This window comes from Heptranchias perlo, unplaced genomic scaffold (assembly GCF_035084215.1).
Source record: "Heptranchias perlo isolate sHepPer1 unplaced genomic scaffold, sHepPer1.hap1 HAP1_SCAFFOLD_43, whole genome shotgun sequence".
NCBI classification, from domain to species: domain Eukaryota; kingdom Metazoa; phylum Chordata; class Chondrichthyes; order Hexanchiformes; family Hexanchidae; genus Heptranchias; species Heptranchias perlo.
The window spans coordinates 3592063-3736241 of record NW_027139442.1 but is presented as its reverse complement, the minus strand read 5'-3'; the positions used below and the strand labels follow the sequence as shown (position 1 = coordinate 3736241).

The 144179-nt window shown below is 44.5% G+C and overlaps 3 protein-coding genes, 4 long non-coding RNA genes, 2 other non-coding genes and 1 pseudogene across 11 annotated transcripts; 3 read left to right on the top strand and 7 right to left on the bottom strand.

Moving 5' to 3' along the window:
- Positions 1–33503: 33503 nt before the first annotated feature.
- Positions 33504–33575, bottom strand: trnaa-ugc (transfer RNA alanine (anticodon UGC)). Its single transcript has one exon. It is a non-coding gene; the product is annotated as a tRNA-Ala (tRNA).
- Positions 33576–60214: 26639 nt separating this feature from the next.
- On the bottom strand, positions 60215–122674 carry LOC137312504 (zinc finger protein 585A-like). Its single transcript, XM_067979044.1, has 7 exons — positions 122588–122674; positions 118200–119649; positions 115044–115186; positions 97104–97279; positions 70712–70840; positions 62131–62256; positions 60215–61373 (listed from the first exon to the last, which is right to left on the bottom strand). Exons 2-7 carry the CDS (start codon positions 119288–119290, stop codon positions 60258–60260), a joined length of 2781 nt encoding a protein of 926 aa, XP_067835145.1. The 5' UTR covers positions 119291–119649; positions 122588–122674; the 3' UTR covers positions 60215–60257.
- On the top strand, positions 65109–71030 carry LOC137312444 (uncharacterized). Its single transcript, XR_010960740.1, has 2 exons — positions 65109–65598; positions 66254–71030. It is a non-coding gene; the product is annotated as an uncharacterized lncRNA (long non-coding RNA).
- Positions 75800–91857, bottom strand: LOC137312446 (uncharacterized). 3 transcript variants are annotated; one of them, XR_010960742.1, is made up of 4 exons: positions 91358–91857; positions 86300–86385; positions 80717–80803; positions 75800–75995 (listed from the first exon to the last, which is right to left on the bottom strand). It is a non-coding gene; the product is annotated as an uncharacterized lncRNA (long non-coding RNA). The 3 variants fall into 3 exon arrangements; XR_010960743.1 differs by lacking the exon at positions 75800–75995 and adding an exon at positions 76055–76111; XR_010960741.1 differs by lacking the exon at positions 75800–75995 and adding an exon at positions 76245–76693.
- LOC137312442 (histone H2A.J) lies at positions 97916–98305 on the bottom strand. The gene has a single exon (XM_067978998.1). The coding sequence runs from the start codon at positions 98303–98305 to the stop codon at positions 97916–97918; it is 390 nt and encodes a 129-aa protein (XP_067835099.1).
- On the bottom strand, positions 101954–111059 carry LOC137312443 (uncharacterized). Its single transcript, XR_010960739.1, has 3 exons — positions 110815–111059; positions 110361–110451; positions 101954–104500 (listed from the first exon to the last, which is right to left on the bottom strand). It is a non-coding gene; the product is annotated as an uncharacterized lncRNA (long non-coding RNA).
- A 408-nt stretch (positions 122675–123082) lies between the features above and the next one.
- On the bottom strand, positions 123083–124912 carry LOC137312503 (protein FAM200A-like; annotated as a pseudogene).
- Positions 124913–126844: 1932 nt separating this feature from the next.
- Positions 126845–126916, bottom strand: trnag-ucc (transfer RNA glycine (anticodon UCC)). Its single transcript has one exon. It is a non-coding gene; the product is annotated as a tRNA-Gly (tRNA).
- Positions 126917–129526: 2610 nt separating this feature from the next.
- On the top strand, positions 129527–136470 carry LOC137312387 (uncharacterized). The gene is made up of 4 exons (XR_010960709.1): positions 129527–130036; positions 130394–130479; positions 133622–133684; positions 134045–136470. It is a non-coding gene; the product is annotated as an uncharacterized lncRNA (long non-coding RNA).
- A 3376-nt stretch (positions 136471–139846) lies between these two features.
- LOC137312454 (histone H2A-like) lies at positions 139847–140236 on the top strand. Its single transcript, XM_067979007.1, has one exon. The coding sequence runs from the start codon at positions 139847–139849 to the stop codon at positions 140234–140236; it is 390 nt and encodes a 129-aa protein (XP_067835108.1).
- The last annotated feature ends 3943 nt before the right edge of the window (positions 140237–144179 follow it).

Genomic DNA, 144179 nt, shown 5'->3' with positions numbered 1-144179 from the left:
TAACTAATAGGGTAGATAAAGGGGAACTAATAGAGGTAGTTTACTTGAATTTTCAAAAAGGCATTCGACAAGGTGCCACATAAAAGGTTGTTACGCAAAATAAGGGCTCATGGGGTTCGGGGGAATATATTATCATGGATAGAGGATTTGGTAACGGAGCAAAACAGAGAGTCCGGATAAACGGGTCATTATCAGGTTCTCAAGCTGTAACTTGTGGGGTGCCGCAAGGCTCGGTGCTTGGGCCTCAGCTATTTACAATCTGTGTTAATGTCTTGGATGAGTGCAATGTATCCAGGTTTGCTGACTATACAAAGCAAGATGGGAAAATAAGTTGTGAGGAGGACACAAAGAATCTGCAAAGGGATGTAGACAGATTAAGTGAGTGGGCGAGAAGATGGCAGATGGAGTATAATGTGGGGAAATATGAGGCTATTCTATTTGGGAGGTAGAATAGAAAAACAGAATATTTTTTAAATGGTGAGAAACTATTAAATGTTGGTGTTCAGAGAGGCTTGGGTGTCCTCGTACATGAAACAAAGAAAGTTAGCATGCAGGCACAGCAGGCAATTAGGAAATCAAATGGCATGTTGGCCTTTATTGCAAGACGGTTGGAGTACAAGAGTAAGGATGCCTTGCTTCAATTATACAGAGCTTTGATGAGATCATACCTGGAGTACTGTGTACAGTTTTGGTCTTCTTATCTAAGGAATGATATACTTGCCTTGGAAGTGGTGCAACGAAGGTTCACTAGATTAATTCCTGGGATGAGAGGGTTGTCCTGTGAGGATAGATTGAGCAGAATGGACAAATACTCTCATGAGTTTAGATGAATGAGAGGTGATCTCATGGAAACATATACGATTCTGAGGGATCTTGACAGGGTAGATGCTGAGAGGTTGTTTCCCTTGGTCGGAGAGTCTAGATCTCGGGGGCATAGGCTATGGATAAGGTGTCGGCCATTTAAGACTGAGATGAGGAGGATTTTTTTCACTCAGAGGGTAGTGAATCTTTGAAATTCTCTACCCTAGAGGGCTGTCGGTGCTCATTCATGGTTTATATTCAAGGTTGAGATTGATAGATTTTTGGATTCTAGGTTATTCAAGGGTATTTGGGGATCGGGCTGGAAAGTGGAGTTGAGGTCAAAGATCAGCCATGATCTCACTGAATATCAGAGCAGGCTCGAGAGGCCGTATGGCCTACCCCTGCTCCTATTTCTTATATTCTTATGTTTTTGTTTCCGCCTATGTATCTACTTGTCCCCTTTATTTATCTCTATCTGTTTCTTCCTCTTTCCCTTTTCATCTGTTTTTGTTTCATTCTGTTTGATTCTTATTCTCTCCAGCTCTGCTTCTGTCGACTACTTTCTCTCTCTTGCTCGTTGACTTCTCGATCTCGTGTTTTCATCTGTCTTTGTAAATGTTTCTAGTTATTTTTAATTGATTCCTTCTGTCTATTTACCTCTCCACTTCTATCACTTTATGATTCTTTGTCGTTGTCTCCCTCTCGTTCCACCTGTCTAATTTATCATTCTATTAATCTGCTTTCTTTCTCTTTATTTTTCTCTCCTGTCTTCATTACTCGATCTTTATTTCTCGCCATCTTTTTCGAACTCTGTCTCTGCCCCTCGTCGTTTCTATCTCACTCCCACACACTATCCTTCCTTTTTATGTGAATCTGTCTTAATTGTCTTTGTTGTTTTAATCGTTACATTTCTTTTGCCCTTGTGTTCTCTCTTAACGTCTTTGTTCCTGTTTTTATTATTTTCTCTCTCCTTGTCACTTCTTTTCTTTCTCCCGCTTTCTACCTTTTCTATCCCTTTATTTGTTCCTTTTCTCTTTCTGTCTTTTTTTTGGCTATCTCTGTTTGTTTTTTCGTCGATATCTCTATCTGTCTTTGTTTTCTGGTGGTCTCTCAGGTTTTATCTTTATCTTTACCCTTTTCCTCCTCAGTCACTATCTATTATTTTACATTTTGCCACACTTCATTTCTCCCTCTCCTTCTTCCCTGATCTCTCTCTCTATCTCTGTTTCTGACTTTGACCCATTCTCTCACTCATCCTTTCTGACTGTCTGCATTAATATGATTTTCTCCTTGCGAAAGTTACATAGAAACAAAGAAAGGTAGAAAATAAGAGCAGTAGTAGGCCATTCGTCCCTTTGTGCCTGCTCCACCATTCAATGTGATCATGGCTGATCCACGATCTCATTACCATATTCCGGCTCTCTCACCATACACCTTGATGTCTTTCGTGTCTAGAATTCTATCGAGCTCCTTCTTAAATATATTAAGTGATTGGCCTCTGCAGTCTTCTAAGGTAGAGAATTTCACAGGTCCACTACCCTCTGAGTAAATAAATTTCTCCTCATTTCAGTCCCAAATGTCCTACTCCGTATCCTGAGACTGTAACCCATTCGTTCTGGACCCCACCCCCCCCCCCCCCACCCCCAGCCAGCGGAAACATCCTCCCTCAATCCATTCAGTCTAGCTCTGTCAGAATGTTATATATTTCAAAGAAGTCCCCTCTCATTCTTCGAAACTCACGTGAATGCAGGCCGAGTGGGCCCAATCTCTCCTCATACGACAGTCCTGCCATCCCAGGAATCAGCCTGGCGAACCTTTGCTGCACTCCCTCTATGGCAAGTATATCCTTTCTGAGATAAGGAGTCCAAAACTGCGCACAATACTCCAGGTGTGGCCTCATCAAGGCCCTGTATAACTGCAGTAGGACATCCTTGCTCCTGTACACAAATCCTCTTGCAATGAAGGCCAACATACCATTTGCCTTCCTAACTGCTTAATGCACCTACGTGTTTGCTTTCAGTGACTGTTGTACAAGGACACCCAAGTCCCTTTGTACATCAGCATTTCCCAATCTATCATAATTTAAGTAATACTCTGCCTTTCTGTTTTTCCTTCTGAAGTGGTTCGCTTCACATTTAGCCACATTGTACTGCATCTGCCATGTATTTGCCCACTCACTCAACTTGTCCAAATTCCCTTGAAGCCTCTTTGCATCCTCCTCACAATTCACGATCCCACCTAATTATGTGTCTCTTCCTTTCCATGCCTCTCTATCTTTCTTTCACTCCATGTCTCCCTCTCTCACACAACACACACACACACACACAAACACACAACAAACATAAACGCACATACACACTCACTCTCCAGGAGCAGCAGTGAATAACCTATGGGGGTGGTTCTACACAATGCATTTACAGGATAGTAGCAGGCTTTACGAGGACATAGACAGAAAAGTGTAATGGGTAGACTAGTGGCAGATTAAATTCAATGCAGACAAGTGTGAAGTGATGCATTTTGGATGGAAGAAAAGGAGAGGCACTATGAATTAAATGGTACAATTGTAAAGGGAGTGCAAGAACAGAGAGACCTTGGGGTTTATGTACACCAATCTTTGAAGGTGGCAGGACCGATTCGTAAGTCTCATGAAAAAGAATACGGGATCGTTGGCTTTATAACGATAAAAGCAGGGAATTTAAGCTTAACTATTATAAATCACTGTTAAGTTCGCAGCTGCAGTATTGTGACCAATTCTGGGCACCACACATTTAGAAGGATATCTAGGCCTTGGAGAGCGTACAGAGGATATTTATCAGAATGCTACCAGGGATGAGGGAGTTTCCATATATAGAGAGAGGACAGAAGTTGAGATTGTTCGATATGGAGGAGAGAGGTTGAGGCGAGTTTGCATAGAGCTGTTCAAAATTATGAGGAGTTTCGATAGAGTAAATAAGGGAAAACTGTTTCCACTGGCAGCAGAGTCAGCAACCAGAGGACACAGATTTAAGGTAATTGACTGAAGAACCAGAGGGAGACGAGCAGATTTATTTTACACATTGTTTTGTCATGATCTGCAATTCACGGCTGGAAAGGACGGTGGGAGCAGATTCAATCATAATTTTCAAAAGGGAATTGGATAAATACTTGAAGGGGAGAAAATTACAGCGCTGTGGGGAATGAGCAGGGGAGTGGGACTAATTGGAAAGCTCTGTCGAAAATCTGGCACAGGCACGATGGGCCGAATGGCCTCTTTCTGTGCTGTACGATTCTGTGAATCTGTGTACTTGATTACTACGGAGGAAATGTTCCACATTAGAAGATGAAGAACTTCCATTTCCATAAAGCAAGTGAGAGGTATTGGTCGAGGGAAAATTTAGAACTTGAATTATAGAAGGGGAATTCTATATTGCGGACTTTAAAAATTTGCCCCTGCTTTGAAGGATTATGCACTGTCTTTCAACTCTCCATTTCTTCTCTGGTCTCCGTCTCTGCCCCTCTGGTTTTCTCTCTCGCTTTCTCATACTGTGCTTTTCTCTCTCAGTTAACCTCGTTCTTTCCCTCCCGGTTTACCTCTTTCTTTCTCTCCCACCTCTCTCACTATCTCTCTATTCATTGCTTTCTCTCTCGTTCTAGCTCTTTTTTCCTCTGCTTTTTTTCCCCTCTTGTTTCACTGCTTCTTTGTCTCTCTATTTTCATACATTTCTTTCTATCTGTGTATGTGTCTGTTTTTCTCTGTCTGTCTGCTTGTCTGTCTCTCTCCCTCAGTGTTTCTCTCCCTCTGTATCTCTCTCTCTCTCCCTCTCTATGCCTCTCTGTTATCTCTCTTTCTCTTGCTCTTACTCCCTCTTTCTGTCAGTCTGTCGGTCTGTCTCTCTCTTGTTCTCTCTCTAGTTATGTAGAGTGCGCCCATTCTGATGCGGCCCACAGCAGTGAGTGTGATTGCCAGGTTTGACCATTATTCTTTGGTGCAGGTTGGCCATTCAGTTGAATTCCAGGTGAGCTCTTCAGTGCCACCTTTTTGAGCAATAGTTCATGTTTTTCCCTGCAGATCCTCAATAGGTCAGATTATCGGTAAAATATCAGATTGATAATCATTTCAGAGCTCTGTGCTGCTAATATAAATTGTACTTTCCGTCCCCTGGGAAGTGTAGGTGTGGAGTATGAAATGAAAAGTAGTTCTACCCTTCAGCTCTTTCTACAATTTAACTAATTTAACAATCAGATTGAGTGGGTATTTCACCGCGTTCTTCAGCTCCTCCCTGAATTTAGTCTGGGTCAAGACATAAATACACGTGTTTGTGCAGGAACTGAGAAGCTGCAGCATAACTGATGTCTGTTCTGTGATAAAATTAGGGTCAGTGGTGGAATTATAATACTGAGTGTCTGTAATTCGTACATAAATATTATACACAACCTTCGTCAACCATAACAATATAAAACTGCCCGATATGCTGAAGAGCAAAATGATGGATTTTTTTCGGTTCTCCACCTCTGGATCCTTGTGATTCTCTCCATTGCTGCGGCCCCGGCGTCTCCTGCGAACTTTGCTGGCTGCTAAAATACGTCTGATCGTCAGAACATTGAGCAGCAAAATCAGAAAGAACGGGACACAAGGGGTTAAAATGTAGTGAAATATCTCAAATGCGGCCCATACGGGTGAAGTAAAGGAGCGCGGTTTAGTGATACAATACCAGGGAACATTATCAATTACATATTCTGGTTCATATATAAAGTACCAGGGGAGACTCTCTAAACAGCTCAGCACACTCATTGTTCCGAGAACCACAACCGTAGTTTTCTCGGTGCAATATTTTGTTTTCAGCTTCTCACAACAAATGGCCACAAATCGATCAAAAGTGAAAGCGACTGTGAGCCAGACAGAAACCTCAGTGGTTGCAAAAATCAGGAAGAAAACAAGACAACACACTGGAGTAATAACAAGGAATGAAACTGGGAAATAAATTCCAACAATCCTCCTCATATAACATCGGTGATAACGACCAGGAGATCGGCCGCTGCCATTCCCATCAGTTAGCGACTGATACATTTACACTTTCCTCGGGACAGGATCACAATCGCCACGAAGTTACCTGTAAGAGAGAGAAAGGAAAGCAGATAAATTATTGACCTGTAGCCAAAGCTGCAGTTTGACAGGATCTGAGATGAAATTTCCAGCTTTGTTGCTGCATCAAACGGTGGAAAATGATTCACTAATCTTGGCGACGCTTTCGGGCAGAGAAATGTTTTTAAACACAATTATCAATAATGAATTGGGAAATTGATACTGAAAGTGAATAAAGTGAGCACAGGATCCACTGGAAGGGCCGAGTGAGGGCACAGTGCCAATGGGGAAAGGAGAAAGGGTTTTAATGAGCGGGAATCCAGACGATTAGATCCGGATTTGGGCTCCAGACGAGTGGTAAAGAGAGCGAAGGTGGGGAAGGTGCGGGGACAGGGGGAGGTGCATCTGGTTTGTTGCTCTGTGGTAATAGAGCCCACAGGCGCTGGCACTAAATGGGAAAGGCAGCTGGAGACGGAGCCAGTGAATGAGATTGGAAGGGAGATAAGGAAAAGGACATGTAGGAGTTGGAGGGTAGTCAGAAGCAGATGGTTTCGGAAAGTGGATAACCTGAAGCAAAGATGAGGAGACAGAGGGTTCTATGCTGTGGGAGGAGAGGCTGGGGTTCAAAGAGAGAGACTCCAGCAGAGCCTTGGAGGAAATGTGATCCATAGGTCCCAGTAACACAATCCACTTAATAAATTCAACAAGTCATTTTTATCTTTTTTGGTGTTCGGGAACTGGTCGTTGGGTATAAAATGTGTTCAATAAATTTACTTTGCACATTCAATTAAAGTTAAATTAATATGTATTAATTAAATTATCCTCGTTCATTATTGAATTAAGCCGACACGTAGCTTTTAGAATAGAGTATCCTAACAATTCAGTACGATAAATTAGGTTTATTTTTTCAGTCAGTAAATAATTAAAAGTCGCATTCATCTAAACAGATTAAACACACCCGGCTCGAGCAATAAAACTTTCACATCTTATCACGTCCTAATAACACCTTCAAGTCGCATTTCCTCTTCATAATTTTACTGGAAGTTTCAGCAGTTCATTCCGATGAAATGATCACCTAGATGTTACTCTCTCTTATCTCTCTCTCTCTCTCTCTGTCTGTCCCTCGCTTTCTCCTCTCACTTTCCTGCTCCCGCCTCCCTCTCGTTTTTCTTCTCAGTATCGTTCTCTGTCGCTCCTCTCTATCTCTCTGCAGTGTCTCTACTCTCTTTCTCAATGCCCCTTTACACATCCGAGTAAATCCTAACATCCTGCGCCTTCTTTCTCTTCACCAGCCACGTGTTCCAACGATCCTATTCTTAGTGTCAGTTTGTTAAATGGCGAAGCCACCGTGAAAAGTTTAATGTTTCTACAGATCACCCAAGACTCCACCTGTTCACAGACAGTGTTCATTTCATCTAAAATGCATGGAATAAACAGAATCGAATGCATCTTCCAGACACACCTCACAATAATTGTAATTGCTTCCCCTGTAATTACAAAGTACAGCGTTAGATGGCGGCATTGTTCAATTACCAAAACGCCAATATCGCTGCTGCAACTGAAAGTCCACAGATCAACAGAAGAGCTCAGGATTCCAACGGATAAAGTGCAAACTGATGCAACATAGCCTCAAAACATTGCATTGTTCAGTGAATTCATCCACAGTGAATCAGAGAAGGAGATGTGAAAGAATCAATGACAAACTCAGTTCAGTAGCCAGACATCAGATTCAGCCTCAGATAAACACATAATGATATAATATTTCAGAACAGTGATAACCAATGAACACATTGAAATCTGAGTTGAACTTAACCATGTTATTGGGGAGGGGGGTCATTGCGCTGCCTCCTTGTAACACTGAAACCAAGAGCTGTCTCTTTATAAATCACTGAAAAAACATTCATGAAAAAATATTCCAGGACAGGTTAGTTTCACAACAGGAAACTGTGAACAGGTCCTGATGGTCTGATACCTGCTCTTAGCCCAGACACATGATTCCAGTAAAATCTATGTTTCTATATATGTTTTGATGTTTCTATGTATTCAGTACAGAGAATAATTCTGTACCAATGCCATGGTGGGATATAAAAGGTATATAATAGTTAAGACGCGGCTTCTACAGGACTGAAAGAGCAGAGACTTAGAGCATTCCATCAAATGATAAAACATAACAGGCGGCTGTGTAAAATATGATGGGAGAAAAAAAGTGCCAAGTACAGCAATACAGTTCACACCGATTTACACGATTAATAGCTGAGATAACGGCTTACCCGAAACTCCAACGGCTGCAAGAACAGGATAATAAATGTCTTCTTTTTTTTTATTCGTTCATGGGATGTGGGCGTTGCTGGCGAGGCCGACATTTATTACCTATCCCTAATTGCCCTTGAGAAGGTGGTGGGGGGCCGCCTTCTTGAACCGCTGCAGTCCGTGTGGTGACAGTTCCCCCATAGTACTGTTAGGAAGGGAGTTCCAGGATTTTGACCCAGCGACGATGAAGGAACGGCGATTTATTTCCAAGTCGGGATGGTGAATGACTTGGAGGGGAATGTGCAGGTGGTGTTGTTACCATGTACCTGCTGCTCTTGTCCTTCTACGTGGTCGAGGTCGTGGGTTTGGGAGGTGCTGTCGAATTAGCCTTTGCGAGTTGCTGCAGTGCATCCTGTGGATGGTGCACACTGCAGCCACTATGCGCCGGTGGTGAAGGGAGTGAATGTTTAGGATGGTGGATGGGGTGCCAATCAAGTGGGCTGCTTTATCTTGGATGGTGTCAAGTTCCTTGAGTGTTGTTGGAGCTGCACTCATCCAAGCAAGTGGAGAGTATTCCATCACACTCCTGACTTGTGCCTTGTAGATGGTGGAAAGGCTTTGGGGAGTCAGGAGGTGAGTCACTCGCCGCAGAATTCCCAGCCTCTGACCTGCACTCGTAGCCACATTATTTATATGGCTGGTCCAGTTATGTTTCTGGTCAATGGTGACCCCCAGGATGTTGATGGTGGGGGATTCGGCGATGTTAATGCCGTTGAATTTCAAGGCGAGATGGTTAGACTCTCTCTTGTTGGGGATGGTCATTGCCTGGCACTTATCTGGCGCGAATGTTACTTGCTACTTATGAGCCCAAGCCTGGATGTTGTCCACGTCTTGCTGCATGTGGGCTCGGACTGCTTCATTATTTGAGGGGTTGCGAAAGGAACTGAACACTGTGCAATCATCGGCGAACATCCCCATTTCTGAACTTATGATGTTGGCACGGTCATTGATGAAGCAGCTGAAGAAGGTTAGGCCTCGATCACTTCCCTGAGCAACTCCTGCAGCAATGTCCTGCGGCTGAGATGATTGGCCTCCAACAACCACTACCATCTTCCTTTGTGCTAGGTATGACTCCAGCCACAGGAGCGTTTCCCCATGATTTCCATTGACATTAATTTTACGAGGGCTCCTTGGTGCCACACTCGGTCAAATGCTGCCTTGATGTCAAGGGCAGACACTCTCACCTCACCTCTGGAATTCAGCTCTTTTGTCCATGTTTGGACCAAGGCTGTAATGAGGTCTGGAGCCGAGTGGTCCTGGTGGAACCCAAACTGAGCATCGGTGAGCAGGTTATTGGTGAGTAAGTGCCGCTTGATAGCACTGTCGACGAAACCTTGCATCACTTTGCTGATGATTGAGAGTGGACTGATGGGGCGGTAATTGGACGGATTGGATTAGTCCTGCTTTTTGTGGACAGGACATACCTGGGCAATTTTCCACATTGTCGGGTAGATGCCAGTGTTGTAGCTGTACTGGAACAGCTTGGCTAGAGGCGCAGCTAGTTCTGGAGCACAAGTCTTTAGCACTACAACTGGGATGTTGTCCGGGCCCACAGCCTTTGGTGTATCCAGTGCACTCAGCCGTTTCTTGATATCACGTGGAGTGAATCGAATTGGCTGAAGACTAGCTTCCGTGATGGTGGGGATATCGGCAGGAGGCCGAGAAGGATAATCCACTCGGCACTTCTGGTTGAAGATGGTTGCAAAAGCTTCAGCCTTGTCTTTTACACTCACGTGCTGGACTCCGCCATCATTGAGGATGGCGATGTTTGCAGAGCCTCCTCCTTCCGTTAGTTGATTAATTGTCCACCACCATTCATGACTGGATGTTACAGGACTGCAGAGCTTTGATCTGATCCGTTGGTTGTGGAATCGCTTCGCTCTGTCTATAGCATGTTGCTTCCGCTGTTTAGCATGCATGTAGTCCTGAGTTGTAGCTTCACCAGGTTGGCACCTCATCTTTAGGTACGCCTGGTGCTGCTCCTGGCATGCTCTTCTACACTCCTCATTGAACCAGGGTTGATCCCCTGGCTTTTTGGTAAAGGTAGAGTGAGGAATATGCCGTGCCATGAGGTTACAAATCTGCTGCTGCTGATGGCCCACAGCGCCACATGGATGCCCAGTTTTGAGCTGCTAGATCTGTTCTGAATCTATCCCAGTTAGCACGGTGGTAGTGCCACACAACACGTTGGATGGTGTCCTCAGCGCTAAGACGGGACTTCGTCTCCACGAGGACTGTGCGGTGTTCACTCCTACCAATTCTGTCATGGACAGATGCATTTACGACATGTAGATTGGTGAGGACGAGGTCAAGTAGGTTGTTCCCTCGTGTTGGTTCGCTCACCACCTGCCACAGGCCCAGCCTGACAGCTATGTCCTTCGGGACTATACCAGCTCGGTCAGTAGTGGTGTTACCGAGCCACTCTTGTTCATGGACTTTGAATTCCCCCACCCAGAGTATATTCTGTGCCCTTGCTACCCTCAGTGCTTTCTCCAAGTAGTGTTCAACATGGAGCAGGACTGATTCATCAGCTGAGGGAGTGCTGTAGGTGGTAATGGTTTCTGGCGGAGCAAAGGGCCTCCTTCACCGATTTGATGATCTTCCAGCAGCAGTTGATATCTATCTCAGTTTGCGTCCCAGAAAACAGCCCGTAGAGCACAGCGTCCTGTGACACCGAGCTGTTGGGGATGAACCGGGACAGACACCAACACATCTCTCTCCACACATTCTGCAGGGCGGGGCAGTCTCCCAGGAGGTTGACGATGGTCTCGCCCCGCTGAATCCTCGAGGACAGCTCACTGTGGCGCTGAGATGCTGTTTTCAGGAATGACCGCACTGGGAGGGCCCTTCTCACCACCATCCAGGCTACATCCTAGTGCCTGTTGGTCAGTTTTGGCAATGAGACGTTCCATAAAATGGGCTGGACCGTCCGTTCGGAGAACTGACTGACCAGATCTCCACTCTCCTTTCCCTGTCGGACTCTGAAAACGTTCTGTGCCGTCCACTGTTTGATGGCATTGTGGTCGAAATGGTTCACTTCATGAGAGGTGGTGGGGTACGGTCCAGCTGGACGAGACAGCCTGCATCCTCTCGGTCAGTGTGGCCAGACCCAATCTTCTCAGAGTGGGGACTGTCACTACCATTGGTATCAACCCCAAAACTTGCTCCATTTGATTACACGGCTTGCCGGTGTAACAGGCAGAGCTGCAGAGTTTCAATTTTCACTCATCTGAAGTTCCCTTGAACCACCCCTTTATATGAATATCTTGGCTCAAATTTGGAATCTCACTCATTTCTATGAGATTTAAACCTTTTTGGATCCGGGTCAGTAAAAATTTTCCAAACATTATCTGCTGGTGGGACCTCGAGGGTCTCGTTGGACAAGGCGGCCAATCAGTGATTCGGGACAATCAGTGATTCGGGCCAATCAGTGATTCGGGCACGAGACACATTTGTCTCTTCAATTCGGTCTTTTTTTCTGAAGAACCCTGGACTGTGATGGGTGCAAACGTTAACCTTGTGACCTCCAATGATGTGGAGGGACTTGGAGAGGGCGCAATACAGTGGAAGTACCAGCCTCTCTCATTCTTTGTAGTTCAGCTCAGCTCCATGGAGACGATTCGATGTAAAATTAATGGGATTAGTCTCACCATGATGGACCGGCCCAAGCATGGTGACGGAACGCTCTGATGGGGAAGGGGGTAAAGGGCACAGTCGTTTGTATAATGGGGGCGGCAAGCATCGGACGAGTAAAAAGTCGAGTATTAAGGGTGGTGGTGATGTTGGTGTGCCTCTCTGTCCATTGCCGTTCAACTCCCTCCCGAAGTAGCTCATACAGGGGAGCGGCAATTTCTGTATAGTCAGAGATAAAAGCCCCAAACAATCCTGTCATACCGAGAAACAAGTGTAGGGAGGTCTCATCGTTGGATCTTGGTAAGGAGATGATAACCTTGACTTTATCCTGGTCCACACGCCGGGGCCCTGCATCTAGGATGACAACAAGGAACTTGACCTGTGGTTTCATCAACTTTAGCTGAATAACATTGATCCTAAGTCCAGATGACTCCAGTCGATGGAAAACCTCACTCACCATTCGTTGCTGCTCTTCCCGTGTCTCGGTATGTATTCGGATTTCACCCACGTATTGGATGACAACCCGGGGATTCACGGCCCTGTCAAAGCTCCTTTCGTATGAGCTGGGAAAATAGCGGGGCTGTTGTGGGAACCTGGAGACAGGATGATCCAAGTGTACTGCTGTGCTTCGAATGTAAAGGTGGGTTTATACTGTGAATCGGGGTCGAGGGGGAGGTTCCAGAACCCGTTCGAGATATATGTCTCTTAATAATGGAGTGCAACGGAGCACAGAGTGGGCAGTTGAGAGTTTGGTGAGTGTGGGAGTGTAAGGGTTAAACTCTTTAAAGTCTAGTGTAAATTGCTACCAACTGTTAAAGTTTAATTGCTATCAACTGTTTAAGTTCAATTTTAAAGTTTAAATTTTTAAGTTTCAGTCAGGCTTCAGCAGAGAGAGCTGCTGTAGTAAGTTAACTGTTTAGCTAGATTAAACAGGTTCCTGAAGGTGGAGCAGGCCTGACTCATCTGTGTCACAAACTATAGAAATACAGGGGCCTGTCAGTGCAAGCAGCACGGAGTGAAACGGAGCACAGAGTGAACAGCTGAGACCAAAGTAAAGCAACAGCAATGAAGAAAATAATAGCACTAAAGAGTGACAAATTCCCAGGACCAGATGGTTTCCATCCCAGGGTTTTAAAGGAAGGAGGTGAGCACATTGCAGATGACCGAACTATAATCTTTCAAAGTTCTCTAGATTCAGGAACTGTCCCTTTAGATTGGAAAATTGCACATGTCACTCCGCTTTTTAAGAAAGCAGAGAGAGGGAAACCAGGGAATTTTCGACCAGTTAGCCTAACATCTGTTGTGGGGAAAATGCTGGAGTCTATAATTAAGGATAGGGTGACTGAACACCTCGAGAATTTTCAGTTAATCAGAGAGAGCCAGCATGGATTTGTGAAAGGTAGGTCGTGCCTGTCAAACCTGATAGAATTTTTTGAAGAGGTGACTAAAGTAGTGGACAGGGGAATGTCAATTGATGTTATTTATATGGACTTCCATAAGGCATTTGATAAGGTCCCAAATAAGAGACTGTTAGCTAAGATAGAAGCCCAAGGAATCAAGGGAAAAGTACGGACTTGGTTAGGAAGTTGGCTGAGCGAAAGGCGACAGAGAGTAGGGATAATGGGAAGGTACTCACATTGGCAGGACGTGACGAGTGGAGTCCGGCAGGGATCTGTCTTGGGGCCTCAATTATTCACAATATTTATTAGCGACTTAGATGAAGTCATAGAAAATCTCACATCTAATTTTGCCGATGACACAAAGATTGGTGGCATTGTAAGCAGTGTCGACGAAAACATAAAATTCCAAAGCGATATTGATAGATTAGGAGAATGGGCAAAAATGTGGCAAATATAATTCAATGCAGACAAATGTGAGGTCATCCACTTTTGATCAAAAAAGGATAGAACAGGGTACTTTCTAAATGGTAAAAAAGTTAAAAACAGTGGATATCCAAAGGAACTTAGGGGTTTAGGTGCATCGATCATTGAAGTGTCATGAACAGGTGCAGAAAACAATCAAGAAGGCTAATGGAATGCTGGCCTTTATATCTAGAGGACTATAGTATAAGGGGGCAGAAGTTATGCTGCAGCTTTACAAAACCCTGGTTAGACCGCACCTGGAGTACTGTGAGCAGTTCTGGGCACCGCACCTTCGGAAGGACATATTGGCCTTGGAGGGAGTGCAGCGTAGGTTTACTAGAATGATTCCCGGACTTCAAGGGTTAAGTTACGAGGAGAGATTACACAAATTGGGGTTGTATTCTCTGGAGTTTCGAAGGTTAAGGGGTGATCTGATCGAAGTTTGGAACGCTCTTCCGCAAACGGCAATTGATACCAGCTCAATTGCTAAATTTAAATGTGAGATAGGTAGCTTTTTGGTAACCAAAGGTATGAAGGGAAATGGGCCGTAGGCGGGTATATGGAGTTAGATCACAGATCAGCCATGATCTTATCAAATGGCGGAGCAGGCACGAGGGGCTGAATGGCCTATTCCTGTTCCAATGTTCCTAATACCAGTGAGACCGATGGACCGTTCGCGATTTCTCTCACTGAATACCAGTGAGACCGATGGACCGTTTGAAACATCTCTAATCGAATACCAGAGGGAGCGATGGACCGTTCGAGATATCTCTCACCGAATACCAGTGAGACCGATTAACCGTTCGAGACATCTCTAATCGAATACCAGTGAGACCGATGGACCATTCGAGATATCTCTCTGAATACCAGTGAGACCAATGGATAAGCTTGCCTAACATCTCTGGGTATGAGTCCACAATAGGACTCACAGTTGGAGTATATTTGTTTAACTGACTGTAATTTTACAGTGCTCACCAAAAGCCGTTTGATTTACATTCGAGCCGCAGAGCAGAGTTACCCTCTGACAGACCATAATTTTCCTGAACACCCCTGGTGCTCTAAACTTGTTAATATCGCTCATGAGCTCTCCCCGACCTCTCTCAGATAGGGGGTCCTGTCTCTATGGAGGGAGGTTATCACCTTTTACCCGAATGCACGGATCCATTCGCCCACATTCATGTTAGTGTTTGGCAAACACTGACTGATGTCTTTCACACACCTGTCGAACCTTGGTGTCAGAGACGTAGTGGGTAATTTCACCTCCACTGCTTGGGCGGTAAACTAACGGAGCAGAAATTAAAACCGGGCCGGTTCTATAAGGGGCGGGTGATGCGTTCCACCAGTTCAGCTCCCAGCGGAGGTGAAAATTTCCCTCCACGTGTTGAGAACCGGTGCAGTTTGAGACAATGGACCAGCTGGTGGGCTTCGAAGATTGATACTAGGGCGTAGGTCAGGAAAGTTGTGGCCGATTTCAAGTATCCCCGCCTGGCGGAAATAGGGCGGTAGAGGCTTGTAAATGGTGTCAGGTTACTTACCGCCGCTTCAACGCTGGCGCTGCTGCCTCTGCCATCGTGGGTAGGGTCCTGAGAAGATCGGCCGGAGCAACACCCACCTATTTCCGGTCAGGCCACGTGTAATATGTAAATTGGAGTATTATGATGTGCACGAGACAGCATTTAATATTGGCTACAAATGGGTGGAGGAGCCATCCTTTCGATGGGCATTGAGTGGTCCACAACACTGAGAAGTTTCTTTTAACTTTTATTTTGTGCGGCGAGGTGGAGCAGGAGAGCATTCCCTTGGCCTGCTGCGGCCCTGCGAAATCTCCCAGCCCCTAATCGTCTCAGAAATGAATCAGGAGGTTTCCTCATAGATCTGTGTAACCAGGCCCAGCCTCACATCCCATTAAACTCCCTGCAGTGAGTAAACATTGCTGCACAGCAGCTCAGAGAGGAAACGATCTCCGGAACTGCCCACTGGAGTTTGAAATTACTTTACTATTTTACCAGTTACTAACGGTCCGGGTGTTGGTCCATCAGTTTATGGTCTGGTCAAAACAATTATCTCAATGAACAGGACGCTGTCTGAGTCTGACAGCTCACCCTCAGACCATCCCACCGGGCAGTGTGTGTGATGGGAAATAATCATCAACCGAAAAGGAGGAATTGATTTTATTCATTTCAGGATTAAACATTTAATCTTGAAATCAAAGTATTTCCAGACGAATAGCAGAACACAATTTCATGTTAGAATCAAATATTGTATCTACTCTCAATCATCAGTGATTTCAGAGTTAAATATTAAAGCTTGATATCATGTTATTTCAAGACTTGCATGATTGTATCATTTCACAGCACCGCATTTGTCGGATAAAATATAATTCCTGTCTGGTATTTACAAATATATTTGAAGTATTGGATTGATATCAGTTACTTCAGTGAACTCATTGATGTCAATGGATAGTAAAATCAGACGCGATGAATAATCGCTGCCCGATTCGCTACCGCCCGTCATACGCCACCGCCAAACGAGAAAATCTCCTCTAATTGACTTTTTATTTAATTGCGGTTGGAAAGTCTTCAGAAGTTTCTATGGTTTAACGAATCTAACAATTAGATTCAGCGGGTATTTCACCCCGTTCTTCAGCTCTTCTCTGAATTTAGTCTGGGTCACAGCATAAATACACGTGTTGGTGCAGGAACTGAGCAGTTGAAGCATGAGTGCGGCTTTCTCAATTTCACTGGCCGGATAGAACTGGACATTCGTTACACGCAGAGAGATAACATAGAAAACGAATATGCTCCATAACAATATAAAACTGCCTGATATACTGAAGAGTAAAATGATGGATTTCCTTCGGTTCTCCATCTCTGGATCCTTGTGATTCTCTCCTTTGCTGCGGCCCCGGAGTCCCCGGCGGACTCTACTGGCCGCTAAAATGTGCCTGGCTGTGAGAACATTGAACAGCAAAATCAGAATGAATGGGAGACAAGGAGCTAACACAAGACTAAACAAGTCAAACGCTGCCCATGAGGGTGAAGTGAACAGGCTCATTTGCCAGACACAACCCCGGGGTACATTGTCCATTATATATTCCGGGTCAACCACAAAGTACCAGGGAATGTTGATTAAACAGCTCAGCGCACTCACCACCCCGATAACAGCAGCCGCCGTTTTCTCGGTGCAATATTTTGTTTTCAGCTTCTGACAACAAATGGCCACAAATCGATCAAAGGTGAAAACCACTGTAATCCAGACAGAAGCCACTGTGGCTGCCAAAATGAGGACCGTAATAAGACGGCACACGTGGGTAATGGTCAATAATGAAACTGGGAAATATATGTCACCAATCCCCCTTAAGATAACATCGGTGATAACGACCAGGAGATCGGCTGCCGCCATTCCCACCAGGTAGCGAGTGGTACATTTGGAGAGTCCGCACTTTCCTCGGGACAGAATCACAATCGCGACCAAGTTAACTGTAAGAGAGAGAAAATGAAGCAGATAAATTTCTGATCAGACCTGGAGACAAAGCAGCAGTTTGAGAGGATCTGGGGTGAAATTTCCAGCTTTGTTGCTGCATCAAACGGTGGAAACTGATTCACTGACCTGGGCAGTGCGTTCGGGCAGAGAAATGTTTTTAAACACAATTTTCAATAATGAATTTGAAAATCGATACTGAAAGTGAATAAAGTCAGCACCGGATCCATTGGAAGGGCTGAGTGAGGGCGCAGTGCCGGTGAGGAAGGGAGAAGGGGTTTTAGTAAGTTGGAATGCAACGGGTTAAATCCGGATTTGTTCTCCAGAGGGACGGAGAAGTGAGCGCGGGCCGTGAAGATGAGTGGACAGGGGGAGGTGCTACTGGTTTGTTGCTCTGTGTTAAGAGAGCCGACAGAGGCCGGCACAAAACGTGAAAGACCCAGATCCGCGGCGGTGTGTTTGAGGCTTCGGATTGGATTGGAAGAGGCAGCTGGAGGCCGAACCAGTGAGTGTGAATTGGCGGGAGACAAAGGAACGAACTTGCCGGAGCTGGAGAGGAGTCAGGATCAGATGGTTTGGTAAAACGGATAAACTGAAGCAACGGATGAGGAGACGGTGGATTCAATACAGTTGGAGGAGAGGCTGGGATTGAAAGGGAGAGACTGCAGCAGAGCGTTCGATGAAATCTAATCTCTTGGTCACAGTAACACAAAGCAATTAATGAATTCAACTATTAATTTCAGTGGTTATTGGTGTCAGGGAGCATCTCGTTGTTTACATAATGTTTTAAATAAATTTACTTTACACATTCAATTAAAATTAAATTAAAATGCAATCTTTAATTCGCCTCGTTCTTAATTGAATTATTTTGACACCGATTCCAGAATACAATATCAAAATAAATCAATGGAATCACGAAAATCACGGTTTTTTTTCTTTAAATACACTTCAATTATGTTTATTTATTCAGCAGGTAAACAAGTAAAAGGAACATTCACATAAACGGACTGTGGACCTGATGGCGATAAACACACCCGGCGCGAGTACAATAAAACTCTCACAATCTGACAACATCCTCATAACACCTTCAAGTTACATTTCCTCTTCATAATTGTACTGGAAGTTTCAGCAGTTCATTCCAATGAATTAGTACAGGGCTGCCGCTTTCCCTCTCGACCCTTCCCTCTCATTCTGTGTCTCTCATTGTCTCTTGTCTTGTTCCTTCTTCCCCTCCTTTTCGTTTTCCTTCTCAGTCGCGTTCTCTATCGCTCCTCTCTATCTATCCGCACTCTCTCGTCTCTCTTTCTCAATGCCCCTTTTCACATCCGAATAAATCCTAACATCCTGCGCCTGCTTTCTCTTCACCAGCCCCGTGCTCCAACGAACCTCTTCTTTGCGTCAGTTTGTTAGATGTTGAAGCCTCTGTGAACAGTTTAATGCTTTTACACATCATCCAAGTCTCCACCTGATCACCTGCACTTTTCACTTCATCTACAATTCATGGAATAAACACAATCGAATGCCTCTTCCAGACACACTTCACAATAATAGAAATTCCTTCTCCTGTAATTTTCAAGTACAGCGTTAGATGGCGGCATTTTTCAATTCACATTACGCCAACATCACCGCTGCTGCTTGTCATCTGCAGATAAATAGAAGGGCTCATGATCACAACAGATAAAGTGCAAACTGATACAACATAACCTCATAACATTGCATTTTACACTGAATTCATCCACAGCGAAGCAGGGAATGAGATGTGAAAGAATCAGCTGCAAACTCAGTTCAGTAGCCAGACATCTGAAGCGGCGTCAGATACAAACACAATGAAATAATATTCCATAATAGTGATAGAAAATAAATACATTGAAATCCCAGTTAAACTGAACCATGTTATTGTGGAGGGAGGACATTGCGCTGCCTCCTTGTAACACTGAGACCGTGAGCTGCCTCATGTTTAATCACTGAAAACACATCTATGAAAAAATATTCCAGGACAGGTTAGTTCCAAAACATGAAACTGTTATCAGCTCCTGACGGTCTGATACCAGCTGTGAGCCCAGACACCTGATTCCAATACATTCAGTACAGAAAATAATCCAATAACAATGACAGGGTTGGATAAACAAAGTTCACTACAGATATAATGCAGCCGCTACAAGGCTGAACGATTGAACTTAAGGACACACCATGATTTAACAATACATTCAGTACACAGAATAATCCAGTTGCAATAGCAGGGTAGGATATATAAAGTTTATTACAGCTATAATGCAGATCCTACAAGGCTGAAAGGGAAGAGACTTTAAATATTACATCATCAGGTCCACAGTCCGTTTATTTGAATGTTCCTTTTACTTGTTTACCTGCTGAATAAATAAACATAATTGAAGTGCATTTAAAGAAAAAAAAACCGTGATTTCGTGATTCCATTGATTTATTAGGATATTGCATTCTGGAATCTGTCTCAAAATAATTCAATTAAAAACGAGGCGAATTAAAGATTGCATTTTAATTTAATTTTAATTGAATGTGTAAAGTAAATTTATTGAAAACATTATGTAAACAACGAGATGCTCCCTAATAGTTGAACGAACAGAACAGGCGGATGTGAAAAACATTCTGGGAGAAAAATAATTTGCCAAGTACAGCAGCACAGTTAACATCAAATTACAATATTCAGAGTTGAGATAATGGCTTACCCGGAACTCCAATGGCTGCAAGGACAGGATAGTAAATGCGTTCTACCTGAATTATTAATGAATTTCTCATTCCTGTGAGAAGCAGTGACTTCTGATGATCTGAAAACTGCAGCTCCGGGAGTCACTCTGAGCCGATATATTTGAACGAGCCTGATTTATACAGGGGATAAATCTCCCCTGACACGGTTATACCCCTGATCATTGCTATTAGTTACAATCACTTCAACAAACACGTTACATCAGCAGCTTTTTCTCCAATGGAAATAATGACGTGGATATATAACAAACATCTCAAAGTCCAGGACACTATCTTACTGAGACCTCTCTCAGGAATAAAGTTAAAAGCTTTGCTCAGAAAGGACTGGTCCAACAACAATGAGCGGCTTCATTTACAGTTTTCATACAATTATATTGACCATGTTCACTCCTGCCGATTCATTAATAAATTTTACCGATTTCTCCGCGTGTACTCTGAATCCAGGAACTGTCCCTGCAGTTAAAATATGAATATTGTCTCTTTTACACGTGGACAGTTAAAGGCCATGTTGAGGATTGCAGCCCCAAAACGACTGTGGGTGATATTACGGGACGGACACTGAACGAGCATCATTGCTCTTCATCTCTCCGTTATTTTACTGCAGATATTTACCCGTTTGTTTTCCATCGGTTGACGGCTCCAGTAAAATTGCTCCCTGTAACCCCGAGCTGAGCTCATGACCCCTTTTGACCTCGCTCACAAAGGCCTCGTGCTTCCCTCACCCGCCTTCATTCCTTCCTCAGCTCATTGCCATTGAAACCCTAATCAATGCCTCTGTCCCCAACAGACTCCAATCCTCCAATGCATTCATGGTCGGCCACCCAACCTCCAACTTCCAAACAGCACCAGGTCCTGCTTGGCCTCACTGACCCTCACTGACACCCAGTTCCCGATCGCCAATATTACAATTTTTCATCCTGGAGTTTAAATCCCTCCAATGGCCCACCCCTCCCAATCTCCGACCTCTCCTCCACACTGACGGGAAACCTACCCGTGACCTCTTCATTCATCGATCATTGGCCTCTTTTGGTGGGACTGCCCTTGCATGGTTCCACTCACCAATGTGATGACAGCCAGGAAAAGCTTCTCTTCCCATCCTATCACTGTTATATCCGATGTATCTAAAGGTTCAATCCTTGACTCCCTCCTCTTCCTCATCTACATGCTGCTCTTTGGTGACAATGTCCGCATACATGGACCAGCTTTCAGATAGACGCTGACAAACCACCGCCTCCCTTGACCCTTCCAATGTCTTTGTGTTGTCAGAGCGACATTCTGTTTTAGATGAGCCACGATTTCATCCACTTAAAAATTGGGAAGTCCTGACCTGATCTTTGACCCCACAATCTCCACATCCTGGCCAATGAATCGATCCCCAACCCTTTCTTTTTGATTGGTGAGTCCCTCGCCAATCACCCAAGCCCCTTTTGACCTGCAGTGACTTACAGTCTCCAAAGTATTTAGTTTATTTTTATTCTTTCTTGTACTTAAATCCACCAGGGCCTCATCCCTCCCTCTCTCTGTAAACTCCTCCAGCCCCGCAGCCCCAAACAAAAACTCCGCTCCTCCACCTCTGACCGCTTCTGCCTCCTCAGTCCATTTGCCCTACTTTTGACAGCCGCGCCATCAGCCATATCCACGCTCCAGAATTCCCTGCCGATGTCCGTCCATCTCCCTCTCCCCCTTTCAGGTGTCAGCCGTGGCCCTGTGGTAGCAGTCTCGCTACTGATTTAGAAGGTAGTGAGTTCAAGAGACTTGAGCACATATCCAGGCTGACATTAAAGTTCAGTGCTGATCGAGCACTGGACTGTCGGAGATACCGACTATCGAAGGACATGTTAAACGGAGAGCCCATCTGCCCTCTCCAATAGATGTGAAAAATCCCACGGCAGTATTCGACAAAGAGCAGGGGAGTTCGCCCTGGTGTGCTGGGCAATATTTATCCCTCAACCAACATTACTAAAACCGATTTTCTCGACATTTATCTCATTGCAGCTTGTGGGAGCTAGCTGCGTGCAAATTGGCCGCCACGTTCCCTTTATTACCACAGTCACTGAACTTCAAATTGAACTTCATTGACTGCAAATGTTTTGGGACGTCCTGGGGTTTTGAAAGGCGCTGTATAAAGGCAAGTTCTTTCCTTCCTTCGGACCTTCAGTGAAAACCTTCTCTTGCTTCATTAACTTGTCATCCCTTCTAATAACTCCTTCTTTGGCCAGGGGTCCATTTTTGTCTGATTATACCTCAGTAAAGCGGCTATGGATATTTTTTTACGTTAATTCCGCTATATAAATACAAGTATAATTGTAAACAATTTTACAACACCAAGTTATAGTCCAGCAATTTTATTTTAAATTCACAAGCTTTCGGAGGCTACCTCCTTCCTCAGGTGAACGACGGAAGCTAGGTAATTTGCTGCGAACGATGGTCTGTTTGAGGTTGGGTGGCTGTTTAAAGGCGAGTAGTGGAGGTGTGGAGATGGCCATAGCGAGGTGTTCGTCGTCATTGATGACATGTTGAAGGCTGTGGAGAACATGGCGTAGTTTCTCCGCTCCGGGGAAGTACTGGACGACAAAGGGTACTCTGTTGGTTGCGTCCCGTGTTAGTCTCCTGAGGAGGTCTATGCGATTTTTCGCTGTGGCCCGTCGGAACTGTCGATCGATGAGTCGAGCGTCATATCCCGTTCTTACTAGGGCGTCTTTCAGCGTCTGTAGGTGTCCATCGCGTTCCTCCTCGTCTGAGCAGACACTGTGTATTCGTAGGGCCTGTCCATAGGGGATGGCCTCTTTGACGTGGTTAGGGTGGAAGCTGGAAAAGTGGAGCATCGTGAGGTTGTCCGTCGGCTTGCGGTAGAGTGAGGTGCTGAGGTGCCCGTCTTTGATGGAGATTCGTATGTCCAAGAAAGAAACTGATTCTGAGGAGTAGTCCATGGTGAGCTTAATGGTGGGATGGAACTTGTTGATGTTATCGTGTAGTCTCTTTAGTGATTCCTCGCCGTGGGTCCAGAGAAAGAAAATGTCGTCGATGTATCTGGTGTATAGTGTTGGTTGGAGGTCCTGTGCAGTGAAGAAGTCCTGCTCGAACTTGTGCATGGAAATGTTGGCGTATTGAGGTGCGAATTTGGTCCCCATGGCTGTTCCGTGTGTTTGGGTAAAGAACTATTTGTCGAAGGTGAAGACATTGTGATCCAGGATGAAGTGGATGAGTTGTAGGATGGCGTCCGGAGATTGGCTGTTGTTGGTGTTGAGTATTGATGCTGTCGCAGCGATGCCGTCATCGTGGGGGATACTGGTGTATAGTGCCGAGACGTCCATCGTGGTGAGAAGTGTTCCTGGTTCAACTGGTCCGTGGGTACTGAGTTTTTGTAGGAAGTCTGTAGTCTCGCGACAGAAACTGTGGGTTCCCTGTACGATGGGTTTCAGGATGCCCTCGATGTATCCAGAGAGGTTCTCGCACAGGGTTCCGTTGCCTGATACGATAGGACGTCCGGGTGTGTTGGCTTTGTGTATCTTTGGGAGGCAGTAGAAGTCTCCCACGCGGTGAGTACGTGGGATGAGAGTACGTAGGAAGCTTTGAAGGTCTGGATCGAAGGTCGGGGTTATGACGCTCGACTCATCGATCGACAGTTCCGACGGGCCACAGCGAAAAATCGCGTAGACCTCCTCAGGAGACTAACACGGGTCGCAACCAACAGAGTACCCTTCGTCGTCCAGTACTTCCCCGGAGCGGAGAAACTACGCCATGTTCTCCGCAGCCTTCAACACGTCATCAATGACGACGAACACCTCGCTATGGACATCCCCGCATCTCCACTACTCGCCTTTAAACAGCCACCCAACCTCAAACAGACCATCGTTCGCAGCAAATTACCCAGCTTTCAAGAGAACAGCGTCCACGACACCACACAACCCTGCCACGGTAACCTCTGCAAGACATGCCAGATCATCGACACAGATACCACCATCACACGAGAGGACACCACCCACCAGGTGCATGGTTCATACTGCTGTGACTCGGCCAACGTTGTCTACCTCATACGTTGCAGGAAAGGATGCCCCAGAGCATGGTACATTGGCGAGACCATGCAGACACTGCGACAACGGATGAATGGACAGCGCGCAACAATCACCAAACAGGAGGGTTCCCTCCCAGTCGGGGAACACTTCAGCAGTTAAGGACATTCAGCCACCGACCTTCGGGTAAGCGTACTCCAAGGCGGCCTTCGAGACACACGACAACGCAAAATCGTCGAGCAGAAATTGATAGCCAAGTTCCGCACCCATGAGGACGGCCTCAACTGGGATCTTGTGTTCATGTCACGCTACACGTTACCACACCAGCGAACAAATGTTACCTGTTTTTAATATAACGGGTCATTTGCTGTCTTTTCTATGTTTCTACCTCTCTATCACTGTTTTTTTTGTTTTTTCTGGTGATTTGTATATTCGGAGACCTTGTAGGTAACACCTCTCTGTCTGCACACTGATTGCCTTGGCAACGGGCAGTTGAAAAAACTGTCTGTAATCAACAAGCATTGTTCTATGTTTTATAAATGCGATTTCATTTCGAGGATTTCATTTCCACAACATTCACCTGATGAAGGAGGAATCCTCCGAAAGCTTGTGAATTTAAAATAAAATTGCTGGACTATAACTTGGTGTTGTAAAATTGTTTACAATTGTCAACCCCAGTCCATCACCGGCATCTCCACATCATAAATTCTTCACGCAGAGATTTTTTGTAGCATGGAATGCTTTGTCACAGGGAATGGAAAAAACAGAAATGGTACAATTGCAACTTTTACCATTTCATCATTGAAGAGAAAATTGAATACAAATTTGAAACTGATGTAGAAAAAAGGCATTTGGGAGAAAGTTTTCCAAGGTATACGTTTTGAATTGCTTTCACCATGAAGCATGATGGGCCAAATAGCCTCCCTTTGTTCTGTAAACATCTACGCTTCACGTGTCTCTCAGATTGACATTAGTGACGTGCTTGAATGATTCTGGAGGACAATGTGAAGAACTGCGCAATATCTAACAGTGCAACGGTGTAACCCAGGGATGTACCAATACTTCCCCCTTAAAATCTCACAATGCTGATGTGTAACCCAGGGATGCAACAATAGTTCCGCCGTATAATTTGAACAGGATATTCATGTTTCTGCACTGCCGCATACCTAACAATAGGATACTGTAACCCAGAAAAAGAAAGACAGGCATGCATTTATATAGCGCCTTTCATGACCTCGGGACGTCCCAAAACGCATTACAGCCAATGAAGTGCTCTTGAAGTGTAGTCACTGTTATAATGAAGGAAACGCGGCCTCCAATATTCACACAGCAAGGTCCCACAAACAGCAATGTGATCATGACCAAATCATCTGTTTTTTAGGTGTTGGTTGAGGATCAGAGAAAGAGAAACAGAGAATTTCTGCATCCTCCGTTTGTGAGGATCAGTGATAGTGTAATAGAGAATTACTGTATCTTCTGGTTGTGAGGAACAGTGATAGAGTATTAGAAAATTACTTTATCCTCTTGTTATGAGGATCAGTGATAGTGTAATAGAGAATTACTGTATCCTCTGGTTGTGAGAATCTGCGCTGGAGTATTAGAGTATTATTGCATCCTCTGGTGGTGAGGATCAGTGATAAAGTAACAGAGAATTACTGTATCCTTTGGTTGTGAGGATCTGTGCTGGAGTAATAGAGAATTACTGTATCCTCTGGTTGTGAGGATCAGTGATAGAGTAATAGAGAATTACTGTATCCTCTGGTTGTGAAGATCATTGATGGAGTAATAGTGTCATGGAGAATTACTGTATCCTCTGATTGTGAGGATCAGTGATAGTGTAATAGAGAATTACTGTATCCTCTGGTTGTGAGGATCATTGATAGAGTAATAGAGTAATATAGAATTACTGTATACTCTGGAATGAGGATCAGTGATAGTGTAATTGAGAATTACTGTATCTTCTGGTTGTGAGGAACAGTGATAGAGTATTAGAAAATTACTTTATCCTCTTGTTATGAGGATCAGTGATAGTGTAATAGAGAATTACTGTATCCTCTGGTTGTGAGAATCTGCGCTGGAGTATTAGAGTATTATTGCATCCTCTGGTGGTGAGGATCAGTGATAAAGTAACAGAGAATTACTGTATCCTTTGGTTGTGAGGATCTGTGCTGGAGTAATAGAGAATTACTGTATCCTCTGGTTGTGAGGATCAGTGATAGAGTAATAGAGAATTACTGTATCCTCTGGTTGTGAAGATCATTGATGGAGTAATAGTGTCATGGAGAATTACTGTATCCTCTGATTGTGAGGATCAGTGATAGTGTAATAGAGAATTACTGTATCCTCTGGTTGTGAGGATCATTGATAGAGTAATAGAGTAATATAGAATTACTGTATACTCTGGAATGAGGATCAGTGATAGTGTAATTGAGAATTACTGTATCCTCTGCTTGTGAAGAACAGTGATAGAGTAATAGAGAATTACTGTATCCTCTGGTTTGAGGTTCAGTGATAGTGTAATACAGAATTACTGTATCCTCTGTTTGTGTGGATCACTGATAGAGTAATAGAGAATTACTGTATCCTCTGGTTTGAGGTTCAGTGATAGTGTAATACAGAATTACTGTATCCTCTGGTTGTGACGATCAGTGATAGTGTAATAGAGAATTACTGTATCCTCTGTTGGCGAATATCAATGATGGAGTAATAGGGAATTTCTGTATCCTTTGTTTATGGGGATCATTTACAAGGGGCCATCAATTCCAACCTCATGATGAAAGAGTTTAAGTGTAAATTATTTGTGCAATGAATTTTTTGATGATGTAATGTTTTGCCACAGGGAATGGAAATACCAGAAAAGAGACAATTGCAACTTTTACCATTGCATCGTTTCAGAGAAATTTGAATACATATTTGAATTTGATGTCGATAAAAGGCATTTGGAAGAAAGTTTGCCAAGGTATACGTTTTGAATTGCTTTAACCATGAACTGACACTGACACGATGTTCCAAATGGTCTTCCCTTTTTCTCTAAACATCTACGCTTCATCTATCTCTTAGATTGACATTAGTGACTGCTTGAATGTTCCTGGAGGACGGTGTGCAGTACTGCGCAAAATCCAAAAGTGCAACAGTGTAACCCAGGGATGTAACAAGAATTCACCCTTAAAACCTGAGCTGGATATTCATGTTTATGCACTGTCCAAAATCTCACAATACTACAGTGTAGCCCAGGGACAAAACAATAGTTCCGCCGTATAATCTGAACAGGATATTGATGGTTCTGTGCTGCTGCACAACTAACAATACAATACTGTAACCCAGAAAAAGAAAGAGAGACTTGCATTGATATAGCGCATTTCATGACCTCCGGGCGATCCAAAGCGCATTACACCCAATGAAGTAATCTTAAAGTGTAGTCGCTGTTGTAATGTAGGAAACGCGGCTTCCGATTTTCACAGGGCAAGGTCCCACAAACAGCATTGTAATAGTGACCAAATCAATTGTTTTTTTGGATTTGGTTGAGGGATAAATATGGGCCAGGACACCAGAACTCCCCTTGTCTTCTTCGAAATAGTGCCATGGGACCTTTTACGTCCACCTGAGAGGGCAGAGAGGGCCTCGGTTTAACGATTCACACAAAAGGCGGTACCTTCGACAGTGCAACACACCCTCAGTACTGCACTGCAGTGTCAGCTTGCATTTTGTACTCACATCTCCTGAGTGGGACTTAAAGCCACAAAATTCTGATTCAGAGGCGAGAGTGCTACCAACGGAGCCACGGCTGATACCGGGGATGTGACAAAAGTTCCACTTATAAACAGAACTGGATATTCGTGTTGCTGCACTGTCCAATATCTAAAAATGCAATAGTGTAACTCAACGATGTAACAGGAACTGGATATTCGTATTTCTGTACATGTGTCACAAGCCTCACCAATCTTTCAATATTCGGACGCAGGAAACACTTGTTAAGATGAAGCTGATCGCAATCGATAAACTGTTTCATTTCACACCAAGCAAACTCACAAACCAATCGGTATTATTAGCTTCACAAATTCAATCAGTTCGACATAACTGCACCTAATAATATAAAATAAAATATATGCAGTATTTCCCCACGTCAGCGGGTCGCTTTGATTGACCTAAACAAAATGTCTTCTGCCTGTCCTCCTTTTATCTAACCTTCTGAGTCGATGAAAGCTTGTCCTCCCCGGAGATCACTCTGGTCCTGAGAATTCTATGCGGTACCCAACTTTTGGACGAGGTGATTTCTGTCCCAGCCAGAAACTGGTCCAGCTCTCGCTTGAAGGAATTTGGCGAATCGGCGTCCACTGCACCAGCCGACAGTCTGTTCCAGAGATTCACTATTATCTGGGAAAAGAATCATTTCCTGACATCAAACCTCGATCTGGCTTTGTGCAACTTAAAATTATGACCCTGGTCCTCCCTAACCTATTTAGTTGGCACAAACTGTCGACTCGAGCACAATCAATTCCCTTCTTCATCTTATACGCCTCGATCAAATCACCCCGAAGTCTACGCTTCTCTAAAGTGTAGAGTCCCAGCTCGTTTAGCCTATCGTGACAAATAAGATGCTTCAAACTTGGAATTAATCTAATGGCCCTCTCTGCATCCTTTCCAAAGCCTCAATATCACCCACCATGTGGGGAGACCAAAACTGTACGAAATATTCAAACGGAGTCCTGACCATGGTCTTGTACAAGGACAAAATAGTAGGTGTTGCTTTATGATCAATTGGTGTTCAATGTGGGAAAGTGTGAGGTCATGCACTTTGTACATAAGAGAGATTGATCAGAGTAATTTCTAAATGGCGAGAAGCTAGGAAGTGTGGATGAGCAGAGAGATTTAGGGGTCCAAGTAGAAAACAATTAAAAGCAAATGGAAAGGTACAGTAGATAATTAAAAAGGCTAATGGAATGTTGGTATTCATCTCAAGGGGCGGGGATACAAGGGATGGAATTTATGTTCCAGCTATACAGAGCTCTGGTGAGACACCATCTGGAATACTTTTTCAGTATTAAGCACCCATCCTCAAGAGGGTTATATTGGCCTTGGACGGGGTTCAGCGCAGATTAACCAGAATGATACCGGGGCTAAAAAGGGTTAAATGATGAGGACAGATTGTATATACCAGGCTTCTATTCCCTTGAATATAGATGGTTAAGAGGAGATTTAATTGAGGTGATTAAGATGATTAAAGTATGTGATACGGTAGGAAGAGAGAAACTATTTCCTCAGGGCGGGAGGGAGTCCAGAACAAGGAGTGCGAGAATGCGAGAGTGCGAAGTGCGAGAATGAGACTGTGCGAGAGTGCAGATTACGGAAAGTGAGAGTGCGAGAGAGCGGACTGCGAGAGTGCGGAGTGCGAGAGTGCAGAGTGCGAGAGTGCAGAGTGCAAGAGTGCGAAGTGCGGAGTGAAAGTGTGTGGAGTGCGGTGTGCTAGAGTGCGAGAGTGCAGAGTGCAAGATTGAGAGAGTGCGGAGTGCAGGAGTGCAAAGTGTGAGAGTGCAAGAGTGCGGAGCGCGAGTGTTCGAAGTGCGAGTGTGCGAAATGCGGAGTGTGAGAGTGCAAGCGTGCGGAGTGCGAGAGTGAAAGAGTGCGATATGCGGAGTTTGAGAGTGCGACAGTGCGAAATGCGAGGCTGCAAGAGTGCGAGAGTGGGGAGTGCGAGAGTGCGGAATACGGGAGTGCAAGAGTGCGAGACTGCGAGAGTGCGAAGTGTGAGAGTGCAAAGTGCGAGTGTGCGAGAGTGCGAGACTGAGAGAATGTGGAGTGCGAGAGTGCAAAATGCGTGAGTGTGGATTACGGAGAGTGAGTGTGTGAGAGTGCGGAGTGCGGGAGTGTGAGAGTGAGGAGGGCGAGAGTGCGGAATGCGGGAGTGCAAGAGTGCGAGACTGCGAGAGTGCGAAGTGTGAGAGTGCAAAGTGCTAGTGTGCGAGAGTGCGAGAGTGAGAGAATGTGGAGTGCGAGAGTGCAAAATGCGTGAGTGTGGATTACGGAGAGTGAGTGTGTGAGAGTGCGGAGTGCGGGAGTGTGAGAGTGAGGAGGGCGAGAGTGCAAAGTGCAAGAGTGCTAAATGCGGACTGTGAGAATGCCAGAGTGTGACAGTGCGAGTGTGCGAAGTGCCAGAGTGTGAAAAGCGGGAGTACGAGATTTCGTTGCGCAAGAGTGCGGAGAGCGAGAGTGCGATGTGCGAGCGTGTGAGAGTGCGAAATGCGGAGTGTGAGAGTGCGAGTGTGCGAAGTGCCACAGTGCGGAGTGCAGAGTGCAAAGAACGAAAGTTGGAGAATGTGAAATGTGGAGTGTGAGATTGTGAGAGTGCAAGAGGTCGACGTGCAGAGTGCGAGAGTGAGAGAGTGCAGAGTGTGGAGTGCGAGAGGCAAGACTTTTGTTACCTCGAGAAAAACCGAATGCTCCGCAAAGGATAGCATTCAGTGGAACAGCGCACGCACCGTTTCAATAGTTCCGAACCCAGGGCTGGATTGCGGGCCCAGTCAGAGATTATTCCACTTTGACAGATTGGGGAGGACCTGCGACAAGAATTTAGACTACACAGAGGTAGGAATAGGCTGGATGTTTGGCGGTTCTTCTTTTCCCAGTGAGTAGTGAAGCTCTGGAATGCGTTGCTGGCTGGTGTGGTGGGGGCTGACTCTCTGTCTGCCTTCTCCGGGGAGCTGGGCCGGTTTTTCGCTGCGGCAGAGGTCGCAACATGTAAAAGGTAAGAGGATTTACAGTTAACGTACGTACGATCCATGTGATCTCCTGGACTGGTTTCGATCACCTGAGGGGGTCGGGGAGGAATTTTCCAAGGTATTCTATTCCTTAAAGGCCCTGGATTTTTGCCTTTCCCAGGAAATGACATGGATGCGGGTGGGGGGAGGGGGTGTAAGCGTCCGTAATGATGCTGCAGCCATCACGATTGAGGGGCAGGCCTGATGGACCAGCTGGTCTTTTACTGCCCGTCATTTCCGTTTGTTCGTCCACATCCCCAGCTCGTCAAGGTGTTTTCAATGAAGCGATCGTCACACAAACCCACACCTGGGACATGTCCTGTGTCTGTCTTTCGTAAAACGAGATTCAATGACTCTGCGTCTCGCGTTATCCTCCTCTGAAGCTCAAGGGCTCGAAATATTCTTGCAGTCCTCTGCCGCAATGCGCCTGAGAATTTCTCGTCCGCTACGGGACTACGTGGCTGTTGTCTGCTTGAAGCATAAGAGGAGATGATTTTAAGCCCAGTAATCATCGGATGGTCTTAAGACAGTAAACACTCAGTCCTTCTACCCTTGGTTATAGGTCTATTGGATCCGGGGTTGTAACTCAGTGATATAGTGCCTGCTTTGCGTGTATATATTTCTGGGTTCAATATCTAACCCTCCAACATTGATTTTTTTCACCAGAATGACCCACAGATTGACGAATCGTGTTTTCAGAGGGAAGCGAGTTTCAACTTTTGAGACAAGCATTCAATTGTTCCGGAGCAGGACTTCATCTCACGGTCCCCTCAGCAGCTCAGCTCAAAGTAGCCGCCGACTGATCGGAATTCAAAAGATAAAGTTCTTGGGGATAGACCTGAGACCTCATACACGCGAAACATCTGGTCTATCACTGAGCTGCAGCACCAGATAATAACGATCTCTAACTAAGTGTAAAAGGACTGAGTGCCTCATTTTCCTAAGTCTACCCGAGGATTTACTGGGCTGAAAAACATCTCCTTTTGTAATCGTTGGAGACAACCATACCTGAGGTTTGCGGGCGTGATACAGATGTAGTTGAACAGAAGGAACCATGTCTGGCGACTTCGAAAATGAGAATGGGAGCGTTGTGAAGAAAGTCTGAGAGAGGGGGAGGGTCTCCTGGGGCTGTGCTGACCATTATTTCTGTTTCAGGTCGCCGTTCTTCGAACGCCTCGCTGGACATTGCACCGTCATACATTCCGATCAGTCAGCGGCTGTTATGAGCTGAACTGCTGAGGAGACCGTGAGATGAAATCCAGCTCGGGGCAATTTAATGCTTGTCGAGCCTCAGAGGTTGGAATTCGCGACACTCCGAAACCAAGATTCGCCTTTCTGTGGATAATTCTGGTGAAAAATTATCTTTGGAGATGCTGGGAATTGAACCCAGAACCGCCAATTCGCTCTACCACTGAGCTACATACCCAGATAAAAGCGAATTCCAACGAAGAACTTATCGCCTTCAATTTATGAGGCCACACAAGGTTTTTCTGGGCTTCAGTTCATCTCCTTTTCTGCTCCAACCAGACAATTAAACATGACGTTTGTGGACGTGATATAACTGTGGGCGAACGGAAGAAACCAGGCCTCGGCACTCAGAACAATGAGAAAAGGGGCGTTGAGATGAAATGCTGGGAGAGGGGGAGAGTCTCCTTTGTCTATGCCGTAACCATCCTTCCGATTTCAGGGCACATTTTTCGAACGCTCCCGTTATCAGTCACTTTGATTACGATTGGACGGGGCTAGAAACGATCAGGGAGATTGTAGCATAGGCCGGCAAGAATATTTCGAGTCCCTGAGCTTCAGAGGAGGGCATGGTGAGGCGCAGAGAGCATTGAGTCTCATTTCACTATAGACAGAAGCAGGAATTCCCCAGGTGTGGGTTAGTGTTTAAAGATCACTTCACAAAAAACAGCTTGACGAGCTGGGGTTACAGACGGACATGTCGGGCAGGAAAAGGCCAGCTGGTTCATCAATCCTGTCCCACTTGCCTGCTGCATCGTGACTGGACACTTCCTACCGACACCACCCGCCCCACACACCGGAAACATGTAATCAACTGGGAGCGGTTAGAAATCAGAAAAAAATACAGGGCCAATAAGGAGGGGAAATTCTGGGAAATTCCTCCCCGAATCCCTCAGGCGATCGAATCGAGTTCAGTGGATCACACTGACCATGTGTAGGTGAACTGTAAAACCATTCACCTTCTATATGATGCGATCTCTGCCTCAGTCAAGAACCGGTCCAGATCCCTCGAGAAGGCCGAGAGAGAGTCAGCACCCACCACACCAGCCGGGAATGCATTCCACATACTCAGTATTCTCTGGAAAAAGAAGAACTGCCGAACAACCAGACGATTCTTACCTGTGTATGGTCTAATCGCATGTCCGCTGCTCCGCCTCAATCTGTGAAATTGGAAATAATCTATTTCTTCACTCACAGGGTGGTGAACCTGTGGAATTCTCTACCACAGAAGGCTGTGGAGGCCAAGTCACTGAGTATATTAAGAAAGACAGATTTCTACACACAGAAGGCAGCAAAGCGTATGGAGAGAGAGCGGGGATATGATATTGAGATAGAGGATCAGCCATGATCATATATAACAGCGTATCAGGCTCGGAGGGCCGAATAGCCGACTCCTGCTCCTATTTTCTCTGTTATTATTACTGGGCACGCTCTCCAGCCCCGGGATGGGAGCCATTTCAAAGGCGCATGCGTGCTTCAATTGAATTGTATCGTGTGCAGAGCGTTCGGTTTTTCTCGAGTTGAAGAAACCCTTTCCTGTCCTTGTGTGTGAAGGTGAGGTGAGGACAAGAGGGTCTTTTCAAAATTCGAAACATAAAGCGTTTGGAGATGCCGGGGATTGAACCCGGGACCTCATACATGCAAAGGACGCACTCTTCCACTGAGTTACATCCCCTTCGTAAAAGCCCTTCCACTTTAGAATAAAAAAGTGGGCTTCCCGCTCTGACTCTCCCGGACAACGAGATGCCCAGTCGTTCCACGTGCTCACAATGTTCAACCTCTGCTTCAGTTCAAGGGGTTTCTGCTCCTTTTTACTTTGAACTTTCCAAAAAAAAAGTCAGCGGAAATAAAAAAAATACAATTGCCAACATTCAGTGACGAGGCTGACATCCAAACTCTGAATCATAACGTGAGATCAATGAATGACACAGCGTCGAACAAGAGCTGGGACTGCTCGCTCGACATTGCACTGTCACACATTCTAGTCAGTCGGTGGCGGCGATGAGCTGAGCTCCTGAGGGGACCGTGAGATGAAGACCTGCTCCGGGACAATTTAATGCTTGTCGAGCACTCAGAAGATGGAACTCGCTGCGCTCAGAAAGCGAGATTCGCCTTTCCATGCGTAATTTTGATGAAAACTATTCGTGCAGATGCTGGGGATTTGAACCCAGAGACCTCGGACATGCGAAGCATGCGCTCTACCACTGAGCTACATCCCCAAGGAAAATAAATAGCTACCCAAGGAAAGAAGAACTGATTGTTCTCATTTTATGAGACCACCCATGGTGGGTCTGCCACGTGATAGATTATTTCCAGTTTCAAAGATTGGGGAGGAGCAGGGAACAGGCGTTTGGACCACACAGAGATAAGAATAGCCTGGATGTTGGACGGTTCTTCATTTTCCAGAGTAGTGAGTCTCTGGAATGCATTGCCGGCTGGTGTGGTGAGTGCTGACACTTTGTATACTTGGCCTAATATCGTCTAGTTTTCTGCTGCAACCAGACAATTAAAGGTGAAGTATGCGGACCTGATACGACTGTGGGTGAACGGAAGAAACCAGGCCTCGGCACTTAGTCTAATGAGACAGCGGGAGTTGAGAAGAATGGCCTGGAAAGGGGGGAAAGACTCTTTGAACTGTGCTGTAACCATCCCTCCTATTTCAGGGCGCATTTTTCGAACGGTCCCGTTATCAGTCACTTAGCTTACGGTTGGACGGGACTAGAAATGCTCAGGCACATTGTAGCAGAGGCCGGCAAGAATATTTCGAGTCCTCCAGCTTCCGAGGAGGGCAAGGTGAGGCGTGGAGAGCATTGAATCTCATTTCACTATAAAGGGCCAGGTGTGAGTTTGTGTTTAAAGATCAATTCACAAAAAAAACACCTTGACGAGCTGTGGTTACTGACGGGCATGATGATCAGGAAATGACCAGCTGGTTCATCAATCCTGTCCCACATGCCCGGAGCATCGTGACTGGACACTTCCTACCGACACCATCCGCCCCATCCACCGGAAACATGTAATCTACTGGGAGCTGTGAAAAACCAGAAACAAATACAGGGCCAATTTCTGGAAAATTCCTCCCCGACATCTTCAGGTGATCGAAACCAGTCCAGGACATGACACTGAGGATGCGGAGGTTAACTGTAAAACCACTCACCTTCCATAGGATGCGATCTCTGTCCCATTCAAAAAACAATCCCGATCCGTCGAGAAGGCAGAGAAAGACTCAGTATTCACCACATCAGCCGGCAATGCATTCCAGAGGCTCACGACTCTCTGGGAAACGAAGAACCGCGTAACATCCAGCCAATTCTTACCTCTATGTAGCCTAAACGCATTTCCGCTGAATTCCAGCATCTGAATCATAAAGTGAGTTGTATGAATGACAGAGCGTCAAACAGGAACGAGAACTGGCATTGCTCGCTCGACATTGCACCGTCACACATTCCGGTCAGTCGGCGGCTGCTATGAGCTGAGCTGCTGAGGGAACCATGCGATGAAGTCCTTCTCCGGGCCAATTTAATGCTGTGGAGCCTCAGAAGATTCATCTTTCCGTGGGCGGCGGGTGGGAGAGGGGGAAGAGGCTCCTTGGTGTAAGATTAGGTATTTCCAGCAGAAAGAGCGTACATTTCGATTCGGAGTTTTTAAAATATAAACCATAGAAACCACTCACGTTTACATTCGGCATCTTAATGCATAAACAGCACCCGCTTATAAACATAAGCTCGCTGGGAATCGGAGGATAGTCGCTGAGGTTCATGCAATGGACGACTTAAAACTTACCCAGAATACAGAATGCCAGACTGAGCGAGGTGATGCTGGATCTGATTATATTGCAGAAGATAAAAGGCGACACTGTGAATGTGTTGCGACTATGTAGAGAATGTGTTGAGAATATGTTGAGAATTTGTTGAGAATATTTAGACCTTGGGTATGTCGAGATGTAGGGGTATTTTGTCCGCACAGACCATGAGCAGTTCTGATAGGGGTGTCAAGGAATGTGAATAACAAATAAAGATAAGGGAGAGTTTGCATGAAATGAGCGGTATAAAGAATTCTAGTTTTACATTTGAATTTATAGAAGGACAAGACGGCGAGAGAGAGAGAGACGGATAAGCAGCCAACCGAGTGTTCCAGCTTCTATCCAAAGCAAGACTAAAGGTCAGTATTATGTCCTTCTTAGTAATACTATGGCCATCAACATTGTGTGTATTGATACTTGCTTATATTCAATAAAAGATTAATCGCAACATATTGGTGAAGAGTCTGAATCGATCTTATAAACTGGCGACTGCGACGTCGGACCTTGACATGAGATAATGTGGATTGAGTGAAACTAAATGCCTCCGACGGACAAGGTGCTGAACCCAGTCCGTTAAGGTGGGAAAACCGTTTCGGCGGGAACATGAGTTTTTCCCTCCAATACTAACAGTAACATTGGGGACAATCAGGGAAGCTTTTGGAAAAGAATCTGGGCATAGAAGTCTGTTAAGAATTATCTAAGAGACAATAGGTCTGGGTGAGACAAAGACTGTGAGCTTGAGACATTGACTCACTACAAAATGGGGTTCAGGAGCAAACAACAGAAATTGAAAATTGGTTTGGGAGAAAACAGGATAAATTAGTTTATCATACAATAAAGAAGGAGAGAGGGGAAGATCCAATCCCCTTTGTAGTTACAAGCTACAAAAGTTCTTTTGTTTGCAGCGCACTGTTTCTTTAAAAGCCTGTGTGAATGTTCCGGGCCACTGGCTGTGGCGACACGTTCTTTTTCAGCCTGCAGTGTAAGAATGGTACAAAGATTTTGTTCAGCTGCGAAGGATAACTTTTCTTCAATTATTTTCAGTACTTTTTATGCTCAATTGGAAAGGCGACTGAAGAAACAACAAAAAGAAAGGTGAAGTAATTTATTGTTTTTTTAAGCACGTGCTATTTCTATAATACTATCTGTTTTGAATTGTGTTAAGTTTAAGATATTGCTAAATTAAATTCGAGATATTGAGGTGAGCTCATCTATTAAATTGTGAAAAACAGACTTTTATTTTGGCCACGGTGAAATTCTGCTTATTGTAAATTATGTGAGAGTCTTTAGTTCCCGACATGAGATTATCACATTTAAGGCAATTTGCATTTTTGAATTTCTTAGAAATGCCAGGGAATTAATGATTTGAGGTGGATAAGGAGTTAATGTTGGGTGTAATTAGTAGGCACAAGGGCAGGCACAAACGAATCTTTTAAAAAAGAGATGTATGGACTAAAATGCTGTCTTCCCTGACAGGAATATGTTTAAAGTTCGTAGTGATGTTATGAATGATTTCTGCTTGTTTTAACTGATTTTCAATTCCGATGGAAAAAAAGTTTGGATCACAAAAAAGTCTGTGCTTTCACGGCTCATGCATTGAAAATTGGATGTCAACAATAAGCTAACATTTACTTTCTAGAATTTAATTGTATTAGGATCTTTGTGCATGTTATTATTGCTTAACTGCACAAAGACATGTTGGTGGTTAGGAGTAAAATGAAGTTAGTTTCTTTTTCATTCAGCTAAGTTTTTTCAAGTTGATGTGAAAGCAGCGTTTACAAGCTGCGTGAGTCGGATGATATCTGGTTCCGCCTTCTATTCGCTGCAGGGAAGTTAACCCCTTCCACAGGCAGCTGATTTAGATTTTTTTCCAGTATACGATTAACTCTGCCTAAATATTCACTAAGCAGCAACTTTTCTATTGCAGAATGTAAACATATAACAGGAATTATTACATTTTTAAGTTTCTTAATTTGAGTGGATATTTCCCCACGTTGATGGAAGGAAATCAGGAATTGGCAAAAGCATGTGATGCAATTCATCCCTTGGGTTCTCAAGAACAACCACAGTGAATTTTCTGTTTTCTTCTTTTAAAACAGGTGAACATGGTTTTCGGAACCGAATGTGTGTTGTTAGTGCAGGATTATCGAGAGTAGTTCTTTGACATAAAAGTGGCCTCACAGAGTTGCGGAGCAACATTTGTTGAAAAAACGAAGGTGCAGGAGGAGATCCAGGAGTGTTAAGAATTTAAGACCTCATCGCAGACATCGGCAGATATCGAATGTCAGGGCGTTGTGACGATTTGGTCCAAGACTTTGCCTCTCAAAGGCTCGGATTTAACCCATTCAGGGTTATTTGTTATCATCCGGGATAGAGTGTTCGAGGGGGTGGAGATATGAGAGTTATCTCCAAAAGTACTTGCAAGCACTACTGGACTTTAACCATCATTCCTGTTTCAGGTCCCCGTTTTCGAAAGCTGCCCTGATCAGTCAGGAAGCATTCAGTTGGACGGGATTAGAAATGCTCAGGCATATTGTAGCAGAAGCCTTCAAGAATATTCTGAGTGCTTGAATTTCATAAGAGAGCAACATGAGACGAAGAGAGAACTGGGGCTCATTTCACTAAAGCCGGACTTAGGACATGTCCCAAATATGGGTTTGTGTTTAAAGATCGTTTCACTGAAAACATCTTGACGAGATGGGGTTGGCGGCCATTGAAACGGCGCGTGCGCTCTTCTATTGAATTGTATCCTGTGCGGAGCATTAGATTTTTCTCTAGATAAAGAATGTCTTGCCTGTCCTTGTTTGTAAAGGCAAGCCGAGTCGAAGAGGATCTTTCCAAAATTCTCAACATAAGTGAATGGAGATGGCCGGAATAGAACATGCGCTTTACCACTGAACGACAGTTACATTCAAAAATCAGCTCCAGTTGAAGTTTACAAGCGTGTTTTCTCCTTTGTCTTTCCCAGACAACCAGCTCTTACAGCTGCTTGTTGGAGACATAAGAAGCTCAAATGCTCTAGAGTGAAGCATTGTTGGTTCAGTGGTCGACTTCTTGTTTCACACACGAGTGACGTGGGTTCGATTTCCAGCCGATGCAGCTTCAATTTTATTTTAGATCTATAATTGGCAACATCACTCAACCCCGCTCATAGCTAAAATTCACAGTTTATTTCGGGCTGCCTGTCGTGACGCCACTATTCCCGGCAAGAATGGAAATGATTTGGTAATTCCCCTGTCAATCACTACTGTAAGTCATTGGGATTGATTTTACGCACATAATTTGTATTGTGCAACTATCATCCCAACATCGCATTTTGCAAACATACAAACATACGGAAAATGACAGACAGGAAAAGACCCTCTGGTCGATCCAGCCTGTCGAATGCATTTGTCATACTTTGTGTTTCACACTATACACACTCTCCACTCCACTCAAAAATTTGCGATCTCCTGCGGCAGGGGAAAAAACAGATAAAAACCCATACCAATTGGGGGGAATGTGGGAATGTCCGCTCTGAACCTTTAGGAGATCGAAACTAGACCAGGAGATCATTCTGCTCCTGATCATTTTATGCATTGCCTACCTTTTTTATGTGGTGATCTCCATCCCTGGTAGAAGCAGGTCCAGCACTCGCTTGAAATATTGCTGAAGAAATAACCAATTGATATTCTGTAACTATACCCCACTCACTCCACTTTGCTGGAGAAATAACCAATTTGTATTATGTAACTTTCCTCCACTCACAGAATTTTGCTGGAAAAATAATCCTGCTTTGATTGGGAGATATTGCTGTAGTTTCGGACATGAGTTCTGTTTGCTGTAGTGCGTAGAAACTCTGTTCAAATGGCATGTTTGGTCGAGTGCTTCGTGCTTGCAGAGTGAATGGACTGTTTCTCCTGTCGTGTGTAGGTGTCGTACCAAAGGCAGCCCAGAGTGTGTCGCTCTTGCAACAAACCCGGGCACGGGGCGGCCTCCTGCAAGGCAGTGATTTGCTGCAGAGAGAGACACCAGACACAGTGGACTGTCAGGAGGCCAAGTGCGGCAACGTATGCGGAGAGGTTGTCCATCTACACGAGACCTGACCAAACCGCAGAAACAGCTAGGCACAGGCAGCGAGGTGCGAGGTGATGCAGGGGAAGGGAGCAGCAGTCGTGACTATTCCAGAGGAGACCAGACCTCGCCCCACCTCCCCCACTGTGGACTCCGTGTGACAGAGCCAAAGACCAGGAGGAGGACAAAGATCAGCAAGGGAGCGTCGAGGAACCCAGCCAAACCCCGACACTCAATCCCGAGACTATCGACAAACACACAGAACCAATGGAAGGTGAACTAGGGGTGTGTGGGGAGGAAGCATGGACCACGCAGGAAAAGAAAAAGAGGAAGTCCCGTAGAAGCAGAGGAACTGACGCCAAAGGTGGGACCGGCGGCAAGAGGCGCTTAGAGTCCTCAACGGACAACAGCGGCTGCTTCCAGGCTAACGAACAGGAAAAATGGGGAAGACCCCGGCATTATCAAAGGGAGCGGCAAAACACAACAGTAAGAAATGAGACAGACAGCACGCTCCAGCTCCAGGGTCTCGGGAGCAGTAACACCCAGCTCTGGGGCACCGGAACAAGTGACACAGACAGCACGCTCCAGCTCCAGGGTCTCGGGAGCAATAATGCCCAGCTCTGGGGCACCGGAACAAGTGACACAGACAGCACGCTCCAGCTCCAGGGACTCGGGAGCAATAATGCCCAGCTCTGGGGCACCGGAACAAGTGACACAGACAGCACGCTCCAGCTACAGGGGCTCGGGAGCAGTAACAACCAGCTCTGGGGCACCGGGAGAAATGACAGACAGCACGCTCCAGCTCCACGGACAAGGGAGCAGTAACATCCCGCTCCGGGGCACCAGGAGTAGCGACACGGAGAGAGAACAACAAGCGAGAGCCGAGGAGCCGGATCCAGTCGTGGATCTCACAGGCACATCACCCCACGAGATCCCGCTGATGACCCCCGAGCGCAGATAATCCCCAAGGGACTACAGACCTCGTACATCAGACAAAGGACGGTCCAGCAGTTTGTGCACATCCACGCGAATGCAGAATCTGGACCAAGCGATGGAAACCGAGGGTAACGTAGAACACGGACTGAAGCAATTGTACGACCATAATATCGTCTTTTTGTATTTTTTAAATGGCTTTACAAATCGCTTCAATCAACGTACATAGTGTTAAATCGACTCGGTAATGTGCTGCAACCCTGAACTAACTGTCCAGGTTCAAGAGGGACCTGCTGTTCTTGCAGGAGTGCTGGATGCCGAACCTCAGCAACTACCTGCTGTCGTCACGCATTTGGAACCAAGGGCAGTCGATCTGGTCTGGAGGCAATGATAATCGTTCCTCGGGCCTGCTGCGAGGAGGCCAATTCTCCACCACCGAGGTTGAGGAGTTGGTGGGGGGCCTCCTGCTCGTAGCAGACGTTCTGAATGTAAAGCCCCGCTCCTACTGATCAATGTTTAAGCCCCGGCCCCCAAGAGCGATAGGCTGGAGGTCATTCAGCATCTCTATTGCAGCTGGGCGATCCAGCAGGGGCGGTGGAATACTGGATTCCACGTCCAAGCTCCTGTTGCAGGTGGTGAAAGACACAAAGCTTCGCGACGTTTTCAGCATCCCTGCAGATGAACCACCGCGGAGATACACTGGTCCAGGCCAGACGGGTCCGTCCGTTCCAGGATAGACATCCAAAATGTGTCCCCAACGCTCAAGGTCAGATCCACCGACATCCAGCCGGTGTTCCTCTATGACCACTGCCTCCTACTGGCCGAATGTCAATCGCAGGAGGACCAGAGGGCGGGCAGGTGAATGTGGAAGCTGAACGTAAGACTGTTGACCCCGGAGAACATCGATAAACTAAAGAGAGATCGCACAGGTGGGAGAACCGTGAAACCCGTCTTCGACACCACAGTGCACTTGTGGAAAGCGATCAAGGCCAACATCAAGAGCTTCTTCATCGTCAAAGGTGTTCAGAAGGAGGGAAAGAATCAAAGGGAAGTGTCACAGCTCGAGAGAAGCATTCGAATCTGCCGCAGCTGCAGTTGATGGGGGTCGATGTTGGAATAATCAGAAATAAGAAACAGGAGCAGGAGCAGGCCATACCTCCCCTCGAGCCTGCTCCGCCATTCAATAAGATCATGCTTAATCTTCGACCTCAACTCCACTTTCCTGCCCGATCCCCATATCTTTTGTTTCCCGAGAGTACAAAAATCTATCGAACTCAGCCTTGAACATATTCAACGACTGAGCATCCACAGCCCTCTGGGGTAGAGAATTCCAAAGATTCACAACCCTCTGAGTGAAGAAATTCCTCCTCATCTCAGTCTTGAGAGGCCGACCCCTTATCCTGCGACTGTGTCCCCTCGTTGTAGACTCTCCAGCCAGGGGAAATAACCTCTCTGCATCTACCCTGTGAAGCCCCCTCAGAATCTTATATGTTTCAATGAGATCACCTTTCATTCTTCTAAACTCCTGAAAGTTTAGGCACATTTTATACAACCTTTCCTCATAGGATAACACTCTCATCCCAGGAATTAATCTAGTGAACCTTTGCTTTACTGCCTCGAAGGCAAGTGTATCCTTCCTTCGTTAAGGAGACCAAAACTATACGTCGTACTCCAGGTGAGGTCTCAGCAAAGCCCTGTACAATTGTAGGAAGACTTCCTGACTCTTGTATCCAACCCTCTTGTAATAAAGACCAACATGCCAATTGCTTTCCTAATTGCATGTTGTACCTGCGTGCTCATTGTTTGTTTTTCTTGCACGAGGAAACCCAAGTCTCTCTGAACACCAACATTTAATAGTTTCTCACTATTTAAAAAAATATTCGGCTTTTCTATTCATCCTACCAAAGTGACCAGCCTAACAGTTCCATCTGCCATCTTCTTGCCCTCCCACTTAACCTGTCTGTATCCCTTTGCAGACTCGTTGTGCCCTCCTCACTGCTTATTTTCCCACCTAGCTTTGCATCGTCAGCAAACTTGTATATATTACATTCGGATCCTTCATCTAAGTCATTAATATAGATTGTAAATATCTGAGGCGGAAGCGGCACCCCACTGGTTACAGCCTGCCAACCTGAAAATGACCCGTTTATCCATACTCTCTGTCTTTTGTCCGTTAACCAATCCTCTATCCATGCTAATATGTTACCCCCAACCACTTGACCTCTTTTATGAGGCACCTTAACGAATGCATTTTGAAAATCCAAATATATTACATCCACTGGTTCCCATTTATCTACCCTGCCAGTTACATCGTTAAAAAACTCTAATAAATTTTTCAAATACGATTTCCCTTTCATAAAACCATGTGGACTCTGCCTAACCATGTTATGATTATGATGCCCTGCGTGCCTGTTACCACTTCCTTAATAGTGGATTCCAGCATTTTCGCGACTACTGATATTATGCTAAACGGCCTGTAGTTCCCTCTTATCTCTCTCCCTTCTTTCTTGAATAACGGGGTTACATTTGCTACCTTCCAATCCGCTAGGACCTTTCTGGAATCTAGGGAATTTTGACAGATCATAACCAATGCATCCACAATCTCTGCAGCCACCTCTTTGCGAACCCAAAGTTTTAGGCCATCAGGTCCATTGGATTTATCTGCTTTTAGTCCCATTAGTTTCTCAAGTACTTTTTCTCAATTGATATTGATTAATTTAAGTTCCTCACTCTCATTAGCCCCTTGGTTCCCCACTATTTCTGGTATGTTTTTTATATCTTCTACTGTGAAGATAGATGCAAATTTTTGTTGAACGTCTCTGCCATTTCTTGATTCCCCATTATAATTTCTCCTGTCTCAGCGTCTGAAGGACCAACATTTACTTTTGCTACTCTCTTCCTTTTTACATACTTGCAGAAGCTCTTACAATCCGTTTTTATATTTCTTGCTAGTTTAATTTCACAGTCTGCTTTCTCCTGCTTTATCAATCATTTGTTGGTTTCTAAAACTCTCCCAATCCTCATGTTTACTACTCTTCTTGGTAACATTATAACCCTCGTCTTTCAATCTAGTACTCTCCTTAACTTCTTTGGTTAGTTGCGGATGGATCACTTTTCCCGTGCAGTTTTTATTTCTCAGAGGAATGTATATTTGTTGTGAACATCGAAATATTTCTGTGAACGTTTGCCTTTGCCAATCAACCCTCATACCCTTTAATCTAATTTCCCAATGTACTTTAACCAACTCGCCCTGATACCTATGTAATTTGCTTTGTTTAAGTTAAAACTCTAGTTTCTGACTTAAGTCCGTAACCCTCAAACTCAATGTGAAAACCTATAATATTATGATCACACTTCCCCAGAGGATCTTTTACTGTGAGATTAATAATTAACCCTGTCTCTTAATACAAAATCTAAAACAGCCTGTTCCCTGGTTGGTTCCAGGAAACCGTCTCGAATGCATTCAATGAACTCATCCTCCAAACTACCTTTGCCAATTTGATTTGCCCAGTCTATATGAAGATTGAAGTCCCCCATGATTACTGCATTACCTTTGTTACAAGCTCCTATTATTTCATGATTAATACTCTGTCCAAAGATACAGTTACTATGGGTAGGCCTATAATTTACATCCCATCAGTTTTTCTGCACCTTGTTATTTCTTATTTCCACCCATACTGATTCTACTTCCTGATCTTCCGAGCCAAGATTCATTCTCACCACTGTCCTTATTATTAGGGCTACTTTTCCATTCTGCCTGTCTTTCCTAAACGTCATGCACCATGGAATATTTAGTTTCCAACCTTGGTCACTTTGCAAACATGTCTCTATAATGGCTATTAGATAAGATCTATTCATCTCTATTTGTACGACTAATTTGTCTACCTTGTTACGAATGATCCATGCATTCAGATAAAGAACATTTAATTTTGACTTCGAACCATTTTTTCTGCTTTGACTTTATTTGCTGATGCACTATTGCCGTTAAACTCTCTGTCCCTTCCTGCCACCCTCTGCTTATCTTTACCCAAATCACTACACAGATTAGTCGTCTTGAATTTTCACATTAGATTTCTAAGTTTCCGTTCACCTGACCCCTCCAACTTTATAGTTTAATGCCCTATCTACAGCCCTAGTTATTCCATTCGCCAGGTTGCTGGTCCCAGCCCAGTTTAAGTGGAACCCGTCCCAAAGGAACAGCTCCCTCTTTCCCGAGTACTGCTGCCAGTGCCCGATGATTTGAAACACTTGTCTCACATAAAACTCTTTGAACCATGCATTTAACTTTCTGATTTGTTTGTCCCTTTGCCAATTAGCACATGGCTCAGCTAGCAACCCAGCGGTTATTACCTTTGAGGTTCTGCTTACTAATTTGGACCCTAGCTCAAACTGTCTCATGCCGTTAGTTCCTACGTAGGCCACGATAATTGGATTCTCTCCCTCAAGCTCCAAGTTATTTTCCAGCCACGAGGAGATGTCCTTAACCCTGGCACCGGGCAGGCAACACAGCCTTCGGGACTCCCGATTGCGGCTACAGCGATCAGTATCTACCCCGCTGACTACATTATCCTCCACCACTAACACATTCAATTTTACTCCCCCCACTTGAATGGCCCTCTGTACCACAGTGCCATGGTCAGTTTGGCCATCTTTCCTGCAGTCTTTGCTTTCATCCATGCTTTCGTACGAGTAGCACCTCTTACCTATTGGACAAGGTCAAGGACCGAGCCTTCTCCTGCACTATATCCTGGGTCCCCACACCTGCCTGACTCGCAGTCACTGAACGAATCTAAACTATTATCTAATCTAAGATGTGGTTGCCAGGGATCTCGATGCTCTCCACCAATTCCCACATGCTGCAGTTACGGCACCGCCTGTCCTGCCATCCCCATTTAACCTTGTTTTATTTATTTACTTCACTGGAATTTCTGTACACTTGCAATTCTTAGTTTTATTAAGGAATAAGGTTATCTACTTTACCTTATAGATGTAATCTCTTAGTTTAACCCACTGCCCGAACAGTAATTTTCACCAAACAATCACCTACCTGCTGTCCTGCGACGTCACTCTCTGATTTTAGTTTAGTTTCTGATTTCACCGATTGTGCATTGGGGCCTCCGACTGGGACCTCCGACTGGGACCTCCGACTGCGGCCTCCGACCCACTGGAAGTGTGCGTGGGCATGCTTCTGACAGGCAACATGTCAGAGTCCATGAGGGAAGGCATCGGCAGCCTCATCTGCAAGCGGAAGGGCGAGAGGGAAGAAATCAGAAATTGGGCACCCGTTTCCATGGTAAATGTTGACTACAAGATTCTGTATAAGGTCATCCCAACAGGCTCTGCTCTGGAGCTGGAGATCCACCCGGATCAGACCTGTAATGTACCTGGCGGGAAGATGCCTGATTGCCTTTCACTACTCATTGATACGATCGCCTCCGTGCAGGATGCGGGGTGAACAACTGGCTCATCAGCCTGGAACAGCAGAAGGCCTTCGACAGAATATCCCACATGTACATAGAATCATAGAATCATAGAAGTTACAACATGGAAACAGGCCCTTCGGCCCAACATGTCCATGTCGCCCAGTTTATACCACTAAGCTAGTCCCAATTGCCTGCACTTGGCACATATCCCTCCATACCCATCTTACCCATGTAACTGTCCAAATGCTTTTTAAAAGACAAAATTGTACCCGCCTCTACGACTGCCTCTGGCAGCTCGTTCCAGACACTCACCACCCTTTGAGTGAAAAAATTGCCCCTCTGGACCCTTTTGTATCTCTCCCCTCTCACCTTAAATCTGTGCCCCCTCGTGATGGACGTGCTCTTTGAAATGTAGTTTCAGGAGGGAATCTGCGATTGGATCCGACCGCTCTACGCGGACATCGATAGTGCAGTCCTAATCAATGGGTGGGAGTCGGACTGGGGCCTCTGACTGGGGCCACCGACTGGGGCCACCGACTGGGGCCGACGACTGGGGCTCCGAATGTTGCCTCTGACTGGGGCCACCGACTAGGGTCACCGACTGGGGCCTCCGACTGGGGCCACCGACTGTGGCTTCCGATTGGGGCAACCGACTGGAGCCTCCGACTGGGGCTAACGACTGGGGCCTCCGACTGGCGCATCCGACTGGAGGCACCGACTGAGACCTCTGAATGCGGCCATCGACTTGGGCCAGCGACTGGGGCCTCCGACTGGGTCCACCGACTTTGGCCATCGACTGGGGCCACCGACTGGGGACAATAACTTGGGCCTCCGACTGGGGCCACCGACTGTGGCCATCGACTCCCGCTCTTTTTATCTCCGACTGGGGAGGAACTCAGAGAGGTGAAGGGCCAGGAAGCCTCGGACGTCACCGCTGAGTCCTCAAAGATCATCTTCCCGTTCAGAGTCCGCTCCGTGGAGCAGGGCGAGAAGTGCTCGCGCTTCTTCCAGAAGACCTCTGTCATCAGCAGCATGAAGAAGGAAGACGGCTCGCTGACGCCCTCGCAGGCCGACAGACTGGGGATCAAAAAATCCTTTTATACCCGGCTGTATGACGTGAAGCCTAGAGACTGCATGGCTTCCCAGTGCTTTCTGTCCTTTATTATGGAGGTTTTAGAGGACAGAGAGCGGGAAAGCACGGATCTGCCACTGACCTTGGATGAGCTGACGAATGCCATCCAGTCCTTCGAGAGCGATGGCGTATTGGTTGAGTACTACTCGGCTCTGAGGGACTGGAAAGGCCCAGACCCACTGGAAGTGTGCGGGGGCATGCTTCTGACAGGCAACATGTCAGAGTCCATGAGGGAAGGCATCGGCAGCCTCATCTGCAAGCGGAAGGGCGAGAGGGAAGAAATCAAAAATTGGGCACCCGTTTCCATGGTAAATGTTGACTACAAGATTCTGTCTAAGGTCATCCCAACAGGCTCTGCTCTGGAGCTGGAGATCCACCCGGATCAGACCTGTAATGTACCTGGCGGGAAGATGCCTGATTGCCTTTCACTACTCATTGATACGATCGCCTACGTGCAGGATGCGGGGTGAACACCTGGCTCAACAGCCTGGACCAGCAGAAGGCCTTCGACAGAATATCCCACATGCACATGATGGACGTGCTCTTTAAAATGTAGTTTCAGGAGGGAATCTGCGATTGGATCCGACCGCTCTACACGGACATCGATAGTGCAGTCCCAATCAATGGGTGGAAGTCGGAGAGCTTTCCAATCAGATGTGGAGTCAGGCAGAGCTGTTTCTCTCCCTGATCTTCTTTGTGTGTTGTATCGATCCGTTTGCTGCATCCATCAGGAAGGTCGCAGGCATCGGTGGGAGGGGGGCTGTTAGTGTGGTGGTGACATCCCAGGCAGTGGAGGTTCTCAGGTTAAAATTTCCCTACACATGAACGACGTCACCGTCTTCTGCTCTGATCAGTGGTCGGTTCACAGACTGATGGGCATTTGCGACCGTTTCGAGCTGCAATCGGGGGCCAGAATGAACCGAAATAAAAGCGAGGCCATGTTATTTGGCAGGTGGGAAGTCCGGTCCCTTGTCCCCTTCACCGTTAGTTTCCACTTCGTTAAAGTGCTGTGCATTTGGATCGGGGTGCCCCTGGACTGCGCCAAGAACTGGGGAGAGCGGGTCGCCAAGGACAAACAGAAGCTTGGTATGTAGGTGCGGCGCTCCCTCTCAATAACCGGCAGGGACCTGGTGATAAGGTGTGAGGTACTCGCAGTGTTGCTCCACGTGGCCATGGTCTGGCCCATATCGCGCCGATCCGCCGTCAAAGTCACCCGCGCTATCTTGCACTTTGTCTGGAGGTCCAAGGCAGAACGTGTCCACAGGGACACCATGTACAAGACCCCAGACAAAGGGGAGAAGAGTGTCCCCAACGCCGCTCTGATCATGATGACCATCTTTGTGTGTGGATGACTCGGGATATATGTAGAGCCCAAGTAGACAAACACCAAGTGTCACTACGTGCTGTGTTTTTACCTGTCCACCACACTGAGAAGGCTGGGTCTGGCCACGTTGGCCAAGCAGATGCAAGACGTCCTGTCCAACAGAATGACTCATTGCAAGAACCGACCAACAGGCGCCAGGATGTAGCCTGGATGATGGTGAGAAGGGCCCTCACAGTGCGTTCCTACCAACACGCACAGAATCTCAGTACCACCGCGAGCTGCCTTCGAGACTGCAGCAAGGAGGAGACCATCGTCCATCTCCTGGTGGGCTGCCTCTTGGTTCAGTACATGTGGAGACAGATGCATTTTTATCAGTCCGGGTTCATCCCCAACACTTCAGTAACACAGGTCATTGTGCTCCACGGGCAGTTCCCCAGGACGCACATCAAGACAGATATCAACTGCTGCTGGAAGACCGTCAAGTCGGTGAAGTAGGCGCTTTGGTCCGCCCGAAACCTGAAGGGACTGTCCATGATCGAGTGTTGCCGACTGCCACATTCCAAGTTCCAGGAGTACATGCTGAGGGATGTAATGAAATGAGATGCGGCCTGCATAAATGCTCCATGGGGAAAGGCCACTGTATAAGGCCATTTCACATTGTATTGTACAGCATGTATTGGAAGATATTTTCTGTGATTTGAATTATAATAATGTGGTCTATGTATGGACGATCTGTATTATATTGTTTTGAACGGTAATTGTGATTTACATTGAAATGTGTGTATCCTTAAATTTTAAGAAATGAAGTATATTTTGAAATTTTAATGAAATCTTGGGGCACAAATACAGAAATCACTAAAAGTAGCGACGCAGGTTAAAAAAGGCAAATCAAGCAGTGGAATTGAATTCTAGAGAAATAGAATTGATAAGCAAAGAAGTTATGTTAAACTGGTATGGAGCCTTGGTTAGGCCACACTTGGAGTATTGTGCACAGTCTGGTCTCCATATTATAGGAAGGATATAAAGGCTTTAGAGATGGTGCTAAAAAGATTCACAACGATGATACCATAAATGAGAGGATATCCTTATCAGGAAAGGCTGAACAGGATAGATCACTTTTCTGTAGAAAAGAGAAGACTGAGGGATGGCCGGACAGAGGTTTTTAAGATAATGATAGGGTTTGATAGGGTCGATGCAGAGAAAATGTTTCCACTTGTGAGGGAGAACAAAATTAGAGGTCATAAATATAAGATAGTCACTAATAAATCCAGGAATTCAGGTTAAACGTCTTTACCTAAAGAGTGGTTACAATGTGGAACGCGCTACCAGAAGGAGTAGTTGAGGCAAATAACGTAGATTTAAAGGGAAGCTAGATGAGGACAAGAGGGAGAACGAAATATGGTGCCCTTATCGGGATAGATGAAGTAGGGAGGGAGGAGGCTCGTGTGGAGCATAAAAGCTGGCATAAACCAGTTGGGCCGAATGGCCTGTTTCTGTGCTGTGGTTTCGTTGCAACTCAATGTACTGTTTTGAGGGCGGTGGAAGAGCAGACGGACCTGGGTGTGCATATTCACAAATCTTTGAAGTTGACAGGGCAAGTTGATAAGGCGGTTAGGCAAGCGTATGTGATACACGGGTTTGTGCATAGTGGCATTGAATACGCAAATAGGGAAGTCATTTTAAACCTTTACAAATGACTGGTTAGGCCTCAGCTGGAGTATTGTGTACAACAATGGACACCACACTTTGAGAAGGATGTCAAGGCATTGGAGAGGGTACAGAGGAAACTGACCAGGGTGATATCAGGCATGAGTGACTTCAGTTATGTGGAGGGATTGGAGAAGCTGGGATTGTTGTCCTGAGATCAGAGAAGGTTAAGGGGAGACCATAAGTGGTCTTCAAAATAATGACTTTTTTTTTAGAGCGAATAGTGGAAACTGCATACTCTAGCAACTAGATTGGTAATCAGAGGTCATAGATTTAAAATAATTGGCATAACAACTGGAGGGGAAATGAGGAGCATATTTTTTTAAACAGAGGGTTGTTAAGCACTGCCTGAAAGGATGGGGTCTCTTTTAGAGGCTGTCTTCGTGTCAGAGATTCAAAATTCATACTTTAACTGGGAAAGTGCAGGAACAGAGTGAAACGGGTCTGCTTGTGTCCCTGAATTCAATGTACAATGTAGAGAAATCTGTAAAATGTATAATTGAATTGGCAGGAGTGAACATGGTCAATACAATTATATGAAAACTGTAAATGAAGCCGCACATTGTTGTTGGACCAGTCCTTTCTGAACACAGCTTTTAACTTTATTCCTGAGAGAGCTCTCATTAAGATAATGTCCTGAACTTTGAGATGTTTGTGATGTATCCACGTCACCATTTGCATGGAGGCAAAGCTGCTGACGTAATATGTTTGTTCAGGTGACTGTAACTAATAGCAATGATCAGGGGTATAACCGTGTCAGTGGAGATTTATCCCCTGTATAAATCAGGAATCGCTGTAATGAACACACACTGACTCCCTGCCGGAGCTGCGGTTTCCAGGCCAACGGAAGTCATTGCTTCTCACAAAAATGGGATATTCAATAATGTATCGGATAGAATGTATTTATTACCCTGTTCTTGCAGTCGTTGGGGTTCCAGGTAAGCCATTATCTCAGCTGTTCATGGTGTAAATCCATATTAACTCTGCTGCTGTACTTGGCATTATTTTCTCCCATCGTGTATTGCGCAGTGGACTGTTCTGTTCTATCAGTTGATCGACTGTCCTAAGTCTCTGGTCTTTTTGTTTTTCAGCAAATGCATTTAATGCGTTATGATCTTGTATATCCAACCTTGGCATTGTTACTGAAATATTCTCTGTACTGAATGTATTGGAATCAGGTGTCTGGGCTAAGAGCTGGTATCAGACCATCAGGAGTTGTTAACAGTTTCATGTTGTGGAACTAACCTCTCCTGGAATATTTTTTCATAAATGTGTTTTCAGTGATTGGTCATGAGCCAGCTCACGGTCTCGGTATTACAAGGAGGCAGCGAAATGTCCTCCCTCCCCGATAACATGTTAAAGCTAACAGGGATTTCAATGTATTTATTAGTTATCACTGTTATGAAAGATTATTTCATTGTGTGTGTATCTGACGCCGCTTCAGATGTCCGGTTACTGAACTGAGTTTGCTGCTGATTCTTTCACATCTCATTCTCTGCTTCACTTTGGATGAATTCACTGTAAAATGCAATATTTTGAGGTTATGTTTTATCAGTTTGCACTTTATCTGTTGGAATCATAAGTCCTTCTATTTATCTGTAGATTATCAGTAGCAGAGGTGATGTAGGCGTTTTGCTAATTGAACAATGCCGCCATCTAACGCTGTACTTTGTAATTACAGGAGAAGGAATTTCAATTGTTTTGAGGTGTGTCTGGAAGACGGATTCAATTCTGTTTTTTTCCATGCATTAAAGATGAAGTGAACAGTGTAGGTGAACAGGTGGACACTTTGATGATCTGTGGAAATATTAAACTGTTCACAGATGCTTCACCATTTAACAAACTGACACTGAGAATAGGATCATTTGAACACGAGGCTGGTGAAGAGAAAGCAGGCGCAGAATGTTAGTGTTTACTCGGATGTGAAAAGGGGAATTGAGAAAGAGAGAAGAGAGAGTGCGTAGAGATAGAGAGCAGCGATAGAGAAATAAACTTAGAAGGAAAACGGGAGGTAGGGGGAGAAGGAACGATAGAAAAAGAGAGGCAGAGAGAGAGATACACAGACAGAGAACGAGAGGGAGGGGGAGAGAGAGAGCAGCAGCGGTGTGAATAATTCATCGGAATGAACTGCTGCAACTTCCAGTGCAATTATGAAGAGGAAATGTGATTTGAAGTCGTAATTAGGATGTTGTCAGATTGTGAGGGTTTTATTGTACTCGCGTCTGGTGTGTTTATCGCTATCAGGCCCTCAGTCTGTTGATGTGAATGTTCCTTTTACGTGTTTACTGATTAAATAAATAAACATAATTGAAATGTATTTAAAGAATAGGATCAGTGTTTTCTTTATCGCATTGAATTATGGGGATATTGTATTCTCGAAGCTATGTGTCAGCTTTATTCAATAAAGAAGGAGGCGAAATCAATGATTGCATTTTAATGTTATTTTAATTGAATATGCAAAGTAAATTTATTGAACACATTATGTAACCAACGAGCAGTACATTGACACAAATAACCACAGAAATGAATGTTTGAATTCATTAATTGGATTGTGTGAGTTGGACCAATGGATTAGATTTCCTCTAACACTTTGCTGCAGTCTCTCCCTGTGAATCCCAGCCTCTCCTCCCACTGCATTGAATCCTCTCTCTCCTCATTCGTTCCTTCAGTTCATTCGCTTTCCCAAATTATCAGCTGCTGACTCCCCTCCAGCTCCAAAATGTCCTTTTCGCTTGTCTTCCTCCCAATCTCAATCACTCGCTCGGCCTCCAGCTGCCTTTACCAATCCAATCGGAAGCCTCAAATTCACCGCCACGGATCTCGGCCTTTCCCGTATTGTGCCGGCCCCAATCGGCTCTCTCCACCCTGTGAAAAAAAGCAGCAGCACCTCCCCCTGTCCTCTCACCTTCCTGGCTCTCGCTCACTTTCCCGCACATCTCTCGCCCAAATCCGAATTTAACCCGTTAGATTCCAGGTGTTTAAATCCTACCTCCCTTCCCCACAGGCACTGTGCCCTCACTCAGCTCTTCCAGTCGATCCGGTGTTCACTTTATTCAATTTCTGTATCAATTTCCCAGTTCATTATTGATAATTGTGTTTAAAAACATTTCTCTGCCCGAAAGCGCTGCCCAGGTCAGTGAATCGGTTTCCACCGTTTGATGCAACAACAAAGCTGTAAATTTCACCCCAGATCCTGTCAAACTGCTCATTTGGTTCCAGGTCTGATCAGTAATTTCTCTGCTTCCTTTTCTCTCTCTTACAGTTAACTTGATGGCGATTGTGATCCTGTCCCGAGGAAAGTGCGGACTCTCCAAATGTATCACTCGCTACCTGGTGGGAATGGCAGCGGCGGATCTCCTGGTCGTTATCACTGCTGTCACAATGTGGCGCATTGTTAATATTTATTTCCCATTTTCATTCTTGACCATTACCCCCGTGTGCCGTCTCATTGTCACCATGATTTCAGCAGCCACAGCGGCCTCTGTCTGGTTCACAGTGGTTTTCACGTTTGATCGATTTGTGGCCATTTGTTGTCAGAAGCTGAAAACAAAATATTGCACCGAGAAAACGGCGGCTGTTGTTATCGGGGTGGTGAGTGCGCTGAGCTGTTTACTAAACATTCCCTTGTACTTTGTAATTGTCCCGGAATATATAATGGACAATGTACCTCGGGGTTGTGTCTTGAAACCCACCTTTTTCACTTCATCCGCATGGGCAGCTTTTGACTTGTTTAATATTGTGTTAATGTCTTGTCTCCCATTCATTCTGATTTTGCTGTTCAATGTTCTCACCGCCAGGCACATTTTAGCGGCCAGTCGAATGCGCAGGGGACTCCGGGGCCGCAGCAATGGAAAGAATCACAAGGACCCAGAGATGGAGAACCGAAGGAAATCTATCATTTTACTGTTCAGCATATCAGGCAGTTTTTTATTATTATGGAGCGCATTCGTTTTTTATGTTATCTCTCTGCATACAACAAACGCCCAGTCCTATACGGCCAGTGACATTGAGTCAGTCGGATTCATGCTTCAACTTCTCAGTTCCTGCACAAACACGTGTATTTATGTCCTGACCCAGACTAAATTCAGGGAGGAGCTCAAGAACGGGGTGAAATACCCACTGAATCTAATTGCTACATTAGTTAAATAATAGAAACATCTGAAGATTTTTCATCCAAAATTAAATTAAAAGTCATTTCCGGTAAATTATCACGTTTGGTGGCAGCGCATGACGGGCGGTAGCCGATCGGGCGCCCATTATTCATCGCGCCTGATTTTACTATCCATTGACATCAATGAGTTCACGAAAGTAACTGCTATCAATCCAATAGTTTAAATACATTTGGAAATACCAGACAGGAATTATATTTTATCCAACAAATGCGGTGTTGTGAAATGATACAAGTTGTGATTCGAACATGAAATGGTTTGCTGTTATTAGTCTTGAAATAAAATGCTTTCAATATTAAATGTTTAACCCTGAAATAAATAAAATCAAATCCTCCTTTTCGGTTGATGATTATTTCCCATCAAACACACTGCCCGGTGGGATGGACTGAGGGTGAGCTGTCAGGGTCAGACAGCGTCCTGTTCATTGGGACATTTGTTTTGACCCGAACAGAATAATAATCCACCAACACCCGGACCGTTACGAACTGGTAAAATATTAATGTAATTTCAAACTCCAGTGGGGAGTTCCGGAGATCGTTTCCTCTCTGAGCTGCTGTGCAGTAATGTTTACTCACTGCAGGGAGTCTAATGGGACATGACGCTAGGCCTGGTTACACAGATCTATAAGGAAACCTTCTGATATATTTCTGAGACGATCAGGGGCCGGGAGATTTCACACGGCCGCAGCAGGCCAAGGGAAAGCTCTCCTGCTCCTCCTTGCTCCACAAAATATGAGTTAAAAATAAACTTCTCAGTGTTCTGGACCACTCAATGCCCATCGAAAGGGCGGCTCCTCCAACCATTTGTGTCCAACATTAAATGGTGTCCCATCATACTCTGATTTACATATTACACGTGGCCTGACCGGAAACAGGTGGTTGTTGCTCTGGCCGCTCTTTTCAGGACCCTACCCACGATGCTGGAGGCAGGAACGCCAGCGTTAAAGGGGCGGTAATGACCTGACACCATTTACTAGCCTCATCCACCCCATTTCGGCCAGGTGGGATGCTTAAAATCGGCCACACCTTTCTTGACCTGCGCTCTAGAATAAATCTTCGAAGCCCACAAGCTGGTCCATTTTCTCAAACTGCATCGGTTCATAACACGTGGAGGGAATTTTTCAGCATCGCTGGGGACTGAACTGGTAGAGCGGATCACCCGCCCCTTATAGAACCGGCCCGATTTTAATTTCTGCTCCGTCAGTTTACCGCCCAAGCAGTGAAGGTGAAGTTAACCCCAAAGTCTCTGACCCCAAGGTTCAACAGATGTGTTCAAGACATCAGACAGTGTTTGCCAAACACGAACATCCACCACCCTAAACATTCACTCCCTTCACCACCGGCGCACTGTGACTGCAGTGTGCACCATCCACAGGATGCACTGCAGCAACTCGCCAAGGCTTCTTCGACAGCACCTCCCAAACCCGCGACCTCTACCACCTAGAAGGACAAGGGCAGCAGGCGCATGGGAACAACACCACCTGCACGTTCCCCTCCAAGTCACACACCATCCAGACTTGGAAATATATCGCCGTTCCTTCATTGTCGCTGGGTCAAAATCCTGGAACTCCCTTCCTAACAGCACTGTGGGAGAACCTTCACCACACGGACTGCAGCGGTTCAAGAAGGCGGCTCACCACCACCTTCTCAACGGCAATTAGGGATGGGCAATAAATGCCGGCCTTGCCAGCGACGCCCACATCCCGTGAACGAATAAAAAAAAAATGTGGGCTAATGGATCCGTGTATTCGGGTAAAAGAGACTGGACCCCTATACCGTGGAGTCAAAGAGGAGTCCATCTCCAACAGCTCGGTAACACAGGATGCTGTGCTCTATGGGCAGTTGTCCAAGATGCACAACGAGACAGATATCAACTGCTGCTGGAAGACCATCAATTCGGTCAAGGAGGCCCTTTGTTCCCCCGAAACCTGCTGGTCTTCCAGCCGAGGGAACTGTGCGCGGCTATGTGTTGGCCACTGGCACAATCCAAGGTCCAGTATTTCATGCTGAGGTGCACACTGAAGCGAGGTGCGGCCTACACAAAGGCTTTATGGGGAAAGGCAACCGTGTAAGGCTATCCCACCTTGTTTTGCACAGCATGTGTTAGAAGATATGTACTGTGTTTTGGCCTGTAATAATGGAATCGTATGATGTGTATTGTATTTGTTTTGAATTGTTATTGCAACATTTACATTGAACTGTGTGTATCCATGAATTTTATGAAATAAAGTATATTTTTAAATATTAAAAAAAAGTTCCAGTCTCACTATGTCTCTTCTTATTGGACACTGAAGAGTGGAAACAGACCCGAATCGTAAAGATGTTGGAAGTTATACAAATATCATTTATTGCAGGCATCAGGTGAGAAATAGGGAGTATTTTCTTAAGGGTGAGAAACTAGGGACTGTGGAGGAGCAGAGGGGTTTGTGTGTCCAGGTACACCAAACAATAAAAATAAGCGCACAAGCGTAAAAAATGAATGAAAGATCCCAATTTCTAGGCTGTCATATCCCAAGGTAGCGCTATCAGGTACTTAGCCAACTCTCTGGAATTTGCTGATACAATCAGGCCCCACTGCCTCCCTTGCTGGTCCATTCCATACATCCAGCGCCCTCTGCATTAAAAAATATATATTCAAGCATTCTGCTCATCCTGTGCCCCAGGTAGAGAAGACTGAGAGTGGCATGAGGATTCAGGCCATTAGCCTTATGTGAGTTTGGACATTTCTGTTTTTAAATCAGATTATTGAATTTGCAATTTATTCACTTTATTCTACATTTCTATTTTAATTTTTTAAACAAATTCTCCAAACCCCTTTGCGCAGTGAGTGCTGACTCCGGGCCCTTTGATTGACAGCCCTCACCTCGGCCCGCCTTCGTCCTGGGCTGACGCCTCCTATCACGTGACACGCGGAACCGTCTTTCACCATTGCGCGCTGACATCATGATGCGTGCATGCATCTCCGGCCCAAGGGAGGCCGCGCATGTGCCGCGCGGTCACTGTGCTGCGTTCCCTTAGCAACAGGCGCGTCCCGGGAGGATGATGATGGCGGCCTCGGGTCGGCGTTCGGACGGCCGCTGGTGTGGGCGGGGTCGAGACCGACAGAGGGAGGGTCCGTACCTGGAAGTGGCCTGGGCCCCGGGGACTTGGAATGGCGCAGTGAGAGCGGCCCGAGCTGCAGCTCCTCTAAATTCAGACCCGAGCGGCGTTAATGGGGTTGCAACCCCAGGGACGGAGGGACCGACACCCCGGAACGGTGGGATCGCGATACCGGGACGGAGGACCGAGACCCCGGGACGGTGCGACCGCGATCCCGGGGCAGCGGGGCGTCGACCACGGGATCGAGGAACCGCGACCCCAGGGATGCAGGGGCCGTGACCTCGGGATGGAGGGACCGCGTCCCCATGAACGGAGGTGCCGTGACCCTGAGACGGAGGGACCGCGATCCCGGGATGGTGGGACCGCGACCCCGGGAGGGAGGGACTGCGACCCCCGGGACGGTGGGACCGCGACCCCGGGAGGGAGGGACAGTGACCCCAGGACGGAGGTGCTGCGACCCCGGGAGGGAAGGACCACGATCCCGGGAGAGAAGGGCCGTGACCCCGGGATGGAGGGACCGCGACCACAGGACGGAGGGACCATGACCCCAGGAGGGAGATGGTCTTTGAGACCGTCCATGCACTGTTGTGAGATCTGTGTGTGTGTCTTGTTCTGTTCGTGTGTTATTACTCCCGGCATGGCAATGCATCGATTTTAAAATTCTCATCCTCGTTTTCAAATTCCTCCGTGGCCGTCACCCCCTCACTATCTCTGTAACCTCTTCCAGCCCGACAATCCTCATGTTCAAATCCCTCCGTGGCCCTCACCCCCTCCCTATCTCTGTAACCTCTTCCAGCCCTACAATCCTCATGTTCAATTCCCTCCATGACCCTCTCACTTTCCCTATCTCTGTCACCTCCTCCAACCGATTTAATCCCCAACGACAACACAAAGTCTCGCCACCCTGTCATGGATTCGACCCCACCCATATACGTCCTCCTGCACCAATGTGCACCCTACGCTCAGTGCTCGGACACTCAGTCCTGTAAAGCACAGTCAGTGCTGGGACACTCAGTCCTCTTATGGACACAGTCAGTGCTGGGAACTCAGTCCTGTTACACACAGTCAGATAAATAAATAACTGTAATCTAAGAATGAAATCTCCAGGACCTGACAGTTTCCACCCCAGGGTATAAAAGAAACCGGTGGGGAAATTGCAGATGCATTCGTCATAATTTCCCAAAGCTCTCCAGACTCAGGAATTCTGCCCTTGGATATGAATGTTGAAAATGTCACTCCTTTATTTAAGAAAGGAGGGAGGGAGAAACCAGGAAAATACAGACCTGTCATTTTAACATCGGTTGTGGGGAACTTACTGAAATCTAGCAGGAGAGACAAAATGAGCTGGTCAAAGAGAGTCAACTTGGATTTGTGAAGGGCAGGTCATGTCTGACAAATTTAGTTGGATTTGTTGAGGAAACGAACAAGGTGGACAGGGGAGTGTCTATGAATGTTTTCTATATGGACTAACAGAATGCATTTGAAAATGTTCAGCACAAGAGATTAATAGAATAAATAAAAGGCAGAAAATTGAAAGTGACCTTGTGACTTGGGTTGGAATTGGTTGGGAGGTCGGAGAAAAGAGTAAGGAGAAAGGGAATGTTCTTTGATTGGCGGGATATGACAAGTGGTGTCCCCAGGGATCTGTACTGGGGCCTCAACTTTCCACCATATTTATCAATAACTTGGATGAAGCAACAGAGAGTAATAGGTCCAAGTTTCCAGATGACATTAGTTATGAGGTACAGTAAGTTGTGTAGATGGAAGCAGGAAGTTACAAAGGGAGAGTTGAAGCGAATGGACAAACTGTGGCAGATGGAGTTCAATGTGGGGAAGTGTGAGATCATTCAATATGGATGCAAAAAGCAAACATTGGAGTATTTTCTGAAAGTGAGAGACTGGGAATGGTGATGGAGCAAAGGGATTTGCGTGTCCATGTACATAAATCACGAAAGGCGAGTGCACAGATGCAAAAAGCAACCGCAGACTAATTGGAATACAAAGGGAAGGAAGTGATGCTTCAGTTCTACAGAGCCTTGGTCAGAGCCCATCTGGAGTACTGATCCTCACCAAGGATATATTGGCCTTGGAGGGGGGACAGTGCAGATTCACCAGAATGATACTGGGGCTTGAAGTGTTCAATTATGAGGGCCGGTTGCATAAACTTGGTTTTTCATTCCCTTGAGTTTGGAAGTATGAGGAGTGATCTGAACCAGGGATTTAAAATGATAAAGGGATTCGATAGGGTAGAAATAGAAACTATTTTCTCCAGTGGGGGAATCCAGAACAAGAGGACATAACCTTAAATTTAGAGCGAGGGCGTCCAGGATTGAAATCAGGAAGCTCTTTTTCACACAAGGGTAGTGGAAATCTGCTCAGGCTGATTGAAGTGGACCCTGTGATACAATAGAATTTTCTGTCCTATCAGACTTGGACATCTTGTAGATCCATCTTTTAAAAAGGTGGAGGAGCTCAGTTCTAAGACGTATTCCACTCACGTCGTCATAAGTCCTCTAACTGTTTCTTTTATCATCGAGATATGAAGGTCAAAAACACTGTGTTTAAAAGAAAGCTGATTTATTTGACACATGTACAGAATGCTAAACTCCAGCCCAGTTAAAGGGAGTCATTAACATCAGAAACAAACTTCCAACTGTCAGAATGAACGTGGTTTAGTCCTGGATACAGCAATAACAGCATAATCCAACTCCTGCAGTCACATGTGAACTCGCTGGTGACTCAGCAGGTGGGATGACTGAGTGAATCCCATCCCACACACGGAACAGGTGATCGGAATCTCCTCAATGTGAATACGTTCATGTCTCATCAGATCCCATGTTCTTTTAAAGCTCTTCTCACAGTTTGAACATTTAAAGGGTCTCTTATCAGTGTGAACAAGTTGGTGTTCAATGAGGCCGGATGAACAAGTGAATTCCTTCCCACACACAGAGCAGGTGAATGGCCTCTCCCCAGTGTGAACTCGTTGGTGTGTCAGCAGGGTGGATGACTGAGTGAAGCTCTTCCCACACACGGAGCAGGTGAACGGCCTCTCCCCAGTGTGAACTCGCTGGTGTGTCAGCAGGATGGATGACTGAGCGAATCCCTTCCCGCACAGGGAGCAGGTGAACGGCCTCTCCCCGATGTGAACTTGCTGATGTCTCAGGAGGTGGGATGATCGAGTGAATCGCTTCCCAAACACAGAGCAGGTGAACGGCATCTCCCCAGTGTGGACTCGCTGGTGTGTCAGTAGGCTGGATGACCGAGTAAATCCCTTCCCACACACGGAGCAGGTGAACGGCCTCTCCCAAGTGTGAGTGCGTTGGTGTGTCAGCAGATCACTTTTTCTTTTAAAGCTCTTCTCACAGACAGAACATTTAAAAAGACACGTATCAGTGTGAACAAGTTGATGTTCAATGAGGTGGGAAGATTGAGTGAATCCGCTCCCACACACTGAGCAGGTGAACGGCCTCTCCCCAGTGTGAATTCGCTGGTGTGTCAGCAGGTTGGATGACTGAATGAATCCCTTCCCACACACGGAGCAGGTGAACGGCCTCTCCCCACTGTGAATGCGTTGGTGTGTCAGCAGATCACTTTTTCTTTTAAAGCTCTTCTCACAGACAGAACATTTAAAAAGTCTCTTATCAGTGTGAACAAGTTGATGTTCAATGAGGTGGGATGACTGAGTGAATCCCTTCCCACAAACGGAGCAGGTGAACGGCCTCTCCCCAGTGTGTCTGTGTCGATGAGTTTCCAGCCGGGACGAGTAACTGAATCCCCTCCCACAGTCCCCACATTTCCACGGTTTCTCCATGGTGCGGGCGTCCTCGTGTCTCTCCAGGTTGGACGATCAGGACAAGTCTCGTCTGCACAGAGAACATTTGTCTGGTTTCTCCCCACTGTGAATGGTACGATGTTTTTTCAGTCTGTGTAACTGGTTAAAATTCTTTCCACAGTTAGTGCACTGGAACACTCTCACTCGGGTGTACTGATCCTCCTGTCACTCTCAATCTTCTCTACCTGGGGCACAGGATGAGCAGAATGCTTGAATATATATTTTTTAATGCAGAGTGCGCTGGATGTATGGAATGGACCAGCAAGGGAGGCAGTGGGGCCTGATTGTATCAGCAAATTCCACAGAGTTGGGAAAGTACCTGATAGCGGTACCTTGGGATATGACAGCCTAGAAATTGGGATCTTTCATTCATTTTTTACACTTGTGCACTTATTTTTATTGATTGCTGTACCTGGACACGCAAACCCCTCTGCTCCTCCACAGTCCCTCGTTTCTCACCCTTAAGAAAATACTCCCTATTTCAAACCTGATGCCTGCAATAAATGATATTTGTATAACTTCCAACATCTTTACGATAAGAAGAGACATCGTAAGACTGGAACTTTTTTTTAATATTTCAAAATATACTTTATCTCATAAAATTCATGAATAGACACAGTGCAATGTAAATATTACAATTACAATTCAAAACAAATACAATACACATCATACGATTCCATTATTACAAGTCAAAACACATTAAATTTCTTCTAACACATGCTGTACAATACAAGGTGGGATAGCCTTACACGGTTGCCTTTCCCCATAAAGCCTTTGTGTAGGCCGCACCTCGCTTCAGTGTGCAGCTCAGCATGAAATACTGGACCTTGGATTGTGCCAGTGGCCAACACTTGGCCGCGGAGAGTTCCCTCGGCTGGAAGACCTGCAGGTTTCGGGGGAACAAAAGGCCTCCTTGACCGAATTGATGGTCTTCCAGCAGCTGTTGATATCTGTCTCGTTGTGCATCTTGGACAACTGCCCATCGAGGACAGCGACCTGTGTTACCGAGCTGTTGGGGATAAACTCCTCTTCGACACCACGGTATAGGGGTCCAGTCTCCGTGGAGGGGGTTATCAGCTTTTACCTGAATACACGGATCCATTCGCCCACATTCATGTTAGTGTTTGGCAAACACTGTCTGATGTCTTTCACACACCTGTCGAACCTTGCGGTCAGAGACGTAGGGGGTAATTTCACCTTCACATCTTGGGCGGTAAACTGACGGAGCAAAAATTAAAATCGGGCCGGTTCTGCAAGGGGCGGGTGATCCGCTCTACCAGTTCAGTTCCCAGTGATGGTGAAAATTTCCCTCCACGTGTTATGAACCGATGCAATTTGAGAAAATGGACCAGCTTGTGGGCTTCGAAGATTCATTCTAGCGCGCAGGTTAGGAAAGGTGTGGCCGATTTTAAGTATCCTCGCCTGGCGGAAATGGGGTGGTCGAGGCTTGTAAATGGTATCAGGTTACTTACCGCCCCTTTAACACTGGCGTTCCTGGCTCCACCATCGTGGGTCATGTCCTGGGAAGAGCGGCCCGAGCAACACCCACCTGTTTCCGGTCAGGCCACGTGTAATATGTAAATCAGATTATTATGACGTACAGGGGAAACCATTTAATGCTGGCTAAAAATGGGTGGAGGAGCCGCCCTTTAGATAGGCATTGAGTGGTCCAGAACACTGAGAAGTTTCTTTTTAACATATATTTTGTGGGCCAAGGAGGAGCAGGAGAGCTTTCCCTTGGCCTGCTGTAGCCGTGTGAAATCTCCCGCCCCCTGATCGTCTCAGAAATGTATCAGGAGGTTTCCTTATAGATCTCTGTAACCAGGTCCAGCCTCATGTCCCATTCAACTCCCTGCAGTGAGTAAACATTGCTGCACAACAGCTCAGAGAGGAAACGATCTCCGGAACTCCCCACTGGAGTTAGAAATTCGAAGAATATTTTATGAGTGAGTAACGGTCCGGGTGTTGGTCCATTATTATTCTGTTCTGGTCAAAACAAATGTCCCAATGAACAGGACGCTGTCTGACCCTTCCAGCTCACCCTCAGTCCATCCCACCGGGCAGTGTGTGTGATGGGAAATAATCATCAACCGAAATGGAGCATTTGATTTTATTCATTACAGGATTAAACATTTAATATTGAAATCATATTATTTCCCGACTAATAACAGCAAACCATTTCATGTTAGAATCAAATCTTGTATTATTTCTCAAAAAGCATTTGTTGGATAAAATATAATTCCTGTCTGTTATTTCCAAATTTATTTGAAGTATTGGATTGATATCAGTTACTTCAGTGAACTCATTGGTGTCAATGGATAGTAAAATCAGGCGTAGTGAACAATGGGGGCCCGATCCGCTATCGCCGACTTACTCCACCGCCAAAGCGGAAAATCCACTCTCATTCAGCAGTTTACAAAAATCTTATTCCAGCTGATTTGTAGAATCTCATGTGTTGGGGTTTGAATTGTGAAGCGGATTTTCTCCGCCAGTTTTACCGTCTCACAGAGACTCTCACCCTGAATCTGTGAAAAGGTTATGACCATGAACTGGGACTGGAGCCGAACACATCCCCAGTTACGGTGAGGCCCGGACACCCCATTCTCTCTGTTTTATATCAGACAGTATTCCACATTCAAAATCAGCACTCGAGAGAGAAAGCAAGACACACACTGTCAGTCTTACACTTCCTATCAGTATGTTCATATCACGCTCAATAGCAGTATCCAACCTTCATATACAGCACCGGAGAGTGAGAGAGAAAGCGCGACACACACTGTCAGTCTTACACTTCCTATCAGTATGTTCATAACACGGTTAATAGCAGTATCCAACCTTCATATACAGCACCGGAGAGTGAGAGAGAAAGGGAGACAGATACTATGACAGAGCGAGCGGAGAGGCACCGTGCAACAGTATCAGTTCCAGACTGACTTGTAAAGTTGCGTTTTATCCAGAAATTCCCGTTGTAGAGACAGAAGATGCAGTCTTGTCTCTCACTGATATACCAGAGACGGACACACTATTAATCCCACACTCAGGGACAGTGCAGAGAGTGACAAAAACAATGTGGGCCGAATTTAACCCTCTCTTGCCCGTTGTACTACATTCGGTTTTGCAGATCAAGGCCGTTCGCTATTACTCTCAGTGACCGAGAGTTTCACTCTGATTCTATTAATATGGGACTGCTGCTGTCAAATATTAATCCAACACGCTCCCAGCAAGTACACGGACTCCAACTTTCCTCCCATTTTTCTCCAGGATTGGTTTGAGAAATCCTGCATCCAGTTTCGGAGTCACACCTTACGTAATGGGAGAAGGGGCCAAGAATGAACAGAATCCATTGGTTCATTTCAAAACGTCCCAATTTATCTATGAAAGATTAGTGACCATCAAAAGATACCGAGAGAAACAGCAGGGATGGAAACATCTAGTTTAATAGTTAGAGATTGTAAAGTCAGTCTGGATTCCAGCGTTAGGCACTGGTGGAATCCCATCTGTTTCCCATTCTGGTGCCTGTTCCTGCACTGCCTGTGAACCCCATTCCCTCTGACCTTTCCCCCAGCCCCACTTCCTTTGCTCAGACTCTGAAAAATTCCAATTGGGGAAAGTTTCCATCAATTTTTGTATTGCGAATTAAACCAGATATCTGCGCATGCGTGACTCAGCCCCGCCCCCAGCGCTGATTGTTGGTGAGCAGAAGAGCGCATGCGCGCTCCCCTCCCCCAGCTCGGCCTGTGGGCGCCATTCCCTCAGTGAGCGGAAGAAGATGGTTTAAAACAGCCGAGAATGGAGAGATCACGGCCCCCGGGGGAAGGGAGCAAAGAGCAGCCTCGTTACAGCAGCTCATCGCATCGGGACCGTGTCCGCAGATGGGCTCAGAGATCGGCATTGAGTCCGGGGGAAGTTCAGGGGGAGTCCGGGGGCTGTTTGTAAGAGGCGGAGTGGATCAGGAACTGGTCCCGGAACATGGAGTGAGCGGGGGAAGGGAGAGGTCATTCTCGGGCTGTGTGTGTACAGGGTGTGTCCAGGGTAAGGGAGACAGAATGGGAAGAACCTGCTATTTAAAATCATTCCTGCTTTCTCTCCCCAAACCAGTAGTGAATGGTCCTGGTTTAGTTCCAGTCTCACCCTGTTTATTGTTATTGGACAGTGAAGAGTGGAACCAGAGCCGGACAGTAAGGATGTGGCGAGTTATACAAAGAGCATCTATTGCAGGGATCAGGTGAGAAGTGTGAACGACACATTTTAAACAGCGGCTGTTTGGTTTTGGTTGAACGGTCGATCCCATGGGAGAGGGGATTAGAAACCAGGCCTGTACAAAGGTCCCTGTCCCATCCGGTAGTCCCATTCATGGATCAGTGCAGGGGATGTGTTTTTTTGTGTCTGGATGTGACGAAATTGTTTTAAAACAGCCCAACATACCTGGCACCTTCAGAACCGAGATGAGAAATGTCTTCACTCACTCAGATGGTGGTGAACCTGTGGAATTCGCGACCAGGGGAGGCAGTGGAGGCCTCGTCCTCAGATGTATTCAATAAGAAAATCGATATATTTTTTAATGCAAAGGGTATCAAGGGATATGGGGTAAAAGCAGGAACAGGATATTGAGTTCGACGATCAGCCATGATCATTTTGAATGGTGGAGCAGGCCCGAAGGGCCGAATGGCCTACTCTTGCTCCTATTTTCTATGTTTCTATGGTGTGCAGAAGCTGCATGCTGCAGTATTGCAGTGGAGTCAGACACTGACACTGTTTGTATCGCTGGTTTTCATTTGTGGATATTCAAAATGATCATTAACAGACCATTAAACTGATCACTTTTGTATTTTCTACCTCACCTGTTCTTGAGTTACAAGAGATACTTTTTCTTTCTACAGGCAAATTTTTGAAGGAGCCAGAAAAAATTTGATTTTCCTCCACCCGAGGCACAAGGAAGAGTGCAGCCAGCTTCTCACACACAGTAGGTACATTATCACACACAGAGCACAGAGACACAGACAGGTCATCAGTTCCTCAGTCTCAGACAGTAGAAGTAGTCAGTCCCACACTGATGCCAAGTACCACAGACACACTTTCAAATAAACAGTCAGAGGAGGAGAGGCAGACGTTGTTTCCATTTCACCCCAACTCAGTACAACTGCCAGGTAGATCCACAAATCCCAGTCCAATATCACACCCACCATCAGATTGAAAGGTAATGTGTCAATTTCACAATAGTGCAGCCTAAGCTAGAAATTAAATCACAGATAGAACTGTCACATGGTGCCCGATTGAAAGATACAGCAATAGCCCCAATAATGTAAACCAAGATTCATCTCAAATAATGAGTAGAACTCACACTCATTGTTATATTAAAAGATTCAGTATCCATCCCAATTCTGTAACCTGAGATACAAATTACATACAAGTCCAAAACTCACATATAGTATCAGAGTGAGAGATGCTGAAAGATAGTATAACCTGAGAAACAAAATCAGTTACCAGTTCAAAACTCACCCATTTTATGAACCTGAAAGTTACAATTCGATTAGACCCAGAGCAACACATTACATAGAAGTGCTAAAGTCTCATACAGTGACACCCTGAAAGATACAATATCAATTTCATGAGTCCAGCCTGAGCTGCACATTATATAGCAATCCAAAAATCTCAAAGTTTGAGACTGAGATCCAGTATCAATTGCGTTAGTTTTCATTGTGATACAGATTTAATATTGGTCCAAAGGGCACACAGCTAGTCTCATTAAAACCTGCAACAAGAAATTCGAATGTGCACGGTATTTTCAAAATTAACTACTATGGGGAAAACTATTTATAGGTTTAGATATACACAAGATAGAGTTTCAAACACCAAACTGTAAGCTGATCTCCAATTAAAAGATAGATATGGAATTAATCCTGACTTTTGGACTGTTCCAGAAACTGATAGATACAGAATGAATCCCTCACACACAGTACCAGGTACAGAATGAATCCCACACTTACACACAGTACCAGATACAGAATTAATCCCACACTCACACACAGTATCAAATACAGAATGAATCCCACATTCACATATAGTATCAGATACAGAATGAAACCCACATTCACACACAGTAAGAGACACAGAATGAATCCCACACTCACACACAGTATCAGATACAGAATGACTCCCACATTCACATACTGTACCAGATACAGAATGAATCCCACATTCACACACAGTACGAGATACAGAATGAATCCAACATTCGCATACAGTACTAGATACAGAATGAATCCCACACTCACACACAGTAGCAGATACAGAATTAATCCCACAGAATGACTCCCACATTCACACACAGTAAAAGATACGGAATGAATCCCACATTCACATAAAGCACCAGATACAGGATGAATCCCACAGAATGACTCCCACATTCACACACAGTACCAGATACAGAATGAATCCCACATTCACACACAGTACCAGATACAGAATGACTCCCACATTCACATACAGTACCAGATACAGAATGAATCCCACACTCACATACAGTACCAGATATAGAATGACTCCCACATTCACACACAGTAACAGATACAAAATGAATCCCACACTCACACACAGTACCAGATATAGAATGACTCCCACATTCACACACAATAACAGATACAGAATGAATCCCACATTCACATACAGTACCAGATACAGAAGGAATCCCTCACTCACACACAGTACCAGATACAGAATGAATCCCTCACTCACACACAGTACCAGATACAGAATGAATCCCACACTCACACACAGTACCAGATACAGAAGGAATCCCTCACTCACACACAGTACCAGATACAGAAGGAATCCCTCACTCACATACAGTACCAGATACAGAATGAATCCCACATTCACATGCTGTAATTGATACAGAATGAATCCCATATTTACACACAGTACGAGATACAGAATGAATCCCATATTCGCATGCAGTACTAGAGACAGAATGTCTCCCACATTTACATGCTGTAATTTTTACAGAATGAATCCCACATTCACATACAGTACTCGATACAGAATGAATCCCATATTCACACACAGTACCCGATACAGAATGAATCCCACACTCACATACAGTACCAGATACAGAAGGAATCCCACATTCACACACAGTACCAGATACAGAATGACTCCCACATTCACATACTGTACCAGATACAGAATGAATCCCACACTCACACACAGTACTAGATACAGAATGAATCCAACATTCACATGCTGTAATTGATACCTAATGATTCCCACATTCACATACAGTACCGGATACAGAATGAATCCCACACTCACATACAGTACCAGATACAGAATGAATCCCACACTCACACACATTACTAGATAGAGAATGAATCCCACACTCACACACAGTACCTGATACAGAATGAATCCCACATTCACACACAGTACCAGATACAGAATGAATCCCATATTCACACACAGTACCAGATACAGAATGAATCCCATATTCACATACAGTACCAGATACAGAATGAATCCCACATTCATATGATGTAATTGATACAGAATGAATCCCACATTCACACACAGTACCAGATACAGAATGAATCCCACATTCACACACAGTACCAGATACAGAATGAATCCCACATTCACATACAGTACCAGATACAGAATGAATCCCATATTCACACACAGTACCAGATACAGAATGAATCCCATATTCACATACAGTACCAGATACAGAATGAATCCCACGTTCATATGCTGTAATTGATACAGAATGAATCCCACATTCACACACAGTACCAGATACAGAATGACTCCCACATTCACATACAGTACCAGATACAGAATGAATCCCACATTCACATGCTGTAATTGATACAGAATGAATCCCATATTTACACACAGTACGAGATACAGAATGAATCCCATATTCGCATGCAGTACTAGAGACAGAATGTCTCCCACATTTACATGCTGTAATTTTTACAGAATGAATCCCACATTCACATACAGTACTCGATACAGAATGAATCCCATATTCACACACAGTACCCGATACAGAATGAATCCCACACTCACATACAGTACCAGATACAGAAGGAATCCCACATTCACACACAGTACCAGATACAGAATGACTCCCACATTCACATACTGTACCAGATACAGAATGAATCCCACACTCACACACAGTACTAGATACAGAATGAATCCAACATTCACATGCTGTAATTGATACCTAATGATTCCCACATTCACATACAGTACCGGATACAGAATGAATCCCACACTCACATACAGTACCAGATACAGAATGAATCCCACACTCACACACATTACTAGATAGAGAATGAATCCCACACTCACACACAGTACCTGATACAGAATGAATCCCACATTCACACACAGTACCAGATACAGAATGAATCCCATATTCACACACAGTACCAGATACAGAATGAATCCCATATTCACATACAGTACCAGATACAGAATGAATCCCACATTCATATGATGTAATTGATACAGAATGAATCCCACATTCACACACAGTACCAGATACAGAATGAATCCCACATTCACACACAGTACCAGATACAGAATGAATCCCACATTCACATACAGTACCAGATACAGAATGAATCCCATATTCACACACAGTACCAGATACAGAATGAATCCCATATTCACATACAGTACCAGATACAGAATGAATCCCACATTCATATGCTGTAATTGATACAGAATGAATCCCACATTCACACACAGTACCAGATACAGAATGACTCCCACATTCACATACAGTACCAGATACAGAATGAATCCCACACTCATATACAGTACCAGATATAGAATGACTCCCACATTCACACACAGTAACAGATACAGAATGAATCCCACACTCACACACAGTACTAGATACAGAATGACTCCCACACTCACATACAGTACCAGATACAGAATGAATCCCACACTCACACACAGTACTCGAAACTAACAGATGCAGAATGAATTGGCAGAATGAAAGGGCTGCCCTTATAATCTGAACTCGGAGCGGATTTTTGTTGATGCTGTGTCTGAAATTGAATTTGAAAATGTCGGTGAAGAAAACACTTCCTAAGAAGGGCAAAAAAAACGGTGAATAAATCGCCATCAAAGGGCAGCAAGAAGCGAAGAAAGTCGAGGAAGGAGAGTTACTCCATCTGCATCTACAAAGTGATGAAGCAGGTTCACCCCGACACCGGCATCTCCTCCAAGGCCATGAGCATCATGAACTCCTTTGTGAACGATATTTTCGAGCGCTTCGCGGGTGAGGCTTCCCGCCTGGCCCATTATAATAAGCGCCACACTATTAGCTCCCGGGAGATCCAGACCGCCGTGCGCCTGCTGCTGCCCGGGGAACTGGCCAAACACGCCGTGTCGGAAGGGACAAAGGCGGTGACCAAGAACACCAGCTCCAAGTAAAACTCCACAACGTACTGAAAAAAAACAACGGCTATTTTAAGAGCCGCCCACAGCACTTATGTCGTCAATTTATTCATTCCGATCATCATCCTTTGAATCTGGTGGGGAAATTGAAAGAAAGTCAGTGAAACTCCCCCATTTTAATGTTTGTCTCTGCAGAATTTACTGCCCAATAAAGTGAACACGGGTCCGGGATTCGTTCAATTCCCTTTTGCTTTGCTCTCGCTCTCATTCAGATTTACACCGCCCCCGGTTTTCCCGTTAACCACCACTTTCAGGGCTGAGAATCAGAATTTCGTTACTTCCTCTTTCTCACTGTGGAGCGAGTCTCTGAAATAATTAATTACTGATCTTAATATCCCGCATATAAGCAACACGTTCCCTGCAGTGTAACAATCCGGAATGAACGCCTTGGGGAAAAGAATCGGCTAATTTTAAGGCTTCGTCAATTATTCCGTTTTCAGGACACACGGTTCCTGTTCAGTCCCTGCAACGGAATCAATCGATAACCTGTGATTTGTTACTTTTACAGGTAGAAGTGAAATTTGGGGTTTAATTCCGCAAGTTAGAGACAATATATTTTTGAAACAGGGCCAGGAATTTGGGACGTGTAATACGGAATAACGTTATTACAAAGAGATTTTAAGTCTTTGTGTGAAAACGACATGGCCGAGTAAATTCACTTCTTTCATACACTGAAATTGGCGGACTTTTTCAAAATTTAAAAAAATCGGTCAATTGAGGCCACTCATTTGCTCCGTTTCTTAATTTCGTCTCTCCGATTGGTTAAGGAAATTAGTTTTCAAGCAAAGCAACCAATGAGAAGTAGTTTGTTTACAGCGGGCTTTGCCAGTTGGGCCTGTGGTAATTCCAGGTCCCGAATGACTGAGATCAAACGGTTCAATTTCACAAACCCTCTCAGTATCAGTGTCAGAAACAACCGTCAGAGGGAAAATCCATATCACAAGCTGGGCCCTTATCACAGCGGCTCAGCTCAACCTGTTCTCCCTTGGAAACCCCCGGTCCCACATCACAACATCTGACTGATAAATAGAACCAAAACAGAGCGAATGGAGTGAAGGAACAATTCACTGAGTGGGGAATTCGGCTCGGGGTAAACTCACTTGTAACGTTCCCTGGACAATTCAGTGCACTCAATGAGGGAAATTTTCCTCAGTAACCGGTGCAGCTCGCCGCCGATACCACGTTACGTTACCGTGTGTTCCAGAAAACTCCTTATAATAAAAAAACTATTCCGTAGCCCCATTTAACTCCGCACCAGTTCCCAAGTCAGCACTCTCTCTGTGAGGCGGTGGGTGGCTCTTAGAAGAGCCTTTGTTTTGTGTCCGGTTGGAAATGGTCGAGTCGTTCAGCCGCCGAATCCATAGAGAGTGCGGCCCTGCCGTTTCAGAGCGTACACCACATCCATGGCAGTGACCGTCTTGCGCTTGGCGTGTTCAGTGTAGGTGACCGCGTCCCTGATCACATTCTCCAGGAAAACCTTCAGCACCCCGCGGGTTTCCTCGTAGATCAGACCCGAGATCCGCTTGACACCGCCACGGCGAGCCAGGCGGCGGATGGCTGGTTTGGTGATCCCCTGGATGTTATCACGAAGCACTTTCCGGTGCCGCTTGGCTCCGCCTTTGCCCAGTCCTTTGCCTCCTTTACCTCTGCCAGACATAATGATTCTTCACTCAGATCGCTGCTGAATGAAAAACCCTCGCCTTTCTTCTGTATTTATAAAGCCCGCCCCGACCTGGTTGAGAAAGGCACATTATCGGAGAGGGCGGGGAGGAGTCTTTGAATGACAGACAGAGCATGAAGTGCGGGAGAGGAGGAGCCTGGCTCAGAATGACGGACAAGCGGACGTGCAACTTTTAGCTCCGCCTCCAGGAATTAGTTACGTTCCTTTTTAAATTTTTCACCAGTATCAAATGCGGAACATAAATTCGGACACAATCATTACAGACTCCGGCTTGATATTCAAGGATTGCTCGAAAAAAAAAGGCGGAAAATACAATTTAAATTCAATAATTGAGGCACAGTACAGTTCCAATACAATCACTATCATAACAGAATCAATCAGTGCCGCTCCGGGACCGTTGGAAGAGGGAGTTTTAGTTTTCAGATTTGTAGCTGACAGGAGGCGCCCAATAGTTCAATAAACATAAATCGGTGTGGAAGGCACTCTATACCTTTCCGTGCTTGGGTCAATATGGGACTGGATAGAATCAGGCAATGGGATGGATGGAGACTGGTCCTGTGTGGGGACTGGATAGAATCAGGCACTGGGATGGATGGAGACTGGTCCTGTGTGGGGACTGGATAGATTCAGGTACTGGGATGGATGGAGACTGGTCTTGTGTGGGGACTGGATAGATTCAGGTACTGGGATGGATGGAGACTGGTCCTGTGTGGGGACTGGATAGATTCAGGGACCTGGATGGATGGAGACTGGTCCTGTGTGGGGACTGGATAGATTCAGGGACCGGGATGGATGGAGACTGGTCCTGTGTGGGGACTGGATAGATTCAGGGACCGGGATGGATGGAGACTGGTCCTGTGTGGGGACTGGATAGATTTAGGTACTGGGATGGACAGAGACAGTTCGTGTGTGGGGACTGGATTCAAGGACAGAGATGGACAGTGAAGCGGAATCATAAAACTTCGCAACCTCAGCGTCCAATTTACCCTGAGATAAGCATCTGACCCCATTTCCGCTCCACCACCAAGACCGCCAACTTCCACCTCCGAAACATCGCGCGTCTACTCCCCTGCCTCAGCTGATCTGGTGCTGAAACCCTCATGCACGCCCTTGTTACCTCTAGACTTGGCTCTTCCAATGCTCTCCTGGTCAGCCTCCTAACTTACGCCCTCTGCAAACTTCAACTCCTCCAAAACTCCGTTCCCCTATCCTAACTCCCACCAAGACCCGTTCACCGATCACCCATGTGCTCGGTGAATTACATTGCCTCCCATAAGTTTAACCGCTGTAGCGATGTAATATATTAACGTAGACCGGGGATAACTGTAATCAATAGGTCAGTCTCTTCAGTCAGTAACCAGCCCTTTCATAGATACAGTGGGTGGCTCTGAAAAGAGCCTTTGGGTTATCAGATTAAATCTTAGCTGCTTTACTTGCTCTTGGAGCTCACAGTGCTGGTTTTCTTCGGCAGCAGCACGGCCTGGATATTAGGCAGCACCCCGCCCTGAGCGATGGTCACCCGTCCCAGAAGCTTGTTGAGCTCCTCGTCGTTGCGGATGGCCAGCTGCAGGTGTCTGGGGATGATACGGGTCTTCTTGTTGTCCCGGGCCGCGTTGCCGGCCAGCTCGAGGATTTCAGCCGTCAGATACTCGAGCACAGCAGACAGATAGACCGGAGCTCCGGCACCCACACGTTCAGCGTAGTTCCCCTTTCGCAGGAGCCTGTGAACACGGCCCACAGGGAACTGCAGTCCTGCCCGGGATGAGCGAGACTTGGCCTTGGCCCGAGCTTTACCGCCGGTTTTTCCTCTTCCAGACATTTCCACAATCTCACAAACACTTTCACAAAGAATGAAGAAATCTTCCCGCACTCGCCCTTCTTATACCTTCTGGAGGAGTACAGTGGGGGCAATTGTGATTGGTTCATCTGTTCTCAATCTCATTGGTTCAACGAACAGCCAAATGAGAGAGCTGTTTTATTCACCAATCAATAGCCGGCAATGAGAAAAAGGCGGAAAATACCGAACTGAACCGTTTTATTGAATTTTGAAAAGCCCGCCAATATATTTGTAACACAAGAAGCGGATTAAGTAAATAATGTCGCCTTAAGACAAAGATTTAAAAATATCTCTCCTTTTACTCTGTTATTCCACATTTCCAGTCACAACTTCCAGAATCTTTTACATTCCGGTTAGAAGTCGCTTCATTCACCGTTCGCTTTCAATCCGGCGAGAATAAAGTCCCATTTTGTAACGGGACAGATCCCAGCTCAATCTTTGTAAAAGTAACAAACCACAGATTGTGGATTGATCCCTGTTCACAGGAGCTGCAGCGCGATCGAAACCGGAGCCGAGACTCCTGGTGTAAGAAGTCGAACAGTGACAGAGCCTTTAGACTATTCTGTAGTCGGTGTGAAGTCCCTTTCAGGGTTGTTGCTTTAAAGAGGATTGCGGTTCTGAAAGTGATATTCCCGAATAATGAACAAAAAAACGTGAAAAGGAGAAAGAAATGACCTTAAAACGGCTCTGAAGGGGCAGATGCGGGGGAAGGGGCGGAATATGACCGGGAACGAGAGGATCAGGGACACGTTTTTTGTTATTGAAACTAAATAAAACAACGACAGAGATTATACCGGGCAGTGATTATGAGAATCTACCAGATTTCAAGTGAAATTACAAAAGCACAAGTTAGAGAGACAGTGAGTATCAAACTATCGACAGTAAAATGATTCCATAGAGGTGTTGGTACAGTTTTTCAGAGAGACTGTGGGTGGCTCTGAAAAGAGCCTTTGTGTTTATTTTCTTTTCAGTATATTGAGGAGTTTTACTTGGAGCTGGTGTACTTGGTCACCGCCTTTGTCCCTTCCGACACGGCGTGCTTGGCCAGTTCCCCGGGCAGCAGCAGGCGCACGGCGGTCTGGATCTCCCGGGAGCTGATGGTGCGCCGTTTATTATAATGGGCCAGGCGGGAAGCCTCACCCGCGATGCGCTCGAAAATATCGTTCACAAAGGAGTTCATGATGCTCATGGCCTTGGAGGAGATGCCGGTGTCGGGGTGAACCTGCTTCATCACTTTGTAGACGTAGATGGAGTAACTCTCCTTCCTCGACTTTCTCCGCTTCTTGCCACCCTTGGCTGGTGCTTTACTCAAGGTTTTCTTGGCGCCCTTCTTGGAAGCTGCTTTCTTGTCCTCAGGCATTTTCAAACTCAATTTCAGACTCAGAAATGACCCAAAACCGCTCCGAGCTCGGATTAAATCGGCAGCCCCACAGCCCTATGCTAATGAGGGATGGAGGAAGGCAATGATTGTGATTGGGTCATTCGTAGTGAGGTCACAATAATTAACTGTAACTCTCTGATTGGTTTCTTCAAATATCCAATCAGATTTAATACCTGCCACCAATCACAAACACGCTCACACTGCACATTGTCCGGTTTCATCAATTTGTTCCGAACTGTTGCAGTTCTGCTTCCGGCCAGTAGATGTCCCCAAACCCCGGGTCATTGAAGTTTGCAGATGAGAGAGGGACAGAAGATAAACTCATTCTTCACATTATATTGCACGGGTGGGATTTCGAAAAACTGGGAATGGAAAACAGTTTGTTCGACAAAACATGAGTTGTAATGCTGTATTAAATGCTTGTAATTAATGTTGAGGGTATAGCTTATACTGAGGAAGACTACGACAAAATACAAGAAGACTTTAATAAGCTTGCTGAAAGGCGGTGTAAATGGCCATTGAATTTCCATATAGAAAGGTGTGAGGTGGTGCATTTTGCTCGGGGGAATAAGGAGGCCAAACACTGCTTTGAAAATAAGAGTCTAAATGGGGTAGAAGAGCAATGGGATTTAGGGGTACAGATTGACAAATCTTTAAAAGTAGCAACACAGGTTGATAAGGCCATGAAATGCAAACACAGAGGTTTATTTCTAGAGGAATATATTTGAAAAGCAGATAAGTTATGTTGAACTGTAATTTTAACTGTCAAACCTTCTGTCAAACTATTAAATCTTCCCTTTCTGAAATCCGTGCTGACTCTTCTTTATTATATTTTCGGTTTCTGGATGTTTTTCTGTTGCTTCATTGAGTAAAAGATTCCATGATCATTCCTACCACCGACCTTTAGTTAACTGGTCCACAGTTCCCTGGACTTGTTCTATTTCCTGTTTCAAAATATAAGAATCACATCAACTGTCATCCAGTCCTCTGGCACTATTCCTTTCTGTAATGATTTTTTCTATATATGTAACAATGCCTCTGCTATCTCTTCCTTTGCTTCATTGCATAAGTGCAGATGCAATCCATCAGGATCAAGAGATTAACCACCATTTCTAACTTAAATGCCTTGATATCTTTATTGACCTCTTCCTCTATATCATATTCACCCTGTTAATCGCCCGGTTAAATACTGAGGGAAAGTAATAATTCAATATTTCTGCCATTTCGCTGACGTTACCTGTGAGTTTATCTTGTCAATCCCTTAGTGGCCCTCAAGATATTCTGATTTTCCTTCTGTTATTTCTGGCTCTGTACAATAATTTACGATTTTTTTTAATATACCTTGATAATTTGATTTCGTGATTCCTGTTTGCTTCCCTAATTGTTTTTGTGACTTCTTCCTAACCTCTTCCTATTCGCTTTTGTCATCCTATTATTTAATATCTATGAATGAGAAATTCTACCAGCTTGTTGTGTCTGTTCAGGGGCTGATGTTTGGGAACTGTTTATTGTCTTTGATTAAAGTGCCAGTAACCCAAAGGGAGCAATTCAGTTCGAAACTCCACAGGAACGCTCTATTTCTCCCTCCCAGTGAACTAAGGTGCTATGATGGTGAGTATCGCTCCCTTCCAAACAATTAATTCCAACAGGTTTGAATCCCAGCACGCTGAATTCAGAAACACCAAGACTGAAACCGAATTTGATGATGTTCAGAGGGATAGTGTTTTCAAAACACAAACGAGTCTAATTTATATAAAAAAATATTTTTAAAATTCATTTATTTCCCCCATATCGTTGAATTTAACTCTGTTCCTTTCTATTATTATTTGCCCTGATCTGTACAGTGGATACGGGACACAATTGCTCGGATTCAGTGAAATTAATTGATTTTCTGAAGTTTTTCCCTCTGCAGATTCCCGTTCCTTATTTAAATTATGTCGGATTAACCTTTCTGATCAATAGAAGGGTCATAGTCCTGAAACGTTAACCCGAGCTTCCCTTCTCCACAGATGCTGCCGGACCTGCTGAGCCTTTCCAGCATTTTCGGTTTGATTTTTTTCTATATTTTATCCCTTTCACTTTTGACGGTCGCCGTTGAAACTTGCAGATTTGCACTCAGTTTTTATTTGTGTTTCAGTTCGGTTTATTTGAATTAATATAAATCGTCTCCTGAGAATTCAGACAGAAATATTGCGCAATGTAGAGTGAAATATAATGGGGCAACTTTCGAATGAGGAAAACAAAAACTTTATTCGAAATCAATTGTCTAATTTTTAACTGACAAAATTAGAAAAAGTACAGGAGTAGAAGTTACAGAGAGAAACTATTTCCTCACATTGCACATTGTCCTGAATCTGGAACAACGACAGACAATGTGAATTTGTTCCACTCAGTTACAGTTCTCACTTATGGCCAGTAGATGTCAGACTGCATGTGAGTGTGGCATTAATTCTATGTCTGTCATTCTCTGGTACTGTATGTGAGTGTGATATTCATTCTGTATCCGTCAGTCTCCAATACAGTCTGTGAGTGTGGGATTCATTCTGTATCTGTCAGTCTCTGGTACTGTGTGTGAGTGTGTGGTTCGTTTTGTATCTCTCAATCTCTGGTGCTATCTGTGAGTGTGGGATTCATTCTGTGACTGTCAGTCTCTGGTATTCTATTTCAGTGTGGGATTAATTCTGTAACTCAGTCTCTGGGCAAAGTGCAAGTCTGGATTCGTTCTGTATTCTTATTTCAGGTTAGAGTATGGTACTTGAAACTGTATGTTTAATTCATTAATGTATGCAAATCTTTCGTGCTGCATTAATTTGTAAATATTGATACACTTTTGGATTTTGTTTCAATCAAACAATGTGTGCGAGTTTTGTTGAATGATTACATCTTAATCTCCGTGAAGATAATGTGTATTTCAATCTTTTACTGTGAAATTATTGGACTGGTATTTATTTTGTAGCTCAGTCTGTGCTAATAGAATAATTATTGTATCTTTCAGTCTGACACTGTCTGAGATTTTTGGACTGGTATGTAATGTGTGGTTCAGTCTGTACTGATGGAATTCATACTGTACCTTTCATTCTGATACTGTGTAATATATTTAGACAGGTTTGTAAGATGTAGTTCAGTCTGCACTAAAGGAATTGATACTGTATCTTTCATTTTGACACTGAATGTGACTTTTGGACTGGTATCTAATGTACACCTCAGTCTGCACTAATGGGATTGATACTGTATCTTCCAGTCTGAAACTGTGTGAGATTTTTGTACTGGTATGTAACGTGTAGGTCAGTCTGTACTAATTAAATCAATACTATTTCTTTCAGTATGGTACTGTACGTGATTTCTGGACAGGTATCTAATGTGAACCTCCGTTTGCAGTAAGGGAATTGATACTCTGCCTTTCAGTTTGATAAATATGATTTTTGGACAGGTAACTAATGTGTACCTCAGTCTAATGGGATTGATACTGTATATTCCAGTATGATACTTTATGCAAATTTTGGACTGGTATATAATGTGTAGCTCAATCTGCAACAATAGGATTGAAACTGTACATTTCATTCTGACACTATGAGGTTTTTGGGCATATATGTGAGTCAAATATGGGTAACATCTGAACTGGTATCTAATTTGTATCTCAGTGTATAATATTGGCATGAATACTGCATCTTTAAACTCATAATGTGGTGTGAGTTGTGGGCTGGTATTTAATTTGAATCTCGGGGTACAGGATTCATTCTGTACCTATCAATCAGTACCATGTGTCAGTTCTATCTGGTATTTAATTTGTAGCTAATTCTGATCTAATGTGAGATGAACACAGTGCCTTTCAATCTGACACTGGGTGTGATTTTGGACTGGGAATTATTTATCTGCCAGTCAGCGGTATTGAGTCATTGTGAAATAGAAATTCCGTCAGTCTCTCCTGCTCTGTTTGACTGTTGGATTGGGATCAGTTTGGGATTGACTATTTCTGCTGTGTGAGACTGTGGGATTGATGACCTGTCTGTGTCTCTGTGCTCTGTGAGTGATAATATATTCACAGAGTATATTAAGAAAGATTGGTAGGGTGGTAAATAGCGAGGAGGATAGCCTCAGTCTGCAGGACGATATAGATGGATTGGTCAGATGGGCGGAACAGTGGCAAATGGAATTTAACCCGGAAAAGTGCGAGGTGATGCACTTTGGAGGGACTAACAAGGCAAGGGAATACACAATGAATGGGAGGACCCTAGGCAAGACAGAGGGTCAGAGGGATCTTGGTGTGCAAGTTCACAGATCCCTGAAGGCGGCGGAACAGGTAGATAAGGTGGTAAAGAAGGCATATGGGATACTTGCCTTTATTAGCCGAGGCATAGAATATAAGAGCAAGGAGGCTATGATGGAGCTGTATAAAACACTGGTTAGGCCACAGCTGGAGTACTGTGTGCAGTTCTGGTCGCCGCACTACAGGAAGGATGTGATCGCTTTGGAGAGGGTGCAGAGGAGATTCACCAGGATGTTACCAGGGCTGGAGCGCTTCAGCTATGAAGAGAGACTGGGAAGATTGGGTTTGTTTTCCTTGGAGCAGAGGAGGCTGAGGGGGGACATGATTGAGGTGTACAAAATTATGAGGGGCACAGATAGGATGGATACTAAGGAGCTTTTTCCCTTCGTTGAGGGTTCTATAACAAGTGGACATAGATTCAAGGTAAAAGGCGGGAGGTTTAGAGGGGAATTGAGAAAGAACTTTTTCACCCAGAGGGTGGTTGGAGTCTGGAACTCACTGTCTGAAAGGGTTGTGGAGGCAGGAACCCTCACAACATTCAAGAAGCATTTGGATGAGCACTTGAAATGCCATAGCATACAAGGCTACGGACCAAATGCTGGAATATGGGATTAGAGTAGACAGGGCTGATGGCCGGCGCGGACACGATGGGCCGAAGGGCCTCTATCCGTGCTGTATAACTCTATGACTCTATACATACTGTGTGTGAGAAGGAGCTGGCTGCACTGTTCCTTGTGCCCCGGGTGGAGGAAACATCACACTAATTCTGGGCCCTTCAAGGATTTGCCTGTAGGAGGAAAAATTATCTCTTGTAACTCAAGAACAGGTGAGGTAGAAAATACAAAAGTGATCAATTGAATCTCTCTGTTAATAATCATTGTAATATCCACAAATGAAAACCAGTGATACAAACAGTGTCAGTGTCTGACTCCACTGCAGTACTGCAGCACTCAGCTTCTGCACACCAGGTATGTTGGGCTGTTTTACAACAATTTAGTGACATCCAGACACAGCCCAACCCCTGCACTGTTCCATGAATGGGACTACCCGATGGGGCGGAGACCTTTGCACATATCAGATTTCTAATCCCCTCTCCCATGGGACTAACCGTTCAACCAAAACCAAACAGCCGCTGTTTAAAATGTGTCCTTCAAACTTCTCACCTGATGCCTGCAATAGATGCTTTTTGTATAACTCCCCTTATCCTTACTGTCCGGCTCTGTTTACTGTTCTATAACAAACACTAAAGGTTAATGGGCAGGTTTAAAAAAATCAGATTTAATACCTGCCACCAATCACAAACACGCTCACACTGCACATTGTCCGGTTTCAGCAATTTGTTCCGAACTGTTGCAGTTCTGCTTCCGGCCAGTAGATGTCCCCAAACCCCGGGTCATTGAAGTTTGCAGATGAGCGAGGGACAGAAGATAAACTCATTCTTCACATTATATTGCACGAGTGGCATTTAGAAAAACTGGGGATGGAGACGAGCTGCAAGTACATTTTGTTAGAGCAAACACTAGTTTTGATACTGTGTTAAATTCTTGTAATTTGTTTCGGAGATATAGTCAATACTGATCAAGACTGGGACAAAATAAACTTGCAGAACGGCCGTGTAAATGGCCATTGAATTTCAATATAGAAAGGTGTGAGCTGGTGCATTTCGCCAAGGGGAATAAGGAGGCCACATACTGCATGGAAAATAAGAGTCTAAATGGGGTAAATCATCCTGAGAAATCAGAGAGAAATACTTCGCAATGTACAGTGATATATAATGGGGCAAATTCACAACTATGGAACGAGTGAAACAAAAACTTTATTATGAATCAATTGTCTTCATTTTTCACCGTCAAAAAGTACAAAAATACGGCAGTAAAAGTTACAGACAGAAACATCCCTCACATTGCACATTGTCCTGTTTCTGGAACCACGACAGAGAATGTGAATTTGTTGCCTTATTATAGTTGTCGCTTCCCGTCAGTCGAGGTCAGTCTCTGGTACTGGATATGAGACTGGGGTTTATTCTGTATCTGTCAGTCTCTGTAACTGAGTGTGAGCATGGGGTATATTCTGCATCCATCAGTCGCTGGTACTGTCTGTGTGTGGGATACATTCTGTATCTGCCATTCTCTGCTACTTTATCTCAGTGTGGGATTCATTCTGCAATTCAATCTCTGTGACAATGTGCATTCTTTACTCTTATTTCAGTTTCCCCTATTGTATTGAAACTTTAAAGTATATACATGTCTTCATCGAGCATTTAATTTGTTTACACAGATACACTTTTTGATTTTCTTTAATCAAACAACGTGTGAGAGTTTTGGAGTCGTGTTACATCTTAATTTCTGAACTCTATAGTGAATGATAATATACCTTTCAATCTATTCACGTTGAAATTACTGGACTGGTGTGTAATGTGTAGTTCAGTCTGCAATAATGGGATTAATTCTGCATCTGAGTCTAACACTGTAAGTGATTTTTGGACTGGTATGTAATATGTAGCTCATTCTGCACTAAAGGAATTGATACTGTATCTATCATTCTTATACTGTATGAAATTTTTGGACTGGAATGCAATGTATAGCTCAGGCTGCACGAATGGAATTGATACAGTGTCACATTGAAAGATTCAGTATGAGATTTTTGGACTGGTGAGTAACGTGTAGCTCAGTCTGTGCTAATGGAATTGATATTGTATCTTTGAGTCTGATACGGTATGAGATTCTTGGATTGCTATATAATGTGTGGCTCAGTTTTCACTAATTGAATCGATTCTGTATCTTTCAGTCTAATATTGTATGAGATTGTTGGACTGATATATAATGTTCAGCTCAGGCAGTGCGAATATAATTTAAATTGTATCTTCCAATCTGATCATTTGTGATTTTTGGACTAGTACGTAATGTGTCGCTCAGTCTGTACCAATGGTATTGATAATGTTTATTTCAGCAAACACGAGTACTTACCACTATATCCAATATGTAGCTGAGTCTGCACCAATAGAATTTAGACTGTATCTTTCAATCTGAAACTATGAGATCTTTGGACTGGTCTGTAAATTGTAACTCAGTCTGCAGTAATGTGACTGTGACATTCATTCTATATCTGTCATCTCCAGTACAGTCAGTGAGTGTGGAGATTCATTCTGTATCTGTCGGTCTCTGGTACTGTGTGTGAGTGTGGGATTCATTCTGCATCTGTCAGTCTCTGGTACTGTATGTGAGTGTGGGATTCATTCTGTATCTGCAGGTCGCTGGTGCTGTGTGTGAGTGTGGGATTTATTCTGTATCTGTCAGTCTCTGCTACATTATCTCAGTGTGGGATTCATTCTGTAATTCAGTCTCTGAAACAATGTGCAATTCTGGATTCATTCTGTATTCTTATTTCAGTTTACAGTATCGTATTTGAAACTGTATCTTTAATACTTTAAATTATATACAGTTCTTCGTCCAGTGTTTAATTTGTAAATATGGATACACTTTTCAATTTTCTTTAATCAAACAACGTGTGTGAGCTTTGGAGTGGGATTACATGTTAATCTCTGAACTCTATTGTGAATGATAATGTACCTTTCAATCTGTTCGTGGTGAAATTATTGGATTGGTATGTAATGTCTTGCTCAGTCAGCAATAATGGGATTAATTCTGCATCTCAATCGAATATTGTATGTGATTTTTGGACTGGTATGTAATATGTAGCTCAGCCTGCACTAAAGGAATTGATACTGTATCTATCAGTCTGATACTGTATGAGATTTTTGGACTGGAATGTGATGTGTAGCTCATTCTGCACAAACGGAAGTGATACTGAATCTTTCAACCTGATATTCTATTAGATTTTTGGACTCGTCATCTGTGCTAATGGAATTGTTATTGTATCTTTGAGTCTGATAGGGTATGAGATTCTTGGACTGCTATATAATGTGTGGCTCAGTCTGCACTCATGGAATTGATACTGTTTATTTCAGTCGAAGATTTTATGGGATTTTCAGTCTGGTATGTAATGTACAGGTCAGGCAGTGCTAATAGAATTGATACTGTATCTTCCAGTCTGATCATTTATGAGGTTTTTGGACTGGTATATAATGTGTAGCTCAGTCTGAACCAATGGTATTGATACTGTTTATTTCAGTATAATACTCTATGAGTATTTACTAATATTTCTACTATGTAGCTCAGTCTGCACTAATGGAATTCATACCGTCGCTTTCAATCTGACACTATGATATCTTTGAACTGGTATGTAAAATGTAACTCAGTCTGCAGTTGTGTGACTTTGAGATTCAATCTGTGATTGTCAGTTCCTGATAATCTATGTGAATGTGGTATTCATTCTGGATCTATCAGTCTCTGGTACTGTGTGTGAGTTTGGGATTCATTCCATATCTCTCAGTCTCTGATTTTGTATGTGTGAGCGATTCGTTCTATTCCTGTCAGTCTCTGGTGCTATATGTGAGTGAGACATTCATTCTGTACCTATCAATTTCTGAACTGTATGTGAGTGATATAAATTCTGTATCTGTCAGTCTGTGCTACAGTGTGTGAGTGTGGGATTCATTTTTAATCTGTCAGTCGCTGGTACATTGTATGAGTTTGGGATTCATTCTACATATCAGTCTCTGGCACTCTATCGGAGTGAGAGATTCATTCGTTATCTGTATCTAATTTATATCTTCATTTACAGGATGGCGTTCACATCTGTATCTTTAATACTTAAATGTATGAATAATTTTTCCCAGTTTTAATTGGTAGATAATGACATTTTTAAAAATGTAATAAGATAATGTGGGCATCTATTTTTGGACTTCTATTAAATCTACATTGGGAACACAATTGTGAATTTGTGCATCTTCCATTTGATATGGTGACATTTTTGAACTTGTAAATAATGTGTAGCTCAGTCTGCATGAATGGAATGCTGTATATTTCAGTGTGAATCTGTATCAGTTTTGTTGTCGTGGTTTCTAATGTGCAGCTCAGTCTGCACTAATGGAATTGATACTGTATCTTTCAATCTGACACTGAGATTTTTGAACTGGAACGTAATTTATAACTCAGCCTGCACTAATGTAGGTGACTGTGAGATTCACCTTGTATCTCTCAGTCTCTGGTACTGTATGTGAGTGTGGGATTCATTTTGTATCTGTTATTCTCGGGTGCTGTGAGTGAGTGTGGGATTCATTCTGTATCTGTCAGTCTCAGGTGCTGTGAGTGAGTGTGGGATTCATTCTGTGTCTCTCAGTCTCTGCTGCTGTGTGTGAGTTTGCGATTCATACTTTAACTCTCAATCTCTAGTGCTTTATTAGAATTTGGGATGAACTCGGTATCTGTCTGTCCTTGGTACTGTATGCCTGAGTGGGATTCATTCTGTTTCTGTCATCTCTGGTATCATACTTGAGTATGGGATTCACTCTGTGTCTGGCAACCTCTAGTACTGTATGCGAGTTTGGGATTCCTTCTGCATGTCAGTCTCTGTACTGTATCGGAGTGTGAGATTCATTCCGTTTCTGTCCATAATTATTCTCTCAGATTACATTATGATGTTCAATACTGTAGCTTTAATTTGTTAATGTTTGAATAGCTTTTCTCATTATTTAATTGGTAAATATGGATACACTTTCGGATTTGAAGCTGGAGGCTTTAATCAGATAATTTGTGTGCTTTTTGGACTACTATTAAATCTGTAAAACTGTGAGTAATATTGTGAATGATAATTTATCTTTCAAATTGATATGGTGACATTTCTGAATTGGTAAATAATCTGTATCTCAGGCTGTGCTAATAGAATTGATACTGTATCTTTAAATCTCATACTGTGAGTATATTATAAACTGGTATCTAATTTGTTTCTCTGGTTACACTGTCACAGCATTTCTCAATCTGATATTGTACATGAGTTTCGGCCTTCATTTTGTATTTGAATGATACACTATTCGAATGGATACTGCATGTATTAAACTCACGTGTGTTAGAGAGTTCTGGGCTAGTATTCAATTTGAATCTCGGGATATCTGGTATTTAATTCATGGCTAATGTTGCCCTTTTGTGAAATTGACAATCTGAAAGCGAGACTTTGGACTGGGATTTTTGAATCCACCTGTCAGCGGGACTGAGTTCGGGAGAAATGGAACAGTGTCTGCCTCACCTGCTCTGTTTGAATGTTGGATTGAAAATGTGACTCTGGAACTTGGGATCAGTGTGGGACTGACTACTTCTGCTGTGTGGGACTGTGGAACTGATGACCTGTCTGTGTCTCCGTGCTCTGAGAGTGAGAATATACCTACTGTGTGTGAGAAGGAGCTGGCTGCACTGTTCCTTTGCCTCGGGTGGAGTAAATTTCACATTCATTCTGGCTCCTTCAAGTATTTGCCTGTAGAAAGAAACGTATCTCTTGTAAATCAAGAACAGGTGAGGTAGAAAATGCAGAAGTGATCAGATTAATATCTGTTAATAATAATATTGAATATCCACAAATGAAAATCAGCGATACAAACAGTGTCAGTGTCTGACTCCACTGCAGTACTGCAGCACTCAGCTTCTGCACACCAGGTGTGTTGGGCTGTTTTACAACAGTTTAGTGATATTCAGACAAAACCCAACCCCTGGACTGATCCATGAATGGGACTACCCGATGGGGCGGGGAGCTTTGCACATATCAGATTTCTAATCCCCTCTTCCATGGGACTAACCGTTCAACCGAAACAAAACAGCCACTGTTCAAAATGTGTCCTTCAAACTTCTCACCTGATGCCTGCAATAGATACTCTTTGTATAACTCCCCACATCCTTACTGTCCGGCTCTGTTTCCTCTTCAATAACAAACACTAAAGGTTAATGGTCAGGTTTAAAAAAATCAGATTTAATACCTGCCACCAATCACAAACACGCTCACACTGCACATTGTCCGGTTTCAGCAATTTGTTCCGAACTGTTGCAGTTCTGCTTCCGGCCAGTAGATGTCCCCAAACCCCGGGACATTGAAGTTTGCAGATGAGAGAGGGACAGAAGATAAACTCATTCTTCACATTATATTGTACGGGTGGGATTTAGAAAAACTGGGAATGGAGAACATTTTTTCGATAAAACATTGGTTGTAATGCTGTATTAAATGATAGTAATTAATTTAGGGGGTGTAGTCAATACTGAGGAAGACTACGACAAAATAAGCTTGCAGAACGGCCGTGTAAATGGCCATTGAATTTCAATATAGAAAGGTGTGAGGTGGGGCATTTTGCCAGGGGGAATAAGGAGGCCACATACTGCTTGGAAAATAAGAGTCTAAATGGGGTAAAGGAGCAATGCAAATCGTGTCCTGAGAAATCAGAGAGAAATACTGTGCAATGTACAGTGAAATATAATGGGGCAAATTCACAACTATCGAATGAGTGAAACAAAAACTTTATTATGAAACAATTGTCATCATTTTTCAATAACAAAACGAGCAACAATACGGGAGTAGAAGTTACAGACAGAACCTTTCCTCACGTTGCACATTGTCCGATTTCTGTAACCACGACATAAAATGTGAATTTGTTCCGTTCTTTTACAGTTCTCGCTTACGTCCAGCAGAAGTCAGTCTCCAGTACTGTGTGTGAGAGCGGGGTTTACTCTGCATCTTTCAATATCTGATACTGTGTGAGTGTGGGATTCATTCTGTATCAGCCAGTCTCTGGTACTGAGTGTGAGCATGGTGTTAATTCTGTATCTCTCAGTCTCGGGCACTGCATATGAGTTTGGGATCATTCTGTATCTGCAAGTCTGTGGCACTGTATATGAGAGTGGGATTAATTCTGTATCTGCCAGTCTCAGGTACTGTGTATAAGTGTGGAATTAACTCTGTATCTGTCAGTCTCTGGTACTGTGTGTGAGTATGGGATTCATTCAATATCTGTTAGTCCCTGGTATTTTGTGTGAATGAGCGTTTCATTCTGTTTCCGTCAGTGTCAGGAGCTATATGTGAGGGAGACTTTCATTCTGCATCTATCAATTTCTGGTACTGTTTCTGAGTGATATGAATTTTGTCTCTGTCAGTCTGTGCTACAGTGTATGTGTTTAGGATTCATTCTGTATCTGTCAGTCTCTGGTACCGTGGGAGTGTGTGATTCATTCTTTGTCTGTCAGTCCCTTGTAATGTGTGTGAGTGTGGGATTCATTGTGTATCTGTCAGTCCCTTGTAATGTGTGTGAGTGTAGGATTCATTCTGTATCTGTCAGTCACTGTTACATTGTTTGAGTGCTGTTTTCAATTTGCATGTCAGTCTCTGGCCCTCGATCTGAGTGTGAGATTCATTCTTTATCTGTATGTAATTTGTGTCTCTGTTTACAGTATGGTGTTCAAAACTCTCTCTTTAATACCTCAATGTATCAATAATTTTTCCCAGTGTTTAATTGGTAGATAATGATACATTTTAAAATATAATGTTTTCGGTTATAATCAGAGAATGTGGGCACTTTTTGGACTTCTATTAAATCTGTATCGATGGGAAAAAAATTGTGAATTAGTTTATCTTCCAAAATGATATGGTGACATTTTTGAACTTGTATATGATGTGTAGCTCAGTCTGCTTGAAAGGTATACTGTATATTTCAGTCTGAATCTTTATCAGTTTTTTGTAATGCTTTATAATATGTAGATCAGTCTGCACTAATGGAATTGATACTGTATCTTTCAAACTGACACTATGAGATTTTTGGACTGATGTGTAATGTGTAATTCAGACTGCATTAATGTGTGTGACTGTGAGATTCATTCTGTATCTGTCAGTCCCTAGTACTGTCTGTGAGTGTGGGATTCATTCTATATCTGTCAGTCCCTAGTACTGTCTGTGAGTGTGGGATTCATTCTGTATCTGTCAGTCCCTAGTACTGTCTGTGAGTGTGGGATTCATTCTGTATCTGTCAGGCTCTGGTACTGTGGGTGTGTGTGATTCATTCTATATCTGTCAGTCCCTTTTACTGTGTGTGAATGTAGGAATCATTCGGTATCTGTCAGTCACTGTTACATTGTGTGAGTGCTGGTTTCATTCTGTGTGTCACTCTCTGGCCCTCTATCTGAGTGTGAGATTCATTCCTTATCTGCATGTAATTTGTATCTCCGTTTACAGTATGGTGTTCAAAACTTTATCTTTAATACCTCAATGAATGCATATTTTTCCCAGTGTTTAATTGGTTGATAATGAAATGCTTTAGAATATAGTCAGAGAATGTGGGCACTTTTTGGACTACTATTAAATCTGTATCGATGGGAACACAATTGTGATTTAGTTTATCTTCCAAACTGATATGGTGACATTTTTGAACTTGTATATGATGTGTGGCTCAGTCTGCATGAATGGAATACTGTATATTTCAGTCTGAATCTGCATCAGTTTTTTTAGTGGTATATAATGTGCAGATCAGTCTGCACTAATGGAATTGGTACTGTATCTTTCAATCTGATACTTCTTGGACTGGTAAATAATGTTACTCAGCCTGCACTAATGTGTGATTCATTTTGTATCTCTCAGTATCTGGAACAGTGTGTCAGTGTGGGATTCATTCTGTATCTTGTCAGTAGTGTGTGTGAGTTTGCGATTTAATCTATATATGCAGTCTCTGATACTGTGAGTGTGGGATTTATTCTGTGTCTTTCAGTCTCCAGTCTTGTATGTGGGTGTTGAATTCTTTCTGTATATGCAGCCTCTCAGACTGCATGTTGGTGTGGGATGCATTCTCTATCTGTCAGTCTCTGGTACTGTGTGTGAGTGTGTGATTCATTCTCTATCTCTCAGACTCTGGTACTGTGTGAATGTGGGAGTCATTATCTTTCTGTCAGTCTCTAGTACTTTATGAGAGTGAGTAATTAACTAGATATCTATCAGCCCTTGGTACTGTATGCCAGTGTGGGATTCATTCTATATCTGTCATCTCTGGTACCATTTGTGAGTGTAGGATTCGCTCTGTGTCTGTCAGTCTCTATTATTGTATGTGAGTTTGGGATTCCTTCTGCATCTGTCAGTCTCTGGTACTATATCTGAGTGTGAGATTCATTCTGTATCTGTATGTAATTATTCTCTCAGATTTCATTATGGCATAAAAATTTTTAGCTTTAATATCTTCATGTTTAGATCATATTTCTCATTATTTAATTGTTAAATGTGGATACACTTTAGGATTTGACACTGTAGGTTTTAATCAGATAATTTGTGTGCTTTTTGAACTACTATTAAATCTGTATCTCTGTAAGTACAATTGTGAATGATAATGTATCTTTCAAATTGATATGGTGACACTTTTCAAATGGCGTATAATGTATAGCTCAGTCTGTGCTAATAGAATTGATACTGTATCTTTACATCTCACAATATGAGTCCATTATAAACTGATATCTAATTTGTTTCTCAGATTACACTCTCACAGCATTTTTAATCTGATACTGTACATGAGTTTTGTACTCGTATGCAATTTGTATCACATGATACATGCAATATCCATTCGCATAGTGTATAAACTCACATGTGTGTGAGAGTTCTGGGCGAGTAATCAATTAGAATCTCAGGGTACATTATTGGGATTCATTCTGCACCTTTAAATCGGGTACCATGTGTGATTTCGATCTGGTATTTAATTCGTAGCTAATGTTGCCCTATTGTGAGATTGATACAGTGCCTTTCCATCTGATAGTGTGATCTTGGACTGGGATTTTTGTATCTACCTGTCAGCGGGACTCAGCTCGGGGGAAATGGAACAGTGTCTGCCTCACCTGCTCTGTTTGACTGTTGGATTGAAAATCTGTCTCTGGATCTTGGGATCAGTGTGGGACTGACGACTTCTGCTGTCTGAGACTGTGGAACTGATGACATGTCTGTGTCTCTGTGCGCTGTGTGTGATAATGTACTCACTGTGTGGGAGAAGGAGTTGGCTGCACTGTTCCTTGTGCCTCAAGTGGAGGAAACATAACACTGATTCTGGGTCCTTCAAGGATTTGCCTGCAGGAAGAAATTTATGTCTTGCAACTCAAGAACCAGTGAGGTAGAAAATACAAAAGTGTTCTAATTAATATCCATGTCAATGATTATTTTGAATATCCACAAATGAGAACCAGTGATACAAACAGTGTCAGTGTCTGACTCCACTGCAGTACTGCAGCACTCAGCTTCTGCACACCAGGTGTGTTGGGCAATTTTACAACGATTTAGTGACATCCAGACACAACCCAACCTCTGCACTGATCCATGAATGGGACGACCCGATGGGGCGGGGACCTTTGCACACGTCAGGTTTCTAATCCCCTCTCCCATGGGACTAACCGTTCAACCGAAATCAAACAGCCGTTGTTTAAAATGTGCCCTTCACACTTCTCACCTGGTGCCTGCAACAGATGCTCTTTGTGTAACTCCCCACATCCTTACTGTCCGGCTCTGTTTCCACCCGTCACTGTCCAATAACAATAAACAGGGTGAGACTGGAACTAAACCAGGAACATTCACTACTGGTTTGGGGAGAGAAAGCAGCAATGGTTTTAAATAGCAGTTTCTTCCCATTCTGTCTCCATTCCCCTGGACACACCCGGTACACACACAGCCCGAGAATGACCTCTCCCTTCCCCCGCTCACTCCATGTTCCGGGACCAGTTCCTGATCCACTCCGCCTCTTACAAACAGCCCCCGGACTCCCCCTGACCTTCCCCCGGACTCAATGCCGATCTCTGAGCCCATCTGCGGACACGGTCCCGAAGCGATGAGCTGCTGTAACGAGGCTGCTCTTTGCTCCCTTCCCCCGGGGGCCGTGATCTCTCCATTCCCGGCTGTTTTAAACCATCTTCTTCCGCTCACTGAGTGAATGGCGCCCACAGGCCGAGCTGGGGGAGGGGAGAGCGCATGCGCTCTTCTGCTCACCAACAATCAGCGCTGGGTCGGGGCTGGGTCACGCATGCGCAGATATCTGGTTTAATTCTCAATACAAAAATCGATGGAAACTTTCCCCAATTGGAATTTTTCAGAGTCTGAGCAAAGGAAGTGGGTCTGGGGGAAAGGTCAGAGGGAATGGGGTCCACAGGCAGTGCAGGAACAGGCACCAGAATGGGAAACAGATGGGATTCCACCAGTGCGTAACGCTGGAATCCAGACTGACTTTACAATCTCTTACTGTTAAACTGGATGTTTCCATCCCTGCTGTTTCTCTCGGTATCTTTTGATGGAAAAGAGTCTTTCAGAGATAAAGTGGGCGGCTGTGAAATGAGCCAATTGGTTCTGTTCATTCTTGGTCCCTTTACTGACAAAGAAACTTGTGACTCCGTATCTGGAGTCCGGATTCCTCGAACCAATCCTGGAGAAACATGGGAGGAAAGTGGGAGTCGGTGTATTTGCTGGGATCGTGTAGGATTAATATTTGACGGCTACAGTCCCAGTTTATTTCAATCGGAGTGAAACTCTCGGTCACTGAGAGAAATACAGAAGGTCCCTGAGCTGCAAAATTGCAGAGGGTACAACATGCAAGAGAGGGTTAAATGCGTGACACTGTCCCTGAGAGTGGGATTAATAATGTGTCTGTCTCTGAAATAATAACAGTGAGAGATGAGACTGCATCTTCCGTCACTCCAGCTTGGAATGGCAATTGGAATGGAGAATTTTCCAATTTGTTACTGGGTGAAAACGGGACATTGCAGGTCAGTTTCTCTCTCTCTTATGTACAACATATGAAGGTGGAATACTGCTGCTGAGCGTGATACAGAGAGACTGATGGGAAGCGTATGGCTGATACTCTGCCTGTCTGTATCTCTCCAGCGCTGTACACGAAGGTGCGATACTGTTTGCTGAGTGTGAAACGGACACACTGAGAGGAAGTGTGAGAATGATACTTTGTCTGTGTGCCTGTCTCTGTCTGTCTCTTCATCTGTCCGTCTGTATTTCTCTCCCTCCAGCGCTGTACATGAAAGCGGGATATTGTTATTGAGCGTAATATGAACACCCTGTTGGAAGGTAAAGACTAATTCTGTGTCTGTGAACAGACCTCCGGTGCTGTTGGTGAGACGGTCACTGTCCCTTCTATTATGTATGAGCCGGTCTGACGGTGCATTTATCAGTCTCCAGTCCAATAAGGAAAGGTGGGGAGAAACAGCCTGTAACGGCCTGACACTGGACTGCCTATGAATGTTGAATTTATTCAGCAACTGGCCGTCTCTGGGTGTTGAGAATGGGACGGATAGAACACCAGTTACTGTTGTCTGTCAGTCAGTTTAGGAGGAGGGAGAGAAAGACAGAGAGACTGGAGGAGCCCAGAGAGGAGAATTTGTATTATCGTCTCAACCAAACATATTGCTGAGTGTGAATAATATAATCATGTAAAACCAGATATGGATAATCACATCCACAGCTGTGATTGGCTCCTGCCCCTGAATCTGGGGACCAGACACTGAGGAGCGCCGGGCTCGGAGTGTTTAACAGTTACTGAGCTGGGAAACGACAACTAACCCCCGAGAATCTGCAGCACAGGCCGAGCGGGGAGGAAAGCCTGTCCCGGGAATTGTCAATCTGGCGAACAGTTTGTCCTGTGAATGTGAAGATGTGAACATTGTGTCAGAGAGAGTGTGTTAAAGGGGCGGATGGGTTAGATTAATGTCACTGTGTTTGTTTGGCCGGACTCATCGCCAGATTTCCGAGTCCCTTTTGAGTAAAATTTAAAAAAATCCCTGTCAAAGGATCGCCCTCCTCCCCTGCCGAGCTCCGAAGTGGAAATTTAAGGTAAAGTTTCAGATCAATTCAAGATTTCAGGTGAAAAACGGAGATCATGTCAGCGATCGGGTGAGAGAGCGCGATCAGTGCAGCAATGAAACGGGTTTAAATCGAAACTGGTGCTTTTAATTCGGGTGAAAGTTTTTCGACAGCAAACATTCCGGTGTGAGATATAGGAAGGGGCTAGTCTGGGACTCTGGAGTGCCCGATTTGAATTGGAATCGGGGAGTTTCAGAGGAGAGAGAAACACAGAGAGGCTGGAGGGGCCGGGAGCTGACAGCAGGATGTCTCCGCCCCGTCCGCTCTGTGCCTTTAAGTTGCTCTGTGCCGCCGCCTCTCGTTTCATTTCTGACCCAGCTCTGACTGTCAGAGAGATTTTCTCCAGAGTCCCGGACATGACAGACACTGCTGCCGCCGAAACGGCTCCTCCTGCCGCCGCCGCTCCACCCAAGGCTCCGAAGAAGAAGAAGGCGGTTCCCCGACCCAAGTCCACCGGTCCCCCGTTGGGCGAACAGATCCTCAAGATTGTGGCGGATTGCAAGGATCGCAAGGGGATATCCCTGGCCGCGATAAAGAAGGTTCTGGCTGCCAAAGGCCTGGATGTGGAGAAGCACCGGTCCCAGATCAAATTAAGTATCAAGAGAAATGTGGGAAAAGGCTCCCTGGTGCAGATCAAGGGCACGGGCGCCTCGGGCTCCTTCAGAGTCGCTAAGAAGGAAACCCAGGCAAAAGTGGGAAAGAAGGTGAAGAAACAAGTGACCAAGAAATCTCCCGGAAAGAAACCAGCGGCCAAAAAAACAGCCCTCAAGAAATTAACGGCCAAGAAACCAGCGGTCAAGAAATCGACCACGAAAAAGGCGGCGAAATCACCAATTAAGAAGAAAGTGGCGGCTAAGAAGCCCAAGACCCCCAAGCCAGTGAAGGCGAAGGCGAAGAAGGTGGAAAAACCGAGGGCCAAGCCCAAGCCGAAGTCAGCAAAGCCTAAGAAAGCAGCGGGCAAAAAGAAGTAAAAAAAACAAGTGCAACTTGTGACCATCTGAACCCAACGGCTCTTCTCAGAGCCACCCACGTCTCTCAGAAAAGAGCTGATCCCGGAATCAGATGATTCCTGTCCCGGAGCAGGGCTCAGATTTCAGATAGAAATCATTTCAAATAAACCCAGGGTCCTGGTGACTCGCTGACATTCGCTATCACCGCCCGACCCCCAATGTCTGTAATAAAATAGAGAGAATGGGATGTCCGGGCCGGGCCTCACTGGAACTGGCGTGTGTTCGGCTCCAGTCGCAGTTCATTTTTTCTCACAGATTCAGGGCGACAGTCCGTGACAGGGTAAAACTGGCGGAGATCGGCAGCTATCACAATTCACACCCCAACACATGAGATTCTTCAAATCAGCTGGAATAAAGTGTTTATAAACTGCTGAACCCGTCTGGGAGGGAATGTGCGGGGAGATAGAATCGGGTCTGGGACTGAAATGGAAGGAGGCGGGTTGTCTTGTTATGGAAGGGACTGTATTTAGGCAGGAATATTACTGACTATTGATTGTAACGGGGCTTATTGAAAAGCTCCGGGATTCTATGAAGCCCGAGTCTGTAAGGGTTTGTGCGGAGCGCTGTGTTTCGGTTCTATTATCGATAAACGGTTTGAAATTGGCGGGTGGAGAAAGCTGGAGGTGGAACTGGAAGATCAGAGGCCGCTCTCCGCTCTGTCCGTCACTCTGATTGTCTCCTCCCCTCCCTGTTTAATATCACACTCTGTCTCTTCCCCTCCCTGTTTAATATTTATCTCTGTCTCCTCCCCTCCCTCTCTCACCCTGTGTCTGTTTCAGTCAGGTCAGGGCAGGCTGCATAAAAACCGAACCAACATCAGTTTGCTGTTCATTCAGCAGCGATTTGAGTGAAGAATCATCATGTCTGGCAGAGGTAAAGGAGGCAAAGGACTGGGGAAAGGCGGAGCCAAGCGGCACCGGAAAGTGCTTCGTGATAACATCCAGGGGATCACCAAACCAGCCATCCGCCGCCTGGCTCGCCGTGGCGGTGTCAAGCGGATCTCGGGTCTGATCTACGAGGAAACCCGCGGGGTGCTGAAGGTTTTCCTGGAGAATGTGATCAGGGACGCGGTCACCTACACTGAACACGCCAAGCGCAAGACGGTCACTGCCATGGATGTGGTGTAAGCTCTGAAACGGCAGGGGCGCACTCTCTATGGATTCGGCGGCTGAACAACTCGACCCTTTCTAACCGGACACAAAACAAAGGCTCTTCTAAGAGCCACCCACCGCCTCACAGAGAGAGCACTGACCTGGGAACGGGGAGAGGAAAGATCTCAGGATGGGGAATCAGTTTCCGATATTTAATTAGTATGGGGAGATTCCCCAAAACTCGGTGCAGGGAGATCAGAAACAACGGCCCGGGTTCTCGGCCGTCCCGAGAGAAGGAGCGGAATTCCCGGTTTCACGGTATAAATGAACAGGCGGTGATACAGAGTCTTTCCCCAGACATTACCTTCTCCGCTCAGAGTAAAATCCCTCCTCACTCCCTCTCCCGCTGTGTCCTCTCTGCTCGGTGTTTATTTCCTGCCCTCATTCAATTATCAGTTCGATGTGAAGTTTCTGTTTGAGGAGCGCTTCACCGGGCCGGAACTGGCGGGATTTTTGAAATTGAAGCTGGACTTTGTCCCGTTAGGGAAAGCAATGACCGGGAATTTATTCCCGCCCGTTTACAGACAGATCAGAGAATGAACCGGAATGTGAAACAGCCTGAGATTTGAGCTGAGGAGATGGAAATAATGGAGATTATAAAGAGAGAGATTCTTAAATTGCTGGAGGGAAATGAAATTTTCTTGAAACTGTTATTTGATGCTCTGAAATTGGCGGGCTTTTTGAAATTGAAGATTAATTTCAGCTCAGCCAATTGGGACCCAATACCTCCCGCCGTTTTGGTCTGACTGACAGATCTCGGATCAAACCTGCCAATCACAGTCCCGGGGCAGTCCCTCCTTGTCTGGGGGTGAAACCTCAGCCAATCACAGGCCAGGGGCGGATACCCTTAGACGCTTTAAAAGGCGGCCCCAGAGCGCACTCCGTATTCACAGTCTCTGTCTCTCAGGTTGTGTTGAGATCTGTTCAGAAAATGGCCAGGACCAAGCAGACAGCGCGCAAATCGACCGGCGGGAAAGCTCCTCGCAAACAGTTGGCGACCAAAGCGGCCAGGAAGAGCGCTCCAGCCACGGGCGGAGTGAAGAAGCCTCATCGCTACAGACCCGGCACTGTGGCTCTGAGGGAGATCCGCCGCTACCAGAAATCCACCGAGCTGCTGATCCGCAAACTGCCCTTCCAGCGCCTGGTGCGAGAGATCGCTCAGGATTTCAAGACAGACCTGCGCTTCCAGAGCTCGGCCGTCATGGCCCTGCAGGAGGCCAGCGAGGCTTATCTGGTCGGGCTGTTTGAGGACACCAACCTGTGCGCCATCCACGCCAAGCGAGTCACCATCATGCCCAAAGACATCCAGCTGGCCCGCCGCATCCGCGGGGAGCGCGCCTAAACCCGACCCGACTTAAGCACCAAGTTCAACAAAGGCTCTTTTCAGAGCCACCAAATCGGCGATGGAAAGAGCTGTGATCTCCTGGGTTGAAATGGCAGGGTCGTGAGAAATTTGCTTAAATGGGAAACGTAAAAAGGGGAGGGAGCAGATATAAGACGGACAGGGACAGAATAAACACCTCACTCACATCCAAACACAAATTTCACTCACATTCTTAATTCAGTAATCGCTGATACAATAACAGCACATCAGTCAGCATCCGTTGTACAAATCTGGGTAAAATAACACAGACTGAGCCAGTGTTGTCCGAGGATGGGACGGTAAATATTATTAAGCGTCCCTGGTATTTCTGTATCCCACCCGCCCGAGTTGGCAATTCTAACGGTTCTGGTATTTTGTCTCATTCACCAGACAAACTGCAAATTATAATCGATTGGAGGTTGGCGACATCTGCGGTCCGGAAGCGAGTACTGCAACAGACCGATATGGATGATTTGTGCATAACAAGTTATTGTTAGTTTCTCGAATCGGAATCAAGTCCTTTTGAAGTTAATACCTGATCCCACAGACAGTGACCAGCCCTTTCATAGATACCGTGGGTGGCTCTGAAAAGAGCCTTTGGGTTATCAGGTTAAATCTTGATCGCTTTACTTGCTCTTGGTGCTCACACTGCTGGTTTTCTTCGGCAGCAGCACGGCCTGGATATTAGGCAGCACCCCGCCCTGAGCGATGGTCACCCGTCCCAGCAGCTTGTTGAGCTCCTCGTCGTTGCGGATGGCCAGCTGCAGGTGTCTGGGGATGATGCGGGTTTTCTTATTGTCGCGGGCCGCGTTGCCGGCCAGCTCGAGGATTTCAGCCGTCAGATACTCGAGCACAGCAGCCAGATAGACCGGGGCTCCGGCACCCACACGTTCAGCGTAATTCCCCTTTCGCAGGAGCCTGTGAACACGGCCCACAGGGAACTGCAGTCCGGCCCGGGATGAGCGAGACTTGGCCTTGGCCCGAGCTTTACCGCCGGTTTTTCCTCTTCCAGACATTTCCACAATCTCACAAACACTTTCACAAAGAATGAAGAAATCCTCCCGCACTCGCCCTTCTTATACCTTCTGGAGGAGTGCAGTGGGGGCAATTGTGATTGGTCAATCTGTTCTCAATCTCATTGGTTCAACGAACAGCCCAATCAGAGAGCTGTTTATTCACCAATCAATAGCCGAATGAGAATGGGACGGAAAATACCGAACTGAACCGTTTTTTTGAAATTTGAAAAGCCCGCCAATATTTCTGTAACACAAGAATCGGATTTAGTAAATAATGTCGCGAAAGACAAAAATTTAAATATCTCTCTCCTTTTACTCTGTTGTTCCACATTTTCCGTCACAACTTCCAGAACCTTATACATTCCGGTTAAAATCCGGCTTCATTAACCGTTCATGTTCAATCGGGCGGGAATAAAGACCCATTTTGTAACGAGACAGATTCCAGCTCGATCTTTGTGAAAGGAACAAACGACAGATTGTGGATTGATCCCTGTTCGCAGGAGCTGCATCGCGATCGAAACCGGAGCCGGGACTCCTGGTGCAAGGAGTCGAACAGTAACAGATCCTTTAGACTATTCTGTACTCGGTGTGAAGTCTCTTTCAAGGCTGTTGCTTTACAAAGGATTGCGGTTCTGAAAGTGATATTCCCGAATAATGAACAAACAAACGTGAAAATGAGAAAAAAATGACTGAAGTCTAAACCACCCCCTTAAAACGGCTCTTAATGGGCAGTAGCGGGGGAAGGGTCGGAATATGAACGAGAACGAGAGGATCAGTGACACGTTTTTGGTTATTGGAACTAAATAAAAAAGCAACACACAGATTATAACCGGCAGTGATGATGAGAATCTACTAGATTTCAAGAGAAATTAGAAAAGCACAAGAGTTAGAGAAAAACAGTTAGTATCAAACATTCTACAGTAAAATGATTCTACACAGAGGGGTCGTTACAGCGTCTTCAGAGAGACTGTGGGTGGCTCTTAAAAGAGCCTTTGTGTTCATTTTTTTCAGTTGCTTTGTGGAGTTTTACTTGGAGCTGGTGTACTTGGTCACCGCCTTCGTCCCTTCCGATACGGCGTGTTTGGCCAGTTCCCCGGGCAGCAGCAGGCGCACGGCGGTCTGGATCTCCCGGGAGCTGATGGTCGCCCGCTTGTTGTAATGGGCCAGGCGGGAAGCCTCACCCGCGATGCGCTCGAAAATATCGTTCACAAAGGAGTTCATGATGCTCATGGCCTTGGAGGAGATGCCGGTGTCGGGGTGAACCTGCTTCATCACTTTGTAGACGTAGATGGAGTAACTCTCCTTCCTCGACTTTCTCCGCTTCTTGCCGCCCTTGGCTGGTGCTTTACTCAAGGTTTTCTTGGCGCCCTTCTTGGGAGCTGCTTTCTTGTCCTCAGGCATTTTCAAACTCAATTTCAGACCCAGGAATGACCCAATTCCGCTCCGAACTCGGATTAAATAGGCAGCCCCACAGCCCTATGCTAATGAGGGATGGAGGAAGGCAATGATTGTGATTGGGTCATTCGGAGTGATACAACGTCACCTTTTCCATTCACTCTCTGATTGGATATCTGAAGAAACCAATCAGATTGAATACCTGGCAGCAATCACAAACACGCTCACACTGCACATTGTCCGGTTTGAGCAATTTGTTCCGAACTGTTGCAGTTCTGCTTCCGGCCAGTAGATGTCCCCAAACCCCGGGACATTGAAGTTTGCAGGTGAGAGAGGGACAGAAGATAAACTCATTCTTCACATTATGTTGCACGAGTGGGATTTAGAAAAACTGGGAATTGGAAACATTTGGTTGGACCAAATGTTGGTTGCATGCTGTATTAAATTCTTGTAATTAATTTAGGGTGTATAGTCTATACTGACGAAGAATCCAACAAAATACAAGAAGACTTTCATGAGCTTGATGAAAGGCGGTGTAAATGGCCATTGAATTTCAATATAGAAAGGTGTGAGATGGTGCATTTTGCTCGGGGGAATAAGGAGGCCTTATACTGCTTGGAAAGTAAGAGTCTAAATGTGGTAGAAGAGCGAAGGGATTTCGGGGTACAGATTGACAAATCATTAAAAGTAGCAACACAGGTTGATGAGGCCACAGAAAGCAAACACAGCACTGGGGTTTATTTCTAGAGGAATAGAATTGAAAAGCAGATAAGTTATGTTCAACTGTAATTTAAACTTTCAAACCTTCTGTCAAACTGTTAAACATTCCCTTTCTGAAATCCGTGCTGACTATTCTTTATTATATTTTCGGTTTCTAGATGTTTTTCGATTGCTTCATTGAGCAAAAGATTCCATGATCATTCCTACCACCGACCTTTCGTTAACTGGCCTATAGTTCCCTGGACTTGTTCTATCTCCTGTTTCAAAATATATGAATCACATTAACTATCATCCTGCCCTTTGGCACTATTCGTTTTTGTGATGATTTTTTTTCTATACATGTAACAGTGCCTCTGCTATCTCTTCCCTTGCTTCATTTAATATGTGCGGATGCAATACATCTGGACCAGTTTAACCACCCTTTCTAACTTAAATGTCTTGATATCTTTATTGACCTCTTCCTCTATATCATATTTACCCTGTTAATCTCCCTGGTAAATACTGAGGCAAAGTAACAATTCAATATTTCTGCCATTTCGCTGACATTACCTGTGAGTTTATCTTGTGCATCCCTTAGTGGCACTCAAACTATTCTGGTTTTCCTTTTGTTATTTTTGTGTCTGTGGAATAATTTACTATTTCTTTTTATATTCCTTGATAATTTGATTTCGTTGTTCCTGTTTGCTTCCCTAATTGTTTTTGTGACTTCTTCCAAACCTCTTCCTATTCGCTTTTGCCATCCTCTTATTTAATATCTATGAATGAGAAATTCCACCAGCTTTTTGTGTCTGTTCAGGGGCGGATGTTTGGAAACTATTTATTGTCTATGATTAAAGTACCAGAAACCCCAAACCCAAACTCCACAGAAACACTCGATTTTTCCCTCCTCGTGAAATAAGGCGCTATAATGGTGAGCAGAGCTGCCTTCCAAACAATTCATTCCAACAGGTTTGAATCCCAGCACGCTGAATTCAGAATCACCAAGACTGGAACCGAATTTGATGATGTTCAGAGAGATAGTGTTTCGAAAACACAAACGGGTCTTATTTATATTTAAAAAAATACTTTGAAAGGTCATTTCTTTCCCCCATAACTTTGAATTTAACTCTTTCCCTTTGTATTATTATTTACACTGATCTGTACAGTGGATACGGGAAACAATTGCCCGGATTCAGTGAAATTAATAGATTTTCTGAAGTTTTTTCTCTCTGCTGATTCCCGTCCCTTATTTAAATTATGTCGGATTAACCTTTCTGATCTATTGAAGGGTCATAGTCCTGAACCGTTAACCCGAGCTTCCCTTCTCCACATATGCTGCCGGACCTGCTGAGTCTTTCCAGCATTTTTGGTATTTTTTTCTCTCTATTTCATCCCTTTCACTTTTGACGGTCGCCATTAAAACTTCCAGCTTTGTGCTCAGTTTTTATTTGTGTTTTAGTTCGATTTATTTGAATTAATCTAATTCATGTCCTGAGAAATCAGACAGAAATATTGCGCAATGTACAGTGAAATATAATGGGGCAAATTCACAACTTTTGAATCAACAAAACAAAAACTTTATTATGAGTCAGTTGTCTTAATTTTTCACTGTCAAAATATTAAAAAATAACAGAGTAGAAGTTACAGAGAGAAACTATTTCCTCACATTGCACTTTGTCCTGTTTCTGTAACGACAGACAATGTGAATTTGTTCCACTCTGTTAGAGTTCTCGCTTACGGCCAGTCGATGTCAGACTGTATATTCATTCTGTATCTGTCAGCCTCCAGTACTGTCTGTGAGTGTGAGATTAATTATCTATCTGTCATTCTCTGGTACTGTATGTGAGTGTGGGATTCATTCTGAATTTGTCAGTCTCTGGTACTTTGTGTGAGTGTGGGATTCATTCTGTATCTGTCAGTCTCTGGTACTTTGTGTGAGTGTGGGATTCATTCTGAACCTGTCAGTCTCTGGTACTTTGAGTGAGTGTGGGATTAACACTGAATTTGTCAGTCTCTGGTACTGTGTGTGAGTGTGGGATTCATTCTGTATCTGTCAGTCTCTGGTGCTGCCTGTGAGTGTGGGATTCATTCTGTATCTGTCAGTCTCCGGTACTGTGTGTGAGTGTGGGATTCATTCTGTATCTGTCAGTCTCTGGAGCCACCTGTGAGTGTGGGATTCATTCTGTGACTGGAAGTCTCTGGAATTTTATCTCAGTGTGGGATTCATTCTGTAACTCAGTCTCTGGGACAAAGTGCAAGTCTGGATTCGTTCTGTATTCTTATTTCAGGATACAGCATGTTACTTGAAACTGTATCTTTAATTCATTAATGTTTGCACGGTCCTTTGTCTAGCATTATTTTTTAAATATGGATACACTTCTGTATTTTGTTTCAATCAAACAATGTGTGAGGTTTGGTGTAGGATTACATCTTAATCTCTTGAAAGACTATTGTAAATGATAATGTATATTTCAATATTTTACCGTGAAATTATTGGTCTGGTACTTATTGTGTAGCTCAGTCTGCGCTAATGGAATTGATACTTTATCTTTCAGGCTGACACTTTGTGCTATATTTGGACTGGTATGTCAGGAATAACTCAGTCCGCAATAATGGAATTGATGCCATACCTTTCAGCATGAGTTTGAAGTAATTATTGGAATCGTTTGCAATGTGCAGCTTCGTCTACACTAATAGGATTCAGACTGTATGTTTCAATATGATAACATGTATATACGAATTTTGGACTGCATACAATATGTAGCTGGGTCTGTACTAATGGAATTCGTACTGTGCCTTTCAGTCTAATACCGTGTAATATATTTAGATTGGTTTGTAAGGTGTGGCTCAGTCTGCAATACTGGGATTGATACTGTATCTTTCAGCATGACCCTGAATGTGATTTTTGGACTGTATGTAATGTGTAGCTCAGTCTGCACTAATGGAATTGATAATGCATCTTTCAATCTGATACTGTAAGAGAATTTTGGACTGGTAACAAATGTGTACCTCAGTCTGCAGTAATGAAATTGATACTGTATCTTTCATTACGATACTGTATTCGAATTTTGGACCATATATATATATGTGTTGCTCAATCTGCACTGTTGGAATTAATACTGTATCTTTCAACCTGTCACTGAGATTTTTAGACCAGTATATGATGTGTCACTCAGTCTGCACTAATGGGATGGATACTGTATCTTTCAGTCTGATACTGTGTGAGATTTGTATACTGGCATGTAAAGTGTGGGTCAGTCTATACGAGTCAAATCGAAACTGTGTCTTTCAGTCTGACACTGAATGTGATTTTTGGACTGGCATCTACTGTGTACCTCAGTCTGCAGTAAAGGAATTGAAACTGTATATTTCAGTACGATACTGCATGTGAATTTTGCACTGGTATATAATGAGCAGCTCAATCTGTATTAATGGAATTGATATTGCATCTTTCAATCTGTTACTGTATGAGAATTTTGGACTGGTATCTAATGTGTACCTCAGTCTGCAGTAAAGGAATTGACACTGTACATTTCATTCTGACACTATGAAGTTTGTGGACATATATGTGAGTCAAATATGGGTAACATCTGAACTGGTATCTAATTTGTATCTCAGTGTACACTATTGGCATGAATACTGCATCTTTAAACTCATAATGTGTGTGAATTGTGGGCTGGTATTTAATTTGAATCTCGGGGTACACTATTGTGATTCATTCTGTATCTATCAATCGGTCCCATGTGTCAGTTCTAACTGGTATTTAATTTGTAGCTAAGGCTGAACTAATGTGAGATTAACACAGTGCCTTTCAATCTGATACTGGGTGTGATTTTGGACTGGGAATTATTTATCTGCCGGTCAGCGGTACTGAGTTGTTTAGAAATGGAAATTCCATCTGTATCTCCTGCTCTGTTTGACTGTTGGATTGGGATCAGTGTGGGATTGACTATTTCTGCTGTGTGAGACTGTGGAACTGATGACTTGTCTGTATCTCTGTGCTCTGAGTGATAATGTACATACTGTGTGTGAGAAGGAGCTGGCTGCACTGTTCCTTGCGGAGGAAACATCACACTGATTCTGGGTCCTTCAAGTATTTGCCTGTAGGAAGAAAAATTATCTCTTGTAACTCAAGAACAGGTGAGGTAGAAAATACAAAAGTGATCAATTGAATCTCTCTGTTAATAATCATTGTAATATCCACAAATGAAAACCAGTGATACAAACAGTGTCAGTGTCTGACTCCACTGCAGTACTGCAGCACTCAGCTTCTGTACACCAGGTGTGTTGGGCTGTTTTACAACAATTTAGTGATATCCAGACACAAGCCAACACCTTCGCTGATCCATTAATGGGACGACCCGATGGGGCGGGGACCTTTGTTCAGGTCAGGCTTCTAATCCCCTCTCCGATGGGGCTAACAGTTCAACCAAAACCACAGAGCCGCTGTTTAAAATGTGTCCTTCATATTTCACAAATGATGCCTGCAATAGATGCTCTTTGTATAACTCCCCACATCCTTACTGTCCGGCTCTGTTTACTGTTCAATCACAAACAGGGCAGGTAGAAAAAAATGAGATTTAGTACCTGGCACCAATCACAAACACGCTCACACTGCACATTGTCTGGTTTCAGCAATTTGTTCCGAACTGTTGCAGTTCTGCTTCCGGCCAGTAGATGTCCCCCCAAATCCCGGATCATTGAAGTTTGCAGATGAGAGAGGGACAGAAGATCAACTCATTCTTCACATTATATTGCACGAGTGGGATTTCGAAAAACTGGGAATGGAGACGAGCTGTTGGACCAAACACTACTTGCAACGCTGTTTTAAATTCTTGTAATTAATTTCGGGTATATTGTCTATATCGAGGAAGACTACGACAAAATCAGCTTGCAGAACGGCCGTGTAAATGGCCATTGAATTTCAATATAGAAAGGTGTGAGCTGGTGCATTTTGCCAGGGGGATTAAGGAGGCCACATACTGCTTGGAAATTAAGAGTCTAAAAGGGACAGAGGAGCAATGTAAATCATCCTGAGAAATTAGAGAGAAATACTGCGCAATGTAAGTGAAAAATAATGGGGCAAATTCACAACTATCGAATGAGTAAAACAAAAAAATTATTATGAATCAATTGACTTCATTTTTCACTATCAAAATGTGCAAAAATACGAGAATAAAAGTTACAGACAGAAACTTTCCTCACATTGCACATTGTCCTGTTTCTGGAACCACGACAGGAAATGTGAATTGGTTCCGCTCTTTTACAGTTCTCTCTTACGTCCAGTAGAGGTCAGTCTCTGGTACTGTGTCTGGTGGGATTTATTCTGCATCTGTCAGACTCTGTTATTGAGTGTGAGCATGGGGTATATTCTGCATCTGTCAGTTTCAGGTACTATATATAAGTGATGGGTTCATTCTGTATCTGTCAGTCTCTGGTACGTTGGGATTCATTCTGTATCTGTCAGACTCTGTTTTTGAGTGTGAGCATGGGGTATATTCTGCATCTGTCAGTTTCAGGTACTGCATATAAGTGATGGGTTCATTCTGTATCAGTCAGTCTCTGGTACTATGTTTGAGTGTGGAATTAACTCTGCAACTGTCAATCTCTGGTGTTGTATCTGAGTGTGGGATACATTCTGTATCTGTCAATCTCTGGTGTTGTATCTGAGTGTGGGATACATTCTGTATCTGTCAATCTCTGGTGTTGTATCTGAGTGTGGGATACATTCTGTATCTGCCATTCTGTGCTGCTTTATCTCAGTTTGGGATTCATTCTGTAATTCAGTCTCTGAGACAATGTGCAAGTCTGGATTCATTCTGTATTCTTATTTCAGTTTACAGCATTGTATTTGAAACTGTATCTTTAACACTTTAAATGATATAGTTCTTCATCGTGTATTTAATCTGTAAATATTAATTTTCTTCAATCAAACAACGTGTGTGAGTTTTGGAGTGGGATCACATCTTAATCTCTGAACTCTATTGTGAATGATAATGTACCTTTCAATCTGTTCACAGTGAAATTATTGGACTGGTATGTAGTGTGCAGCTCAGTCTGCACTGATGGAATTAATTCTGTATCTGAGTCGAACACTGTATGAGATTTTTGAACTGGTATGCAATATGTAGCTCATCCTGCACTAAAGGAGTGGATACTGTCTCTATCAGTCTGATACTGTATGAGATTTTGGCCTGGAATGTGAGATGTAGCTCAGTCTGCACTAATGGAAGTGATACTGAATCTTTCAATGTGATATTCTATGAGATTTTTGGACTGGTGTGTCACATGTACCTCAGTCTGTGCTAATGGAATTGATATTGTATCTTTGAGTCTGTTACTCTTTGAGATTCTTGGACTGCTATATCATGTGTGGTTCAGTCTGCACTAATGAAATTGATACTGTATCTTTCAGCCTAATATTGTATGAGATTTTCGGACTGATATGTAATGTGTAGTTCAGTCTGTGCTAATAGAATTGATACTGTATCTTCCAGTCATAATTTATGAGAATGTTGGACTGCCATGTAATCTGTGTCTCAGTCTGTGATAATAGAATTGAAACTACATCTTCCAGTCTGATCATTTATGAGGTTTTTGGACTTGTGTGTAACGTGTAGCTCAGTCTGTACCAATGGTATTGATACTTTATGTTTCAGTACAATACTGTATGAGTATTTTGCAATGTATATAAAATGTAGCTCAGTCTGCACGAATGGAAGTGATACTGCATCTTTCAATCAGACACTATGAGGTTTTTGGACTGGTATCTGATGTGTAACTCAGTTTGCAGTAACATGACTGTGAGATTAATTCCGTATCTGTCAATCGGTGGTACTGTGTGTGAGTGTGTGATTAATTCTTTATCTCTCAGTCCCTGGTATTGTGTGTGAGTGTGGGATTCATCCTGTATCTGTCATTCTCTGGTTCTGTGTGTGAGTGTGGGATTCAGTCTGTATCTATCAATCTCTGGTACTGTGTGTGGGTGTGGGGTTCATTCTGTATCTGTCAGTCTCTGGTTCTGTGTTTGAGTGTGGGATTCATTCTGTATCTGTCAGTCTCTGGTACTGTGTGCGAGTGTGGGATTCATTCTGTATCTCTCAATCACTGGTACTGTGTGTGAGTGTGGGATTAATTGTGTTCCTATCAGTCTCTGGTTGTGTGTGTGTGTGTGTGTGTGTGTGTGTGTGTGCGCGCGCGCGCGCGCGTGTATGAGTGATTCATTCTGTTTCTGTTTGTATCTGGTGCTGTAAGTGAGTGAGATATTCATTCCATACCTCTTAATTTCTGATACAGTATGTGAGTGATATAAATTCTGTATCTGTCAGTCTGTGCCACAGTGTGTGAGTGCGGCATTCACTCTGGATCTGCCAGTCACTGGTACATTGTGTGAGCATGGGATTCATTGTACATGTCAGTCTCTGGCACTGTATCTGAGTGTGAGATTCATTCATTATATTTAAGTAAATTGTATCACCGTTTATTGTACGGCATTCAAAACTGTACTTTAATACCTTAATGTATGAATATGTTCCCCAGTCTTTTATTGGTAGATACTGATACACTTCAAAATGTAATGTTGCAGGTTATAATCAGAGAATGTGGGCACTTTTTGGAATTCTATTAAATCTGTATCTATGGAAACACAATTGTGATTTGGTGTGTCTTCCAAACTGATATGGTGATATTTTTGAACTTGTATATAATGTGTAGCTCAGTCTGTGTGAATGGAATACTGTATATTTCAGTCTGAATCTGTGTCAGTTTTTTTGTAGTGATATGTAATGTGTAGATCAGTCTGCACCAATGGAATTGATAATGTATCTTTCAATCTGACATTATGAGATATTTGGTCTGGTATGTTAAGTTTAAATCAGCCTGTACTAATGTAGGTGACTGTGAGATTCATTTGGGATCTCTCAGTCTCTGGTACTGTGTGTGATTGTGGGATAGATTCTGTATCTGTCACACTCTGGTACTCTATGTGAGTGCGGGATTCATTCTGTATATACCTTCTCTGGTACTGTGTGTGGGATTCACTCTGTATATACCTTCTCTAGTACTGTGTGTGGGATTCACTCTGTATATACCTTCTCTAGTACTGTGTGTGGGATTCACTCTGTATATACCTTCTCTAGTAATGTGTGTGGGATTCACTCTGTATATAACTTCTCTAGTACTGTGTGTGGGATTCACTCTGTATATACCTTCTCTGGTACTGTGTGTGGCATTCAGTCTGTATATACCTTCTCTGGTACTGTGTGTGGAAATTATACTGTATATACCTTCTCTGGTACTGTGTGCAGGATTCACTCTGTATATACCTTCTCTGGTACTGTGTGTGGGATTCACTCTGTCTATACCTTATCTGGTACTGTGTGTGGGATTCACTCTGCATATACCTTCTCTGGTACTGTGTGTGGGATTCACTCTGTATATACCTTCTCTGGTACTGTGTGTGGCATTCATTCTGTATATACCTTCTCTATTACTGTGTGTGGCATTAACTCTGTATATACCTTCTCTATTACTGTGTGTGGGATTCACTCTGTATATACCTTCACGAGAACTGTGTGTGGGATTCACTCTGTATATACCTTCTCCAGTACTGTGTGTTGGATTCACTCTGTATATACCTTCTCCAGTACTGTGTGTGGGATTCATTCTGTATATACCTTCTCTTGTGCTGTGTGTGGGATTCATTCTGTATATACCTTCTCTATTACTGTGTGTGGGATTCACTCTGTATATACCTTCACTAGAACTGTGTGTGGGATTCACTCTGTATATACCTTCTCCAGTACTGTGTGTGGGATTCACTCTGTATATACCTTCTCTGGTACTGTGTGTGGGTTTCTGTCTGTATATACCTTCTCTAGTGCTGTGTGTGTGTGTTGTATTATTTCCACATCTGCAGTTTCTCATACTGTAGGTTAGTTTGGGATTCTTTCTGTATCTCAGTCTCAGGTAGCTTGTGTGAGTGTGGGATTCATACTTTACCTGTCAGTCTCTGGTGCTGTGTGTGAGTGTGGGATTCACTTTTTGTATCTGTCAGTCTCTGGTATTGTATGTGAGTTTGAGATTCCTTCTGCGTGTCTCAGTCTCTGGTACGGTATGCGAGTGTGAGATTCATTCTGTGTCTGTAAAATTATTCTCTCTGTTTATATTATAGCGTTCAATAATTTAGCTTTAATATCTTAATGTTTAAATAGTTTTTCTCATTATTTAATTTGTAAATATGGATGCACTTTCGGATAAGATGCTGGAGGTTTTTAATCAGATAATTTGTGTGCTTTTTGGACTATGATTAAATCTGTATCTCTGAACACAAATTTGAATGATAATGTATCTTTCAAACTGATATGATGACATTTTTGGACTGCTGTGTAATGTGTATCTCAGTCTGCAATAATAGAATTGATACTGTATCTTTCAATCTCATACCATGAGTGTATTAGAAACTGATATCTAATTTGTTTCTCATGTTACGCTGTCACAGCATTTCTCAATCTCACACTGTATGAGAGTTTTGGACCTGTATGCAATTTGTATCTCATGCTACACTATTCGAATGGATACGACATGTATTAAACTCACATGTGTGTGAGAGTTCTGGTCAAGTATTCAATTTGAATCTCGGGTTACATTATTGCAATTCATTCCGTACCTTTCAATCGGGCACCATGTGTGATTACTATCTGGTATTTAATTCGTAGCTACTGTTAACCTACTGTGGGATTGACAATCTTAAAGCGAGACTTTGGACTGGGATTTTTGTAATAACCTGTCAGTGGTACTGAGTTAGGGGGAAATGGAAACAGCGTCTGCCTCACCTGCTCTGTTTCCGTGTTGGATTGAAAATGTGCCTCCGGATATTGGGATCAGTTTGGGACTGACTGCTTCTGCTGTCTGAGACTGTGGAACTGATGACCTGTCTGTGTCTCTGTGAATGATAACGTACCTACTGTGTGTGAGGAGGAGCTGGCTGCACTGTTCCTTGTGCCTAGGATGGAGGAAGCATCACATTTATTCTTGGCCCTTCAAGTATTTTTCTGTCAGAAGAAAAAAGTAACTGTTGTAACTCCAGAACCAGTGAGGTAGAAAATACAAAAGTGATAAGTTTAATAGCTCTGTTAATGATAATTATGTAAATCAGCGATACAAAGAGTGTCAGTGTCTGACTCCACTGCAGTACTGCAGCACTCAGCTTCTGCACACCAGGTGTGTTGGGCTGTTTTACAACAATTTAGTGACATCCAGACTCAACCCAACCCCCGCACTGATCCATGAATGGGACTACCCGATGGGGTGGGGACTTTGTACAGGTCAGGTTTCTAATTCCCTCTCCCAGGAGAATAACCGTTCAACAGAAATATAACAGCAGTTGTTTAAATTGTGTCCTTCACACTTCTCACCTGGTGCCTTCAATAGTTGCTCTTTGTATAAGTCCACACATCATTACTGTCCGTCTCTGTTTCCACAATTCACTATCCAATAACAATAAACAGGGTGAGACTGGAACTAAACCAGGAACATTCACTACTGGTTTGGGGAGAGAAAGCAGCAATGATTTTAAATAGCAGTTTCTTCCCATTCTCTCTCCCTTCCCCTGGACACACCCGGTACACACACAGCCCGAGAATGACCTCTCCCTTCCCCCTCTCACTCCATGTTCCGGGACCAGTTCCTGATCCACTCCGCCTCTTACGAAAAGCCCCCGGACTCCCCCTGACCTTCCCCCGGATTCAATGCCGATCTCTGAGCCCATCTGCGGACACGATCCCGAAGCGATGAGCTGCTGTAACGAGGCTGATCTTTGCTCCCTTCCCCCGGGGGCCGTGATCTCTCCATTCTCGGCTGTTTTAAACCATCTTCTTCCGCTCACTGAGGGAATGGCCCCAATCGGCCGAGGAGGGGGAGGGGATCGCGCATGCGCTCTTCCACTCACCAACAAGCAGCGCGGGGGGCGGGGCTGATTCACGCATGCGCAGATATCTGCTTTAATTCCCAATACAAAAATCGATGGAAACTTTCCCCAATTGGAATTTTTCAGAGTCTGAGCAAAGGAAGTGGGTCTGGGGGAAAGGTCAGAGGGAATGGGGTCCACAGGCAGTGCAGGAACAGGCACCAGAATGGGAAACAGATGGGATTCCACCAGTGCCTAACGCTGGAATCCAGACTGACTTTACAATCTCTAACTATTAAACTAGATGTTTCCATCCCTGCTGTTTCTCTCGGTATCTTTTGATGGTAAATAGTCTTTCATAGATAAAGTGGGACGTTTTGAAATGAGCCAAAGGATTCTGTTCATTCTTAGCCCCATTTACCATTAATTAACGTGTGACTCCGAAACTGGATGCAGGATTTCTCAAACCAATCCTGGAGAAAAATGGGATGAAATTCGGAGTCCGTGTATTTGCTGGGAGCGTGTAGGATTAATATCTGACAGCAACAGTCCCATATTAATATAATCAGATTGAAACTCTCGGTCACTGAGAGTAATAGCGAACGGCCCTGATCTGCAAAACCGAATGCAGTACAACAGGCAAGAGAGGGTTAAATTCGGCCCACATTGTTTTTGTCACTCTCTGCACTGTCCCTGAGTGTGGGATTAATGGTGTGTCCGTCTCTGGTATATCAGTGAGAGATAAGACTACATCTTCTGTCTCTACAACGGGAATTTCTGGATAAAACGCAACTTTACAAGACAGTCTGGAACTGATACTGTTGCACTGTGCCTCTCCGCTCGCTCTGTCACCGTATCTGTCTCCCTTTCTCTCTCACTCTCTGGTGCTGTATATGAAGTTTGGATACTGCTATTGAGCGTGATATGAACATACTGATAGGAAGTGTAAGACTGACGGTGTGTGTCTCGCTTTCTCTCTCGAGTGCTGATTTTGAAGGTGGAATACTGTCTGATATAAAACAGAGAGAATGGGGTGTCCAGGCCACACCGTAACTGGGGATGTGTTCGGCTCCAGTCCCAGTTCATGGTCATAACCTTTTCACAGATTCAGGGTGAGAGTCTCTGTGAGACGGTAAAACTGGCGGAGAAAATCCGCTTCACAATTCAAACCCCAACACATGAGATTCTACAAATCAGCTGGAATAAGAATTTTGTAAACTGCTAATTAAGAGAGTGGATTTTCCGCTTTGGCGGTGGAGTAAGTCGGCGATAGCGGATCGGGCCCCCATTGTTCACTACGCCTGATTTTACTATCCATTGACACCAATGAGTTCACTGAAGTAACTGATATCAATCCAATACTTCAAATAAATTTGGAAATAACAGACAGGAATTATATTTTATCCAACAAATGCTTTTTGAGAAATAATACAAGATGTGATTCTAACATGAAATGGTTTGCTGTTATTAGTCGGGAAATAATATGATTTCAATATTAAATGTTTAATCCTGTAATGAATAAAATCAAATGCTCCATTTCGGTTGATGATTATTTCCCATCACACACACTGTCTTGTGGGATGGACTGAGGGTGAGCTGTCAGGGTCAGACAGCGTCCTGTTCATTGGGACATTTGTTTTGACCAGAACAGAATAATAATGGACCAACACCCGGACCGTTACTAACTTGTAAAATATTAATGTAATTTCAAACTCCAGTGGGGAGTTCCGGAGATCGTTTCCTCTCTGAGCTGCTGTGCAGCAATGTTTGCTCACTGCAGGGAGTTTAATGGGACATCAGGCTGGGCCTGGTTACAGAGATCTATAAGGAAACCTGCTGATACATTTCTGAGACGATCAGGGGGCGGGAGATTTCACACGGCCGCAGCAGGCCAAGGGAAAGCTCTCCTGCTCCTCCTTGGCCCACAAAATATCTGTTAAAAAGAAACTTCTCAGTGTTCTGGACCACTCAATGCCCATCGAAAGGGCGGCTCCTCCACCCATTTTTAGCCAGCATTAAATGGTTTCCCGTGTACGTCATAATACTCTGATTTACATTTTACACGTGGCCTGACCGGAAACAGGTGGGTGTTGCTCGGGCCGCTCTTCTCAGGACATGACCCACGATGGTGGAGGCAGGAACGCCACCGTTAAAGGGGCGGTAATGACCTGACACCATTTACAAGCCTCGACCACCCTATTTCCGCCAGGCGAGGATACTTAAAATCGGCCACACCTTTCCTGACCTACGCCCAAGAATGAATCTTCGAAGCCCACAAGCTGGTCCATTTTCTCAAATTGCATCGGTTCATAACACGTGGAGGGAAATTTTCACCATCGCTGGGGACTGAACTGGTAGAGCGGATCACCCGCCCCTTACAGAACCGACCCGATTTTAATTCTTGCTCCGTCAGTTTACCGCCCAAGATGTGAAGGTGAAAATACCCCCTACGTCTCTGACCCCAAGGTTCGACAGGTGTGTGAAAGACATCAGATAGTGTTTGCCAAACACTAACATGAATGTGGGCGAATGGATCCGTGTATTCGGGTAAAAGCTGATAACCCCCTCCACGGAGACTGGACCCCTATACCGTGGTGTCGAAGAGGAGTTCATCCCCAACAGCTCGGTAACACAGGTCGCTGTCCTCTATGGGCAGTTGTCCAAGATGCACACCGAGACAGATATCAACAGCTGCTGGAAGACCATCAATTCGGTCAAGGAGGCCCTTTGTTCCCCCGAATCTTGCTGGTCTTCCTGCCGAGGGAACTGTCCGCGGCCAAGTGTTGGCCACTGGCACGCTCCAAGGTCCAGTATTTCATGCTGAGGTGCACACTGAAGCGAGGTGCGGCCTACACAAAGGCTTTATGGGGAAAGGCAACCGTGTAAGGCTATCCCACCTTGTATTGTACAGCATGTGTTAGAAGATATTTACTGTGTTTTGACTTGTAATAATGGAATCGTATGATGTGTATTGTATTTGTTTTGAATTGTAATTGTAATATTTACATTGAACTGTGTGTATTCATGAATTTTATGAAATAAAGTATATTTTGAAATATTAAATAAAGTTCCAGTCTCACTATTTCTCTTCTTATTGGACACTGAAGAGTGGAAACAGACCCGAATCGTAAAGATGTTGGAAATTATACAAATATCATTTATTGCAGGCATCAGGTGAGAAATAGGGAGTGTTTTCTTAAGGGTGAGAAACTAGGGACTGTGGAGGAGCAGAGGGGTTTGGGTGTCCAGGTACACCAATCAATAAAAATAAGTGCACAAGTGTAAAAAATGAATGAAAGATCCCAATTTCTAGGCTGTCATATCCCAAGGTAGCGCTATCAGGTACTTTCCCAACTCTGTGGAATTTGCTGATACAATCAGGCCCCACTGCCTCCCTTGCTGGTCCATTCCATACATCCAGCGCACTCTGCATTAAAAAATATAGATTCAAGCATTCTGCTCATCCTGTGCCCCAGGTTGAGAAGACTGAGAGAGGCAGGAGGACCCAGACCATTAGCCTTAAGTGACATTGGACATTTCTGTTTTTAATTCAGCTTATTGAATTTGCAATTTATCCACTTTTTTGTACATTTCTATTTTTATTTTTTGAACAAATTCTCCAAACCCTGTGCGCAGTGAGTGCTGACTCCGGGCCCTTTGATTGACAGCCCTCACCTCCGCCCGCCTCTGTCCTGGGCTGACTCCTCCTATCACCTGACACGCGGTACCGTCTCTCACCTTTGCGCGCTGACATCGCGATGAGCACATAAATCTCCGGCCCGAGGGACGCCGCGCGGTCCCTATGCCGCGTTCCTTCAGCAACAGGCGCGTCCCGGGAGGATGATGATGGCGGCCTCGGGTCGGCGGTCGGAGGGCCGCTGCTGTGGGCGGGGTCGAGACCGACAGAGGGAGGGTCCGCATCTGGAAGTGGCCTGAGCCCCGGGGCCTTGGAATGGCGCAGTGAGGCCGGTCCGGTCAACAGCTCCTCCGACTTCAGGCCCGATCGCCGTTAATGGGGTCGCAACCCCCGGGACGGAGGGACCGAGACCCCGGGACGGTGGGACCGAGACACCGTGATGGAGGGACCGAGACCCCGGGATGGAGGGACCGAGACCCTGGAACGGTGGGACTGAGACCCCGGGACGGAGGGACCGAGACCCTGGAACGGTGGGACCGAGACCCCGGGATGGAGGGACCGCGACCCCGGGATGGTGGGACCGAGACCCCAGGATGGAGGGACCGAGACCCTGGAACGGTGGGACTGAGACCCCGGGATGGAGGGACCGAGACCCTCGAACGGTGGGACTGAGACCCGGGGATGGAGGGACCGCGACCCCGGGATGGTGGGACCGCGATCCTGGGACAGCGGGGCGTCGACCCCGGGATGGAGGAACTGCGACCCCAGGGATGGAGGCACTGTGACCCCGGGATGGTGGGATCGCGATCCTGGGACAGCGGGGCGTCGACCCCGGGATGGAGGAACTGCGACCCCAGGGATGGAGGCACTGTGACCCCGCGGACGGAGGGAACGCGACCCCGGGAGGGAGGGGCCGTGAACCTGGGATGGAGGGACCACGAACCCGCGATGGAGGTATCGTGACCCCTGGACGGAGGTGGTCCTTTAGACCGTTCATGCTCTGTTGTGAGACCTCTGTGTGTGTCTTGCTCTGTTCGTGTTCTATTACATTGGCTCCCGGTGTGGCAATGCCTCGACTTTAAAATTCTCATCCTCGTGTTCAAATCCCTCTATGGCCCTCACCCCCTCCCTATCTCTGCAACCTCTTCCAGCCCTACAATCCTCGTGTTCAAATCCCTCCATGGCCCTCACCCTCTCCCTATCTCTGTAATCCCCTGCAACCTATTTAATCTGCACCGACAACCGCATGTCTCGCCACCCTCAGGTCTCGGACTCTCAGTCCTGTATAACACACAGTCAGTGCTGGGACACTCAGTCCTGTTATATACAGAGTCAGTGCTAAGACACTCAGTCCTGGTATAGACACAGTCAGTGCTGGGACATTCAGTCCTGTTGTCGACACAGTCAGTGCTGGGATATTCAGTCCTGTTATACACACAGTCAGTGCTGGGACACTCAGTCCTGTTATAGACACAGTCAGTGCTGGGACATTCAGTCCTGTTGTAGACAGAGTCAGTGCTGGGACATTCAGTCCTGTTATACACACACTCAGTGCTGGGACACTCAGTCCTGTTATACACAGTCAGATAAATAAATAACTACAAACTAAGAATGAAATCTCCAGGATGTGACGGTTTCCACCCCAGAGTTTTAAAGGAAACAGGTGGGGAAATTGCAGATGCATTCGTCATAATTTCCCAAAGCTCTCCAGACTCAGGAATTGTGCCTTTGGATATGAATGTTGAAAATGTCACTCCGTTTATTTAAGAAAGGAAGGAGGGAGAAACCAGGACAATACAGACCTGTCATTTTAACGTCGGTTGTGGGGAACTAACTGAAATCTATCATGAGAAAAAAAATGAGCTGGTCAAAGAGAGTCAACTTGGATTTGTGAAGGGCAGGTCATATCTGACTAATTTCGTTGGATTTGTTGAGGAAACTAACAAGGTGGACAGGGGATTGTCTATGAAGGTTATCTATATGGACTTACAGAATGCATTTGAAAAGGTTCAGCACAAGAGATTAATGGAATAAATAAAAGGCACAAAATTGAAAGTGACCTTGTGACTTGGGTTGCAATTGGTTGGGAGGTCGGAGAAAAGAGTAAGGAGAAAGGGAATTTTCTTTGATTGGCGGGATATGACTAGTGGTGTCCCCAGGGATCTGTACTGGGGCCTCAGCTTTTCACCATATTTATCAATAACTTGGATGAAGGAATAGAGAGTTGTAGATCCAAGTTTCCAGATGACACTAAGTTATGAGGCACAGTAAGTTGTGTAGATGGGAGCAGAAAGTTACAAAGGGAAAGTTTAAGTGAATGGACAAACTGTGGCAGATGGAGTTCAATGTGGGGAAGTGTGAGATCATTCACTTTGGATGCAAAAAGGTAACATTGGAGTATTTTCTTAAAGTGAGAGACTGCGAATGGTGAAGGAGCAAAGGGATTTGGGTGTCCATGTACACAAATCACTAAATGCTAGTGCACAGATGCAAAAAGCAACCACAGACTAATGGCCTTTATCTCCAGTGTTGGAATACAAAGGGAAGGAAGTGATGCTTCAGTTCTACAGAGCCTTGGTCAGAGCCCATCTGGAGTACTGATCCTCACCAAGGATATATTGACCTTGGAGGGGGGACAGTGCAGATTCACCAGAATGATACTGGGCATTGAAGTGTTCAATTATGAGGACCGGTTGCATAAACTTGGTTTTGCATTCCTTTGAGTTTAGAAGTTTGAAGGGTGATCTGATCCAGGGATTTAAAATGACAAAGGGATTCGAAGTGGTAGAAACAGAAACTATTTTCTCTGTTGGGGGAATCCAGAACAAGAGGACATAACCTTAAATTTAGAGCTAGGGCGTCTAGGATTGAAATCAGGAAGCTCTTTTTCACACAAGGAGAGTGGAAAACTGCTCAGGCTGATTGAACTGGACCCTGTGATACAATAGAATTTTATGTCCTGTCAGACTTGGATATCTTGAAGATCCATCTTTTAAAAAGGTGGAGGAGCTCAGTACGAAGATGTATTCAACTCACGTCGTCATAAGTCCTCCAACTGTTTCTTTTATCATCGAGATATGAAGGTCAAAAACACTGTGTTCAAAAGAAAGCTGATTTATTTGACACTTGTACAGAATACTAAACTGCAGCCCAGTTAAAGGGGGTCATTAACATCAGAAACAAACTCCAACTGTCAGAATGAACGTGGTTTAGTCCTGGATACAGCAATAACAGCAGAATCCAACTCCTGCAGTCACATGTGAACTCGCTGGTGACTCAGCAGGTGGGATGACTGAGTGAATCCCATCCCACACACGGAACAGGTGATCGGCCTCTCCTCAATGTGAATACTTTCATGTCTCATCAGATCCCATGTTCTTTTAAAGCTCTTCTCACAGTTTGAACATTTAAAGGGTCTCTTATCAATGTGAACAAGTTGGTGTTCAATGAGGCCGGATGAACAAGTGAATTCCTTCCCACACACAGAGCAGGTGAATGGCCTCTCCCCAGTGTGAACTCGTTGGTGTGTCAGCAGGGTGGATGACTGAGTGAAGCTCTTCCCACACACGGAGCAGGTGAACGGCCTCTCCCCAGTGTGAACTCGCTGGTGTGTCAGCAGGGTGGATGACTGAGCGAATCCCTTCCCGCACAGGGAGCAGGTGAATGGCCTCTCCCCGATGTGAACTTGCTGATGTCTCAGGAGGTGGGATGATCGAGTGAATCGCTTCCCACACACAGAGCAGGTGAACGGCATCTCCCCAGTGTGGACTCGCTGGTGTGTCAGTAGGCTGGATGAGCGAGTAAATCCCTTCCCACACAAGGAGCAGATGAACGGCCTCTCCCCAGTGTGAGTACGTTGGTGTGTCAGCAGATCACTTTTTCTTTTAAATCTCTTCTCACAGACAGAACATTTAAAAAGACACTTATCAGTGTGAACAAGTTGATGTTCAATGAGGTGGGAAGATTGAGTGAATCCGCTCCCACACACGGAGCAGGTGAACGGCCTCTCCCCAGTGTGAATTCGCTGGTGTGTCAGCAGGTTGGATGACTGAATGAATCCCTTCCCACACACGGAGCAGGTGAACGGCCTCTCCCCACTGTGAATGCGTTGGTGTGTCAGCAGATCACTTTTTCTTTTAAAGCTCTTCTCACAGACAGAACATTTAAAAAGTCTCTTATCAGTGTGAACAAGTTGATGTTCAATGAGGTGGGATGACTGAGTGAATCCCTTCCCACACACGGAGCAGGTGAACGGCCTCTCCCCAGTGTGTCTGTGTCGATGAGTTTCCAGCCGGGACGAGTAACTGAATCCCCTCCCACAGTCCCCACATTTCCACGGTTTCTCCATGGTGCGGGCGTCCTCGTGTCTCTCCAGGTTGGACGATCAGTACAAGTCTCGTCTGCACAGAGAACACTTGTCTGGTTTCTCCCCACTGTGAATGGAACGATGTTTTTTCAGGCTGTGTAACTGGTTAAATTTCTTTCCACAGTCAGTGCACTGGAACACTCTCACTCGGGTGTGTGTGTTTCGCTGCTATTCCAGTCACAGTGATGTTTGAAATCTTTTCCCACAGGTGGAACAGATCAACATTTCTCCTATATTTTAAGGCCGATAATCTTCAGGTGCTGGTGAATAGAGTGACTGTCAGATCTTGACGTGATGTTTGGTTTGAGTTTGTCGTCTGCAAATCCTCCCCTTCTAATACCCTGTAAAAGGAGATAACAAAAGTCCTCACTGTGAATACGAGATTTAAATTCAGAACAGGCAATTCCAGTTTCTATGGAACATTCGACCCGCTCATTCCCCCAGACTCTAAATGCCCGTCCCGCACACTCACCCTCCTCCCTCTGCTGAAACCCAAACCCATCGCACCACTTCCAACAATTTTCCTTCTATTTAATTTTTCTGTCTTGAAGATCCCGACTCGGACTGGTTTCAGTTCTACACTCACTGGTTCCATTCCCTCTCCTCCCCTGAAGGTGCTAGTTCTGGCTAGGTTCAGTTCTACACGCACTGCTCCCAACCATCTCCTCCCCTGAAGGTGCTGACACTGGTTGGATTCTGTTCTGCACTCACTGGTTCCCCTCTCCTCTCCTGAAGATGCTCACTCTTGCTGTGTGTATATGGTCTGCCCCTCATTTCGACATTATGTCCCTCCCTATAGCTGCCTGTAGGCAGTCCATATGTAATACCTCCCAAATTTGGCGACGGCATCTTTCTGACCAGTCACCATTTCTCCTTCATTTAAAGACTATCCCTGACCTATCACAATTTCTCCTTTATTTGCAGACAGTCCCTGACCAGTCAGCATTTCACCTTCATTGACAGACACTCCCTGAGCAAACACCATTTCTCCTTCATTTAAAAACTCTCTCTGACCAGTCAGCATTTTCCTTCATTAATAGACGCTCCCTGGCCCATCACTATTTCTTCATTTATGGACATTACCTGACCTGTCAACATTTCTCCTGCATTCACAGACACTCCCGGACCAATCACCATTCCTCCTTCATTGACAGACACTCCTTGACCAGTTTCTATTTCTCCTTCATTAACAAACGCTGCCTGACAAGTCACCATTTCTCCATCATTTACAGACTCTGCTTGAACTGTCACAATTTCTCCGTCATTTATCGATACTCCCTGTCCCGTCACCGTTTCTCCTTCATTTATAGACACTCCCTGACCTGTCACCATGTCCTCCCCTATTTATAGATACTCCCATACCAGACGCCATTTCACCTGCATTTATAAACACTCCCTGACCCGTCACCATTCCTCCTTCATTTATAGCCACGCCCTGACCCGTCACCATTTCGATTTCATTAATAGACACTCCCTAACCAGACACTATGTTTCCTTCATTTACAGACACTCCCTAATGAGACAATTTTTCCTTCATTTACAGACACTCCCTGACCAATCACCATTTCATCTTCATTTACAAACATTCACTGTCCCGTCCCCATTTCTCTTTCATTTATAGACACTCCCTGACCCTTCACCGCTTCTCCTTCATATATAGACACTCCCTCACCCGGCACCATTTATCCTTCATTTGGAGACAATCCCTGTCCAGACACCATTTATCCTTGATTTACAGACACTCCCGAACTAGTCAGCATTTCTCCTTCATTTACAGACACCCCCTGACCTGTCACCAGTTCTCCTTCATTTACAGACACCCCCTGACCTGTCACCAGTTCTCCTTCATTTACAGACACTCCATGACCAGTCACCAGTTATCCTTCATTTACGGACACTCCATGACCAGTCGCAATTTCTCCTTCATTTAGAGACACTTCCTGACCAATCACTATTTCTCCTTCATTGACAGACGCTCCCTGAACGTCCCCATTTCTACTTAATTTATAGACACTTCCTGACCAATCGCATTTCTCCATCATTTGCAGACACTCCCTGACCGGTTATCATTTCTGCTTCATTTACAGACACTCCCTGACCAGTCACCTCCTCTCACCGCATCTCCCTCCAGATGTCCGTTCACTTGTGAGCAATGCCCTTGCCATCCACAAACTTATTGCGGATTGCTGCATTTAGGAACATCGGAACAGGAGTTGGCCATTCAGCCCCACGAGCCGGTTCCGCCATTCAATTAGATCATGGCTGATTTATATCTTAAATCTATCTACCCTACTTCGTATCATAGCCCTTAATACTTTGGCCAAACACAAATCTATCAATCTCAATTTTCAAATTTACAATTGACCCCCAGCCTCAACAGCTTTTTGGAGTGAAGAGAGTTCCAGATTTCCACTCCCCTTTGTGTGAAGAATTACTTCCTGACGTCACCCCTCAATGGCCGAGCTCTAATTTTAAGATGATTCCCGCTTGTTCTGGACTCTCCCACCAGAGGAAATAGTTTATCTCCATCGACTCTATCAAAACCTCTAATCATCTTAAACACCTCAATTAGATCAATCCTAAATATTGTTTATTCAAGAGAATACAAGCCTAGTCTACGCATCTGTGTTCATCATTTACATAATTCATCACCATAAGTACAGGATAGAAATTCAGAACACACAGTTCTAGTTTCTCTGGAACAGTCTTTTCTCCCTTGCCCCTCCTAAGCTGTGAATGCCCCGTCTAACACACTCTCCCTCCTTGCCCCTATTAAGCTGTAAATCCCCATCCCACACACTCTCCCTCTTTGCCCCTATTAAGCTGTAAATCCCCCGTCAAACACTATCCCTCCTTGCCCCAATTAAACTCTGAATTCCCCCATCCCACACACTATCCCTCCGTGACACTTCCTCGCTGTTTTGAAATCCAGATTCATCGCAGGATCTATTTTTCCTCCTTTTCTCTCTTGAAGGTTCTGCGTGATGTTGGGTTTCGGGCCCAGTCACTGTTTGCCCTCCAGTACCCGGCCAAGTGGTAATTCTGCACCTGTGAGCCTGTACAGCGAGCTGAGGGCGTTTCAACTGTGGGGAGCAGCACAGTCACCGTCCCTGGCTGATTCCGTCCGGCAAAGCTGAGGCCAACGGGAGCAGATCAACAACAACCTGCATTTGCAAAGAGCGGAGTCTCATCAACACCGAGTAGGGCTCAGGCCCCGAATCAGAGCCGGGGGTCCCGGGACTCCATTACACCCATCACCCAGCGCCTCCCCCGTCCTACCCGCCGCTTCTCGTTTTTTTCTCCCGTTTCCACCGAGTCCGACTCGCGAACAAAGGAAAGGAGCGATGCCTTCCCAGAATGCACGGCGGGCCTGGGGAGCACGCGCAGTCTGAGCGGGAAGTCAGCGCGTTCGAAAGATAGAGGGGTTTCTGCGGCATGGCGGATTGTGGGGCCTCCGGCAGCCATGAGTCGCAGTGCGTGGGTCAGTGTTTTATTGCCCGCGTCGCGCACAGAACCGTTTCTCGAAATACAGACTGAGGAATTCAGAGCCGGTTTGCTAAACAGACACTGACCGTACAATGTAGAACATTTATTTTAAAAAAATTTTCTCGTGACTCAGTGGAAGAAAAACACTTCCCCCAGGGACCCAAAAAATAATATCTTCTGACTGGAGTTTTCATCAAATCCCAATAAAGGTCAAAACATGCTCGCTCTTCACTTTACTTCAAGTAATAAATAAAATAAGACAACGACGTTACTTGAAAAACATTTTAATTACAGTATAAATACAGTAAATAAAAGATCAGGTTGAGTTTCACTTAAATAATGTGACGGATGGGTCTGCCTGTTGTTCATGATCTCATTCCAATCTGGATCACAAGATGAAAGCTCGACACGCTTATCAGGTGCCCTGATGACTCGGTTTCTTTCTCTTGTTTTCAACATTCTCAAAGTCGAAAATCCCAGTTCGCACATGTAGGCTGTTGTGAATGGCAGCAACAACAGAACACTAATCTTAGTCAACAGAGGATATTCTTTGAAAGCACTGAGCCAAAAAGAAGATACACTGAATAACTTGTGGCGTGTTTTCAGTGTGCTCACAGGTGAGTCGCACCAGTTCGTTTTCTTGCTCAGGCATCAAGTTTAGTTTAATTGTCTATTCAGGATTTTCGAAAGCAAAAGGATCTTTCATCCAACGCTTTTCCTTCAAATTTTCAAATCCCTCTGTCGAGAAGTAGCGACTAAAATTGTCAGACAGAGCAGCGAGATGTAACTGTATGACACATTTCATTTCATTCCCTTTATCTTCATTGAAGATGTTCCCCGCAATTTGTTGTAACAGTGTTGGGAACATGGAATATCTCGGGTGATTACTTTTCAGTCGGGCTTGCCACAGTTCTAATGACTTCTGGAATGTTTTTATCTGTTCACAAGGTCGAAACAAATCATTGCCTCTTCCTTGTAACTTCAAATTCAGTTCCTTTAAAATTGAGAACATGTCAGCCAGGGAAGACAACTTCATTAACCAACTGTCATCATAAAATACATTTGCAAAATTAAATGTTTCTCTACCAGAAAAATGTGAATCTCTTTCCTGAGGTCGTTAACCCTTGAAAGCACCCTGCCCCGTGACAGCTATCGTACTTCAGTGTGAAACAGTAAATGAGTAAGCTCAGCTCCCATTTCTGAGCATAATGCTTCAAAAAGCCTGCAGTTCAGTGAGCATCCTTTAATGAAATTAACAATTTTCACTACTTCCTTCAGTACTGCGATAAGATCAGGGGGAACAGCCTTGGACGCCAAAGCCTCGTGGTGAATGAAACAGTGATTCCAACCATCATTACCAGCTGCCTCAGATATTCATCTCACAACTCCGCTATTTCTCCCTGTCATTTTTGCTGCACAATCACTTGGAATTTCTTTGCAATCAGCCCAGTCCAATTTGTATTTTCCATCTGCACAGTGATGCAGTGCTTCGAATATCTCTGCTCCTGTTTTATTTGTTGGTAAAGTTAGACAACACAACAAAAATTCCATAAAGTCATCTTGCCCGGCAGATCTCACATAAACTAACAGTGTTGCACAATTTGAAATATCAGTACTTTCGACAAGTTGGATAGCAAAATCCCCGGCTGCTTGGCTTCGAAATGCTCAGCAACAGAACATATTCGCCGAGACATTGTGTTATCACTGAGAGGAATGGTTCTCAATTTTTCAGCAGGCTTCTCGACAAAGATTGTACGCACCATATCCAGAGATGCTGGAAGAATAAGTTTTTCGCCAACTGTATGGGCCATTTTCTCTCTTTCCACACGATATGAGACCAAATATGACAACAGTTGTGCCTTATCATTCAGAGCAGTTGACCGACTAAGAACTTGTGCTGATAACTTTAATCCCCGTTTCTTCCTTTAAAAACATTCAAGCGGGTGATCAACGAGTTCCCCATGTTTTGTCAATAAATTACTTTTTAATTTTGACGAGTTTGAAACTCTTGTTTCCAAGCACCTCGTTACAAATAACACGCTGGGGCTTTCGATCTTGGTTTGCGTTTGCACAATTGATGAAACCACATTTCAAAAAAGCCTCACTATACTGCTTCATCCTCGATGTGGTAGGTGGTTCAGAGGTGGTTCAGACCCGGTCGATATGGCAGAAGAGCGTCCATCATCAATTGAACTTTCTGTTGCAGAAGAACTTCTTTCTCTTCTTACAAAACGATTCATTTTTGGGAAATAAAGTTTGATGATTAAGCCGCCCCCGACTCCTTTCCCCTTGATACTGGACTTAAACCAGCACCACACACCGTCACTTTGTCGGCGAGGAAGAGCGTGCCTTGGCTGTTGCTCCGGAAAAACTAATCATAACTGAAAGTGTATTCCACCAGAAAAAGGCCATCGCTCCACAGAATGAAATGACTGCCTGTCATCTTCCTAACGGAAATTACCTGTGAAATGATTGCCTGCCATCTGCCCAACGGAAATTACCTGTGAAATGATTGCCTGCCATCTGCCCAACGGAAATTACCTGTGAAATGATTGCCTGCCATCTGCCCAACGGAAATTACCTGTGAAATGACTGCCAGCCATCTGCCTAACTGGAAATTACCTGTGAAATGACTGCCTGCCATCTGCCTAACCGGATATTACCTGTGAAATGATTGCCTGCTATTTGCCCAACGGAAATTACCTAATACAGATGTGAAAGTAAATTTCAGTCCAACATTCAACCAATCAATTTCACGCAATCACAATTTTTGACGACAAGACTGCCTGTGACATATCATCTACTTATGAAATAAATGTTTGCCTCTTTCTTATTTGATGTCCAGTTTTGATTCATTTTATTTTCCTGGGTTTGTATTGTGACCGTACCCATTTAATGGCAGTGAGCTGATATTGTCAATCGGGCTCAGCATTCTCTGGCGAGCAGCTACCGGCCTTATAAGCTCCGCTGATAACCTGATATCTGACGAATTTCCTTTCCATGTCTCATTATATTTATACTTTTCTATTTAGGGTAAAACGAGGGGGCACAATGTTAAAAACAAAGCAATTTGGCAACATACAGGTCTCCCCAGTAAACGCAAGAGCACGCAGAATGAATCTCAATGGAACAAACCTCTTCTCTTTCACTCCCACTGGAAAAAATCCGAAAAGACCAAACCCTTTCCTATTCCCTCCCATTGCATAGGATCACAAAGAGAAAAACTCCTTCTCATTCCAAGCCATTATAGAGAGTGCGGTGCCCAGAACTGAACACAGTACTCTAAATGAGGACGAACCAGAGCTCTGTATAACTGTGACAAAACTTCCAGTCCTTTTTATTCCCGTTCCCTTGAGCTAAAGATCAAAATTTCATCTCCATTTTAACTTCTTTTTAGTGATTTAGTAATCACTGTTAGTGATTTCTGTACTTGGATCCCCATATGCCTCGATTCCCCGAGAGTGCAAAAATCTATCGATCTCAGCTTTGAATATATTCAACGACTGAGCATCCACAGCCCTCTGGGGTTGAGAATTCCAAAGATTCACAACACTTTCAGTGAAGAAATTCTTCCTAATTTCGATCCGAAATGTCCGGCCCCTTATCTTGAGACTATGACCTCTAGTTCTTGGTTCTCCAGCAGGGTAATCAGCCTCTCCTCACCGACCCTGTCAAACCACCTAAGAATTTTATACGTTTCAATGCGATCACCGACCATTCTTCAAAACTCCAGCGAATATAAGCCAATATTACACAATATTTCAACATAGTACATTTGCAGCAAGAATTCCTTCCTCTTATGTTCCAACACCCTTGCAATAAAGGCTGACATATCATTTGCCTTCCTCACTCTCATTCGACCCTTGGTAACTCACCATTCCCAGTATGTTTTTCCTCTGTTCCTTCTATAGGGAAAAGAAATGAACGTTGAAAACATTTTAAAATAATTACAGCGGTTTATATTTTGGAAACAATATCCAGCTGAACTGCATCAAATTCGATTGCAAACTTCCAGTTTCAAAAGGAAGTGAAATAATAAGAATAACTAATTGCGATGGCCAGGAATCGAACCCGGGTCAACTGCTTGGAAGGCAGCTATGCTCACCACTATACCACCATCGCTGATAATTTGCCACCATAAAATAGTTCCTAAACATTAAACCCGAAACAGACACTGCAGGCTTTTGGATTTTGTCCTTCATTGAAACTGGTTTCTGACGGATCCTTTCTCGCTCTGTTGCAGTTCCCGTTTCCGCCCAGTAGATGTCGCCAACCCCCAATCAATGGAAATTACAGAACAGCCAGTAATTCTTCACCTTTTCTCGGACTGAAGAGACAGTCGATACCTGCAATACTTGACCAGTTGGAAATACATTTTGCCGCAGCTCACATCAGCCATTGAGTAAAGTTAAATAGTTACATTAAATCATTACAGAGACCGGACGACCAGCTGGGCACGAGTGGCAGCTTAATATTCAAGCCGATAAGATCTTTTGAAAGGACAGGGAAATAGGGAATGAAGGCAGAGTAGCAATATTAGTAAAGGACAATATTACAGCAGTTGAAAGATGCAATATCAGTGAGGGTGAGCGGGCAGTGTAAACACTCTGAGAGACACCCATCACAAATGGCCCCACTGTACTCCTCCAGAAGGTATAAGAAGGGCGAGTGGGGGAGGATTTCTTCATTCTTTGTGGAAGTATTTGTGAGATTGTGGAAATGTCTGGAAGATGAAAAACCGGCGGTAAAGCTCGGTCCAAGGCCAAGTCTCGCTCATCCCGGGCCGGACTGCAGTTCCCTTTGGACCGTGTTCACAGCCTCCTGCGAAAGGGGAACTACGTTGAACGTGTGGGTGCCGGAGCCCCGGTCTATCTGGCTGCTTTGTTCGAGCATCTGACGGCTGAAATCCTCGAGCTGGCCGGCAACGCGGCCCACGACAACAAGAAGACCCGCATCATCCCCAGACAGTTGCAGCTGGCCATTCGTAACGACGAGGAGCTCAACAAGCTGCTGGGACGGGTGACCATCGCTCAGGGCGGGGTGCTGCCTAATATCCAGGCCGTGCTGTTGCCGAAGAAAAGCGCTGGGAGCATCAAGAACAAGCGAAGCGGCCAAAATTTAATCTAATAACAGGACAAGGACAGGACCAATCTTATTAAATCATTTGACTAATTAACAGAAAGAGTAAATAAGGGTGACCTGGTAGATGTAATACATTTGGATTTTCAGAAAGCCTTATGTAAGGTACCGCATTGTGGACTCATGGCAAAGTTTAGTGTCCGTGGAGTCAGGGGACAGGTCGCAGAATGGAAAGCAAGCTGGCGACAAAACAGAAAACAGAGAATAGGGGTTACGGTTAGTTGCTTGGAGTGGCAAAAAGTGGGAAGTGGTTTACAATTAACATTAACGATTTGGATTCGGGAATCGGAAGTACAATTTCAAAATTTGACTTTGACACCAAATTGGGGGGTACAGTTAATACAAAGGAAGAATGTGTCAAAATGCAAGAGGACATTAATAAACTTGCAGACTGAAGAATAAGGAGCTCACATATTGTTTGGATAATAAGTCTGAACAGGATAGAGGAGCAAAGGGATCGAGGGGTACAGACACACAAATTACTAAAAGTCGCAACTAAATTAGCTTCGCCAGCGTTACCGTCTGACAAAGACACTCGCCCTGAATCTGTGAAAATATAATGACCATTAACTTGGACTGATGCCGAACACATCCCCAGTTATAGTGCGGCCCGGCCCGGACATCTCATTCTCTCTGTTTTATATCAGACAGTATCCCACCTTCATGTGAGCACTAGAGAGAGAGAAACAGTATCAGTCTTAGACTTCGTATCAGTGTCTAAATCACGCACAATAGCAATATCCACCTTCAGAAACAGCGCCAGAGAGAGAGAAAGGGAAGCAGACACGGTGAGAGAGACAGAGAGAGCGGTGAGAGAACCGGTAAAGTTCTGTTTTATCCAGAAAGATCGCGTTGGAGAGACAGAAGATGCAATCTCATCTCTCACTGATATTGTACAAGGGACAGAAACACTATGAATCCCACACTCAGGGACAGTGCAGAGAGTGACAAAAACAATAAGCCACATTTAACCCTCTTTTGCCTGTTGCACCATCTGAAGTTTTGCAGCTCAAGGCTGTTCGATATTACTCTTAGTAACCGAGAATTTCACTCCGGTTAAATTAATCTGGGATTGTTGCTGTCAGATATTAATTCTACACGGTCCCAGCAAATACACCAACTCCCACTTTCCTCCCATGTTTCTCCAGGATTCGTCTGAGAAATCCACCCTCCAGTTTCGGAGTCACACGTTCATTTATCAGTAGAGGGGCCAAAAATGAACAGAATCCTTTGGCTCATTCCACAGCCGCCCACTTAATCTATGAAAGGCTCTTTACCATCACAAGATATGGACAGGAACAGCAAGGATGGAAACATCAAGTTTAATAGTTAGAGATTGTAAAGTCAGTCTGGATTCAAGCGTTCGGCACTGGTGGAATCCCATCTGTTTCCCATTCTGGTGCCTGTTCCTGCACTGCCTGTGGACCCCATTCCCTCTGACCTTTCCCCCAGACCCACTTCCTTTGCTCAGACTCTGAAAAATTCCAATTGGGGAAAGTTTCCATCGATTTTTGTATTGGGAATTTTACCAGATATCTGCGCATGCGTGAATCAGCCCCGCCCCCAGGGCTGGTTGTTGGTGAGCGGAAGAGCGCATGCGCGCTCCCCTCCCCCAGCTCGGCCTGTGGGCGCCATTCCCTCAGTGAGCGGAAGAAGATGGTTTAAAACAGCCGGGAATGGAGAGATCACGGCCCCCGGGGGAAGGGAGCAAAGAGCAGCCTCGTTACAGCAGCTCATCGCTTCGGGACCGTGTCCGCAGATGGGCTCAGAGATCGGCATTGAGTCCGGGGGAAGGTCAGGGGGAGTCCGGGGACTGTTTGTAAGAGGCGGAGTGGATCAGGAACTAGTCCAGGAACATGGAGTGAGCGGGGGAAGGGAGAGGTCATTCTCGGGCTGTGTGTGTCCAGGGTGTGTCCAGGGTAAGGGAGACAGAATGGGAAGAAACTGCTATTTAAAATCATTGCTGCGTTCTCTCCCCAAACCAGCAGTGAATGGTCCTGGTTTAGTTCCAGTCTCATCCTGTTTGTTGTTGCTGGACAGTGAAGAGTGGAAACAGAGCCGGACAGTAAGGATGTGGGGAGTTATTCAAAGAGCAGGCACCAGGTGAGAAGTTGAAGGACACATTTTAAACAACGGCTGTTTGCTTTCAGTTGAACGGTTAGTCCCCTGTGTGAGGGGTTTAGAAACCTGACCCGAACATCGGGTAGTCCCATTCATGGACCAGTGCAGTGGTTGGGTTGTGTCTGAATGCCTCTAATTTGTTATAAAACAGCCCAACACACCTGCTCTGCAGAAGCTGAGTGCTGCAGTATTGCAGTGGAGTCAGATACTGATACTGTTTGTATCGTGATTTTCAATTGTGGATATTCAAAATAATTATTAACAGATATTAAACTGATCACTTTTGTATTTTCCACCTCAACTGTTCTTGAGTTACAAGAGATACGTTTCTTTTTACAGGCAAACTCTTGAAGGAGCCAGATTAAATGTGTAATTTCGTCCACCCGAGGCAAAGGAACAGTGCAGCCAACTCCTTCTCACACACAGTATGTATATTAGCACTCACAGAGCACGGAGACACAGACAGCTCATCAGTTCCACAGTCTCAGTCAGCAGAAGTAGTCAGTCCCACACTGATCCCAAATTTCCAGAGACACATTTTCAATCCAACAGTCAAACAGAGCAGGTGAGGCAGACACTGTTCCATTTCTCCCGAACTCAGTCCCGCTAACAGGTAGATACAAAAATCCCAGTCCAAAGTCTCGCTTTCAGATTGTCAATTTCACAAAAGGGCAACATTAGCCATGAATTAAGTACCAGATACCCCGAGATTCAAATTGAATACTAGCCCAGAACTCACACACACGTGAGTTTAATCATGCAGTATCCATTCGAATAGTGTACCATTCGAATACAAATTGCCAGTCCAAAACTCATGTACAGTATCAGATTGAGAAATGCTGTGACAGTGTAACCTAAGTAACATATTAGATACCAGTTTATAATATACTCATAGTATGAGATTTAAAAATACAGTATCAATTCTATTAGCACAGACTGAGATACACATTACATACCAGTCCAAAAATGTTATAAAATAAAATGTAATAATGCAGTATCAATTCATTTAGTGCAGACTGATCTACACATTATATAGCAATTCAAAAATGTCACCATGTCAGTTTGAAAGATATATTAACATTCACAATATTACTCAAAGAGATATAGATTTAATAGTAGTCCAAAAGCACACAAATTATCTGATTAAAACCTCCAGCATCAAATCCTGAAGTTTATCCAAATTTACCAATTAAATAATGAGAAAAATTATTTAAACATTATGATATTAAAGTACAGTATTGAATACCATAATGTAATCGGAGAAAATAATTAGATACAGATACAGAATGAATCTCACACTCAGATACAGTACAGAGACACACAGATAAAGATGAATCCCACATTCACACACAGTACCAGAGATGGCAGATACAGAATGAATCTCATACTCACACACAGTACAAGAAATTGACAGATACAGAACGAATCCCATACTCACATAGATTACCAGGAACAGAATGAATCTCACTCACACAGTACCACAAACTGACAGATACAGAATGAATGTCACAGTCACATTACTGAAGACTGAGTTATACATTGCATACCTGTCCAAAGATCTCATAGTGTCAGATTGAAAGATACTGTATCAATTCCATTAGTTCAGACTGAGTTACATATTCGATATATTGGTAAATACTCATAGAGTATTATACTGAAATATACATTATCAATACCTTTGGTACAGACTGAGCTACACATTACATACTAGTCCAAAAACCTCATAAATGTTCAGACTGGAAGATACAGCTTCAATTCTATTAGCACTGTCTGACCTGTACATTGCATCCCAGACTGAAAAACCCATAAAATATTAGACTGAAAGAGAGATTATCGATTCCATGAGTGCAGACTGAGCCACACATTATATAGCAGTCCAAGAATCTCATAATGTAACAGACTCAAATATACAACATCAAATTCATCAGCACAGACTGAACTATATGTTACTCACCAGTCCAAAAATATCATAGAGTAACAGATTGAATGATTCAATATCACTTCCATTATTGAAGACTGAGCTGCACATCACATTCCAGTCCAAAAATCTCATACAATATCAGACTTAAAGATACAGTATCAATTCCTTTAGTGCAAGATGAGCTACATATTACATACCAGTCCAAAAACCTCATAGTGTTAGACTCAGATATAGACTTAATCCCATTATTGCAGACTGAGCTACACATTACATACCAGTCCAGTAATTTCAACATAAACAGACTGAAAAGTACATTATCATTCATAATAAAGTTCAGAGATTAAGATGTAACATTACTCCAAAACTCACACACGTTGTTTGATTAAAGAAAACCGATAATTGTATCCATATTAACAAATTAAATACTCGAAGAACTGTATATAATTTAAAGTATTAAAAATATAGTTTCAAATCCGATACTGTAATCTGAAATAAGAATACAGAATGAATCCAGACTTGCACATTGTCTCAGAGACTGAATTACAGAATGAATCCCACACTGAGATAAAATAGCAGAAAATGGCAGATACAGAATGTATCCAACACTCACAGACAGTACCAGAGACTGACAGGTGCTAGAGATAGACAGATACAGAATGAATCCATCACTTATATGTAGTACCTTAGACTGACAGATGCAGAATATACCCTACGCTCACACTCAGTAGTGGAGACTGATAGATACAGAATGAATCCCAAACTCGCGCACAGTACCAGAGACAGACAGGTAGAGAATAAACCCCATTCTCACACACAGTCCCAGAGACAGACAGACACAGAAGAAACCCCACTCTCATACACAGTACCAGAGACTGACCTCTACTGGACGTAAGCGAGAACTGTAAAAGAGTGGAACAAATTCACATCATCTGTCATGGTTACAGAAACAGGACAATCTGCAATGTGAGGAAAGTCTCTGTCTGTAACAATTATTGTCGCATTTTTGCACATTATGATAGTGAAAAATGAAGACAATTGATTTATAATAAGGTTTTTGTTTTACTCATTCGATAGTTGTGAATTTACCGCATTATATTTCACTGTACATTGCACAGTATTTATCTCTGGTTTCTCAGGACACGATTTACATTGCTCCTCCACCCCATTTAGATTCTTCTTTTCCAAGCAGTATATGGCCTCCTTATTCCCCCAAGTGAAACGCACCACCTCGCACCTTTCTATATTGAAATTCAATTGGCATTTACACGGCCGTTCTCCTAGCTTCACAGTCTTCCTCAGAATAGATAATACCCCCTAAATTGATTAGAAGAATTTAACACAGCATTACAAATAGTGTTTGGTCTAACAAAATGTACTTGCAGCACGTCTCCATTCCTAGTTTTTCTAAATCTCACTCGTGCAATATAATGTGAAGAATGAGTTTATCTTCTGTCCCTCTCTCATCTGCAAACTTCAATGTCCCGGGGTTTGGGGACATCAACTGGCCGGAAGCAGAACCGCAACAATTCGGTACAAATTGGTGAAACCGGATAATGTGCAGTGTGAACGTGTTTGTGATTGGTGGCAGGAATTAAATCTGATTTTTCATATCTGCCCATTAACCTTTAGTGTTTGTTATTGAACAGTGAACAGAGCCGTACAGTAAGGATATGGGGAGTTATAAAAGGACCATCTATTGCAGGCATCAGGTGAGCTGTTTGAAGGACAAATTTTAAACAGTGACTGTTTTGTTTCGGTTTTATGGTTAGTCCCATGGGAGAGGGGATTAGAAACCTGACCTGTACAAAAGTTCCCGCCCCATGGATCAGTGCAGGGGTTGGGTTGTATCTGGATGTCACTATTTTTTTGTAAAACAGCCCAACACACCTGGTGTGCAGAAGCTGAGTGCTGCAGTACTGCAGTGGAGTCAGACACTGACACTGTTTGTATCACTGGTTTTCTATTTGTAGATATTACAATTATTATTAACAGAGAGATTCAATTGATCACGTTTGTATTTTCTACTTCACCTGTTGTTAAGTTACAAGCGATATTTTTTCTTCCTGCAGGCAAATCCTTGAAGGACCCACAGTCAATGTGATGTTGACTCCACCCGAGGCACGTGGAGCAGTCAATGCAGCCAGCTGCTTCTCACACACAGTAGGTACATTAACACTCACAGAGCACAGAGACAAGGACAGGTCACCAGTCCCACAATCTCAGACAGCAGAAATAGCCAGTCGCATACTGATCCCAATCCAACAGTCAAACAGAGCAGGAGAGACAGACGGAATTTCCATTTCACAATGACTCAGTACCGCTGACCGGCAGATAAATAATTCCCAGTCCAAAATCACACCCAGTATCAGATTGAAAGGCACTGTGTCAATCTCACGTTAGTTCAGCCTTAGCTACAAATTAAATCCCAGATAGAACTGACACATGGGACCGATTGATAGGTACAGAATGAATCAAAATAGTGTACCCGAGATTCAAATTAAGTACCAGCCCACAACTCTCACACATTATGAGTTTAAAGATGCAGTATTCATGACCACATTGTACACTGAGATACACATTAGATACCAGTTCAGATGTTACCCAAATTTGACTCACATATTTGTCCAAAAACCTCATAGTGTCAGAATGCAATGTCCATTTCAATTCATTTACTGCAGACTGAGGTACACATTAGATACCAGTCCAAAATTATCATAAAGTATGAGACTGAAAGATACAGTATCAATCCCATTGGTGCAGACTGAGCTACACGTCACATACAAGTCCAAAAATCTCAGTGTCAGGTTGAAAGATACAGAATCAATTCCATCAGTGCGGATTGAGCTACACATTATATACAAGTCCAAAATTCACATAGAGTCTCGTACTGGAAGATACAGTATCAATCCCATTAGTGCAGGCTGAGGTACACATTAGTTACCTGTCCAAAAATCACATTGTGTCAAACTGAAAGGCACAGTATCAATTCCTTTACTGCAGACAGAGATTCACATTAGATACCTGTCCAAAAATCAAGTACAGTATCATAATGGAATATATAGTATCGATTTGATTAGTACAGACTGATCTACACGTAACATACCAGTAGAAAAACCTCACACGGTATCAGACTGGAAGATACAGTATCAAACCCATTAGTGCAGACTGAGGTTCACATTAGATACCAGTCCAAAAGTTACATTCAGTGTCAAACTGAAAGATACAGTATCAATTCCATTGGTGCAGAGTGAACGACACCTTACAAACCAGCCTAAATATATGACACAGTAACAGACTGGAAGGTTCAGTATGAATTCCATCAGTGCAGACTGAGCTACACATTACAAACCAGTCCAAAAATCTCTTGCAGTGTCTGACTGAAAGTTAGAGTGTCAATTCCATTTGTACAGACAGAACAACAGATTACATACCAGGTCAAAAATCTCATACAATGTCAGCCTGAAAGATACAATATCAATTCCATTAGTCCAGACTGAGCTACGCATTAAATACGAGTCCAAAAAATTCACAGCAAAAGATTGACATGTACATTATCTTCAGAGATTAAGATATAATCCTACAACAAAACTCACACATGTTGTTAGATGAAAACAAAATCCAATAGTGTATCCATATTTACAAATTAATGCCAGACAATAGATTTGTACATATTAATGAATTTAAGAAACAGTTTCAAGCACTATACTGCAACCTGAAATAAGAATGCAGAACGAATCCAGACTTGCACTTTTCCCATAGACTGAGTTACAGGATGAATCCCCCACTGAGATAAAATACCAGAGACTGACAGTCACAGAATGAAACCCACACTCACAGATAGAACCAGAGATTGACAGATACAGAATGAATCCCACATTCACAGACAGTATCAGAGACTGACAGATACAGAATGAATCCCACACTCACACACAGAACCAGAGACTGACAGATACAGAATGAATCCCACACTCACATATAGTACCAGAGATTGACAGATACAGAATGAATCCCACATTCACAGACAGTACCAGAGACTGACAGATACAGAATGAATCCCACACTCACATTCAGTGCCAGAGACTGACAGATACAGAATGAATCCCAAACTCACACACGGTACCAGAGAATGACAGATACAGAATGAATCCCACACTCACAGACTGTACTGGAGACTGACAGATACAGAATGAATCCCACACTCACAGACTGTACTGGAGACTGACGGATACGGAATGAATCTCACAATCACATACTGACTGACAGACAGAGAATTAATCCCACACTCTCATACAGTCTGACATCTATTGGACATTAGTAAGAACTGTAACAGAGTGGAATAAATTCACATCATCTGTCGTTGTTACAGATTCAGCACAATGTGCAATGTGAGGAAATAGTTTCTCCCCGTAACTTCTACTCTCGTATTTTTTCATATTTTGTCAGTGAAAAATTAGACAATTGATTCATAATAAAGTTTTGTTTTGATCGTTCGAAAGTTGCCCCATTATATTTCCCTCTACATTGCGCAAAATTTCTGTCTGATTTCTTATGACACGATTTATATTAATTCAAATATACCGAACTGCAACACAAATAAAAACTGAGCGCAAATCTGGAAGTTTCAACGGCGACCGTCAAAAGTGAAAGGGATAAAATATAGAAAAAATTAAAACCGAAAATGCTGGAAAGACTCAGCAGGTCCGGCAGCATCTGTGGAGAAGGGAAGCTCGGGTTAACGATTCAGGTCAATGATCCTTCGATAGATCAGAAAGGTTAATCCGACATAATTTAAATAAGGAACGGGAATCAACAGAGGGAAAAACTTCAGACAATCAATTAATTTCACAGATCCGTGCAATTGTGTCCTTTATCCACCGTACAGATCAGGGCAAATAATAATACAAAGGAACAGTTAAATTCAACGTTATGGTGGAAGAAATGACTTTTAAAAGTATTTTTTATATAAATTGGACCCGTTTGGAAACATTATCGCTCTGAACATCATCAAATTCGGTTCCAGTCTTGGTGTTTCTGAATTCAGCGTGCTGGGATTCAAACCTGTTGGAATTAATTGCTGGGAAGGCAGCTATACTCACCATTATAGCACCTTATTTCACTTGGATGGAGAAATAGAGAGTTTCTGTGGAATTTCGGACTGAATTGTTCCCTTTGGGTTTCTGGCAGTTTAATCACAGACAATAAATCGTTCCAAAAAATCATCCCCTGAACAGACACAACAAGCTGGTGGAATTTCTCATTCATAGATATTAAATAAGGGGATGGCAAAAGCGAATAGGAAGAGGTTAGGAAGAAGTCACAAAAACAATTAGGGAAGCAAACAGGAACCACGAAATCAAATTATCAAGGAATATAAAAAGTAATAGTAAATTATTCCACAGACACAAAAATAACAAAAGGAAAATCAGAATATCTTGAGTGCCACTCAGGGATTCACAAGATAAACTCACAGGTAACGTCAGCGAAATGGCAGAAATATTGAATTATTACTTTGCCTCAGTATTTACACGGGAGATTAACAGGGTGAACATGATATTAAAGGAAGAGTTCAATAGAGATATCAAGACATTTATGTTAAAATGGTGGTAGAACTCCTAGTCCAGATGGATTGCATCCGCACATAGTAAGTGAAGCAAGGGAAGAGATAGCAGAGGCATCGTTACATATATCGGAAAAATCATTACATAAAGGAATAGTGCCAGAGGACTGGATTACAGTTAATGTGATTCTTCTATTTTGAAACAGGAGATAGAACAAATCCAGTTCACCAAACATCGGTGGTAGGAATGATCATGGAATCATTTAATCACTGATGAAACAGAAAAAATCCAGAGACCGAAAATATAATAAAGAATAGTTATCACGGATTTCAGAAAGGGATGGTTTAATAGTTTGGCAGAAGGTTTGACAGTTTAAATCACAGTTCAACATAACTTATCTGCTTTTAAATTCTATTCCTCTAGAATGTGCTGTGTTTGCTTTTTTATGGTCTGAACAACCTGTGTTGCTACTTTAAATGATTTGTCAAACTGTACCCCTAAATCCCTTTGCTCTTCGACCTCATTTAGACTCGTATTTTCCAATCAGTATGTGGCCTCGTTATTCCCCCAGCAAAATGCACCACCTCACACCTTTCTATATGGAAATTCAATGGCCATTGACACGGACTTTCAGCAAGCTTATTAAACTCTTTTTTTATATTTTTTGCATTTTTCCTCAGTGTAGGCTATACCCCCTAAATTAATTACAAACATTTAATACAGCATTACAACCAATGCTTTGTATAATACAATGTTCTCCATTCCCAGTTTTTCTAAATCCCACTCGTGCAATATAATGTGAAGAATGAGTTTATCTTCTGTCCCTCTCTCATCTGCAAACTTCAATGACCCGGGGTTTGGGGACATCTACTGGCCGGAAGCAGAACTGCAACAGTTCGGAACAAATTGCTCAAACCGGACAATGTGCAGTGTGAGCGTGTTTGTGATTGGTGGCAGGTATTAAATCTGATTGGTTTCTTCAGATATCCAATCAGATCGATAAAGGAAAAATGTTGTGACATCAGTCCCAATCACAATCATTATATTTCCCATCCCTCATTAGCATAGGGCTGTGGGGCTGCCTATTTAATCCGAGCTCGGAGCGGATTTCGGTCATTTCTGAGTTTGAAATTGAGTTTGAAAATGCCTGAGGACAAGAAAGCAGCTCCCAAGAAGGGCGCCAAGAAAACCTTGAGTAAAGCACCAGCCAAGGGCGGCAAGAAGCGGAGAAAGGCGAGGAAGGAGAGTTACTCCATCTACGTCTACAAAGTGATGAAGCAGGTTCACCCCGACACCGGCATCTCCTCCAAGGCCATGAGCATCATGAACTCCTTTGTGAACGATATTTTCGAGCGCATCGCGGGTGAGGCTTCCCGCCTGGCCCATTATAATAAACGCCGCACCATCAGCTCTCGGGAGATCCAGACCGCCGTTCGCCTGCTGCTGCCCGGGGAACTGGCCAAGCACGCCGTGTCGGAAGGGACAAAGGCGGTGACCAAATACACCAGCTCCAAGTAAAACTCCACAATGTACTGAAAAAAATGAACACAAAGGCTCTTTTAAGAGCCACCCACAGTCTCTCTGAAGACGCTGTACCGACACCTCTGGATGGAATCATTTTACGGTAGATAGTTTGACACTAACTGTCTCTCTATAACTTGTCCTTTTGTGATTTCTCTTGATATCGGACAGATTCTCATAATCACTGCCGGGTATAATCTGTGTGTCGATGTTCAATTTACAGCCAATAAACAAAAACGTGTCCCTGAACCTCTCATTTCAGTTCATTTTCCGCCCCTTCCCCCGCGTCTGACACTTCAGCGCTGTTTCAAGGCGGTGGATTCGAGTTCGGTCATTTCTTTCTCCTTCTCACGTTTGTTTGTTAATTATTCGGGACAAAACGAGGCTTTATTCCCGCCCGATTGAAAGGGAACGGAGAATGAAGCGGTTTGTAACAGATTCTGGAAGTTGTGACGACAAATGTGGAATAACAGAGTAAAAGATGAGATGTTTAAATATTTGTTTTTACGCGACATTATTTACTAAATCCGCTTCTTGTGTTACAAATATATTGGCGGGCTTTTCAAATTTCAAAAAAACGGTTCTGGTCGGTATTTTCCGCCCTTTTCTCATTGCCGGCTATTGAGTGGTGAATGAAACAACCCTCTGATTGGTTTAACGAACAGCTCAATGAGGTTGAGAACACATGGACCAATCACAAGTGCCCCCACTGCAGTCCTCCAGAAGGGAAAAGAAGGGCGAGTGCAGGAGGATTTCTTCATTCTTTCTGAAAGTGTTTGTGAGATTGTGGAAATGTCTGGAAGAGGAAAAACCGGCGGGAAAGCTCGGGCCAAGGCCAAGTCTCGCTCATCCCGGGCCGGACTGCAGTTCCCTGTGGGCCGTGTTCACAGGCACCTGCGGAAGGGGAACTATGCTGAACGTGTGGGTGCCGGAGCCCCGGTCTATCTGGCTGCTGTGCTCGAGTATCTGACGGCTGAAATCCTCGAGCTGGCCGGCAACGCCGCCCGCGACAACAAGAAGACCCGCATCATCCCCAGACACCTGCAGCTGGCGATCCGCAACGACGAGGAACTCAACAAGCTGCTGGGAGGGGTGACCATCGCCCAGGGCGGGGTGCTGCCTAATATCCAGGCCGTGCTGCTGCCGAAGAAAACCAGCAATGTGAGCGCCAAGAGCAAGTGAAGCGGACACGATTTGATCTGATAACCCAAAGGCTCTTTTCAGAGCCACCCACTGTATCGGTGAAAGGGCTGGTTACTGTCGAAGCGAGTCATGAATCAATTTAATAGGGACTTGATTCCGATCCGAGAAACTAACAATAACTTGTTCAATGCATATGATCCAGATCGGTTTGTTGCAGTACTCGCTTCCGGACAGCAGATGTCGCCAATCTCCCATAGATTGATCATTGCAGATTGTATGGTGAATGAGACAAAAAATAACAAAATCGTCAGAATTGTCAATTGGGCGGGTGGAATACAGAAATACCAGGGAGGCATATGATTATTTTCTGTCTCATTCTCGGACAACACTGGCTCAGTCTGAGTTATTTTGCCCAGATTTGAACAGATGCTGACTGATATGCTGATTATTGTGTCAGCGATTGCTGAATTAAGAATGTGAGTGAAATTTCTTTTTGGATGTGAGTGAGGGAATTATTCTGTCCCTGTCCGTCCCACATCTGCTCCCTCCCTTTTATGCATTTCCCATTCAAGCAAGTTTCTCAAGGCCATGCGATTTCAACCCAGGCGATCACAGCTCTTTCCATCGCCGATTTGGTGGCTCTGAAAAGAGCCTTTGTTGAACTTGGTGCTGAAGCCGGGTCGGGTTTAGGCGCGCTCGCCGCGGATGCGGCGGGCCAGCTGGATGTCTTTGGGCATGATGGTGACTCGCTTGGCGTGGATGGCGCACAGGTTGGTGTCCTCAAACAGCCCCACCAGGTAAGCCTCGCTGGCCTCCTGCAGGGCCATGACGGCCGAGCTCTGGAAGCGCAGGTCTGTCTTGAAGTCCTGAGCGATCTCTCGCACCAGGCGCTGGAAGGGCAGTTTGCGGATCAGCAGCTCGGTGGATTTCTGGTAGCGGCGGATCTCCCTCAGAGCCACAGTGCCGGGTCTGTGGCGATGAGGCTTCTTCACTCCGCCCGTGGCTGGAGCGCTCTTCCTGGCCGCTTTGGTAGCCAACTGTTTGCGAGGGGCCGCCTTTTAAAGGGTCTAATTTGATCCGCCCCTGGCATGTGATTGGCTGAAGTCCCACACCCTGTCAGGGAGGGACCGCCCCGGGACTGTGATTGGTAGATTTGAACCGAGCTCTGTCAGACCGAAACGGCGGGAGGTATTGTGCCCAATTGGCTGAGCTGAAACTAAACATGAATTTCAAAATGCCCGCCAATTTCAGGTCATCAAATAACAGTTTCAAGAAAATCTCATTTCCCTCAAGCAATTTAAGAATCCCTCTCTGTATAATCTCCATTATTTCCAACTCCTCAGCTCACATCTCAAGCTGTTTCACATTCCGGTTCATTCTCTGATCTGTCTGTAAACGGGCGGGAATTAAGCCCCGGTCATTGTTTTCCTGAACGGGACAAAGTCCAGCATCAATTTCAAAAATCCCGCCAGTTCCAGCCCGGTGAACCGCTCCTCAAACAGAAACTTCACATCGACCTGATAATTGAATGAAACACCGAGCAGAGAGGACACAGCGGGAGAGGTTGTGAGGCGGGATTTTACTCTGAACGGAGAATGTAATGTCTGCGGAAAGACTCTGTATCACCACCTGTTCATTTATACCGTGAAACCGGGAATTCCGCTTTCTCTCGGGATGGCTGATCTCCCTTGACTGAATGTTGGGGAATCTCCCCATCGTAATTAAATATCGGAAACTGCTTCCCCACTCCTAAATCTTTCCTCTCCCCGTTCCCAGGTCAGTGCTCTCTCTGTGAGGCGGTGGGTGGCTCTTAGAAGAGCCTTTGTTTTGTGTTCGGTTAGAAAGGGTCCAGTTGTTCAGCCGCCGAATCCATAGAGAGTGCGGCCCTGCCGTTTCAGAGCGTACACCACATCCATGGCAGTGACCGTCTTGCGCTTGGCGTGTTCAGTGTAGGTGACCGCGTCCCTGATCACATTCTCCAGGAAAACCTTCAGCACCCCGCGGGTTTCCTCGTAGATCAGACCCGAGATCCGCTTGACACCGCCACGGCGAGCCAGGCGGCGGATGGCTGGTTTGGTGATCCCCTGGATGTTATCACGAAGCACTTTCCGGTGCCGCTTGGCTCCTCCTTTGCCCAGTCCTTTGCCTCCTTTACCTCTGCCAGACATGATGATTCTTCACTCAGATCGCTGCTGAATGAACAGCGAACTTATGCTGGTTCCCTTTTTATGCAGCCTGTCCCGACCTGACTGAAACATTCACAGGATGATAGAGGGAGGGGAGGAGACAAAGTGAGACATTGAACAGAGAGGGGAGGAGACAGAGTGAGATATTAAACAGAGAGGGGAGGAGAGAGTCAGAGTAACGGACAGAGCAGAGAGCGGCCTCTGATCTTCCAACTCCACCTCCAGCTTTCTCCACCCGCCAATTTCAAACCGTTTATCGATAACTGAACCGAAACACAGCGCTCCGCACAAACCCTTACAGACTCGGGCTTCATATTCAAGGATATGGGAAGGGGCTATTCCCAGACTCGCCCCTTCCTATATCTAACACCGGAATGTTTGCTGTCGAAAAACTTTCACCGGAATTGAAAGCACCAGTTTCGATTTAAACCCGTTTCATTGCTGCACTGATCGCGCTCTCTCACCCGATCGCTGACACGATCTCCGTTTTTCGTCTGAAATCTTGAATTGAACTCAAACCTTACCTTAATTTTTCACTTCGGAGCTCGGCAGGGGAGGAGGGCGATCCTTTGAAAGGGCGATCCTTTGAAAGGGATTTTTAAAAATTTTACTGAAAAGCGACCCGGAAATACGGCGATGTGACCGGCCACACAAACACAGTGACATTAATCTAACCCGCCCGCCCCTTTAACACACTCTCTCTGACACAATGTTTATAAACAATTTTACAACACCAAGTTATAGTCCAGCAATTTTATTTTAAATTCACAAGCTTTCGGAGGCTTCCTCCTTCGTCAGGTAAAGCCTCCGAAAGCTTGTGAATTTAAAATAAAATTGCTGGACTATAACTTGGTGTTGTAAAATTGTTTACAATTGTCAACCCCAGTCCATCACCGGCATCTCCACATCATGACACAATGTTCACATCTTCACATTCACAGGTCAAACTGGTCGCCAGATTGACAATTCCCGGGACAGGCTTTCCTCCCCGCTCGGCCTGTGCAGCAGATTCTCGGGGGTTAGTTGTAGTTTCCCAGCTCAGTAACTGTTAAACACTCTGAGGCAGGCGCTCCTCACAGTGTCTGGTCCCCAGATTCAGGGGCAGGAGCCAATCACAGCTGTTGGTGTGATAATTCACATCTGGTTTTAAAATATTATACTTTCGTACACAGAAATATGTTTGGTTAAGACGATAATACAAATTTTCCGCTCTGGGCTCTTCCAGTCTCTCTGTGTTTCTCTCTCCTCCTAAACTGCCTGACAGACAATAGTAACTGGTGTCCTATCCGTCCCATTCTCAACACCCAGAGACGGCTAGTTACAGAATAAATTCAACACTAACAGGCAGTCCAGTGTCAGGCCGTTCCAGGCTGTTTCTCCCCACCTTTCCTTATTGGACTGGAGACTGATAAATGCACCGTCAATCCGGCTCATACATAATAGAAGGGACAGTGACCGTCTCACCAACAGCACCGGAGGTCTGTTCACAAACACTGAATCAGTCTTTACCTTCCACCAGGGTGTCGATATTAAGATCAGTAACAGTATTTCGCTTTCATTTACAGCGCTGGAGAGAGAGAAAGACAGACCGACAGATAAACAGACAGACAGAGACACACACACAGACAATGCATCAGTCTCACACTTCCTATCAGTATGTCCGTTTCACACTCAATAACAGGATCCCACATTCATATGCTGTGCAAAAGAGAGAGAGAGAAACTGACCTGGAATGTACAGTTTTCACCCAGTAGCAAATTGGAAAAAATATTCCATTCCAATTGCTATTCCAAGGT

Excerpts from the sequence above, each read along its gene's own strand:
- LOC137312442 (XM_067978998.1), bottom strand. The coding sequence starts at position 98,305 with ATGTCTGGAAGAGGAAAAACCGGCGGTAAAGCTCGGGCCAAGGCCAAG.
- LOC137312504 (XM_067979044.1), bottom strand. The coding sequence starts at position 119,290 with ATGGAGAAACCGTGGAAATGTGGGGACTGTGGGAGGGGATTCAGTTAC. Across the intron at positions 115,187-118,199 it reads AGTCACCAGCGAGTTCACAT|CAGCGGCCCTCCGACCGCCG; the intron begins GTGACTGCAGGA and ends CCCCGCCCACAG. Across the intron at positions 61,374-62,130 it reads CAAAGGCTTTATGGGGAAAG|AGACACGAGGACGCCCGCAC; the intron begins GCAACCGTGTAA and ends TCCAACCTGGAG.
- LOC137312454 (XM_067979007.1), top strand. The coding sequence starts at position 139,847 with ATGTCTGGAAGAGGAAAAACCGGCGGGAAAGCTCGGGCCAAGGCCAAG.